The sequence below is a fragment of the Mugil cephalus genome, chromosome 7, assembly GCF_022458985.1.
Source record: "Mugil cephalus isolate CIBA_MC_2020 chromosome 7, CIBA_Mcephalus_1.1, whole genome shotgun sequence".
Taxonomy (NCBI): Eukaryota; Metazoa; Chordata; class Actinopteri; order Mugiliformes; family Mugilidae; genus Mugil; species Mugil cephalus.
Window position 1 is genome coordinate 3,525,223 of NC_061776.1, and position 144,179 is coordinate 3,669,401.

The 144,179-nt window shown below is 41.6% G+C and overlaps 7 protein-coding genes, 4 pseudogenes and 1 gene segment (V, D, J or C); 4 read left to right on the top strand and 8 right to left on the bottom strand.

Annotated features, from left to right (window-relative positions):
- Positions 1–17,043: 17,043 nt before the first annotated feature.
- LOC125010623 (zinc finger protein 239-like) lies at positions 17,044–19,734 on the bottom strand. The gene is made up of 3 exons (XM_047589390.1): positions 18,683–19,734; positions 17,467–18,452; positions 17,044–17,103 (listed from the first exon to the last, which is right to left on the bottom strand). The coding sequence occupies exons 1-3, from the start codon at positions 18,873–18,875 to the stop codon at positions 17,044–17,046; spliced, it is 1,239 nt and encodes a 412-aa protein (XP_047445346.1). The 5' UTR covers positions 18,876–19,734.
- Positions 19,735–20,335: 601 nt separating this feature from the next.
- Positions 20,336–23,394, bottom strand: LOC125010985 (zinc finger protein 34-like). 3 transcript variants are annotated; one of them, XM_047589965.1, is made up of 4 exons: positions 23,093–23,394; positions 21,900–22,064; positions 21,153–21,680; positions 20,336–20,686 (listed from the first exon to the last, which is right to left on the bottom strand). In XM_047589965.1, the coding sequence occupies exons 1-4, from the start codon at positions 23,262–23,264 to the stop codon at positions 20,580–20,582; spliced, it is 972 nt and encodes a 323-aa protein (XP_047445921.1). In that variant the 5' UTR covers positions 23,265–23,394; the 3' UTR covers positions 20,336–20,579. The 3 variants fall into 3 exon arrangements, with proteins under 3 accessions (XP_047445921.1, XP_047445919.1, XP_047445920.1); XM_047589963.1 differs by having other exon boundaries at positions 20,336–21,680; positions 23,093–23,392; XM_047589964.1 differs by lacking the exon at positions 21,900–22,064 and having other exon boundaries at positions 20,336–21,680; positions 23,093–23,392.
- A 2,916-nt stretch (positions 23,395–26,310) lies between these two features.
- On the bottom strand, positions 26,311–43,500 carry LOC125010624. Its single transcript, XM_047589391.1, has 9 exons — positions 43,209–43,500; positions 40,247–41,821; positions 35,168–35,239; positions 32,708–32,796; positions 32,084–32,270; positions 30,532–31,445; positions 29,028–29,214; positions 28,061–28,225; positions 26,311–27,848 (listed from the first exon to the last, which is right to left on the bottom strand). Exons 1-9 carry the CDS (start codon positions 43,378–43,380, stop codon positions 26,692–26,694), a joined length of 4,518 nt encoding a protein of 1,505 aa, XP_047445347.1. The 5' UTR covers positions 43,381–43,500; the 3' UTR covers positions 26,311–26,691.
- LOC125011025 (zinc finger protein 391-like) lies at positions 34,291–36,069 on the bottom strand. The gene is made up of 2 exons (XM_047590016.1): positions 35,747–36,069; positions 34,291–35,239 (listed from the first exon to the last, which is right to left on the bottom strand). The coding sequence occupies exons 1-2, from the start codon at positions 35,916–35,918 to the stop codon at positions 34,521–34,523; spliced, it is 891 nt and encodes a 296-aa protein (XP_047445972.1). The 5' UTR covers positions 35,919–36,069; the 3' UTR covers positions 34,291–34,520.
- A 530-nt stretch (positions 43,501–44,030) lies between the features above and the next one.
- On the bottom strand, positions 44,031–53,601 carry vcpip1 (valosin containing protein (p97)/p47 complex interacting protein 1). Its single transcript, XM_047589798.1, has 3 exons — positions 50,797–53,601; positions 49,201–49,287; positions 44,031–48,732 (listed from the first exon to the last, which is right to left on the bottom strand). The coding sequence occupies exons 1-3, from the start codon at positions 53,444–53,446 to the stop codon at positions 47,963–47,965; spliced, it is 3,507 nt and encodes a 1,168-aa protein (XP_047445754.1). The 5' UTR covers positions 53,447–53,601; the 3' UTR covers positions 44,031–47,962.
- A 2,233-nt stretch (positions 53,602–55,834) lies between these two features.
- Positions 55,835–62,246, top strand: LOC125010625 (annotated as a pseudogene).
- Positions 62,247–64,251: 2,005 nt separating this feature from the next.
- LOC125011018 lies at positions 64,252–67,796 on the bottom strand (annotated as a pseudogene).
- Positions 67,797–72,507: 4,711 nt separating this feature from the next.
- LOC125011028 lies at positions 72,508–80,809 on the top strand (annotated as a pseudogene).
- Positions 80,810–83,173: 2,364 nt separating this feature from the next.
- Positions 83,174–90,229, bottom strand: LOC125011037 (immunoglobulin lambda-1 light chain-like). Its single transcript, XM_047590027.1, has 5 exons — positions 90,187–90,229; positions 89,803–90,109; positions 84,343–84,395; positions 83,439–83,747; positions 83,174–83,352 (listed from the first exon to the last, which is right to left on the bottom strand). Exons 1-5 carry the CDS (start codon positions 90,227–90,229, stop codon positions 83,201–83,203), a joined length of 864 nt encoding a protein of 287 aa, XP_047445983.1. The 3' UTR covers positions 83,174–83,200.
- A 27,324-nt stretch (positions 90,230–117,553) lies between these two features.
- Positions 117,554–120,218, top strand: LOC125011051. The segment is given in 3 exon segments: positions 117,554–117,617; positions 119,117–119,898; positions 119,986–120,218. Coding segments are annotated over 2 exon segments (486 nt in total).
- Positions 120,219–126,110: 5,892 nt separating this feature from the next.
- On the bottom strand, positions 126,111–130,849 carry LOC125011023 (annotated as a pseudogene).
- A 10,140-nt stretch (positions 130,850–140,989) lies between these two features.
- The window catches only part of LOC125010626, a 3,369-nt gene continuing 179 nt past the window's right edge, over positions 140,990–144,179 (top strand). Inside the window, exons 1-4 of the mRNA XM_047589392.1 lie at positions 140,990–141,048; positions 141,577–141,626; positions 143,600–143,944; positions 144,077–144,179. The exon at positions 144,077–144,179 is cut by the window's right edge and continues 179 nt beyond it. Coding sequence (XP_047445348.1) covers positions 140,990–141,048; positions 141,577–141,626; positions 143,600–143,944; positions 144,077–144,179 — 557 coding nt within the window. The remainder of the gene's footprint in view (positions 141,049–141,576; positions 141,627–143,599; positions 143,945–144,076) is intronic.

Sequence of the window (144,179 nt, forward strand, 5' to 3'; positions counted from 1 at the left end):
CAGATACTCACTTCATCCCACAAGGTTTTCGCAACAATATGGCCTCTCACCTGGTAAGATCTGCATGCAACCCTCATCTTGAAATTGTCTTGAAGTTATTCCACAGATGTCCCATTGTTACAACTTTTATCGTGTCAGTATCACTCTGACTCTCTGAACATGAGAGTTGTTCTACATTGCTTGACTTGTGTCTCTGCAACTCTCGTACTCTCTTGGATTCACTCCTGGCATTCTGTTATCCCTGTCTACATACTTGATTACACCCTGATCTGGCTCTCACTTTTTCTGTTGGTTCACGAGCTCACGTTCCTCCATCAGTCGAAGTCTCCATCAAGAATCACCTCCACTCAAAACAAGATGTTCTTCTCTGCTGACTGTGCACAGAGAATTTCCTCCTGTTCCCTCGTTTAATCCATTAGGTTCTGGTGTCCTCCTTCCTTTTAAAATCCCTTGAGGTTCTGTTCTCTCACTCTCCTATTTATCTGTGGAGTGACCGAGTTCATCTTTCCCCTTTAAGCTGTAGTTCTGTTCCTCCTGTTCAAACTACCCTAGCGTCCCTGCTAGAAAGCGTACAGCCTAACAACTTCCTCTCCTTACAAACATATTGCTGTGGCTTGGTCTGGAAGTCTTAAAAATATAAAGGTATCACAAAACATTGCATTTATTTTGTCTTTTACCATAATACACAAATATGGAGGAATCGTTGCTTTTGAAAAAATTCAAACAAAGATGAACATGTTTAGCAACCTCCCTATCCGATCTCTTTCCTCTGTGTCTCTCCAAACTTGTTTTCCATTCATTATTAGTTTTTAAAACCGTTCTACCTGGAACTCACCGTTTCTGTGTAACTTTATCGCCGTTCCATGAATCCAGCATCTCGCTGACATCGAGATCTCTCCTCGTACCTGGACGACAGTTCTTCAAAGAGTCCCGAAATTCTTCAGCACAGCAAGTTAGATCGCACGACATGATCAACACCTCAAATCACAAGGAAGACTTGTTACTATAACAGAAGACATAGTCGTCTTCCAGCGTCGGAGCGCACTCACGAGTGCTCGCTGAGAGTGCGAGCAGGCTGCATATAAATAAGGCGAAGACGCGAGCGCTCACACAGCCAGTCGCCGCCGAGTGAGCCTGCAGAGATTTACCCCCGAGACACGGTCAGGCGCCGAGTCATGCTCGGTAACAAGCCTTGAGTCGGAGTCTTAGCATTCGTCCGACGCGGAGCCACGATATCGAATGCGCGCCCCCACACTTCCTCCAGAACTCTCTCTTGGTTTCGTTCTGCTCAACTTCCACCGACCAGTTGATACGGACATGTTTGAACATAACACGAAATTTACGAAGAAGGTATTACATTTATTTACTCATCTCACGACAGGACAGATTTCATCGACAAAATTTAAAATGATCTTATTATTTGGTTATGAATGGATCCAGAAAAAAAAAAAAAGAATCTTGAACTTCATCTCAGGTCAAAAACGAAGAGAAAGTTTGATATGACAGTTTAATTAGAGTGAATGATTTCAGTGACCTCAATTTAATCATCACTTCCTCGGTGTTGCTTTTGTGCAAAGTCGAACAAATTGAAGAGCGGGTCAGTCTAGTAATTAGCCCCTATAACAGATTTAGAGTGGCTAAGTGGGCTAGCCTATACAGTGGTGCAAAATTTATCAAGTTGGCCACATTTAAGGTCCATCTGATCCCACTTTGTCCCATGTTAGCAAACATATGAGCCTACATGGGTCCCTGTGCAACTCAGCATTTGGCCCCACCTTAAACCCAGTCAGAAACCACCTTGTAGCCCATATGGCAACACAAGGTAAGACCCCCCATGGAGAACAGGCGAGACAAAACACTCTGTGATACCCTTATCTGCAGCCCCATATATAACCCTTATGGGACAACATGGACATCTGGCTGGCCGAAGAGAGTCCACCGACTGTCCATGGTTATGTATTTTCCACCTGTAGAGATTCCCCACATATCCACTACACAGTTTAGCAGAGTTAAAACAAGAAGCACAACCTGAACAGGAAAAAAAGACGCGTTAATTACATCAAGCTCACACAGTGTGAAAACCCAAACCCACAAGGTTGTTGAAGCAGAGTCTAGAAGGCACTTTTATCGAGAGTAATTCTACCTTCAAACCTCCAACAAATTTGTCTTTTTGGCAGCTAGCATCGATGTCTCACAGCTGACGCCTGTTTTTTGGGGTTCTCACCAGTACTCTGGTTTCCTCCCACTGTCCAAGTAAATATAGGTTCATGGTGATTCAATATTAGCCACTGTCTGTGGTTAGCCCTAACAGACTGAACCTGTTACAGTGGACCCCACCTCGATGCCCAATGACATCTCGAGGCCCCCGTGACCTCCAAAGAATAACTGGGTTACTGAGAATAATGTATATGCAGGATGAAAACTTCTAACATGTTGAGTCTTCATGTGGCCGTCAAATGATATTATACCAAAACCTTTACCACACACTTTAAAAGAGGTATGGTTACTCCCCCCTGTGAGACACACCATTTGCGGTCAAATGGCTAACCCTGACTGAAACCTTTTCCCACATGTTCGTCAACGAGTAGTAAGCGGTCCTCTCATCTCACGCCTAGTGGATTTCTCATGTGATTTTCTAATTGTCGTCAAGGCCAGTATCTTTTCCCACACACTTTACAGAGGTAATGGGCTTCTTCACCCGTGTGAGACCTCATGTGCACGCGATAAAAAGTATTACAACTGAAAACCTTTAACCACACACTTTACAAGTTGGCTTCTCACCTGTGTGAATCCTCATTGGACTGATAAGGTAACTTCTCGAAACGCAAAACTTCCCACAGATTCACAGGAATTCAGATGCTACACCGTGAGGATTCACATTGACTGTCCAAGTAGGCGAGTCCTTCTGAAACTCTTCCACAATTTTCGTCTACAATAGGGCCTCTCACCTTGTAAATCAGCGATGCACATACCCTCAGTTTGAAATTAGATCCTTGACTAAAGATGAGAGTCTGCTCTCTCGCTGCAGAGTTGCCACGATGTTTTACAGACTTATTATCTGTCAGATTATCAATCGGACTCTCTACATTGGAGAGTTGTCTACATTTGCTGGTACAGGGTGTACTGTCTGCAAGCTTCTTCTCTTCTTGGATTCAGCTCGCATTCGAATTATCCCGTTCTACATACTTGATTCCTCCTGGATACTGGTCTCTCACTTTTGGTGGTGGTTCACTGACTTCACTTTCCTCTAATAGATAGTCTCTCATCAAGTAATCAGCCTCCAGCCTTCATACAAATTTCTTCCTCTGACTGCTGCAGGAATCACTTGTTCCTGTTTATCTCCCTGGCGGTTCTGTTCCCCTGTTTCCTGATTATCTGTGGAGGTTTCTGTTCCTCCTGCTCCTATTTATCCTTGAGGTCTGGTTCTGCTTGTCCCTCTTGAAGCTGTAGAGGTTCTGGTTCCTCCTGGTTCAGACTGGATGCCCTCCCTGCTTAAAAGCTGGTCAAGCTACAACGTCCTCCTCCGTAAAAACATAATGCTGTCTGGTCTGGAGACATAAAAATCAAAAATGGTGTCACAAAAGCATTGCAGTTGTATTTTGCTGTTACCAATATACAACAAAATTGAGAAAACGTGTGGACGTTTGAAAAAAATACAAGACAAGAAATAAGCATGTTACAACCTCCTACCCGATCTCTTTTCCTCCTGTGTCTCTCCAAACGTGTTTTTCATTCATTATATTTTTTTAAACCTTCTACTTACCACCAGTCCGTGTAAACTTTACTCAGTTCCAGGTGATATCCAGCAGTCTGCGCAGACGAGCCCGATCTCTTCCTCTACGACACAGTGCTTTCAAAATCGTATAGTGCTTCAGCTGCAGCAGTTAGTCGCTCGATGATCAAAACTCTCTCAACTCTCAGATGAAGACATTGTTAGCAATAACAAAGACATAGTCGTCCTTTCAGCTCGGTCCATACACTATGAAGTGAGAACAGCTCATATAAATATAGATAAGACGCCCTCACCAAACACTTAACTTTACCCACTGACCTATTTACCCGAGACACGCGCCATCCTTTCTCGAGTTTAGAACCGATCTGGCCATACGGTCCAGGCGGGCCACATATCGATGCCCCGCCCACCACTTCCTCCAAACTCGCTCTTGTATCGATCTCTCTACTTCCACCACCATGGAGAAGACATTTAACATACACGATTTATTTATTTATCATTTATTTATCACTAGACAGACCAGATTTCATCGACCAAATTTACAATGATCTTTACTATTATGTTTATGAATTGTGATCCGAAAAACGCTTGACTTCATGCTCAGGTCAAAAACAAAGAAGAGTTTATGATGAATTTAATTTGAATGATTCATGACCCATAGTTCTTCATTGCAGCTTCCTCTGAGTTGCTTTTGGTGCAATCCGAGTCAAATTGTAAGACAGAGAAACACTGGTGTCATGTACTCTCTGTTAATATTTATTTTGTGTAAAAATACACTGATGATAAAATTCATGGACAAACCGTAAAGTTTACACAATCTCAAAGATTATCATGAAATATTTTGTCTTTATAAAAGCACGCCTTCATAGATGGAACCAATATGACCCGATACTGCCAAGTGTCGTTATGTATTTCTAAGAAAACCAAATCAATTTAAAGATATTAATGCTGTTTTAGCATTCTCTAGTATTTGTCTGCGGTCTATACAGAAAGAAATTAACTTCCTACAGACTAATAATGATTCTTAATGTAATATTTCACAAATGCATGGGGCTCTGAAACACCCACCAGCTTTCCCATCTGGCCCACAAGGTTAAAATACGGCACAGATGGGCACAGAGTGCATGGTTTGACTGGTTAATTTTCATGGGTCCCATGTTTGAGGTGCCTGTGCCCCCACATGTGTGGGGCTGGCTGTATGAGCCCATAACAGAATGTCAGTGGGCTAAGTGCGTAGCATATACCAGGCAAATTCAAGTGGCCCTATGAAGGCCATCCTGTCCCCCTTTGTCCCATGTAAGCAAACATAATGAGGCCTACATGGTCCTGAGCAACTCACAAGTTGTCTCACCTAAACCCATCAGAACCCACTTCAGGCCTGTATGCAAACACAGGTGGGCCACCATGAAACCGCAGACAAACACACATTGGGACCCTTATCTGCAGCCCATATTAACCCTTAATGGACCAACTGGACATCTGGCTGGCAATTTTCCCCCACTGTTCCATAGCAAATTTTCCAACCTGTAAAATTCTCCCACATATCCCTACACATTTAGCAGAGTTAAACCACAAGCACAAGCCTGAAACTGTAAAAAGGAACTTTATTATATCAGCTCCTCACACAGTGTTAACAAGCACAAACCCACAAGTTTTTGAAGCAGAGTCTGAAGCACATTGGTATCTAAGTTCTACTACTTTCACCTCAACAAATTTGTCTTTTTGCGGCTAGCAACCGATGTCTCACAGCATTCCAGCCTGATTTTTGTGTGGTCTCACCATGTACTCCTTCTGGTTTCCTCCCGCTGTTCCAAGTACATATAGTTCAATTGGTGATCTACAATAGCCTCTCTGGAGTAGCACTAGATTGACTGGAACCTGTCCATGAACCCACCTCTGCCTCAATGACATCCCAACCCCCTTGACCCTCCAGAGGATACTTGATACAGAGAATGAATGAATAATACAAGATGAAAACTTTTACAAGGAATAGCTTCATGTGACTCGTCAAATGAGTATTACGAACAAAACGCATACCACAAAAACACATTACAGAGTACGGTTTCCTCCCCTGTGTGACTCATCATGTGTGCGTTCAAATGGCTAACCCTGAATGAAACTTATTATCCCACATGTCCTCGCAACAGTAATGCCTCTCACCCAGTGATTCTCATTGTTTTGTAAATTGACGACAAGGCCGAGTATCTTTTTCACCACACACTTACAGAGGTAAGCTTCTCACCCGTGTTTATCCTCTCAGTGCACGATAAATAGCATTACTACTGAAAACTTTACCACACACATTTACAGAGAGTGGCATCTCACCTGTGTGAATCCTCAATGTGGATTTAAGGTGACTTCTCCGAACGGAAACCCACCCACAATGTCACAGTAATAACAGATGCTCACCGTGTGATTCACCATTCCTACAGTCCCATACCTTCTGAAACTCTTCCCCACCTTTCACAACGATATGCCTCTCACCTGTGAGAAATCTGCTCGATCACCCTCATCTTGAAATATCTTGAGGTTTTTCACAGATGTCACAGTACAGACTTTTATCTTTCATATCACTCTGGACTCGCCTACATGAGAGTGCTAACATGCTGTGTCTTGTCCTCTCAATGGCTTCTTCCTCTTCTTTGATTCAGCTTCGCATCCTACATGATCCCGAGCCCACATACTCATTCCACCCTGATCTGGCTCTCACTTGTGTTGTGATCACTGAGCTCACTTCCTCATCAGTACAAGTCTCCAACAAGGAAATCAGCCTCCCACTTCAAACAAGATTTCTTCCTCTGACTGCCAGAAGTCCTCCTGTTCCTTTTTATCCTGAGGCTCTGGTTTTCCTTCCTGATTCCTGATTTATCTGTGGAGTCAGGTTCCTCCTCTCCTGATTTATCTGGAGTTCTGTCCTCTTTCCCCTTTAAGCTGTAAGTTCTGGTTCCTCCCTGTTCAGACTGGAGGCCCTCGCCTCTTAGAAAAAGCTTGGTCATCACACTTCCTCCTCCGGACTACTTAATGCTGTCTGTCTAGGGAACTTAAAAATAATTAAATGGTGTCACAAAACATTTCATTGTATTTGTCGTTTACCATATACACAAATATGAGGAAACGTGACATTTGAAAAATTTCAAACAAGAGAGAAGCCCGTTTAGCATCCGTTCTACCATCTCTTTCCTCTGTTCCGTCTCCAAACCTGTGTGTTTCCATTCATGTATTAGTTGTAACCGTTCCTACCTGTACTCACCTATTCTGAAACTTTATCACAGTTTCCGTGTGATCATCCACAGTCTGCGCTGAACGATCGATCTCTTCCTCGTACTTGACAGAACTTTCAAAAGTCCCTAATATTTCTTCACACAGCAGTTATCCTTCGATATCAACTCTCTCAAACTCTCAATGAAGACATTTTTTACTATAACAGAAAAAAAAGACAAATTATCCGTCGTCCACTCGTCCATAACACTTTGTAGTGAACAGCTGCAGATAAATATACGATAAACTTCCTCACTCACTTACACAGCAACCTATTTACCCGAGACACGCGCCCCGCCCCCCGCCATCCTGCTCGAGTTTAATCCGATCTGCGCAGTACTCGAGCGGGGCCACGATAATACGATGCCCCGCCCACACTTCCTCCCATATCGGTCTTGGTTTTCGTTCTCTCTACTTACCCAACCAGAAAACCATGTTGGAACATACACGGAATTTATTGATTTATTCATTTATTTTATCAACTCTCACAATCAGACAATTTCCATCGACAAAATTTAAATAACCCTTATTATATGGTTAGAATGTGAACCAGCAGAATCTCTTACCTTCATGCACATCAAAAATAAGAAGATTTAATGATGACATTTAATTGAAAGATTTCATTGACCTCAATTATTCATCAGCTTCCCGGTTTTCTTTTGGGTCAAGTCCGATTCAATGTAAAACTGGCTAGCTTAGACCCCATAACAATGTAATGCTAAGTGGCTTAGGTCATACAGGGCACATTTCAAGTTGCCCCATTGAAATCCTGTCGACCCCCTTTTATTTCCATGTACATACATATGACCAACATTCCTGTCAACTCACAATTGCCCCAGCAGAAACCCAGTCAAAACCCACTGAGCCCTTTCAAACACAAATGGGCCACCATTGAAACCGCAGACAAACCACTGGACCCTATCTCACCCATATTTAAATCCCTTGGGCACCAACATGACATGCTCTGCCAATTTCCACCACTTCCAGTGATTATTTTCCACCTAAATTCCCCTCATGAAACACTACACAATTTTACCTAGTTTAAAACAAAACACAATCGAAACTTAAAAAAACTTATTAAACACTCACAATTTACAACACAAACCACAATTGTAAGCAGAGTCTAACCCTTTGTTCGTTAAGTTCTACTTTCACACCTCAACAAATTTGTCCTTTGCGCTAGCATCGATTGTCTCACTCTTCGCCTGTTTTGTTTTCTCACCAGTACACCGTTCCCTCCCCTTCCAAGTACATATAGTTCTTTTGATTGCTACCAAACCCTCTGTGGTAGCCCTAATAACTTGACTGCCATACACCACCTCTGCCCAATACTCCAACCCCCTGTGACCCTCCATATAACTTTACAAAATAATAATATTCAGATAAAACTTCGTAACATTATAGCTTCATTGGTCATCACTGATATTACACCAAAACATTTACCACACACTTTACAGATACTCCCCTGTACTCTCATTGGTCGTTCACTGATTATAACGAACCAAAACCTTTACCAAACACACTTTACAGAGTACGTTTCTCTCCCCTGAGTGATCATCATGTGTGCGTCAAACAGCTACCCTACCTAAACTTTCCCACCATGCTCCAACAGTACCCTCTCACACCATGATTCTCAAGTATTTGTAATTACGACAAACCGATATCTTTTCCCACACACTTTCAGAGGTATCATCTCACGCCGTTAACCTCATTGCACTTAATTTAACATTACTACTAGAAACCTTTACCACACCTTACAGAGGTGTGCTCTCACCTGTTGAATCCTCATGTGATAATGACTCTCGAACGCAAACCCTTCCCACAATTCACAGGAAATACAGAGCTCAGACGGTGTGGATTCTCATTCCTGACAAGTACCAACCTTCTATACTCTTCCCCACTTTTTCACAACCACGATCCTCTCACCTTTGAAAATCTCGATCACACTCATTAATATCTTAATTTTCCACAATTCACAGGTTTCAACATTTTACGTGGTCAGTATCACTCTGTCTCTCTGACATGGAATTGTCCCTAACATTGCTGACTTTTCTCTCTGCAATGTCTTCTTCTCTTCGCGTCTTTAGATTCAGCTCTCATTTCTAGTGAGCCCGTTCTACATACTTGATTCCTCCCTGATCGGGCTCTCACATTTTGTGTGTCACGAGCTCACTTCTCATAATAGAAGTCTCCATCAAGGGAATCACAGCCTCCACTCAAACAAATTTCTCCGCTACTCGCAAAATTCCACCTTTACTCTTTTATCCCTGAGTTCTGTTCCTCCTTTCCTGTTTTTATATCCCTAGGTTTCTGGTTCCCCTGTTCCTATTTATCTGGGAGTCTTTCTGCTTGTCCTCTTTAAGCTGTAAGTTCTTTCCTCCGTCGACTACCCCCTCATCGGAAACTGGTCACTACAAACTCCTCCTCCCTTACAAACAAATCTGTGCTTTGTCTGAGACATAAAAAATAATAAATTTCACAAAAGCATTCATTAATTTTGTCATTTACATATACACAAATAGGGAAAACGTGTGGACGTTTGAAGAAAATCAAGACAAGATAATGAACCATTTACACCTTCTACCGAGTCTCTTTCTCTTTGATCTTCTCCAAACTAGTTTTTCATTCATTATTTTATTTTTAAAAAACCGTTCTAACCTGTACTCACCTATGCTGTGTACTTTATCCAGTGTACGGTGATATCCCAGCAGTCTCGCTGACGATCGATCTCTTCCTCAAACTGGACACATTCTTTCAAAAATTCCAATATTGCTTACCGCCAGCATTATCGCTCGATGATCAACTCTCGTCAAACCTCCTAATAAACTTTTTACTCATAACAAAACATAGCGTCTTCCACGCTCCAGACACTTATAATTAGACGCTGCATATAAATAAATAAACGCCTCACTCCACTTACACAACTGACCTAAGTTACCCCAGACACGCTGCGCCATCTGTTGCTCGGACTTGAGTCGAAGTCCTGCGCAGTACTTCCGGAGCAGCCCACATATCGATGGCCCCCCCCACACATCACCAGACTCCTTCTTGTTCTTCTCTCTACGTCCAACCACCACGAGAATGACATGTTGGAACATACCACATTATTTAGATATTCATTTATTTACAACTCTCAAAACAACAGAATCATTCGACAAAAATAAAATACGTATTATTTTTAGAATATCCAAGAACCTTGACTTCATGCTCATCAATATAAAAAAAGTTAAATTTAATTTAACTTGAATATTCATGACCACAAGTTGTATTGATCACTTCCTCGTGTGTTGCTTTTTGTGCAAGTCGATCAATTAAGACTGGGCTGCTTAAGACCCCATAACAGATGTAATGCAAGTCTTACTAACACAATTTCAATTGCCCCATAATCCTCTGATCCCCCTTTGTCCATTGTCTAACATATGACCTACATTCATCAACGCAGCAAGTGGCCCACACCTGAAACCCCTCAAACCCTCTTACCCATATGCAAACACAGAAACCCCCCATGAAACAGCAAACCAACACTTGGATCCCCTTTCTCACCCATATTTAACCCTTATGGACCACATGCCATCGCTGCAATTCCACCACTGTCCATTATTATTTCCACCGGAAGACCCCTCAATCCACTACCTTGTACCAATTAAAAAAAAGCACAAACCTGAAACAGAAAAAAAGACTTTATTAAATCAAGCTCTCACAGTGTTAACAAGCACAAACCCACAAGGGTTTTTGGTTTGTTGGAAAGCAGAGTCTGAAGGCACTTTTACTTTAAGTTCTACTTTCAACCTCAACAAATTTGCTTTTTGGCGGCTAGCATCGATGTCTCACAGCTGTCGCCTTTTTATTGTTGTTCTCACAGGTACCCTTTCCTGCCTCCCCTCCAAGAATATAGTTCATTTTGAATTCTACAGAGCCTCTCTGTTAAGACCCGAATAACTAACCTTCCAAACCCCACCTCCCCAATGACTCCACCCCCCGGTGAAACCCTCCAGAGATAAACTGGTTACAGAGCATAATGATATTTCAAGATTAAAACTTTCTTACATTGATGAGTCTTCATTCCTCAAATGGAGTATTACAACCAAAACTTTACCACACACTTTAACAATACGTTCTCCGTGGACTCATCATGTGGGTCGTCAGCTGATTATTACGACCAAAACCTTTACCACACACTTTACAGAGGTACGGTTTCTCCCCTGATACCATCCTTGCGGTTCAATCTACCCTGACTGAAACTTTCCACATGTCCTCGCAACAGTAACGCGCCTCTCACCAATGAGTCTCATGTATTTCTAATACGACAACCGAGTTTCCTTTTCCCACACACTTTACAGATATGCTTCTCACCCGTGTGATCCCCATTGCTCATTAAATTACAATTACACTAAACCTTACACACACTTTAAATTGGCTTCTCACCTTTAACCTCAATTGAGTTTAGGGTACGTCCTCGCGAAACTCAAACCCTCCCACACTTCACAGGAATACAAATCTCACTCTTGATCTCAATGTCCATGACAATTAACACCATCCTTCTAACTCTTCCCTCATGTTTTCCACAACGATATGCCTCTCACCTTGTAATCTCATGCAACCCCTCATTTGAATTAGTCTTGAATTTTTTCCACAATGTCACATTACAGACTTTTATCGTGCTATCACTCTGACTCTCTACATGAAGTTGTCTACATGCGGACTTTTTCTCTGCACCTTCTTCCTCCTTCGTTGATTCACTCTGCATTTCTAGTTATCCCGATCCACATACTTGATTCCTCCCTCTCTGGCTCTCCCTTTCGGTTGTGGTTCAACTTCTCACTTATTCCGCTAAGTAAAAGTCCCTCCATCAAGGAATCACCTCGCAGCCAAACAAGAGGTCTTTCCTGCTACGCAGCAGGGAATTCCTCCTGTTCCGTTTTATCCCTGGACGGCTCTGGTCTCCTCCTGTTCCTGATTTATCGGTTGGAGGTTCTGGATTTTCCTCCTGCTCCTGATTTCTATCTGTGGAGTCTTTCCTCTTGTCCCTCCTTTCAGCTGTAAGGTTCTGTTCCTCCTTTTCAGACTGACCCACTCCTGCTTAGAAAGCAGGTCATCTACAACTTCCTCCGCCTCCTCCGTAACAAACATAATCTGTGGCGGTCTGTAGAGACATACATAAAATAAATGTGCACAAAAGCATTTCATAGTATTTTGTCTTTTACCAAAAACACTATATAGGAAAACGTTGGGACTTTGAAGAAAATTCCAAACAAAGATAACATGTTACAACCTTCCTAGCCATCCTTTCCGCGTTCTTCTCCAACTTGTGTTTCCATTCATTATTAGTTTTTTAAAACCGTTCTATTCTAAAACCTTACTCACCTAATCCGTGGAACTTTATCCAGTTTCCAGATATCCCATCTCCTGACTATCGATCTCTTCCCTACTGGATGACGTCTTCAAAGATCCAATATTTCTTCAGCACACATTTATCCCTCGAATATCAACTCACTCACAACCACCCCTCAGAAAAGACATTGTGACATATACAAAGACATAATGCGTCTTCCACTCGGTCCAAACACAATGAATTAACGCGCGCCAAATAAATCATAATAAACTCCTCACTCACCTACATACTGACCATTAACCAGACACAGCCCGGCGCCCCTATTCTCGAACTTGAATGTCGAGTCTGCATATCGTCCAGCACCACGATAGCGTCCCCGCCCACACACCACCAACTCTCTCTTGGGTTTCGTTCTGCTCTTCTTCCCCACCACCAGTGGATAAGGACATTGGAACATACACAATTTATTCATTTATTTATCAACCGCACAACAACAGATTCATCACAAAATTTAAAATGACCTTTATTTCATTTGGTTATGAGGTATCCAGAAAAACCTTAATGCATCTCATCAAAACCTAAAGAAGATTTTATGAGAATTTAATTTTGAATGATTTTCAGTGACCTCAGAGTTATTCATCACTCCTCGTGAGTGCTTTTGGTCAATCATCAAATTAAGACTGTGCTGGCTGTATGACCTCCAATAACAATGTAAGTGCTAAGGGGCTTACATATGCTGCAAATTCAATTTGCCCCATTGAAGGTCCATCTGATCCCCCTTTTGTCCCTGTGAGCAAAACAATGAGGCCTACATGGGTTCCTGTCCACTCCACAAGTTTTCTCACCTGACAACCCCGTCAGAACCCACTTTACCCTATATGGGGCAAACACAGTGGCCAACAACCATGGAAACCGCAGACAAACCCACTTGGGACCCTTATCTGCAGCCCATATTTAACTTATGACCAAACCCTGACCTGCGGCTGGCAAATTTCCACCACTGATCCATATGATGTATTTTCCACCTTATATTCCCACATAACCACAACACAGTTAGCTGAGTTAAAACAACACAACAAAAGCACAACCCTACACTTAAAAAAACTTTATTAAATCAACTCACACAGTGTTAAAGCTGCAAACCCACAAGGATGTTTGAGCAATCTTAGGCACTTTGTATCTTAAGTTCTACTTCAACCTCAACAAAATTTGTCTTTTGCGGCTACATCCATGTCTCACAACTGTCTCCTGTTGTTGTGTGGGGTTCTCACCAGTACTCTGTTTCCCCTCCCACTTCCAAGTACATATTTGCAGTGGTATGCTACATAAACTCTCTGTGGTTAGCCCTAGATAACTGAGACTGTCCAGTGGAACCCCACCTCTCCCAATACTCCAACCCCCCGTACCCCCCATAGATAACTGTTACAGAAATAAGGAATATTTCAAAGAAAACTTCTTAAATATAGTCCTTCATTACTATCGCACCTGATTAATTAGACCAAAACCTTTACCACACACTTTACAATATGCGGGTGTCTCCACTTTGGATTCATCATGTTGCTTCAAACAGCTACCACCCTAATGAAACTTTCCACATTCTAGCAACAGTAAGCCTCTCACCCGAGTGGATTCTCAATGTGATTTTCTATTGACACAAGCCGATACTTTTTCCCCACACACTTACAGATATGCTTCTCACCTCCGTGTGAGCCTCATTGCTCGATTAAAGTACATTTATACGATACCTTTACCACACACTTTACAAGTTGGCTTCTCACCTAATCCTCAGTGAGGTAATGACTTTCCAACCAAACCCTTCCCACCAGAATCACAAAATACAATTCTCATCCTGGTGGATTTCATTGCCTGACAATTACAAGTCTTCTAAACTCTTCCCACACGTCTGCAAAATATGCCTCTCACCTGTAAAGCTCGATCACCCCCTCATTTAAATTAGTATCTTGAAGGTTTTCCACAGATACACATTTACAACTATTATCTGTGTCATTCACTCTACCTCTGACATGAGAGTTTCTACGCTGTTCTTTTGCTCTGCAACGATCTTCTCTCTTCTTTGTCACTGCTGCATTTCCTATTATCCCGATCCACATACCAACTTCCTCCCACTGGCTCTCACGTTTTGTTTGTTCACTAACTCACTTTCCTCATTAGTAGAAACCCAAGCAAAGAATCAGCCTCCACTCAAACTTATGTGCTTCCTGCTTACTCTGCAAGAATTCCTCCTTCCTTTATCCCTGAGTTCGGTTCCTCCTGATCCTCTTTATCAGTGGAGGATCTGGTTCCTCTTGTTCCTCTTTAAGCTGTAAGTTCGGGTCCTCCTGTTCAGACTAGCCCTCTCCTCTTAGAAAGCTGTCATCTACAACTTTCCCTCCGCCTTACAAACAAATCTGATCGCTGGAAACATTAAAATAAAAATATGTCACAAAAGCATGCATTGTATTTGTTCTTTTACCAATATACACAAATAAGGAGAAACGTGGACTTTGAAGCCCATTCAAAACATCAAAACAAAGTAGTACTCATTTATTAAAATAAGCACTTTACTTATCCGAAAACAAAGCAAATGAAACAATCAAGTAATCTGCATATTATAAATGAATTATGCCTCTGACAACAATATATAAAACCAAATGACAAATAGTGTTGCATATAAGAACAAATCACAGCACTTTTGTTTTTTGGTGGTTTTTGCTTTATTCTGATAGTTTACGGAGGCAAAAGAGAAGAGACGAGCTGAAAAAGACCCAATGTAAAGCTGAAACCATGAAGATGGAACAAGACAACAAACGCAAAAGACAAAATCTAACCGAAGGATGTAGTCCAATTACCCCATGTATACATGACGACCACGGATTAATAACTCTGAAACCGACATTTGGCAAACTACAACACACTGACACCTGTATTTCTCCAACACCCTCCTCTCTCCAAACCACTGTTTCTACATCTTCTTCTACTCTTAAGGTTACACGCCGGTTTTCCATCACCTAATCTTCTAAAGCAATCCCAAGATTTATATGACCTCAATCTCTGTCATTCCCAACAGTGTTCAGACGATCCAACCACTCTTATACTCTTTTATGTCACTTCAAAATGAACCTATGAAGCAAGCTATGACATGACAAAATAAACTTCCTTAAATCGTTGGCGTTTAAAACTTTTATATCTGACATTACTATACACTTTACTATATGTTACAACAGCACATGGGAAAAATAATGACATTTCTTAAATGTTCAATCTATAATGAATAATATACAACTTTATTTACCTATCAGTGAGCTTTTCTGTAATCTCCTAGACTACACCTTCATGTCAACTGGCCACTCTTTCCCCTTCTTCCTCCAAACTTGGTTTCCATTCATTAGTTTATTTTTGTAAAACCGTTCTACTTACTCACCTATTCTTTAACTTTATCTCAGTTTCCATGATATCCACATACTCCTGAACATCGTTCTCTTCTCTACTGACGACATTCCTTTCAAAGAGTCCCGAATATTCTTCAACACACATTATCGCTCGATATCAACCTCTCAAACTCCAATAAGACATTTTACTAATACAGAAGACATAACTCTCCACTCGTCCATACACTAGTAAAGTTAGAAACAGCTGCATATAAATAATACGTTAAACTCCTCACAACCACTTACACCTGACGCTTATTTACCCGGAGACACGCGCGCGCCATCTTGCTGGCTTAGATCCGGAGTCTGCGCAAATACGTCCGACCCCCGATATCGATGCCCGCCCAACTTCCTCCAACTTCGCTCTTGGTTTTCGTTCTCTCTACTTCCACCACCAGGAGAAACATGTTGGAACATACACGAATTTATTTTATTATTCATTTATTTATCACTCTCACAACAGAGCAGGAATTCATCGACCAATTTAAATATCTTATGAGTTTATAATGTGTCCAGAAAACTCTTGAATTCATCTCAGTCAAAAACTTAGAGAAGATTTAATGTGAATTTAATTTGATATTTCAGTGACCTACAAAAGTTATTCATCAGCTTCCTCGTGTGTTGCTTTTGGTGCAAGTCGATCAAATTAAACTGTGGCTCTGTATGAGCCACTTAACAATGTAAGTGGCTTAATGCTTATCTATACACAAATTTCAAGTTGGCCCCATATAATCCATCTGACCCCTTGAGCCATGTAGCAAACAGATGAGGCCTACATTCCTTCAACTCCACAAATTGGCCACCAGCTGAACCCTCCAAACCCACTTGAGCCCATATGCAAACACAGGGCGGGCCACCCTGGAAAACCGCAACAAACCCACATGGGACCCTTATCTCACCCATATTTAACCCATATGGACCAACATGACATGCTGGCCTGGCAATTTTCCACACTGTCCATGTATTTTTTCCACCGTAAATTCCCCACACATATCAACAACAACACACCATTTTTAGCAATTAAAAACAAAACACAACCTGAAACTGGTAAAAAACCTTTATGCAAATCAAGCTTCACACAGTTTACAACACAAACCCACAAGTTTAACAGATCTAATACTTGTATCTTTAAGTACTACTACTTTCACCTCAACCAAATTTTCTTTTTGAGCGGCTACATCGATGTCTCATCTCACAGCTGTCGCCTGTTTATGTGGTTTCTCACCAGTACCCGTTTCCTCCCCTTCCAATACATATAGTTCATTGTTATTCTACTTAGCCTCTCTTGTACCCTAAAAGAACTGAACCCTGTCCATGGGACCCCACCTCTGCCCAATGTACTCCAAACCCCCCTACCCACCAGAGATAACTTTCAGAAATTAATGATTAATTTCAGATGAAACTTCGTACATTATGATCTTCATTGGTCTCACGACGTATTAAACGACCAAAACCATTACCACACCACTTGACCAGAGGTACGGTTCTCCCACTGTTTGAGTCATCATGTTGCGTCAAATGCTATACCCCGCATGAAACATTTACACATGTTCTCGCAACATACGGCCTCTCACCCGAGGGATTCTCATGTGAATTGTAATGGACAGACAAGGCCGATACTTTTCCCACACACTTTACAAGTTATGCGTCCTCACACCGGAGTCTCATGTGGCTCAATAAATTAGCAATACTAACACTGAAATATAACCACATACTTTACAGAGGTGTGGCTTCTCACCCGTGTGAATCCTCATGTGGACGTTAAGGTGACATTTCCAACGGAAACCCCTCCCACAGGTGTCACAGATATACAGATGCTCACCGGCGTGGATTCTCTTGTGGGCTGATAAGTTCTCAGCACTGCTGAAACTCTTCCCACATGTTTTGCAACAATATGGCCTCTCACCTGTGTGAGTCCTCATGTGGGCATTAAGGTGACTTCTCCAACTGAAGTCTTTCCCACAGATGTCACAAGAATACAGATGTTCGACGGTGTGGATTCTCTTGTGGGCTGATAAGTTATCGGACCTTCTGAAACTCTTCCCACAAGTTTCGCAACAATATGGCCTCTCACCTGTGTGAAATCTGCGATGCACCCTCATCTTGAAATTAGTCTTGAAGGTTTTTCCACAGATGTCACATGTTACAGACTTTTTATCTGTGTCAGTATCACTCTGACTCTCTGACATGGGAGAGTTGTCTACATTGCTGTGACTTGTGTCTCTGCAACGTCTTCTTCTCTTCTTTGGATTCAGCTCTGCATTTCTAGTTGATCCCGAGTCCACATACTCGATTCCTCCCTGATCTGGGCTCTCACTTTTTGGTTGTGGTTCACTGAGCTCACTTTCCTCATCAGTAGAAGTCTCCATCAAGGAATCAGCCTCCAGCTTCAGAACAAGATGTTCTTCCTGCTGACTGCTGCAGGAGAATTCCTCCTGTTCCTGTTTTATCCCTGGAGGTTCTGGTTCCTCCTGTTCCTGTTTTATCCCTGGAGGTTCTGGTTCCTCCTGTTCCTGATTTATCTGTGGAGGTTCTGGTTCCTCCTGCTCCTGATTTATCTGTGGAGGTTCTGGTTCTGCTTGTCCCTCTTTAAGCTGTAGAGGTTCTGGTTCCTCCTGGTTCAGACTGGAGGCCCTCTCCTGCTTAGAAAGCTGGTCATCTACAACTTCCTCCTCCTTACAAACATAATGCTGTGGCTGGTCTGGAGGGACATAAAAATAATAAATGGTGTCACAAAAGCAGTTGCATTGTATTTTGTCTTTTACCAATATACACAAATATGGAGGAAACGTGTGGACGTTTGAAGAAAATTCAAGACAAGAGATGAAGCATGTTAGCAACCTTCTAGCCGAGTCTCTTTCCTCTGTGTCTTCTCCAAACTGTGTGTTTTCATTCATTAGTTAGTTTTTAAACCGTTCTACCTGTACTCACCTATTCTGTGTAACTTTATCTCAGGTTTCCAGGTGATATCCAGCAGTCTGCGCTGACGATCGATCTCTTCCTCGTACTGGACGACAGTTCTTTCAAAGAGTCCGAATATTTCTTCAGCAGCAGCAGTTAGTCGCTCGATGATCAACTCTCTCAAACTCTCAGATGAAGACATTGTTACTATAACAGAAGACATAGTCGTCTTCCAGCTCGGTCCATACACTAGTGAAGTTAGACAGCTGCATATAAATATAGATAAGACGTCCTCACTCACTTACACACTGACGCTATTTACCCGGAGACACGGGCGGCGCCATCTTGCTCGGAGCTTGGAGTCGGAGTCTGCGCAGTACGGTCCGAGGGCGGAGCCACGATATCGATGCCCCGCCCACACTTCCTCCAGACTCGCTCTTGGTTTCGTTCTGCTCTACTTCCACCACCAGTGAGAAGGACATGTTGGAACATACACGGAATTTATTTATTTATTCATTTATTTATCAACTCTCACAGACAGACAGATTTCATCGACCAAATTTAAAATGATCTTTATTATTTGGTTATGAATGTGATCCAGAGAAACTCTTGACTTCATGCTCAGGTCAAAAACTAAGGGAAGAGTTTAATGATGAGATTTAATTTGAATGATTTCAGTGACCTCAGAGTTATTCATCAGCTTCCTCGTGTGTTGCTTTTGGGTGCAAGTCGAGTCAAATTTAAGACTGAGAAACACTGGTGTCATGTACGTCTCTGTTATGTATTTATTTTGTTAATAAATACAATGATGGAAAAAAGTTCATGGACACCATTAAAGTTTTACACAATCTCAAAGATTATCATGAAATATTTGTGTCTTTTTATGAAAAGCACGGCCTTCATTAGTGGGGAACCAAGATGACCCGATACTGAAAATGTCTTATGTATTTCTATGAAACCAATCAATTTTAAGATATTTAATGGCTGTTTTAGCATTTCTCTAGTATTTTGTCTGCGACTATACTGAAAGAAATGACACTTCCTACAGATCTAAGAATGATTCTTAATGTAATATTTCACGAATGCATGGGGGCTCTGAAAACACCCAGCCAGCTTGTCCATCTGGGGCCCACAAGGGTTAAATACGGGGCACTGAGTGGGCACTGAGTGGGCACTGAGTGGGCACTGAGTGGGCATGGGTTTGAACTGGGTAAATTTTGCAGGTCCCATGTGGTTTGAGGTGCATGTGCCCCACATGTGTGGGCTGGCTGTATGAGCCCCATAACAGATGTAAGTGGGCTAAGTGGGCTTAGGCATATACAGGGCAAATTTCAAGTTGGGCCCCATTGAAGGTCCAGTCTGATCCCCCTTTGTGCCCATGTGAGCAAACATATGAGGCCTACATGGGTCCTGTGCAACTCAGCAAGTTGGGCCCCAGCTGAAACCCAGTCAGAACCCACTTGAGGCCCGTATGGGCAAACACAGATGGGGCCACCATGGAAACCGCAGACAAACCCACTTGGGACCCTTATCTGCAGCCCATATTTAACCCTTATGGGACCAACATGGACATGCTGGCTGGGCAATTTTCCACCACTGTCCATGTGATGTATTTTCCACCTGTAAGATTCCCCACATATCCACTACACAGTTTAGCAGAGTTAAAACAAAAGCACAACCTGAAACTGGTAAAAAAGACTTTATTAAATCAAGCTCACACAGTGTTACAAGCAGCAAACCCACAAGGTTGTTGAAGCAGAGTCTGAAGGCACTTTGTATCTTTAAGTTCTACTTTCAACCTCAACAAATTTGTCTTTTTGGCGGCTAGCATCGATGTCTCACAGCTGTCGCCTGTTTTTGTGTGGGTTCTCACCAGGTACTCTGGTTTCCTCCCACTGTCCAAGTACATATAGGTTCATTGGTGATTCTACATTAGCCTCTCTGTGGTAGCCCTAGACAGACTGGAGACCTGTCCAGGGTGGACCCCACCTCTGGCCCAATGACTCCAACCCCCTGTGACCCTCCAGAGGATAACTGGTTACAGAGAATGAATGAATATTTCAGGATGAAAACTTCTTACATGTATGAGTCTTCATGTGACTCGTCAAATGAGTATTACGACCAAAACCTTTACCACACACTTTACAGAGGTACGGTTTCTCCCCTGTGTGAGTCATCATGTGTGCGGTCAAATGGCTACCCTGACTGAAACTTTTCCCACATGTCTCGCAACAGTACGGCCTCTCACCCGAGTGGATTCTCATGTGATTTCTAATTGACGACAAGGCCGAGTATCTTTTCCCACACACTTTACAGAGGTATGGCTTCTCACCCGTGTGAGTCCTCATGTGGGCATTAAGGTGACTTTTCCAACGGAAACCCTTCCCACAGATGTCACAGAAATACAGATGCTCACCGGTGTGGATTCTCATGTGGACTGACAAGTTATCAGTCCTTCTGAAACTCTTCCCACATGTTTCGCAACAATATGGCCTCTCACCTGTGTGAGATCTGCGATGCACCCTCATGTTGAAATTGGTCTTGAAGGTTTTTCCACAGATGTCACATGTTACAGACTTTTTATCTGTGTCAGTATCACTCTGACTCTCTGACATGGGAGAGTTGTCTACATTGTTACTGTGACTTGTGTCTCTGCAATGTCTTCTTCTCTTCTTTGGATTCAGCTCTGCATTTCTAGTTGATCCTGAGTCCACATACTCGATTCCTCCCTGATCTGGGCTCTCACTTTTTGGTTGTGGTTCACTGAGCTCACTTTCCTCATCAGTACAAGTCTCCATCAAGGAATCAGCCTCCAGCTTCAATACAAGATGTTCTTCCGGCTGACTGCTGCAGGAGAATTCCTCCTGTTCCTGTTTTATCCCTGGAGGTTCTGGTTCCTCCTGTTCCTCTTTAAGCTGTAGAGGTTCTGGTTCCTCCTGGTTCAGACTGGAGGCCCTCTCCTGCTTAGAAAGCTGGTCATCTACAACTTCCTCCTCCTCCTCCTTACAAACATAATGCTGTGGCTGGTCTGGAGAGATGTAAAAATAATAAATGGTGTCACAAAAGCAGTTGCATTGTATTTTGTCTTTTACCAATATACACAAATATGGAGGAAACGTGTGGACGTTTGAAGAAAATTCAAGACAAGGAAGAAACACTTCTTGCTGAGTCTCTTTCCTCCATGTCTTCTCCAAACTGTGTGTTTCCATTCATTAGTTAGTTTTTAAACCAGTCTACTTGTTCTTACCTATTCTGTGTAACTTTATCTCAGGTTTCCAGGTGATATCCAGCAGTCTGCGCTGACGATCGATCTCTTCTTCGTACTGGACGAAAGTTCTTTCAAAGAGTCCGAATATTTCCTCTCGAGCAGCAGCCATCAATCGCTCGGTGATCAAATCTCTCAAGCTCCCAACTGTTTGTCAGCCAAAAATTCAAGAGAAAAATCAAGACAAGAACATGAGGACTGATCAGAAACATCAGAAACAAAGCATTGACTCATTTATTTAAATAAGCATTTTACTTTTGCAAATGAAACACTCAATCAAGTAATCTGCATATTATAGAATGAAGTTTTGCTCTGATCAACAATATATAAAACCAATGACAAATAGTGTTGGCATATAAGAACAAATCACAGCGACTGTTGTGTTTTTTGTGGGGTTGGTTGGCTTGGTAGTTCTGATAGTGACAGATGGCGAAAGAGAGAAGAGACAGCTGGAAAAAGACCAATGGTGAAAGCTGAACAGTGGAAGATGGAGACAGAGGAGCAACAGGACGTCAAAAGACAACATCTACCGAAGGATGAAGTCCAAAGTACGCGCCATGGTGATACAGGACAGACCACGGATTAATTAACTCTGAAACAGCGGCATTGGCAAACAACAGACACACTGACACCTGGTAGTGTTTCCAACACCCTCCTCTCTCCAAACCACTGGTTTCACATCTTCTTCTACTCTTAATGGTTCCACTGCTCGGTTTCCACACCGTATCGGTTCTAAAGCATATCCAATAGGATTTATACTGGACTCATGATCTCTTTCCATTCCCAACAGTGTTCAGACGGATCCAACCAACTCTGTGATATATTCTTTTATGTCACTTCAAAATGGAGACTCATTGGAAGGCAAGCTAGGTGGACATGAGCAAAAATAAACTTCTTAAATCTTTGCTTTTAGCAACTTTTTGATATCAGACTTTACTATAACTTTACTATATGTACACACACAGGAAAAAGTAATAACATTTTCTAAATGTTTGCAAGTCTGATAAGTGAAGTAATAGTTAGCAACTTAGTATGTTAGCCTGAGTGCAGTGAGCTTTCTGTTAGCTCCTAGCTACACCTCATGTCAGACAGGCCAGTGTCTTTCCTCCGTGTCTTCTCCAAACTGTGTGTTTCCATTCATTAGTTAGTTTTTAAACCGTTCTACCTGTACTCACCTATTCTGTGTAACTTTATCTCAGGTTTCCAGGTGATATCCAGCAGTCTGCGCTGACGATCGATCTCTTCCTCGTACTGGACGACAGTTCTTTCAAAGAGTCCGAATATTTCTTCAGCAGCAGCAGTTAGTCGCTCGATGATCAACTCTCTCAAACTCTCAGATGAAGACATTGTTGCTTCAACAACTCAAACATTTATCCGGGACGCGACACAACCTTCTCCCAACTCACTCCAAAAACACAAAAACACTGACGGTCTTCAAGAGACAAACCACTTCCGCCTGGTGTCCCACGATAAAGTTCCGACATCGGTGAACGTTTAGTTCCGCTCTCATTTCGGTTCATATCATCGTTTCTAGCAGGAATATTAACTCTGCATTCCCATAAAATAAAACAAAATCAATTGACTGATTTCACTTTTATACTTTTATATTATTTGAATGATTTCAACGGCCACTTTATTAGGTACACATTGCTAGTAGAAGGTTGGATCCCCTTTCGCCTTCAGAATGTCATAATAAATCGCTGGTCCTCAGTCTGAAGAGGTTTTCAGGTGGTGTCCAATTCAGCTCGGGAAAGTCGAACTTTGGTGTTCAAAAATGGTCAGAGTTCTGAGCAGTAAATGAACTTAAATGCTGGCAAAAAAAAACTAAACAAAACAAAACAAAAAAAGGACAGCAGTTTAAAAATGTTCACCAGGTACACCAAAAACACTCTGAGTTCTAAGGGCTTGTGCTTCCAGGTCACACCTCTTGACCATCCCCTTACACTGGCAAATTACACCATTAGAAATCCTTCACGTCAAGTTTTATTAGGCCTGGGATGTAGGTGATCCTGTTACTCTACTTAAAACATGTTGTCCAGACAAGTCCTGTGATGTCATGCCTGGGCACATCTCCACGCTCAGATCTGCCCTCACTGGTTGTTTGTCTCTGTGTTAGCCCTGTGATAGACTGGCAAACTGTGTACCCCACCTTCCGCCCAATGACCGCTGGGAAAAGCCCCAGCAACCCTAGTGAGGATAAGTGGTAGTAGATGATGAGATGAGAGAAGTTTAGCCCGAGACCCTCCCACTAACATTGAGAGGAGGAACTTATGAATATATACTGCAGGCAGCCCTATACTGGCTAAAACTTGTTTATTTCTGCAAAGTGTCACAATGAACACTGAAAAGTTTGGGCACCACACACTTTACAGTGTTTGTCACCAGTGCGGCTTCTCTTTTTGCTTAAAACAAATCAATAAATGAATGCACAACTAATTCAAAAAGAAATTCAGCAGGTTTTCTTTCTTCAGTAAAGTCTCTCATGACCTTATTCACTTTCTTGGTTTGTGTCACTAATGAAAGTTTAGGGTGAGAAAAGAACAACATGGAAACACAAAATGAAACAAGATCTAAAAAAAACCCAAAAAGAAATGTCCCAACTCGACAGGGAGAAGTGTACATGACCATATAAAGTCAATACAACACTGAGAAACGCTGGAGTCATATACGTCTCTGGACTTTTAATAAACACAATCCTCTACACAATTTACTAGTATTAAAATAAAAACACAATCTAACACTGTTAAAAAAAAAAGTTTTAATAAATCAAGCTCATACAGTGTTATACAGTGGGGGAAATAAGTATTTGATCCCCTGCTGAATTTGTAAGTTTGCCCACTTCCATAGAAATGATCAGACTCTGGTTTTTATGGTTGTTTACTGGTTATGGGTATAGACAGAATATCAGTCGAAAAATGCATAAAAAAACACACAATCTAAAAGTTATAAATTGTTATGTATTTTATTAAGGGAAATAAGTATTTGATCCCCAAGCACAACACAAGTCAGTATTGTAGAGAAACCTTTGTTGGCAAGCACAGCGATGAGACGTTTCTTGTAGTTGGTCACCAGGTTTGCACACAGCGCAGGAGGGATTTTGGCCCATTCATCTTTACAGACAGTCTCTAAATCCTTCAAGTTTCTTGGCTGCCTCTTGGAAACTCGGAGCTTCAGCTCCCTCCACAGGTTTTCGATCGGGTTAAGGTCTGGAGACTGACTAGGCCACTCCATGACCTTAATATGCTTCTTCTTGAGCCACTCCTTTGTTGTCCTGGCAGTATGTTTTGGTCATTGTCATGTTGGAAAACCACCCACGAGGCATCTTCAGTGTTCTTGTTGAGGAAAGAAGGTTTTTGACCAAGATGTTACAGTACATGGCTGCATTCATTGGCCCCATAATGCGGTGAAGTTGCCCTGTACCCTTTGCTGAAAAACAGCCCCAAAACATGATGTTTCCACCTCCATGCTTAACCGTGGGTATGGTGTTCTTTGGGTCATACTCACGTTTTTTCATCCTCCAAACACGGCGGGTCGAGTTAATGCCAAATAGCTCAACTTTGGTTTCGTCAGACCACAGCACTTTCTCCCAAGCCTTCTCTGAGTCATTTAGATGTTCACTGGCAAACTTAAGGCGGGCCTGTACATGTGCCTTCTTGAGCAGGGGGACCTTGCGGGCACTGCAAGAGTTCAATCCATAACGGCGCAGTGTGTTGCCAACTGTTTTCTTGGTGACGGAGGTCCCAACTGCTTCCAGATCATTAACAAGCTCCTGCCGTGTTTTTTTAGGCTGCTCCCTCACCTTTCTCATCATCATCCTCACTCCATGAGGCGAGATTTTGCGGGGAGCTCCAGACCGAGGACAGTTGATGGTCCTTTTATGGGTCTTCCACTTGCGAATAATGGCACCAATAGTTGTCACCTTCTCACCAAGCCTTTTGCTGATGGTTTTGTAACATATACCAGCCTTGTGCAGGTCTACAGTCTTGTCCCTGACATCTTTTGACAGCTCTTTGGTCTTGCCCATGGTGCTGTAGAAGTTGGAATGTAAGAAACTGATTCTTAGATCAGGTGCGCTTTATATACATGACGAGTTAAGATCAGGAGTATTGGTAATTAGTTGACTGAGCACAGCTGTGTGCCACATGCGCACCAGCCAATCTGTAGGAGCCTGAATTCTAAGTGAATTGTTGGGGATCAAATACTTATTTCCCTTAATAAAATACATAACAATTTATAACTTTTAGATTGTGTGTTTTTTATGCATTTTCGATTGATATTCTGTCTATACCCATAACCAGTAAACAACCATAAAAACCAGAGTCTGATCATTTCTATGGAAGTGGGCAAACTTACAAATTCAGCAGGGGATCAAATACTTATTTCCCCCACTGTATGCAGTAGATTCATAAGATTGCTGAAACACAGTCTGAAGGCACTTAAAATCTTTAAGTCCTACAAACAAAGTCTAACACGTGTTTCCGATTTTTGGTGGCCAACATTGATGCCTCACGGCTAGAAGGTTCTGGGTTCTAATACATGGGTCGTACTCTGGCTTCCTCCCAACATCCAAAGGCATGCTTGTTAGGTTCATTGATGATTCTAAATTGGTCGTAGGTGTGAGTGTGAATGGTTGTTTGTCTCTTTATGTTAGCCTCGAGATAGACTGGAGACCTGTCCAGGCTGTAACCCACCTCTGGACCAATGACAGCTGGGATAGGCTCCAGCCCCTTCTCGACCCTCCAGAGGAAGTGGTTTCAGAAAATTAATGAATGTTTCAGGATGACAACTTCTCACATGTGTGAGTCCTCATGTGACTCGTCAAATAAGTATTGCGACCAAAACCTTTACCACACACTTTACAGAGGTACGGTTTCTCCCCTGTGTGGATTCTCTTATGATTTCTAAATGTTGATGCGTTGGAATATGTTTTCCCACACAGTTTACAAAGGTACGGCTTCTCACCTGTGTGCGTCCTCATGTGGATTTTAAGATGACTTCTACAATGGTAACCCGTCCCACAAATGTTACAGGAATACCGATGCTCACCTGAGTGAATTTTCATGTGGACTGTCAAGTTACCAGCACTGCTGAAACTCTTCCCGCATGTTTTGCAACAATATGGCCTCTCACCTGTGTGAGTCCTCATGTGGGCATTAAGGTGACTTCTCCAACTGAAGTCTTTCCCACAGATGTCACAGGAATACAGATGCTCACCTGTGTGAATTCTCATGTGGACTGTCAAGTTATCAGTCCTTCTGAAACTCTTCCCACATGTTTCGCAACAATATGGCCTCTCACCTGTGTGAAATCTGCGATGCACCCTCATGTTGAAATTAGTCTTGAAGGTTTTTCCACAGATGTCACATGTTACAGACTTTTTATCTGTGTCAGTATCACTCTGACTCTCTGACATGGGAGAGTTGTCTACATTGTTACTGTGACTTGTGTCTTTGTGACGTCTTCTTCTCTTCTTTGGATTCAGCTCTGCATTTCTAGTTGATCCCGAGTCTACATACTCGATTCCTCCCTGATCTGGGCTCTCAGCTACTGGAGAGTTATGAGAGAGGAGCTGGTCACTGTTTGGTACTGGTTCACTGTGCTCACTTTCCTCATCATTACAAGTCTCCATGAAGGAATCACACTCCTGGTTCATAACAAGATGTTCTTCCTGCTGAATGATGGAGAACTCCTCCTGTTCCTCTTTAACCTGTAGAGGTTCTGGTTCCTCCTGTTCTTCTTTAATCTGTGGAGGTTCTGGTTCCACTTGTTCCTCTTTAATCTGTGGAGGTTCACGTTCCTGCTGTTCCTCTTTAATCTGTGGAGGTTCTGCTTCCTCCTGATCCAGGACGGAGTTCCTCTCCTGGTTACAGAGCTGCTGCTCAGTGAGAACATCCTCCTCTTCCTCTTTACAGACATAATGCTGTGGGAGGTCTGGAGAGATTAAATAATAATAATTGCATTAATAGCAGTTACAATGTAATGCAAGAAGCATTCTTTTGCCTTTTATAATACACAACTATGGAAGGAACGTGTGCAGAATATTCAAGACTAGAAATGAAGCATGTTATCACCCTTCTAGCTTCTCTATACTGTGTGTCTCCATTCATTATTTAGTTCATTTAAACCATTCTACATGTACTCACCTATTCTGTGTAACTTTATCTCAGGTTTCCAGGTGATATCCAGCAGTCTGCGCTGATGATCGATCTCTTCCTCGTACTGGACGACAGTTCTTTCAAAGAGCCCAAATATTTCTTCAGCAGCAGCAGCAGTTAGCCGCTCGATGATCAACTCTCTCAAACTCTGAGCTGCATGTGTGCACAAAAAGTTCAAGAGAAAAATCAAGAAAAGAACGGAAAGGAAAGCACTGACTATTTTAGTACTTTACTCATGCTTGTGCTTAAAGGGGAAACAAAGCACTCAGTTGCCAACGCTCTACTGTAAATTATAACCAGGTCTTCTTGGGTCGGTTTAGAGCAGTGATAGTAGCGAATTGTTTGACAGAAAGAGCTATTGGCACAAGGCTATTACGGCTAAATGCTTCTCTGTGCAAATGAAATGAATTTCAGCAGATGATCATGTTTGGCACATCTGTAATTAAAGTCAGCAGCTACGGATTTCATGTCACAGGCAATTCAATGATATATAGGAGCACGTCAATACGTGACACAGCTCTATCAGGTGGTGACTTTTCTTTAAAAATCTAATTATAACAATAATGTTTTTAGTAACATAGTTAATGTCATTCTTATAATTGCAGCTATTGTTGTTATAACCTATGGCTTAGTATGATTTATGATGATGTGTTGTTAATTCTGCACTGTTTGTATTTTTCTACAATGGACTCCTTGTTAAAATGTAATAACAGGTTCTTCCGGTCTGTGTTCAACTAAAACAGGATTTTATATGAGTGTCTAAGAAATACACTGAGCTGATGTAACATATCTTATGTACGCTTTTGTCTTTATTTGCATGTTTGGGACTGAAGTAATCAGGTGCACTATTTTTTATATTGTGATACTTACAGTTAGTTCAAAATTACATTTTACAGGTAACTTGTAATTCTACTGGATTATATCTTCCCAACCCTGCACGTTACATTGTACTCACCCATTCTGTGTGACTTTATCTCAGGTTTCCAGGTGATATCCAGCAGTCTGCGCTGACGATCGATCTCTTCCTCGTACTGGACGACAGTTCTTTCAAAGAGTCCGAATATTTCTTCAGCAGCAGCAGTTAGTCGCTCGATGATCAACTCTCTCAAACTCTCAGATGAAGACATTGTTGCTTCAGCAGCTCAAACATTTACATGGAACACGACGACACGGCACAACCGTCTTCCACAAAAACACAACAGTACTAGCGGACTTTGAGAAACAAGCCACTTCCGCCTGGTGTCCCATGACAAAGTTCCGACAGGAGGAGGACAGTTAATATTGAGTTCCGCTCTCATTTCGGTTCATATCATCATTTTGAAGCAGGAATATTAACTCTGCATCCCCCCCAAATAAAACATAATCAATAGATTGATCTATTGTTTACACAACTACGTATGATGTTTGATTGTTATTTAAAATTTGCAAATCATATGCTTATAATTTTTTAACTTAATTAAGATTTTATTTATTTGTGTCTACCGCGGGGACAAGATTGTGAAATGTTTGTTGTCTTATATGTCTCCATACAGTTTTCATGGCATCATCATGCTGCTGTCTGGTGGATTTTCATCCAGGGAACCTTACGCATCAGTCGAGACTCCTTAGTCGTTTTTAATCCAAGGGACAGCTACACTCCTCCTCCCCTTTGGAAACTCTGTGTTATTTGCTGTAGAGAAAGATTTCTTGTTTCCATGGTTCCATGGTTTAATGTCTTTAGCGCAATAACAAACTATTTCATTATTATTGAAGATGGACATAACATTTACTCGCTGCTACTTCAGAAATCACAATCAGAAATTGTATTGCTAAATGTATTTGTACATACCGGGAATTTGCCTGAGTTGTGCAGCTGCTGCTGAGAAGAAGAAATATTCAATCACCTACAGTCAACTATCATATAGACCTCTTAACCAATCCAATGACAAGCATGCACGTTTTGAAAGACAGTCAGGTCATGTGAAGAGATCCTGTACCTTGAATATCTAATATTCAAATAACTTGTTATCATATAAAATAACATAGCCCCTAATGCAAATACGCCACTGCTATTTACCACAAGATGATAAGAAATAAGACAAACGTAGCATCTTTTTTGCCCTCAAGTCAACATGAGAGGGACAAGTATTCAATATGATGGCTGCAAAAGTTTGGGCACCACTGGTCAAAGTTTCTGATAATGTGATCAATTAAGTAGGTGGAAGATGAAACGATCTCCAAAAGGCACGACGTTACACATGATACATGACGCTTTAAACAAAATCTTTTAATGTTTACATAAGTCTGAAGAACCGCATGCAGCTCGAAACATCACTGCTTTCTTTTGAGTACGCTAAATAAATGCACTTAAATAGCAATAAAATGCTGAAAATATACACGTGAGAAAGTCAATAACTCTCTCTAAATCCTGTTGTAAACTCCCAGGCAGAGGGTGATGTCTTCTTTCTGACATGTGTTTACCTCTCACCTGTGTGAGTCCTCATGTGGACATTTAAATTACCTACTCGATTGAAACTCTTCCCGCATGTTTTGCAACAATAAGGTTTCTCACCTGTGTGAGTCCTCATGTGGAAAATTAAATGACTTTTCTGACTGAAGGTTTTTTCACAAATTCTGCAAGAGAAGGGCTTCTCACCTGTGTGAGTCCTCATGTGGACATTCAGTTCACATCTTTGTCTGAAGGTTTTACTGCACATTTCACAAGAATACGGCTTCTCGCCTCTGTGAGTCATCATGTGGAGATTTAATTCATATCTTCTTCTTAAGGTTTTACCACACATTTCACAAGAGTAGGGCCTCTCATCTGTGTGCAACCTCATGTGGACAGTTAAATGACTTTTCTGACTGAATGTTTTACCACACGTTTCACAACAATAGGGCTTTTCACCTGTGTGAGTCCTCCTGTGGACATTTAATTCTGATCTTGCTCTGAAGGTTTTACCACATGTTTCACAAGAATATGGCTTCTCACCTGTGTGAGTCCTCACGTGACGTGTTAAATGAGAATTGTTAATGATTTTTTTCCCATCGAATTTGCAACAATATGGCTTCTCAGGGCTCTCAGCTCCAGGAGAGTTGTGGGAGAGGAGCTGGTCCCTGTTTGGTTCTGGTTCACTGTGCTCACTTTCCTCATCAGTAGGATTCTCCATCAATGAATCAGTCTCCTGGTTTAGTACAAAATGTTCTCCTTGCTGACTGCTGCATGGTTCCTCCTGTTCCTCTTTAATCTGTAGAGGTTCTGGTTCCTCCTGTTCTTCTTTAATCTGTGGAGGTTCTGGTTCCTCCTGGTCCAGACTGGAGTTCCTCTCCTGGTTACAGAGCTGCTGCTCAGTGAGAACCTCCTCCTCTGTGTAGACATGTTGCTGTGGGAGGTCTGGAGGAAGAAAGAGACACAACCTGAAGATTACTGATGTGATGACAGGAAAACACGGGTGAAATTCAAACTGTATATTTAATATGGAATACCAACACACTGGCTGCTGCCAGTGAAGTCAGTCCACACTACAACAGACCTTTTCCAACAACTGTTGTTTGTTTGAACTGTGTGATGAGATCCACATCTTTTTGGAGGAAGAGAGCACTGGGTGCGTTTACATGCACAGCTTAATGGAGCTATGCCCAAACTTTGATGTTTGGAATGAGGTACATGTCCCAGTTTACATTAACAGGGAAAATCGAGTAACTGATTGTGCTCTTGTCCATTAGTTTAACTGTAACAAGTTTATCATGACACTTGCAAACCTCGGTCTCATGCTTCTGAAACTCAGTGAAGAGATTTTGCAGATGCAAACGACCCAATTACACTGTCAAAGTGTTAACGTTAACCGTTATTTGTTATTTATTTATTTTGGTTTCCAAAAGAGGTTGTAGTTTATTCCAACATATAGTTTAGACCACATCACTGTCAGGTAGGACTGAGTAGCAACAGTCCATGTAGTGTTAGCTGTGCAAGTTAGCCTATTAGCATGTTGTCTTGTAGCTGAGTGTGTTTCCTCTTCTAGTTCTACTCACCTGTTCTGTGTGACTTTATCTCAGGTTTCCAGGTGATATCCAGCAGTCTGCGCTGACGATCGATCTCTTCCTCGTACTGGACGACAGTTCTTTCAAAGAGTCCGAATATTTCTTCAGCAGCAGCAGTTAGTCGCTCGATGATCAACTCTCTCAAACTCTCAGATCCAGACATTGTTACTTCAACAGCTCAAACATTTATATGGAACACGACGACACGACACAACCGTTTTCCAGCTCAGTCCGCGCACCTGTGAAGGCGAGGCGACGTCTACCTGTGGACGTCTTGTTGCCTTTAGTTTACTTCCGCATTGTGTCACACCGAAAAGTTCCGGACCGGTAGCGGAAGTAAACACATTGCTACTTCCGCTAATTGTCACGCCGCAAAGCCAATTCCAATTCTAATTCTAATTCTAATTCTAATTCTAATTCTAATTCTAATTCTAATTCGTAGTAGTAGTAGTAGCAGCAGTAGTAATAGCAGTTGTAGTAGTAATACTAATAACGGCAGTAGCAGTAGTATCGATAATAGTAATAATAGTAGTAGCAGTAGTATAGGTAATTAAAAAAAAACTAAAACTGCTACACATGTTTTCCTCTTTGTTGTGTCTCTTTGTCCCTCCAGACCTTCCATAGCACCATGTCTGTGAGGAGGAGGTTCTCAAGTCCCGTCTGGACCAGGAGGAACCAGAACCAAACAGTGACCAGCTCTATAGCTGAGAGCCCAGATCCAAGAAGAGAAAATGACGTCACAGAAACACAAGTCACAGTAACAATGTTGACAACTCCCCCATGTCAGAGAGTCAGTGTGATACTGACACAGATAAAACGTCTGTATCATGTGAAACATGGGAAAAACCTTCAGTCAGAGTTAGAGTTCAACTCTTCACACATGGGCTCATGCAGGTGAGAAGCCACACTTTTGTTACATCTGTGAGAAAATCCAAAAGGCGTTGAATAAGGGCAACTGGACTTGTAGAATTTTCTTGGAAACGTTTCACCACTCAACCGTGTTGCTTCTTCAGTTCTGAGAGACTAGTGGGAAGTTGAGGTTTAAATAGGAAAACTCTGCGGGTACACCCAGTAGAAACGTACTTCACCAGAAACTGGTGCCACTGTTTCCATACTGGCTTACCTGTTGTTGAGATACAACACACAAAAGGCCGACATGAGTGTAGGGCGTCCTGCACTTAATTAACCTTTTTTATATTTTTTATATTATGTAAATTCAGAATAATTTCAAATCTAACGGGGAAAAAAAATGGCCCTATTCAACCCACTCTTAATTTTCAATGTTTAAATTATATTAAGGTCGTTTAACTTCACAGCTGCCAATGCCGCGAAGTTTTCCAAAGGAAAAATAAGCGTCAGTTTCGTCTGCAAAAACAAGAAAAAAACAAAAATGTGTGATCGATTGCTAACTGGTATACCAGGAACAAAAAAGTTACAAAAAATGTTGTCCACCTCCCCTGTTTAGAGAAGGTTTTTCCACTTTCACATAGATGGCTTCCTTTACTCCTCTCTCAAACCATCTCTCTTCTCTGGCCAGGACTTTGATGTTAGTATCTTTAAAGGAGTGTCCTTTGTCCTTCAAGTGGAGGTGGACTGCTGAGTCATTCCCTGATGAGCTGGCTCTCTTTGTGGGAAAAACCTCTGAACAGAGGAGGTGGACTGAGATTTAGTCCCACATGCCGGACTGTCCTTGAACAAGACACTAAACCCAGAGATGCTGTCATTGCTCGGCACATCTGTGAACTAACAGGGGGATGTGTCATTGAGACTGTAAAGTGCTTTGAATGCCTATGGGTAGAGCATTTGCTTCATATACACAGGACGATTATCACGAGAAGCCTTACCATTGTTGCAGCTGTGGGAAAATGTAACTGCCTCATTTGCGTCCACTAAACATGAGAACACACGCTACAGGTGGAATACTGCATTCTTGCAAATTGTTTGGGAATAACTTTATTAAAGCACTTAGCTGAAGTTGAGAGGCCATACCTTTATGTAGCATACCTTCTCATTGTTTAAAACACGTCAGAATCCACACAGCCCAGACGCTGTGAAAAACTCATACAATCATTACTGAGAGGGGAGAGTTTGGATCGTGGCTGAATATGTTTGAGTAAATTACAGGGAAATTTGAGTAAATGTGAGTTCATAAATATATTCATTCATTCATTCGTATCTGTGTTGCTTCATCAAAAAACAACATACACACCAGTAATTTGAAAAGAATTTCAACATTTTTTATTTAGTGAAGTTTCTTATTGTCATATATTCCAAACAAAACAGTTTTCCTTGTTGCTCTTATGGTGAAAGACATCCTTTAATGGTTACAACTACATAACACAGCTATTATAAAATGATATATCCTATAATATGTAATAGAAAGATGTCTTCTTTTTTAGAGCTCGTCTTCCCACAGATTTGTTCCCCCTCAGGAAAACGAACCGTCACCTGTGTGAGTCTTCATGTGCCTGATGAAATTAGAGCTTTGACTGAAGGTTTTACCACATGTTCCACAAGAATAGAGCTTCTCACCTGTGTGAACCCTCATGTGGACCTTTAAATTACCATTTTGACTAAAGGCTTTCCCACAAATTTTGCAAGGGAAGGGCTTCTCGCCAGTGTGAGTCCTCATGTGGAGAATTACACGACATTTGCGACTGAAGGTTTTACCACAAATTTTGCAAGGGAAGGACTCACCTCTGTGAGTTACACGAGAACTGTTAATGAGACTTTTCCCACAGAATTTCTCTCTTGTAGCTGGGCTCTCAGCTACAACACAGTCATGAGAGAGGAGCTGGTCACCGTTTGGTGTTAGAGCAGCAGTAGGAGTCTCCAACAAGAATTCAGCCTCCTGCTTTAGTACAAGATGTTCCACCTGCTGACTGCTGCAGGGTTCTTCCTGTTCCTCTTTCGTCCGTGGCGGTTCTGGTTCCCTTTGTTCCTCTTTAGTCTGTGGAGGTTCTGATTCCTCCTGTTCCTCTTTAATCTGTGGAGGTTCTGGTTCCTCCTGTTCCTCTTTAATCTGTGGAGGTTCTGGTTCCTCCTGGTCCAGACTGGAGTTCCTGTCCTGGTTACAGAGCTGCTGGTCAGTGAGAACTTCCTCCTCCTCCTCCTCTTCACCCTCACAGACATAAAGCTGTCGGACGTCTGGAGACAAAAGAAAAAACGCTAGCAGTTACACTGCAATACAAGAGGCATTATTCTGCACTTTACAGTACACAAACATAGAGGAAACTACTAGACGTGTGCAGAAAATTCAAGACAAGAAAAAGGAGAGACAGACAATCCACCTCCCGAGGAATAATGTCCAACATAAGCACCGCGGTGACACAGGACAGGCTCACCAGTTCTTCCACTCGAGTTTCTTATTCCAATGCACTCATCACTTTATCACTGTTTACTATTTATGTTTATACTTATTGTTACTCTGCTGTTTTCTAAGTACGTCTGCCTTAAGAGTTGCTATTTGAGCTTCTTTGCAAGGAAATTTCATTCATGTGCGCACCTGTAGTGTGTATTTTGAATGACCACAAAGATCTCTCTCTCTTTCCACACAGTATCGGTTCTAAAACATATCCAGTGGGATTTATACCGGACTCAGAATCTCCTTCCATTCATTAGTTAGTTCATTTAAACCGTTCTACCTGTACTCACCTATTCTGTGTAACTCTATGTCAGGTTTCCGGGTGATATCCAGCAGTCTGCGCTGACGATCGATCTCTTCCTCGTACTGGACGACAGTTCTTTCAAAGAGTCCGAATATTTCTTCAGCAGCAGCAGTTAGTCGCTCGATGATCAACTCTCTCAAACTCTCAGATCCAGACATTGTTACTTCAACAGCTCAGATATTTATCCGGGACTCTACACAACCATCTTACAGCTCAGTCCAAAAAACTACCGCGGACCGCTTCCGCCTGGTGTCCCATGATAAAGTTCCGACAGAGGCGGTACGTTAACATTTAGTTCCGCGCCCTTTTTTTTTAAATCTCACATTTTGCATCATATAATTTTCTAACATGAATATCAACTCTGCATTCACCCAAATCAGTAGGTTGACTTAACGTCTATATAATTTGAATCATTTGAATTAAAGTTTATTCATCCTGACACTGTTATTGCTTCGCATATAGAACCAGTTGCCTCTTCTTCCCCAGTGTTTAAAGCAATGACTGTAGAGAAAGATTATTATTATTTTTTACTGTTTACAGTCCGTAGGTTAAAGTTACCATTATTATTACTTATTATTTATTTTGAAAAGTTGTGCCAAATTTCTTCATTTCGGTCTTTGCAGTGAACTGAGATCACATATCCAATCCAATGACAAGCACGCACATTTTGAATAAATGTAAGGGTGTGTGAAGAAATCCTGTATTTTGAATATCTGATATTCAAATAACTTCATGTCATCATATCAAATAACATTATCGTCTTGTTTCATCAACAGAAAAGTGACTTTGTTAACAAAATTAAATCTGCACGTTTTCCTTTTTGTTGTGTCTCTGTTTTTCCTTCAGACCCCAAATGTGTAGCAGTTCAATCGTTGGTAGATGGACCACATGAATTTGCTCGAACAAGAGAGTAAACCCAAAGATGCTCCCACTGCTTGAAACCAGTAGGGGATGCGTCATTGTGACTGTAGAGTGCCCTGAGTACCTGAGTACCTATGGGTAGAGCAAGTGCTTCACATATACAGGCCTTTATCACGCTTGAAGTTTTGCTACAGACAACCTAAATCCCCATTTACCTGCCCATTCCTCCACCTCAAGTGCCTCAGCTCTGATTCCAAACACAATACAGAATCCATTGTATTCCAACCCCTACAGAGCCCACTTTGATACGGAGACAGACTGAGTAGAAATCAGGGACTCCCCCCACAAAGGAAGTTACCTGGTCACATTCAGCCCAATTTGATCTCAAGAGGGCCAGACCAGTAACACAATAGCATATTAACCTATATAAAAAAAAAAGGCAACACGCGCTTTGTAAATAAACATTTTATTCAATCAGACTGATGCAAAGAACCCCACAGGTTACCCCGGATCACAGCTTTAAGTTATAAGATGCAAACTCAGATAAAATAAATAAAATACAGGCACATGACTGAATGACTCACGTTCAGTCGACTCCGCCATTCTCAAAGTCACCTCCCAGTCCTACACCACAACATCACACATGAAATAAAATTACACAACATCTAAACCACAGAAACCTTCGGTGTCTCATAAACAAGATTTTAAATCAACTTTCTCAAGTCGTCGGAGTGAAACATGTAAACATCTGTGTAATACCTGAGGAAAACAGTCACCTGTGAGTTTGGTCCAGTGTACAACATACGACCAAAATGTGTTAGAGCGATGAATGAATGAGAAACAATGCAAAATATATAAATATATATATATAGACAAAAAGCCCCATAAATCAAAGGTAGAAAACTAGATACTGATCACATTATATTTGCATTTGAACAGATGCAAACATCTTTATAACAATCTAACTAGTAATTGTATGTACTTGTGTGCTAACCAGCACTTTACTCTAGGCTCTTTCTTTTTTTACCTTGTACTTTACATTAGGATCAAATTATGGATTGTGTTTTGTATATAGTGTTTGTGTGTTTTGTGCAATGCTTGTAGCGTGGTGTCGTTTGCATCTTTGTATGTTGTGTGGGTCTGTGTTGAATGTTGTTTTGTATTTTTATTTTGGACCACAGAGCTTTAGCTTTCTGCTAAATCTTGTGCTCACATGTGTTCGTGACTTTGACACCAATTATACCTAATAATAAAAACAATAATAATAAATTTAAAAAACAACAAAGAAACATGTCTTTCTTTCAGTATAGTCAAGTATATGAACTGTACATATCTAGAGTCTTATAATCTAGATTCTGAGTCAATTCTCAAGGCAGCCAGTGTGAACAATGCAAACATCAACCATGATTGATATCTGATCTAAAATGATCGGACTGGTGCTGGGTTTCAGCCAAGCCTGATCTTTTGTAATTGTCTTTAGTTCTGCCATATTTTTTAAATACTTATTAATGGAAGTATTGTTTTACTTCATATGTTCATTATATATCCTCACTATAATATAAATAACAATGTGATAATTATTAATATTCCTGTTTAATTGTATTAACTGGTAAAAAATACAAATTATGATAGGTCTCTCTCTCTCTCACACACACACACACACACACACACACACACAAATACACATTCATATCTTCTTTGTTGTTCATATTTGTATTGTATGTACTGTATTTAAAAAATAAAATAAAATGTAGTTCTGCCATAAACCAGAACCACGTCCACGAAGTGTCAAAGTTTCTTCTTCTTCTTTTTTAATGTTTAATGAAGAAGAGTAGGGAGTTTGTGGCACAAAGTTCTAGTCAATGCTTGTAACAGCACACAGCATATTACTGCATAATACAGAACTCTGAAAAAATTCACACAAGTTTTTTACAATTTAATAAGGCAGTCGGGGAAATATCCGAAAATAAACATGGGAAAAGAGAGTTTCTTCTATTTTAAAAGGCCAGTAGGGGGTTGGGGTTTTAAGTTCTCTGCGTCTGCTACTTGGAACGCCCTGCAGAAAACTTTAAAGTTAAAGGAACTAATCCCCCTTGGATCTTTGAAAACCCGTGTGAAAGACCTTGGGGCAGCTAATTTTCGTACTTGTTCTTGTCTCATCTTATCTTCCGTACCGCTTAGTCCTGCACTAGGGTCACAGGGTTTGCCGGAGTCTATCCCAGCTGGCATCGGGCGAGAGGCGGGGTCCACCCTGGACAGGTCGCCAGCCTATCACAGGACTAACACTGAGACAAACAACCATTCACACTCAGACTCACACCAACCAGCCTAACGAGCATGTCCTTGGAGGTAGGAGGAAGCCAGAGTAACCTGACAGAACCCACGAAGAAACAGGGAGAACATGCAAACTCCACCCAGAAAGACTTGAACTGGACATCTTCCATGTATTTTATTTGTGTTGTGTGAGTTGCTGCCTGTTCTTCATTGTAAAAACTTTCCCAGGCTGCTGTCTTGGCCAGGCTTCCCTTGGAAAAGAGGTATTTATATCTCAATGGGATTGACCTGGTTAAATAAAGCATAATAAATAATAATTAACTTTAGATGGTTAAAATCGTCATCTCAACCATCTGTAAAGGTGGGTCTGATGTAAATGCCACCAGGGCTTTGGTGATTTCTTTCTCAGGATAAAGAGTAGTAAAAATATATTTTCATGATCCATTATAAATAGGAAAATCCTGCCTTGACAGATTTTCTCCTAAACTTGTAAAAGTTGATTTTTTTTTTTAGAATGAGAGATTTTTTGTTTTATTTCGGCATTATGTTTGAAATATTTACACTTTTACTACGTTGGTGTATGTTCCATTTGCTATGTTTCACATCTGCACACAAGTTTAGGACAAATGTTTGTTCTCAAATAAAAACATGGCATGAGTTTCGGAAGCTATCAGTCTGAACCTCGCTGCACAAGTGTGTTTATCCCTGTGGCTCCAAACAGCAAAATACTCTGGGCACGCAGAGATTTGGACAAACTGACTTAAGAACACAGGTGTTCTCTCGTGTGGGTTCTCAAAATCCCAGCACAGAATATATAATCCAACAGAAACAAATCCACATACTAAATATGCTAAAGAAAATATAATAAATGATTATTAGTGGTTGATATCTTCACCTCCCATTCTCTGAAGAAGGCACTTTAGGAACTCATCCCACCCCAACTACCACCACCTCTATGAACTTTCGCCCTCTGGAAAAAACATGCACCACCAGGTTCAGAAACAGCGTCTACCCCCAGCCATCAATGTCCTGAACGATACGAAACACATTCACATGAACAGCACTTTACTGGGGATACGAATGTGCAATAAAGTCTGCAGTGGATAGGACGGCAATGCATGTGTAATTAACACTGGATATGTAGTGTGTTTGTTTGAGCATAAAGTGTGTAAAACCAAGTTTCGCTTCATATGTGGTGTGATATTCACAAACAGCACTCGTGTTTTCAGTGTGACTCCCTGAATCCATGGCAACGTCACATTTATGACCCTGGTGTGTTTCAGCCTGGTGTTTGTCGTATGACTTTTGGCAATGTTCATGTCACAACAGTGATGAAAATGCCATCAAGAAGTAAATTGCTGGTGTTTTTTCATGTGTTCCAACATTTTATCCCTCCTTCCGAAGCATCTCCCACACTTCTCACAAGAATGTGGCTTCTCGTCCGTGTGGGTCGTCAGGTGTGTCTTCAGCACTGACAAGGAAATAAAGCGTTTCTCGCACATGTTGCAGGGGTAAGGCCTCTCGCCTGTGTGGCCTCTTGTGTGGAGTATTAAACAATGGTTCGTTGAGAAACTCTTCCCACACCTTTCACAAGAGTATGGCTTCTCACCTGTGTGAACTCTCATGTGGACTTTTAAGTGATGAACCAAACGGAAGCTCTTCCCACACAATTCACACGTATGCAGTGGCGCATCTGTGTGAGTTCTCATGTGATTTAACAAATTATCGGTCCTTGCGAAACTCTCCCCGCACGTTGCACAAGAGTATGGCTTCTCACCCGTGTGACCTCTCATGTGGACCGTCAGTTTATCCCGCACTGTGAAACCGTTCCCGCATATTTCACAAATATACGGCTTCTTACTTGCGTGAAGTCTCATGTGGACCAGCAGACAGTAGTTCCTGCTGAACCTCCTCCCACACGTTTCACACGAAAACGGCTTCTCGTCTGTGTGGCTCCTCGTGTGCATAGTCAAACTATGACTGCGACTGAAAATTTTCCCACATGTTTTGCAAATATGCTGCTTCTTGTTTGTATGGCTCCTCATGTGTAGACTCAGTTGGTTGTTAGTCTCAAAGGGTTTTTCACAAACGTCACACTTAAGAGGTACATTACGTGTATGACACTTCATGTGATATTTTAGTGCTGATAGGCGTTTATAATGTTTCCCGCAGGTTGTGCAAACATTTGGTTTCTCCCCTTTATGTATTTCGTAATGTATTTTCATTTGTTGCCTGTTCTTGAATGTGTGCCCACAGACGCCACAGCCTACAGGTTTCTTACCTGCATCAGTATCACACTGACTCTCTGAAATGGAAGAGTTGTCTATATTGTGACTGCGACTTGTGTCTCTTGTTGATCCTGGGTCTACATGGTTGCTACTTTCCTGATCTGGGCTCTCAGCTCCAGGAGAGTTGTGCGAGAGGAGCTGGTCCCTCTTTGGTTCAGGTTCACTGTGCTCACTTTCCTCATCAGTAGAAGTCTCCATCAAGGGATCGGCCTCCTGATTCAGAACAAGATGTTCTTCCTGCTGACTGCTGCAGGGGAATTCCTCCTGTTCCTCTTGAATCTGTGGAGGATCTGGTTCCTGCTGTTCCTCTTGAATCTGTGGAGGATCTGGTTCCTGCTGTTCCTTTTGAATCTGTGGAGGTTCTAGTTGCTCCTGATTCTCCTCCATCTGTGGAGGTTCTGGTTCCTCCTGTTCATCTTTCACCTTTATCTGTGGAAGTTCTGGTTCCTCCTGTTCCTCTTTCAGCTCTGGTTCCTCCTGTTCCTCTTTCAGCTCTGGAGGTTTTGGTACCTCCCATTCTGCTTTCAGCTCTAAATGTTCTGGTTCCTCCTGGTCCAGACTGGAGTTACGCTCCTGGTAAAGAAGCTGCTGGTCAGTGAGAACCTCCTCCTCATTGCAGACATATTGTTCTGTGAGGTCTGGAGGGATAAATACACAATATAAATGTATTTACTAATGTGATGACAGAATAGATCAAATATAATACATTGTATATGTTCTAGTTTGGATCATTGTCAGGGCTCTAAGTAGTTTCCCCTTGGGATTAATAAAGTAATAGTAATTCTGATTAAACAAGGAGTCCATTGCTCACATACACTGTTACTTAGACATTCTCGGCTCCTTCAGAATTGTCTAATATTCTGCATTAAAAAAAAAAAGACCCAAAACATCACATCACAAATTAAAGAGAAATATTTTACATATTCATTTATTTATTTATGCATTCAAGATCTATTTGCTGTGTGTAGTCAGTTTCCAGTGTGTGCTGCGAGCTTCTCCTAAACGTTGGCAGTAACAGCTGATCAGTGTCTACAGCAGCTCGCAGGAATTTGATCCCATTCCTCAGAATAGAACCACTTCAGTTTTGAGATATTTTACATTTGTACATAACATTTCTATTGGATTAAGGTCAGGACTTTGACTTGTTCCTAAACATTCATCTGGTTCTTCTTTAACCACGTGTGTTCTTGGGCTCCTTGTCTTCCTCCATGACCCAGTTTCTCTTCACATGAACTAAAGCAAATTAAAGCAACCACAATGGGCTCGTCCCTAAGCAAGAATCACACCCCTAAACCAACGAGACACATATGAGGGGTCTCTAGACGCTGTTCTAGATTCTGTCTTTATCTTCACAGTTCATTGGTCCATCAATGATGAGCAGATGCAGCAGAACAGACTCAAACCAGGACATTAGCGCCCCCATGTTTCATGGAGGGATGAGGTTCTGATGCTGGAATGCAGTGTTGGTTCATCTCCAAACATTGAAACCAAACTATTCTACTCTGGTCTCATCTGTCCACTAAACATTGTCCCAACAGTCTTCTTCCTTGTCCACACGATGTTGATCAAACTGCAGACGCAAAGAAATGTTCTTTTCGGAGAGAGTTCTTTTTCCTGGATCAACACATAAACACAAGTACAATATTTCTGTTTCACACGTGCGACTGTGTTCTCTTTGTCTGCCGTCAGGACTGAAAATCTGCTGATGTTTTCAGCTTTGTTTTCATGCATGAAGTGTCCTGAGGGTGTATAATTATGTATTCTACAGCGGGGGTAAATCACATCGTAGCGTCTCAATTGTAGACGACACTGACCGTCACTGTAATTTCTGCAGCAGCAGGTAAGACAGGTTAAAAAAAAAGCATACACACAGCAGGCAGGTAAGACAGGAAGGTAAAATGGCTGCAACTCAACAACTACATGTGACAGGTTGAGACAGGGTGACAAAGTCAGAGCTACAAGTCCTTTCTAGTGGTTCCAGCACAAAGGCAGTTAGTTCATTCAGACCATTCTACCTGTACTCACCTATTCTGTGTAACTTTATCTCAGGTTTCCAGGTGATATCCAGCAGTCTGCGCTGACGATCGATCTCTTCCTCGTACTGGGCGACAGTTCTTTCAAAGAGTCCGAATATTTCTTCAGCAGCAGCAGTTAGTCGCTCGATGATCAACTCTCTCAAACTCTCAGATGAAGACATTGTTACTTCAACTCAGATATTTATCCGCGAAGCGACAACACGACACAACTGTCTACCAGCTCAGTCCGCGCACCTGTGAAGGCGAGGCGACGTCTGCCTGTGGACGTCTTGTTGCCTTTAGTTTACTTCCGCATTGTGTCACACCGAAAAGTTCCGGACCGGTAGCGGAAGTAAACACGTTGCTACTTCCGCTAATTGTCACGCCGCTAAGCCATTTTATTATTATTATTATTATTATTATTATTATTATTATTATTAGTAGTAGTAGTAGTAGTACTTATAGTAATTACGGTAATAGTAATATCTGCAGCAGTAGTAGTAGTAGCAGTCGTGGCAGTAATGCTAATAATAGCAGTAGCATAGTGATAACAGCAGTATGTTATGTTATGCTCAAGTATAATTCATCTTATATTAATGTCCATTATGATGTGGTTAATAGATGCAAAGACATGAATAATCCATGTAAGCAGCATCTCACTGGTTTGGATAAAACGTGAAAGAAATCACACGCTCAGAGACACGTGGACACTAGAAACTGGACAGACAGGACAGAGAATAAATGATTTCCTCTCCTCTGACGAGACCTAAAAGTTCTGCGAGAGAGACGCACAGAGAAATTCTGTCAGTGACGACAAAAATACAAGAACGAGTGAAGGAAGTGATTTTATTGTTGGGGTTGAAAATTCGTCACACATGCAAACAGCGATGTCGAAGCCGTGTATCATCAATATTTTATTTGCAAACCAGAGAGAAGTTAACAAGAAACAAAAAAAAAAAAGGAAAAAATTAACTGAAGGAACTGAACAATCTGTTTATGTACAGGTCCAAATATACTACAATATATACTATTATACAACTGGATTACAATTCATGTTATTAGTACAGCAGTCACAAAGAAAAACTTCAAGTTTGTTACAGCAGTGTTGTCTGATCTGAGCAAACTTTCCTTCCTTCTGATTGGCCAGAGCGACCCATCGGTTTCTACTCTGACTCACTGGGGTTCAGCTAATGCGAGTATGCTACGCTAACGTTCCCTCTTTTTTTCCTCAAAGTGCTAAGTCTTACATTTGATCACCTCAACGGCAAAAATAAACCTCAGAGCGTGGGAAAAAGAAAAAACAGAGGAACTGAGATTCATTCACATTTCTAAACCAAGATCTTAAAGCAGAAAACAAGAGGTCAAAGGAAAAGATTTGTGAGGTTCAGTCGAATGACAGGTTGAGGCAAAACACACAGAAATAAAAGTAAAGCAGAAATGAACCTAAATGAAAAAAAAAAATTGATTTGCATAAAAATCACAAATTTTAAGGCCTGATACTCGGTTCTTCCAACAACACCGCACACTGACATTTTGGGAGCATCGTGGAGATGTGGGGAAACACTTCTGTTGGCAAGAAAGGTGAAAACTGACTTTAATCTGCCTGTGATTTTAAAGAGGTTGACACTTCAGTAAATATGTTTATCCGTGACCTGTGCTGAAGAGTCAGTCTGCAGCCCTGACGCTAAGCTAAGCTAAGCCGCCGAGATGAGCCTGATATCAAGCAGATAGCTGTGTGTCTGAGTCCCATCTCTACTGGTGTCAACGACTGAAAATAAACCCCGTGAACCCTCCGTCGAGCCGAATGTATGAGGCCGTGCTACTGCATTCATATGTGACAGCTTAATTAGGTGTTCAGGATGCCGTGTGCCTGAATGTGTCGCCTTGAACCTGTCGATGAGAAAACTGATAGAGCTCCAGCATCCAAAAGGGAAAAACAAAACGTTGAACAACGGGTTTGACGGCATCGTCCACCGTGAACGCTCAATAACCAAGAGTTTAAACTGTTTTATAACTAATAGAGACACACACCTATTGCATCACGTGAACGATAGAGGCCAACTAACTTCACTCTTTGAACATATTCTCATGACGTGATAGTTGCATGTTAAATTGGCGTCCCCTTACTTTGGCCACAGGTAAAGAACCTCTCTGAGGATATTATAGTATCTTATTTTGTTAAAGATCTGCTGTGCATCCTCCTCACGCATCGAGGAAGTGTGCGTTAAAAACGTAACCCAGCGGACGTTCCGTGAGAAGAACATAAAAACCTTTAAAAATGTGCTTCAGTGTTTCTTGAGACGTCGCGTTGGCGGAGCAGAGCAGATAAAACCTCATCAAATAAAACAAAAGTCATCTTTCAGTCTCACCTTTACATCTAGTTTTAACAGACCGGGGGAAGTTTTGTGTTGTTTTTTTTTTTTTTTCTTGCAGGCTTTTGTTTGTGGCAACGCCCCCTAGTGGTGAGTCTGTAAATAAACAGGATTCTTATATTCTAGCCAAAGTTCACAGGGGATTTCTTTCATGCACAGGACAGAAGCAAAACGTTTTCATAGCCTGATATCAGGCTCAGAAACTCGACTCAAACCTGTATCTGGTTTATCTTTGGCCACGTTCTTTATTTATTTTTTTTTTTTCATTAATTTACTTTTCAATAGAGACATGAGGCAGCTGCTGAGCTACTGAGCCAATAGGATGGTAGGAAAGGTACATTACGTCCTTCCAGGAGGAGATTTGCGGAGCAGAAACATAGATTGAAGTAAAGAAAAGCACATGGAACTGTAAGAGCTGGGATGAACCACAGAACAGAGACTACGACAGACTGAGAGTCCACAGGAGAAACACCTGTAGCCGACACCACAACAGCTCTCCTGACCACTTTCCTGTCTTTATTCCAAACAGGCCTTAATGTTTGAACGAGGCCTGAAACGTACATGTCCAGACTAAACATAGATGGACGTAAACTAGAGGAGCAGCCTGGGTTTCAGTGAGGAGCCCGAATCATTAACAAATGAGTCACACGTGCTTCCAGTCAGGGGGAGGCCACATTAAAATGACTCCACCTGTCCTCAAGATTAGATATCTCTCCTTTTCTTTTACTGTTTTCTTGGTCATTTTATCTTCATTCGCACAGCTCACATGCAACGTCAGCGTGAAGCCGTCTTTGAAAAAATCAGAAGTAAACGTTAGTGATCACTTAAGGTAATATACAGGCCTTTACTGAACGTAGCCTGGAGGCTACGAGAGCTACAACTGCAATTTGTCTTTTTGTGTGCGCGTGTGATTTTTATACCCACAACACCACAACGGTGTCAATAAATGATTTCAATTAATCTCAATCGTGTGTAAAGTACAAAGAGCTTGATTCTTCAGAGCCCTGCGAACGAGGATGCCTTTTATTTCCCCAAGAACGTAAATGAACTGAGCTTCACAAGAAGCTTTTTCAGGCACTTGACCGTGTCTCAGTAGTTTCAATTTTTAACTATCCTACTCTTCAAATAACGAGAACGAAAACTGGATCTGACTTAACTCGGATTGAACATTTTGAGAAGCTCAAAAAAAAGATAAAGAAAATAAATCAGAGTGAGGCCAACGTCAAAACTCTTGGGGGATCCTGTGGAAACGATACTAAACCTGCCGGGCGCTCGCTAGATGACAAACTATCTGTAAATGATCTCCAACACATCTTTGGCATTTCTTGTTGTACACGAATGCTTGAGCATCGGTATGTGGATAGAGCAGTAAACAGAACTTCTTTTTCAGAGGATTCAAATGTAAAATATCAATCCTCGCACATGCAGTAACTCAAAAACTAAGAAAAAGGACTGCAGCTGAAACTCTCTGTAGTTTCTCAAACAGCCGCCGCAGTGACTTCTCACACCTGTCAACGCTGAATTCAGGAGATTAACATCAGCGACGCCATCATTACGGAACATTCTAATTTAAACAGCGCCTGTAGGAGGGACAACGAAAGAAAAAGAAAAAGCAATCTAACGCGAGGTCAAGAGGAGTCAGACAGTCGAGCCGAGACAGATCCAACCTCCTCCCTGTGCTGCTCGGTCAGACGGACGGTGAGAAGCTGATTTCGGTGACGAAGGCGTTGATGCGCACAGAGGCCGGTGCACTTACTCAGAGCGTGCACGTTGAAGGAAGCATGTCTGCAGGACGTTACGCCGGCAGCTCTCCGCCTGCTGGCGGATTAAGACTCTTCTATCTACAAGGAATGCGTCTGACACGTGACTCCGACTGGTTTCTAAACTCCTCGGATATCGGTGCGTGTTTTCATAGCGAGAGGATAAGACGTCCGCAGGTGGGAATCACAGGGCTAGAGATACAATCCTGCCTCCAAACGGGCCATGCCGCCATATATTGCGAGAACGACGCTTACGATACATCATCGGGCGAAGAGAACAGATAGGAACCAGCACCGGCTTTATTTTTTTGATATGCTGCGTTGTGGAGTTTTGAGCCGAGTGTAAAGTGGTTTAGAGTGTAAACACACAGAGCAGTCAGCTTCAGTATTGCCACAGAAGAACGAGGATGGTGTGAAAGGACCCGTGATGTATCGCAGACGGCGTGTCGCAATATATCCTCTTTACCGATCACTGTCCCACCTGGAGTCTGCAGGGGCGAGGGCGGCCGGCCCTCTCTTTAGTCATGCAGTAAAGACAACGCAACACGATGAAGACCAAAGCTTTAGGATCCGACCTGAGGCATTAGGACCCACAGATGCCGGCCAGGCGGGGTGGGGGTGGGGCGGCGTGATCAGGAGTGGTCCATGGGTTCGGTGGCGTTGCTCTGCCCGGCTTCCTGGCTCTCCATGTCCTCCGGCTCCTCCACCTTCTCGTCCGGTTTTCCGGTTGCCGTCGCCGTCGCCGCGGCCGCGGCCGCTTCGTTGTCGACCGCGCTCTTAGTCCCGCCTGTCCGCTCCTGGACGGCCCCGCCCCCCGCAGCACTCTGCTGCTCCCTCAGGTGGCGCTCCATGGAGGCTTGGATGGAGGAGACCATCTCCTGCAGCTTCTTCCTCTGCTGCTCCATCAGAGCGGGATCCAGACCGCGGCCGTCCTTCATGGTGACGAAGCCCGGCGCCATGCGAACGAGCTCCCGGGTGGTGTCCTCTGGGATGTCTGACAGGTCCGGGGGTCCCCGGGACACGCTGGCACTCAGATCGACCCCGCTGCTGTGCTGGCGCGTTATAGGCCGATGTTCCGGTGGGGACGATCCGCCGGCGCTGCCCAGAGAGTGGCCTTTACCTTGGAAGGCGGTGACGCTCTGCAGCTGCTCCTTCTTCCGCACGACGCCGCCGCTGCCCAGCCGCAGCAGGCCGTGGGACGGGCTCCCCTCTCTGCTGCCCCTGGTGGCCGCCTCCGAGCGCAGCTGCACCAGCGCCTCCTTCACCAGCTCCTCCACATCCGGGCCGACGGGGAAGTGACCTGCGGCGTCCACGCAGAGCTCCAGGCGCTCCTCCGCGGCGTTGTAGACGAAGGTTTTCCCCGTCAAGTGAGGCAGCGTGCAGTGTTTCCCGTCAATCAGGCCTGAAAGACAGGATGACGTCACGCTTTCATTTCATCGGGGCAGCTCAGATTAACACGAGGCCTCTCCTCTGGTGATCTAATTGACTAATTAAAAAAGCAGCTCAAACGAGTTCATCATGTCTTCTAATTTATATATAAGTTTAAGGTTCTTGTGTTCAGACCCAAAGTTAAAAGATGCTGTTACCTGACAGTTTCACCTCGCATGCCAGCGAGATGCCTTTTAAGTAATTTGCCTGTCAGGTAATAACATCTTTTTAACCTATTTCTGAACACAAGAAACTGAAATTGTAGAACTTTAGCATCACATCCTTAATGCTCCCGCTTCTTTTTTTTGTTTTCTTGGGGAATAACATTCATATCCTACAGTGATTAGAGAAACACATTTTTTAATTTTCATAATGATCAAAACATGCATCGCTGCAGAAAACTGCCTGTTGTCCGACTTAATGTGACTGAAAACAAACGTACCCATGTCTTTCTTGACAATGCTGTAGAAGACTCCCCCCTGCTGGAATAAGTGCGGCAGCTTCTTCGCGTACGACCAAACGTCTTCGCCTGCAACCAAGACAAACGTGAAAAATATTAAAACGGTTCCAACAAACCAGCTGAGAGCAACAAATGAGTCACACACACTTTGACCACAGCTGATTTTTGGAGAGATAAAAATAAAATAAAACCAAGCCACAAGGAGCTCTGCAGACCGTTTTTTTCTGTGAATAAATTATTATCAAAACTATTCTGAGAGACGCTTTCACAGTCAAGGTAAAACTCAACCTGGGAGCCTGTTGTTACTTTCTGGACAAACTATGCTAAACTATCTGTCTCTCAATGTTTCCAGTATTTATCTAATTTAATCGAGAGAAAGAAGAAGATGTAAATAAATAACTTCAAAATGGCTCCGTTTTTATATTGATAATGATCAAATTCTTTCTATCAATTAACTTGATAGAAAGAATTTAAACTAGGACAATGACTGAGATTGACCCATTGCTGCAACTTGGAGTCAAATCACTGCAGTGTCCAACAGGTCAGACAAAAAAAAATATTTTTTTCTGATCTGACAGTAAATACACAAGACATCTTCTCAGTACTGGAGCCATGGCTAAACTGTATTTTTATTTTTTTATTTACATGCCCAGAATATCTAACCTATCAGCTCTGATATGATGTGCATGTACTGGTCTGTGGTCAGTTATGGGAAGACTTCAGTCTGGAGACTGACGAGCGGACGCTTTGTCTTTTCTTGGGCACGAGGATTATTGAACGTGAGCTCTGAGCTACCAGGAAGTGCAGCGTCAGGGCTCTGTGTTCAGAGTGCAGACGAAACCTTCCTGAATATCGACGGATGCTCCCATGTTGCGTTGCCCGTTGGCCGACTGATCTGTTTATCCGAACGCAGCCGCGACCTTTGACCCTGTTGGCTGGCGAGGCGGGGAGGGGGGGTACGAGATGCCCTGAGTCAGCAGATTCACAGCTAACACACACACACACACACACACACACACACAGGGTTTCTGGTAGCATTCATGGCAGCTGATCAGAAACCTGGGAACTCAATCGGCTGCCGAGCCAAAAAACCTGCGTCGTGTTATTCACCTGCCTGCTGGGACCAATCAGGAGTCAGCGTGCATGTGTGCAGCACACCTGGACAAGAGTGGACGGGCAGAGTGCAGCTGTTCCAGGCTTCCTGTTTCCCCACTCACAACAAGATATTAAATAAATAAATAAATAAATAAATGAAAACACACACACTCACTCCAGCTGACTGTGCAGCAGATGTAAGCAACACCATGATTCTGCTTTCAGCTGCTCTGTCCCTTATTAACTAAATGAACTATTTTCAATGTATTCAATCTAAAGAGGAGAACAATCAATAAAACAATCAATAATGAGAGAAATCAGTCATGAGTTGCAGGCTGAGTCTGGCTGATAAAGTGACTGACTCCACATTACCTGATAATCTCTGCTCTCTAAACAAAACTCTTTTGCTTTTTCTGATGGTAAAGACCTCGGGGGGACGCCCCCAGGGCTCGGCCTAGACGCCACGTCCTCATGTGTCCTTACCCATCAAGGTTGCTAGGAGACAGAGGGAGGACATCTCGAGGTCGATGCTGTCCTGGAGTTCGCGGCTGCTCATCCTGCCGGCCGTCGCCGTGTCCTCGCTCTTCAGAGAGTGGAGGGCGGAGTGTGAGCTGGAGGCTCTGGGCAAGGAGGCCGCGGGGCTCCTGTCCTCGGGACCCCTCATTATCTCCACCGTCACCCTGTCGCCGTGCTGCAGCGCCACGGGCTCATTCTCCTCTCCGTCCTTCGGCGGGGGCAGCTCTCTGGGCGGGAAGCCGTGGCGGATGCACTGCTGTGCCGGGGGCACGCCGAACTGATTGGCGATGCTGCCCTGCAGCTCTGAGAAGGTGGTGTGGGCCTGCAGGGTCAGCATGGCCTGCCTGCCGTCACTGGTGGTCACACGGATCTTCTTCTCCTTGATCGATGAGGAGGGGGAGGAGGATTTGGTGGGCGTGGCAGGAGCCGAAGAGGAGGAGACTTCGGGAGACCCGCCGGGGGAGGACGGCCGGCCGTGGCCCTTCTGCTCCTGCTTGAGCTTATCAGTTCGTCGCTTCTGAGTGACGAAGGCCTGTTCGCTGATGCTCTGCTGGATGCTCCGCTCTGCCCGGCTCATCGTCAGCTCCTCTTTGTGCAGCGTCTTCGCTTTCTGACCCGTCAAGATGATCTTGGTGGGTGGCTGGGGGTCTGCCGCCTGCGGAGCCTCTGTGGCGTCAGTGAGACGGCGGACGTGAGCCCCATCAATGGACACGGGGTTGTACTCGTCTGGGTTCTTCTTCGCCGTGTGATGCAGGATGGTGTTGACTACTTTCTGCACCAGGATCTCGCTGCCGAACTCTCCGGGGAAGTGCTTGGTGACCAGCTTCATAGCCACGTCGTACACGTTGCTGTTGAGCGTCGGGTCAGTTTCATACTGGAACCAGTACACGGTCTCTCGCACCACCCGGCCCCCCCACTCCAGCGTGATGGGGAATGCCTCTGGGAGGTTGTCATACTCCTTACCCTCCCAGTAATGCTTGAAGCCGCACCCACACTTGCCACCCTGCGAGCGAGTGTTGGTTCTGTCCCCATCCAGGTAAACCACTGACCCGTTGCCGCGGATGTGGCGGACCGACGTGCCGTGACACCAGTTGCAGGTGTTAAGGGAGCTCAGTTTGTAATCTGGGACCAGGACGTCTCTCTGAGGGTCGTAAGAGCAGACCACGTTGTTGAGGGGGAAGCTGTAGTTCTTGTCTGGCCGCAGTTGGCCGTGTGTGGATTTGGCTAAGTTATAGAGCTTTCCACCGGGAGCCAGCCATTCAGGCGGGATGTGGAGCTCGGAGAGGGCGCTGCATATCAGACAGCGGTGCAGCCGGTTCTCCATCACCGACTTCTTAGCTGCTTCCGTCACCTCCTCGGGCTGGATGCCGATCACGCCGGTCCGTCTGTAGACGTACTGGTGCACGTCAGCCACCAGCGACGGGTGGATGCTGTGCTTCTCCATGAACACCTCCTCCATGGCATTGACGAGCCTCATCAGATATTTATCCTGCAGGCTGCGATCGCCACCGATCACGCAGCTCCCGTCCGACTCCAGCTTGATGTACTTCCTGATGAGCTCCTGGGGGATGCCCCAGGCTTTTGGGAGCAGGCGCGCCGGCAGTTTAGGCAGCACCGTGTTCTTGATCCCCACCAGAGGGATGTAATGGTTCCTGCCGGAGCTGCTCCAGGCGATGCAGATGGGTTTGTTGAGCTTTCCGTCTTTGCCCCTGCACTGCTCCTCAGCTACCAACCCAGGCAGGAAGGTGGCAGAATAGTCTCCAGAGCTCCTCATGCCACTCAGGGAATCCAGCAGGATTATGGGCCGATGGAGGACGTTGGCCAACCCAAATATGTGGATGTTGCGCAGTCCGAGCGGCACGCCTTCGGGAGGGATGAAAAGGGGGTCGCACTCGTTGATGATGTCCTCCCACTCTGCAGCATCGATAAAATCCTGAAAGAGGGCCTTGTATTTGTCCAGGTTCTGCTTGAAGTTCTGCTTCAGGTTCTCTCTCAGGGCGTGCCAGAACAGCTCTCGTCCCACCAGCGCTCTGGACACAGCGTGGACCAGGCAGTGCCCGTCTCCATCGACATGCACCGGGATGAGACACTCTCTGTTGCCGTTGGCCTTCTTCACCTCCTCCAGAGTGTCGTGCAGATATATCAGGCTCCCTGACCTGTCTTTGCCATAGCCCATGGTGGAAACGTGGTCCGGCTCGATCAGAAAAGCCCTGTCTCCCAGCAGCGAGCAGTCAAACATCTCACCCTGGTTCATGTCTCTCAGCAGCTTGGCTTTGCCCGTTTGTTTGTCCATGCCATACCTGGTGAGCACCGGGGACAGGAGCTTGCAGTGGTAATTAGAAAGCCCCATTACCTTCACCAGCTCGGTCCCCTTCTTCGGGGCCCCGGTGACGCCGAGCAGGGCGTTTCTGAGCAGATTGTGAAGCACCACATCTGGATCAGTCACTTCCTCGACATTTAACAGGTTCTTCTGTTCGTGGCGCTGACCGCACTCCGTGCACTCGATGCTAATGGAGCCGTAAGCTGGGAAGAAAAGTCTCGCCTGACATTTCGGGTCTGGGCAGGTACCAGACAAAATACGCTTGTCTTTTTTCTTTGAGCTCGGCAGCAGCGACATTTCGGGTTTAAAAAAAAGACGAAACTGTCAGCTTCACAAAACCATGATAGTCACACTCCGGCGAGGCTGTCAGACGAGCTTTGACTCCGCTAACGATAGTTATTTGCCAGAATAGCCCAAGAACAACACGGAAGCGGCTGTTTTTTTCTTTATCAACTGACCGTTGCTAAACGTAACTACGTAATGACGTAAGATTGTGGGACTTGTAGTCTCTTCGTTTGGTATTTTGTAAAGTGTGTACAAATAAAATTCAAAATACGGACATATTCTCTTTTGTGTGTACTTATATGATTTTAAAATGAATAAATATTTTTTTTCAAACTACATTATGTGGTAAAATTATTAATACAAGCTATTTTAAAGTTTGGCAGACTACATTGACCAGAATGCAACGCGCCCCAGCGATGTTTTGTTGTGCATAGAAGTCAACCCCACAGAATCATGGCATTTTGGGCTGCATTTAAGGATCGTCCACCTTATTTTTGTCGTGTTTGGTTCTAAAAATGTATTAAAAGCAAACGCCGGCTCTGATCGCTTACGCAGTTTTGTGTTTTTGTGTTGTTGGTACGATTTGCGCCATGAAAGTAGCAGAATTTCGGTTCATCGATACTCACAACAGGAGTTTACTGGTTAGCTTAGCTGAGTTATTGCCTTTAAACTGCCAGTAGTTGCTGGAGCCAACGATAAAGTTCCTCTACGGGGTTTTAAAACTTTCCCTGGAGAACACACGGCTGCAGAACTCCATTCGAAAATCTGTGAATTTAACGTTTTATTGGTCACTTGAGGTGATTTTAGTCAATAAAATGCTGCTGTGGCTCAGAGAATAAAGGAGGAAGAATGAATGACTCAGAAACAAACTGGATGTCAATTAGAAACTTAAAATGACAGTTTAACAGAGTATTAAGAGGCTGAGGTTAAAAAGTCCTTATTTATGCAACGCATATCAGACGGGATAAATCGAGACATTTTTTTTACTCATACTGTTTTCCAGGCAAGGGAGAAAATATACAAAACTAGAATAAAGACATCTTTCTGTAAATTAGCTGTCTCTTGTTGAAGGAAATGAGAAAGGGAAATGAAAATATGACTTCTAGAAAAAGTGTAATGTCACATGCAATACCTAAATATCTTTTCAATATTTATTATATAGAACAAAACTCCTCTATTATATAATGTTAAGGGTTAATATTACCGGTGGATTTATGTGAATGTTGCCTTGTAGAGTTAATTTTTGCAATTGTGGTATGAAATATTTTTCCTTCACTACATTTGTCAACCTCAGATCTCAACTGTAGTGAAGAAGAAGAGCCACAGTGTGTCTGTATTGCTCCAACTTTTAGCTTCTGGTTTCAGAACGGCAACATACATGACTGTTGCTTTTCGGATCAGTACCCAATCAGACCTCATCTGCAATATGGTAGGACAGACAGAGAGACAGACAGAGAGACAGACAGAGAGACGGACAGACAGAGAGACAGACAGAGAGACGGACAGAGAGACAGACAGACAGAGAGAAAAGAAGGGTCAGTTATTGTGCAAAGTCATGGAAGGAAGTTTGTGCAGGTTCAATATTTGTGTGAACTGTAACTGAACAGTTTTTATTATTATACTTTAAATAAATAGAAAACCAACTGTACTATTCATCGACAACTACGCCTATTTTCTTTTGAAACGTCAAAGTTGGAAGCAAAATTAATTCAAGTTCAACTTATCAGACTATGCCAAAGAATTTCAGATGAATAGAGCAGCAATATATTCAGAACGTGCACCATCCCATAGCACTTAGAAAGTAAACTGAATTAAAACTTGTTATAACCTTTTAGAAATAGTGCGCAATCCTCTGTCACAGTTTACTGGGACGAAGTGAACCGAGCTCCTCCTGCTGCAAAGCATGTAAAGAACAAGAGCAATTTAAAGTGACAGTAAGAAAGTTAATAACATATATATATACATTTACATAAAGATAATAAAGATTTTAAGAGGAAGACTGAGCAAATGAGAAGCACCTAAGTTTGTTTTGTGGAGCTGAGTTCAGGTGAAGCATCTAACTGCTGCCAGAGTCCGGATGTTCAATGGTCTGGCCACATCCGGTGACCGTTTCTAAGACAGACGTCTCATCTGTGGTCTGCAGGCGCTGACGGGACCCGCTAGAAACCACGTGGCCTCGTCTCATGTCACAGCTCGTCCTTGTTGGGCCTCAGCTGCATCAGAGCTCCACTTCTCCCCAGGTTCACCAGAGGATACACCACCACACAAAATGCTTTTCCTCCCAGCTGCTGCTCTGTGCTGTCTGTGTTCAGGTGAGTGTTTCCAACAAACTCCACCTTTAACAAACGCTGTCTCACTAACCTTCATCTATCTGTCTGTGTCTCTACAGCCCTGGTTGCCATGGCAGCAGAGCTGACCCAGGACCAGCCGACGATGACCAGGAAAACTGGTGAAACCATTTCCTTGGGGTGCACGGGTGTTGACCAATGCGACAACAACTTTGTGTACTGGTACCAGAAAGTGGACAATAAAACATTCACAGCGGTCGCGCGTTTTGATCGCACATGGGAAAAGAAAAGTTCTCGGTTCCCTCATCCTCAAAAGGAATCTTTTGACGTTACAAGAAAGACAAACGGTGGAAACCTGATCATAAAAAACATCATCTCTGCTCACTCAGCCGCCTACTACTGTGCCTGCTGGAAAGGTTCCCACAGCACGAAATGATCCGAGCAGCCTGCACAAAAACCAGCAGGCGAACAGATGTTGGTGACGGGGAGGCAGCAGTAAACCACACACACTACTCACTCAGTAGAATAGTCTGATTTGACGGGTTTGTATCAGAGAGAGACGTAGCTAGGACACCAGGCTGACACAAAGCGTGTGTTTGGTGAATAGCAGTAAAAAGGGCTAAGCTAATGTCTCTGTGGTTGAAAGTCACACTGTTAGGGACAGAACAGAAAAACAGAAGACAAAGGTGTAAAATGTAAAAAAGGGTTATATACTCTTAGGACTAGTCCAGAACAGAAACAAGGGGGAAACTTGACCAACAGGTTAACAATTAACAATCAACACAATCAGTTAGCTAAATTCTCAATTGTCACATCTCTCCTAAATACATCACTGATCTCTTCCTGTAGTTCTTAAAGTACTGCGACAGCAAAGAGCCTTTTTTCTTTTTTTGCCATTTGATGCGTCATCACCTTCTACAGAATTTAAGTTTAAGAAGACAGTAAGTCCAGTAGGTCTAAATCTAGTTTTCATTCTCGTCTTGTGGATGTTCCAGCGTCACTGTTTACAGATTCTTCTGCTGAGAGTGATTTGTTTTCTCCTCCTCCTCCTGATTCCTGACTTTACGTTTAGTTTGGAGGCCACTCTTAGTATGTTTGTGAGAAGGCGCCTGAATCCAGCACATTCGTTTATTTTTGTCACTGTGCCCCACCCCTCCAGAACATTTCAATAAAAACATTTGCATATTAATATAGCCCAGACAAATAAAATGCATCATCTATGCAGTTATGAAAATTTAGAGTTTGACAATTCATTTTCCCCCCTGAATCATATGAATTTATTTTAGTAAATGTGTTTTATATACAGTCAAACATGTTTAGAGGAGACGTATGACTGAGCTCTGGTTCTGACAACAAACCACACGTGAAGCTTCACTCTGCTGATTGTTCCCATGTTAGTTTAGGCTGGGACAGGGTCCAGCTCTTTTGTCTCGTGAAGCTCTCAGCTCCACATACTGTACAAGAACCAGCCATAACATCATGTCCAACTCCTTATTATTGTGCATGTCCCTCTTTGGCACTCCATCAGGACTCTGACGCTGTGCTGTTGTATCTGGCACCAGGACGTCTCCATGGATCAGTCTTGTCTGGGTCATTCCTGAACCTCTGAAACAAGCCATCAGGGAATAACGCTTCCATGAGAATTTGGACACGTTTGTTAAAGTACCACATGAGTGGAAGGACCCAGTGTCTCGTCATCACCACCACACTGCCTCCACCGGCTTGTCCTCCTCCCATAATGCTGTGCATTGTGCATGATGTAAAAGACATCATGATCCATCTCCTTCCTTCCACTGTGACTCATTGGTTCATGATGCTGAGATGAAACACATTTAAACAGCTTTATTTAAAGAAAGAACAGTGTCAAAAACGCTTGTTGAATCTGAGGCAGCCTCTGGTACCAGGTGTAGAATCCCCTCTCGTTCAGCTCTAACATCCTCCTGATGATCCTCTTCCTATCCCTCCTTTATTTCTGGGTTTGTTAATTATGTTCATTGCTCAAAGGTTAAAATGTCTATAACACAGTTACTACTGATAATAACTGCTCTGTATAATCAAACATCCTTCACTTTCCTCCCAGGGTGCGTGGACCTGTTTGATACGTATCTACTGTTACCAAGTGATGTTTCCTTCCTTCTCGTGTCCGGACCGTCTGATGACTGAATGTGTGATGTACGGGGTCAAGCTCTCCTTTCATTTAATTTGTTAATAATTGTGGAGTTTGTGGAGAAGAGAAAACATAAATAAGGAGAGTGTTGGAGCTGAACGAGGTTGCCTCAGATTGGGCATGAGTTCTTCTAACGAGGCTTTTTTGAATGCAGGAGAAGACGTGTCAGCGGGGAATCACTTCTTTTCATCGACGCGTCAGTACACAACAGCTTCCATCAGAGGTCAGAGGTCAGAGGTCAGCATGGACACCATGACCAGTCTGAGACTCCTTCCTATCAATACCGGCATCAACTACTTCAGGGGTTTGTTGGCTGGGACTACAAGAGCCAGCCTTCCCTGGGGGGCCGTCCCACAGACCAATAGAGGCTCACACCCCCAGACTCATAAACAGTTTCCATCCAAAAGCAATAAATGAGCTAAATGACTCTGGACTGTACAATCTGATCAATACCTGACAACACTGCTGCATCAAAACTCTACCTGAGTTCATCGGTTTATTAGTGTTGAGCTGCTGCTGTGTGTTGTTGTAGTGTTTTTCCTTAAAGGTAGCGTCCTCCTTGTCTCTAGCCTCACTGCTAAGTCTCAACAACTTATCGTGTGTATATGGGTGTGAGTGTGTGTGTGTCTGTTTTGTTTTTATTTGAGAAGCGCTTTTGTGTTGCATTTTCTTTTTTGCACGAAAAGTGCGACATAAAAAAAGTGTGATTTGGTTTTGATTTGATTTGATTTATTGTTTATAATGGAAGATAAGACCGGATGACTTTAATTCTCGATGTACTCCCTGTTCTCACACACACACACACACACATACATACACACACACACACACACACACACACACACACACACACACCTATGTTCCTATCTTTGTGAGGACCTTTTCTTGACATGGTGCACTCCCTGGCCCCCATCCCAACCATCTCCACTAACCCTGTGATTTCTGTCCTGAAACCAGGTCCGTGCATGTGACACTAAACTCAGGAACCAGGAACTTACACCTGATCAAAACTTCACAGTCACAACAACGACGCGTCTCTGTCCTCTGGTTTTTATTAAGCCCTGCGGGACACTAACGTGGGGAGGGAGACATGTTGTCTTGCCACCGAAGACTTCAGACAAAAATCCCGAAAATGCAGAAAACAACGAGGTAAAGTTCACGCGTGGTTTATTAAAGATCTCATTGTAGTCAGACCCTCCTGGAAATGAAACGTGATCCTGCTTCCTCAGCAGGAACCTCAGCAGAGCAGCTCACAGGTTTTTGTATCGGTCTGTTTCACCGTGAGAGGATCCAACGACACCAACAGCTACCTGATCTTTGGCTCTGGAACCACGCTCTATGTTTCAGGTACGAATCCGAGTCCTTCTGGTTTCATTCGTCTGAATTTACCGTAAAAGTTCTCGGGTCCGTCTGCGTTCAAGTGTCAGTTTTGTAAAAAAACAAAACAAAACAACAACAACAACAACAAAACACATTAAATATAAAATTTACTTTTTAAAGAAAAGTAGACACATCGTATGATTAAGATGAGAGTGAAACCTGTTTTGTTCGCGTCAGCAGTTTAATAAATCTTTAAACCGGGTTTCTTCTCTTCTCTTCTCTTCTCTTCTCTTCTCTTCTCTTCTCTTCTCTTCTCTTCTCTTCTCTTCTCTTCTCTTCTCTTCTCTTCTCTTATATTATATTATATTATATTATATTATATTATATTATATTATATTATATTATATTATATTATATTATATTATATTTAACATGTAGTCGTTCTTTCGTCGATATAAAGTCTCCTGTTAATTAATTTTAATTTATGACACGGACCCGATGACGTTTCAGATTCAGACTGAAATTCTTTCTAATTAAATGTAATATTTAATTAAATGAATGAATTACATTTTTGTGGTGGTTGTGGCATCGTGCTCTTCTTAGTCATTAGATATTCGAGGTTAAATGCGATTTCAGGGTTTTATGATCGTAAAACACGTGTCTCCGTGTTGTACTGTAGCTGTGTAGCTGTGACGTATATTTACATCTGAATATGTACAATTCGGATTAATGTCATAATTTGGTGAATGTATTGAATATTAAGAAATATATATTAGGTAGGTCTGGATTGTCCGTTTATATAGATGATGTAGGCTATAAATCTGATTAACTATAAACTCATTTTCAATAATACCGTTGTAATTATAATTCTAAGTAAAATCAATGTGTCTGTATAGATACTTATAAAAGTTATAAAAATATAACACGCGTGATTTTATTTACATGATAACGTCTTTTTTTCTATATCGGAAAATGTCATCCGCTCATTTAAACCTGTTCCTTCGACATTTGTGTTTTCATTTATTTTATTAATCGGTTTTTGTTCTGTTTCAGCACAACCGATTTTAAATTATATTTAATGATGAAACTCATAAATATAATAATTTCAACTTGTTTAAAGTATAAAATGACAGAGAAGCTGCAGCCGGAGTCAAGACGAGACAAGAGGAGGCAAATAACCTCAAATAATAATAATAATAATAATAATAATAATAATAATAATAATAATAATAATAATAATAATAATAATAATAACAACAATAACAACAATAATAATAATAAATAAAAAGACGTTTTCTGGGTTAAACTAAACTAAAAGAAGAAATAGCCCCTGAGATCAATGCTTCTGTTACGACTCAGTTTGAACTGAACAGTTCACTTTAACGTCACTAAAAATAAATAAATAAATAAATAAATAAATAGAACACAGAGTGTACCAGTGTGAAGAACAAAGAAGATATAGGCAATAAGAATAAGTTATTCATCATTGTTGCCTTTTCTAGGCTCCACATAGCTTAGTCTACCAGGGGCTTCAAACATGCGGCCTGGGGGCCAAAATCAGCGCACCCACCAGAGGGTCAGATTCCAGGCATTAGCTGCACTTTTTCTATTAAATCCAACTATTATTCCAAACTGTTCCACTAGCACAACTGTTTCAGTCGGAGTCGTGGACATCGAGGAACCAGAACTCAGCTGTAGTCAACACTATGAGCTGAAAATGCACTTATTTTCCTTAAGCTTCTCAGGTTGTTCTTAAAATGTTTGTTTGTAAAAGGACAGTTCATTAAATGGGAACGTTTTTAAATAAGTCGTATTTAGGTTATCATCTCATACAGTACTCGATACATCTCTTTGCTTCACATTGAATGTCACCGGAAGTGGTTTTAATTCTTTTAATTGTTACTTTCATTGTCTTTGACATATATTTAAACTCCTTTTCTTTCACATATCATACATTTTGGAATATGAACATTTTGTGCCATGTGATGGTGAATGTGTGTGTGTGTGTGTGTGTGTGTGTGTGTGTGTGTGTGTGTGTGTGTGTGTGTGTGTGCTGTCAAACTTCAGATGAGCAGGTAGTGAAGCCCGTGGTGAGCGTGTACCCAGCAGCATCCAGAGCCCACCTGGAGGGGAAGAGCTCTCTGCTGTGTCTGGCCTCACACATGTTTCCTCCTGAGGTCAAGTTCTCCTGGAAAAGACAGAAGGAGGGCGGCTCTCTGGAGGAGCTGACCCCTGCTGAGGGAGAGCAGCTGGAGCTCAGAGAGTCGGGAATCAGAGCCTCCATCCGGCTGCTGCAAGGGGACGATGTGCACGAGTACAGATACCAGTGCTCCGTCGAGCACGAGGGAGACACAGTGGAGGCCAAAGTGCTACAAGGTAATGAAGGCTTGGTGACTGTGGGATTCAGGCAGCAAAGAATCTTAAGGTCGCTGACACTCTTTTATTCATTTTTCTTTCACAGAAGTGCCTGTGCCTCCTCCTCCACCTCCACTTCCTGCTCCACCGGCCGCTGCCCCACACTGGTACAAAGAGAGGCTCTTCTGCTTCACACTACACACTGCTGATAGTGAAGAGTCTGGTGTACTGCTGTGGACTCTCTCTGCTGATGAGCCTCAGGAACAAGGGACCGTCCACCAGCTCCACACATGCTGACTGACTGTTTTCTGCAGCAGCTTCTCCCTCACACCGGTCAAACAGCCACACATCAACAAATCAGTTCCTCACAGCACATGAACAGAAGCCTAACAGCCTTGATAGCCTAATCTATCATCTGTCCATTCAGCATTAGAGGGAGCAGGTCACTGGTTTTTAGAATTTACTGATGTCTTTAATTCAGCTTCACAAGGCGGATGAGTAAAACTCTGTATCTGAGACTCTGAATGTTAACAGATGAATGAATGAGCTGAAAATAACAAATTATCATTACGCAGAAACAACACGCTGATGTATCAAACTATATATGATGTAATTAAAGAATCTTTGTCTTTTTTAACATATGACATATTTTTTATACAATAAAACAAAACGTTGAACGTCTCTTGACGTGTTTTTTGCTTTAAAAGCCGTTTCAGCAAAAAGGGCTTTTTTTTTTTAGCTGCAATACTTTTATCATCTCTTCCTGTTTTTTGTGCAATGCTCAGTTTTTATTCAATGAAATAAAATAACAAGACTATTTGAGATTTCTCTCTCTGTTTTTGTCAAAGTAAATCTATCTCAGTGTTTTCTTATGATCTGAGTATCGGGGTCTTTTCATCTGCAGAGAAACTTGTAAAAAGTTGCAAAACAAGAAATAATATGAATAAAATAGATGGCTACTCAATATTTAATGAAAAGAAATAAGAAACAACTTGAGCCACTTTATTTCTGATGACAAGTTCAACAGAAGCTTAGAATTAATTCCAGAATTCACTTCTTTATATATATATATAACTTTAAAATGTTCTTTTTTTCCTGCTTTAGGTGAAATCTTGATGTTTCAAACATGAATTAATGATAATTTAGATATAATCATTTACAATAACCACTCCTTTAAATGTAGAAATCATTATTCCACAGAAGATTGTTCATGTTTTCAGTTCATTCATATTTTTTATGTTGACCAGATAAATGTAAAGTCCTAATCAGACCTTGGTATCTGTTACACTGTGACATAATGAAGTTATTCAGTCGACTTTATTTCCTGAGATTAGATTCACAGTTTGTTTCACAGCTGACTGAGAGGAGCTAGGTCAGATGGTTTGATGATTTCTGGGTGAAACTGCTTTAACTCCACAGCTCTGGAGGAACATTTATTAATGAAATGTAATAAAAAGTAAAAGTAGGTCAGAATCATTGTTGTCGGACGACTCGGTGGAAATAAGAGGCTACGTGGTAGGAGGAGAGGAGCTCACACATGTGTTCAGCAGCCGATATGAATCGGTCCTCAGTGGTTATTAGGACAGAAAACAAACTGCTGACAGCCAATCAGACTTCCTTCCTGCAGCAGACGGGCTGTGTGGGTTTGTGCTCTGCAGCCTCCACACCGTTAGCTGTGGCTTTTCACTTTAATGACACAATGACAGTTTCACCACCAGCTCTGGTTAAAGAATCTTTAAAGGAAGCACCTGTGTTCTTCATCTGAGAGAGAAACACATTTACATTTATTATTATAAATACATGTGTTTTTGCCGTTAAATAGAACTAATTATTTTATTGTGTTGTGTTTAAAATCTTCCATCCTTTTATAAATGTCTCCTCTCTGATAAATAGAACTTTAAAGAAGTTTAAAGTTTTTACCTGTAAAGTGTTTAAATTGATCCTGTGAGAGGATTTTCAGCTTCTATTCGAAACAATAATGCTTCCTGTTGTTGTGTTGTCATTAATCAGAACAGAACACAAGCCTCAGTGAGACAGAGACACAAACCCATGAGACAAACAAGTCATGCTGTTGTTGTGAAGCAGGCGTCCATGTTGGTTCACCTCCAGTCTCATTAGTTCACTGAGTTCTAGTTGGAAGAAAAAGTCTGAACGTCCCAATCACTTTAAATGTATCATGAGTTGACCTCATTAACCACTGAGACACATTTCTCATGGAAATTCTCTTCAAGCTTCATTTTCTCTCAGTGCATCAGTCTGTGCTTCATTCACAGGGTTCATAGACGTCACATCCAGGAACTGGAAGCAGCTTGTTACTTTATTCACTGACGTCCAAACTCTAAAGTTCAAGTGTTTGACTTGTTTTGTTAAGACACATAAAAATCAGTTGATGAAAACCAGACTCTGGGATTGTGTCGGTTTCTCGTGTTTATTGAGTGTGTTCCAGTGAAACTAAAGAGCAGCCTGGTGGAGTCTGCATTTATTAGAAAGAAGAAACACAAGAGCAGAAGAAACAGCTGGAAACTGATGATGATTCAGCTTCATTTTCATTATTATACAAGTTAAAAGTGGAAATAAACTAGACGACTAGAGAATGAACATGTCATAAGAGCAGATTTCTATGTGAATATATGTGTTTCTATTTACAGGACGACAATCAACACGTGAATGAACAGATACAGATTACAAAGAAGAACATTTCAACAACATTTCTGAAGACTGATCAAAGTGATGAATGAGATGAAGTGATGAGATGTGATGGAGAGAAAAGAGGAGCAGAAAACAGTCAGTCAGCATGTGTGGAGCTGGTGGACGGTCCCTTGTTTCTGAGGCTCGTCAGCAGAGAGAGTCCACAGCAGTACACCAGACTCTTCACTATCAGCACTGTGTACTGCAGACAGAGCAGCTTCACTTTGTACTGAGAGACATGAGGAACCTCTGAAACAGAAAAGGAGTCAACTGTTTAGAGCTGCAGTGAGAGATTATCTGTATCACTGCTGGACACAGTCACAAAGTTTTCATTACCTTGATTGGAATCGACTGTGCCTCCCTCATGCTCGACGGAGCAGGTGTATTTATATGTGCAGAGATCATCTCTATCCACCAGCTTGATGGAGGCTCTGCGTCCCGACTCTCTGAGCTCCAGCTGCTCTCCCTCAGCAGGGGTCAGATCCTCCAGAGAGCCGCCCTCCTTCTGTCTTTTCCAGGAGAACTTGACCACAGGAGGAAACATGAATGAGGCCAGACACAGCAGGGAGCTCTTCCTCTCCTGGTTGGGTCTGGATGCTGCTGGGTACACGCTCACCACGGGCTTCACTACCTGCTCATCTGAAGTTTGACAGCACACACACATTCACACAGTCAACAGCAGCTCCACAATATTCACTAGTTTTTATCACCTGCTTGTAAATTGAATCATCTTCTTTTCATTTGTCTTTTCTTTGTCTTTTAACTGTGTCATTTTCTAACTGTGTTTTGTATTTGCTGCTGTCTATTTTCACCAGGACTCCCTTAAAAAAGAGCTTCTCAGTCTCAGTGGGATCATTCTGGTTAAAGGAATAAATTATTTACATAATTTCCAAATCCCTGAATTGTGTTTTTCAGTTGTTCATTTGTCATTTCAGTGATTACAATATGTATTGAATATGACACATTTAAGAGCACAGACTTTAATCACTAATAAAACACATCAACATGTTAGTTTGTGTCAGTCATGTTCAAATGTTTAAATACTTTATGCTGATGATGGTGATAAAACTTCATTTAATTTAACATCACATTCACTTTGTGTTTTTTCTTTTTCTATTAACACATCATTAATTAAAGACACATTTACATCATATAAAATAAGTGACAGCGATTAGATCTGACAAGGTTCTAACTTTCAGAAATGATCCAATACAATCGATAGACACTTGAAAAGAATGTGAAATAGTTGAACATCAAATATCATCTTGTTTTCAACAGAATTACTGAGACGATCAAATCCTAAATGTTTGTAACGTCACTAATATTTACAGAAAGAAAGAATGACTTTAGTTGTTCAGTCACATTTCAACATGTTTTCAGAAATGATTGAGCTTTTCTTATGGAACAATGGCTGCAGGATGAATTCTCTACTAATGAGGAAAAAACTAACATGTAAAGCCTGAAGCAGCACAAACTGACTTTAAACACGTTTCAGCTTCTACAATAAAACAAGTGAAGGAAAAGAAATGTTTGTTCTTACCTGTTACATACAGTTTAGTTCCAGAGCCAAAGATGTGGTAGACGTTGCCGCTGTCACACAGTGAAAAAGACTAATACAAAAACCTGTGTGCTGCTGAGAGAGTCAGCTGAGGGGAAGGAGTCACATGAGGAGGAAGGATCATATTTCAGCTCCTTGATGTGTTTCTCTGATTTTCACATCAACACTAGTGTGTTGGTTTAACATCAGTGTCTCACAGCAAGAAGGTTCTAGGTTCTAATCCATTGTCTTGGTCTTTTCTGTGTGGAGTTCCCTTGTTTCTCTCCGTGGTGAGAGAGTCGCCTAAAAGTGTGTCGCCTTCAGATCTTAGTGAGACAAAGCTTCAGAGCTCCTTTGCTTTGAAGTAGTTGTAGATCAGGAAGGTTAACAAAGTGATGGCACAGTTTTCCAAACGTTTGTAGCAAAGACTCTGTGGTAATGGTGACTTCTCCACAACACAGAGGGGCTGCACTTTTTTCTGAATATTTCAGACATCTCCTTCAGTGGGTAATCAATTCACTACTCATACATGCTGGGCCTCAGATAGACTGGAGACCTGTCTGGGGTGGACCCCACCCCTTACCCAGTGAAAGTAAGACAGACTGCAGCCCCCTGCAACCCTCCAGATGAAGTGGTTTCAAAAAATGAATGAATGAATGAATGAATGAATGAATGAATGAACGTTTATTATATGAGAGAGAACAGAAATCACTCAAGATACATTTGGGGACTATTTTACTATACTTCCTGCACACTGAGCATCCAGGGTTAACTTGGTGAACAGGTTGTCTCATTTAAGACCTGGGACCTGACCAGGACAACGTCCTCTCGTATTTACCAGCAAACTCAACAGCGCCTCCACCTACTGAGGAAGCTAAGGAACTTCAGTGTCTTCATCCATGTTTATACTCTGGTTCATCAGTCTCTCATTGAATCCATACTCACCTTCAATATCTCTTCTTGGTACAGCTGGTCTGTGACCAGGAAAACCTCCCTGATCACAAAAGATCCATCTCCCCCCTCCACCACTGCTCTCAGATGCTGCCATCAGGAAAACGCTACAGGGTTCCACTGACCCAGACAAACATTCTTTAAAAAATGTTTCGTCCCACTGCAATAACCACCATGAACAAACACAAACAGACTCATGCTGCTGTTAACAGTATGTATTTCATTCTCTGTTTTATAGTGTTTTTACTTGTAAATGTAATAATATAAAAATAAAAAATAAATTAGCATTCACCTTATTTAAATCTGCTGGAAGGTGTGAAACAACACAAAGTGTTTCTATTAAGAGCACATTAACATTGTGTAGCAGGGATGAATTTTATCCCAGCAGCTGAAATATCTGCTAACAACACGAATAAATCTGATGTCAAATAAATAGTGAGAGCAGGAAAGAAGAATCTCCCTCAGCTCAGTATGTTTGGGACTCTGTCTGAGATGGAGGTGAAATATGTGAACCTGGGCTGTGGTTTACTGCTCTCTTCCTGTCACAAACACTGTTTGACATCTGTTCATCTGTTGGTTTTTGTTCAGGCTTCTCGCATCATTTCTCACTGTGGGTATCATCCTTCAGACAGGAGCAGTAGTAGGAGGCTGAATGATCGACTTTAACTTTCTTTATCTCCAACTCACAAACATCCTGTTTAATTACAGGTGAGAAATCATCTTTCTGAGGATGATTGGAATTTGAACGTATTTCACCATCACTTTTATCAATAAAAAGAATCCAAGTGAATGTTTCCGTTTCTTTCTTCTGGTACCAGTGAATCCAGTTATAATAACACTGTTCAATTCCTTCACATCTGAAGGAGACTGTTTGACCAACTCTCCTGGTCAATGTTAACTGGTCCTGGGTCAGATCTGCTGCCATGGCAACCAGGGCTGTAGAGACACAGACAGATAGATGAAGGTTAGTGAGACAGTGTTTGTTAAAGGTGGAGTTTGTTGGAAACACTCACCTGAACACAGACAGCACAGAGCAGCAGCTGGGAGGAAAAGCATTTTGTGTGGTGGTGTATCCTCTGGTGAACCTGGGGAGAAGTGGAGCTCTGATGCAGCTGAGGCCCAACAAGGACGAGCTGTGACATGAGACGAGGCCACGTGGTTTCTAGCAGGTCCTCAAAGCTCCCATCAGCCCCTGCAGCCCACAGATGAGATGGCTGCTGATGATTGACAGCTCAGATCAAGCTGCTGTGTCCTTTCATGGTCTTGATTTGAATCTGACAGCAGATGAAAAACATCTGGGTCACATGATGCAGAAAGACTAAAAAACATTCATGTTCCCACAAACACATTCAGGTTGGTGGTGACTTTAGTAACACAGACTGTTCTCTGTTGTTGAAGAGATGAGATGAAAATACAAAACCACAAATCCACACAGCTCCTCAACTCTGACTGAACTCTTCAATGTGTTTCACTTCATTCAGTAATGGAAGTGAATTTCTAGTGAATTGAATTCTTTTCCCACTCTGTCTCTCTGTCTATTTCAGCTCAGATGAAAGTTAATTCTCTTTAAAAGCCTTTAAATCATGACATGAACTAATCACTGAAAACTCTGCAAATATAATAATATTATAATCCATGTATTTGTATGATTTTATTTTGTATATTTGACATTTAAAGAGATGAAACCATTAAAAATCCTTCTCAGATCAGGTTTATTGTCTAATATTACTCTACAGCTTTAATATCTCTCAGAACATACAGGAGGAATTTGACAAGTTAAAGAAAAATATCAAATATTTTGACATGTTTGACAATTAGAGACCTGATCAGCTCTGATCATTTTGAAATGAATAAGCAAAGAGAAGCAGCGGCATCCTGTGGAGAGTCACTGAAAGTACAAAGGCATCCAGACGCACAGAGCTGCTGCCTCAGCTCCAGACTCTACGCTCTCTACACTGTCTCTGACTGTGTCTCCACGAGCAAAAACAATGTCACCGTCAAATACACAGAAGACACAACCATCCTGGGATGAGACTTCATACAGAGAACAAATAAATAACATCACCACCTATGGAGAGGACAACAATCTTGTTCTCAACATAGTAAAAACAAAAGAACTCATTCTGGACTTCCAGAGGAAAGCCCCCCTCTGTATCCTCTCAACATCCAGGGGACTGAAGTGGATCAGACAGACAGTCACAAGTTCCTGGTCTTCAGGTGTCAGAAGACCTGAGCTGGGCCACAAACACCAGAGCAACAGTGATGAAGGCCAGACTCAAATGTCAGCCCCTCACCCAGACCTACAGAGGACTCGTTTATAAAGTATTTGCATTGGCTCCCCATGCGCTTCAGCAGGATCATTTTAAGTTTCTTTTAATAGTTTTTAAATGTCTTAATGGTCTTAATGGACCTTCTTATTTGTCTGACCTACTTTTACCGTATCGACCCTCATGAACCCTGAAGTCCTCTGGTACCGGCCTTTTAACCAACCACAAGTTCTATCTAAGACACACAGGGAGGCAGCATTCAGTTATTATGGCCCCGACTGTGGAACAGCTGGAGAAGCTCAGGGCCTCAGAGACTGTTGATACTTTAAAAAAGAGGCTCAAGACTCTAGAATCTTTTTAATTCTTCTTTTAAATTATCTGATTTGATGATTTTATTTCATCCTGATTCTGTTTTATCACAGTTGATTTTTATTCATGTCACTGGTGTTTTACAGGACTTTTTTTTATATTTATAACCTATTCTTACTGGTTAAGGGACTTTTATTTTTATCAGTTTATTTTAGTTTATTACCACATCTTACTGTTTTAGTCTTTTAGTTCTAGGAGCCTGTTCCTGTCAGCCTGTGGGGCTGCCGTCTGTTGGGTCCCCTCATCCTGGTTCCTGTTATCTTGGGGTGATCTTTACGGCAGAGACCCTATGGTCTGTCATGGTTTATGTCTGACTTTTATTTTGTGAATCATGTTTTGTGTTTCCTGTTTTATTTTGTTAAGTTCTGGATTTCCTGTCTTGTGCTTCCTTGTGTGTCCCTTGATTGTTCATTGGGTTCACCTGCTGTCATTGCCCTGATCAGTTTCACCTGTGTCTTGTCAGCCCTTAGCCCTCTTGTGTACATGTAGCCCTGCCTTTCCCTTTGCTCCTTGTCGCGTCATTTTACATCTTGATTTTGATCTTGTTTCTTTTTTTTTTTTGGAAAAAGAACTATATTAATAAAGTTTGATTTGGGGCATCAGGGCTGAAAGGATTTAATTTCATTTTTATTTTATTTTATTTCATTTATTTTAAAATGCTGATGAGGAGAACCTTGCTCTGGACTTCAAATGTCCCTGTACTAAAGTCTGTTCTATTCTATCAGACAGTCTCCAGATGAACTTGCCCAAGAGTTTCCAGCAGTTCCAGCAACTTGTGCTGTTATTCGATCTACGTGTAAACTGGAACAAGGAGAATTGGATTTGAGTGACTGCTTTTTTCTGATCCTGGTGTTGGTCACTTGTGTTCCTCAGTGGATGAGGAAGAGGATGTCACTAGATCAAAGATGGTTTCTCAGTTTCATCAGCTGTCTTTATCTTGTGACAGTTGATTGGTGAATAAAGGTGATGCTAGCTTATCTCCTTTACTTGAAGCTGCAGTACTGGGTGATGGTCTCAGTCTTTGACAGTGGGTTAATTTGTGAGGGGCCTCTTGCTTGTATCTATATGATGAATTCACAGGAGCTGTCCAGTGCTGAAGTTACCTCTCCTTGTGTGAGTCTGTCAGTAGAGAGGGTTCAGAGGAGCTGTCCAGTGCTGAAGTGAGGAACTGGTTTGTCAGTGGCCTTGACCCAAGGAAATCTGACAAACTCTGAAGTTTTGAACAATCTCTCAGGATGCTTGGGTGATCTTTCTTATTTACAGTGTACTGATCTGATAGAGTTCATTGAGACTTGTAAATCTGCAGAGACCTGGTAGTGTTTTCTGTGTGTTTCGTAGTCACTGTTCCTGATGTCGGATTGTGACATGATGCGATTTTTAATCCTGATCAATCAAAACTTCAGCAGCATTTTAATGTTGGAGCCATTTCCAACTGCTTTCTATACAGACTGATACTTTATTGCACTAGTTACCGGTTGAAGAATCGGGTCCATCTGGAGTGTCAGCAGATGAACATGATGATTCATGGAAGACAAGAGAAGAAAAGAATCAAGCTGTGTTACAGATGTATTTCTACTCCACATTCCAGCTCAGGCCTGGCCCGTGGCATAGGCAGTATGGGCAAATACTAAAGACACCATCCATCCAGGGGGCGCCGATGGGGAGAAGAATAAAAAAAGTGCAACTGATATTTATGTTGTTATTTTTATACTAAAACTAATTAACCCACATTAATGGTACTGCATTGCAAAGCCTATTAAATAATAACAATGCCCTTGTACATCCATGTTAAAGTGCACATCATGTATGTTAATTCTTCATAACTCAGCATTTCCACTAGTATATTTTACTGCAGTTTACTGCTTCTTTGTATTCTGCTAATTAGCATTTCACTGTAATGATAATAAGATTGAATCTAATCTAATTAGCATATCACAAAATAATTGCCTTGTATATTATACATGTACAGCATAGTGAAGTAATTCCTAGAATTAACTTTTACTATTAAACTCTAACACCCAACGATGTCACTGACTCCCGTTCTCTCTTCAGATACGCTGTTAAACCCTGCTCCTGCAAATCCTGGGCCATCTACAGTCACCGCCACTTCATCAGCATCAAGCGATCCTCCTGTCGCCTCCACCTCAGAAGAACCCAGTGATGCAGCATCAGGAATAAAGGCTGCACGAATAGACCCTGACTGGCCATCTCCTCTTACCGATGAGGTACGAACAGGATTGTTTCACAGAGGTCCATTTCAAACTGAAAACACCTTAACATTCACTAAACAAAAGGACGGACGAAGGTGTCAACATGACTATTTTAACAGACACTTGGTCAATGGAGGAAAAAATCAGAAGCTGGCTGATGTACTTAAAAAAGGATGATAGCTTGCACTGCTTCTCCTAATTCATGATCTTATTGTTAATGGTTTTCATTGTTTCTCTAAAAATGAAAGAAAATGTCAGAGACACAGCTATTCAGTTTCTACCACAGGATGGCGCTGCTACTCTTTGCTTTATTTCAGAGCTGATCAGGTCTGTGTTTATCAAACATGTCAGAGCAGGAAATCTCTTCTAACTGACCAGAATCTCTCAGAGTCACTGAGCTTTGATTCTGCTTTTAGGAGCTGAAGTCAAACATTTGATCTTCTTCTTTCACTTGTCAATTCATGGATTAATATAGTTTCATGAGTTCTCAGTGATTAGTGAATACTCTAATCTTTAAGAGTCATTGAAATGATTCTGTACGAAGTGTAAATGTTTTCAGGAAAACAGTCCTTTAATAGAAGAGTATTACAGAGAACAGTCTGTGTTACTAAAGTCACCACCAACCTGAATGTGTTTGTGGGAACATGAATGTTTTTTAGTCTTTCTGCATCATGTGACCCAGATGTTTTTCATCTGCTGTCAGATTCAAATCAAGACCATGAAAGGACACAGCAGCTTGATCTGAGCTGTCAATCATCAGCAGCCGTCTCATCTGTGGGCTGCAGGGGCTGATGGGAGCTTTGAGGACCTGCTTGAAACCACGTGGCCTCGTCTCATGTCACAGCTCGTCCTTGTTGGGCCTCAGCTGCATCAGAGCTCCACTTCTCCCCAGGTTCACCAGAGGATACACCACCACACAAAATGCTTTTCCTCCCAGCTGCTGCTCTGTGCTGTCTGTGTTCAGGTGAGTGTTTCCAACAAACTCCACCTTTAACAAACACTGTCTCACTAACCTTCATCTATCTGTCTGTGTCTCTACAGCCCTGGTTGCCATGGCAGCAGATCTGACCCAGGACCAGTTAACATTGACCAGGAGAGTTGGTCAAACAGTCTCCTTCAGATGTGGAATTGACCAGTGTGATTATAACTGGATTTACTGGTTCCAGAAGAAAGAAACTGAAACATTCGCTTGGATTCTTTTTATTGATAAAAGTGATGGTGAAATACGTTCAAATTCCAATCATCCTCAGAAAGATGATTTCTTACCTTTAATTAAACAGAATGTTTGTGATTTGGAGATAAAGAAAGTTAAAGTTGATCATTCAGCCTCCTACTACTGCGCCAGTTGGAAGAGAGTTACCCACAGTGAGAAATGATGCGAGAAGCCTGAACAAAAACCCAAAGATGAACAGATGTCAAACAGTGTTTGTGACAGGAAGAGAGCCGTAAACCACAGCCCAGGTTCACATATTTCACCTCCATCTCAGACAGAGTCCCAAACATACTGAGCTGAGGGAGAGTCTTCTTTCCTGCTCTCACTATTTATTTGACATCAGATTTATTCATGTTGTTAGCAGATATTTCAACAGTTAGAAAAAAGATGAAAACAACACAGAGAAGAAGAAAGAGCAAAAATACAAAGTCAATCAAAAGAATTCAATGAAAGAGCAAAAGAACACAAAGATATTTTCAAAGACTTTGAAAAGTCAAAGTTGAATAGAATGAATGATTTCAGACAAATGTTCCAGATGAAGATGAAGCTCCTCTGCTCTGAGCTGCTGCTGGAATAAAGTCCACTCCTGCTTCACAATGTTAATGAAAACACTTCCAGCAGCACTTGTTGTTTAACACCTTCCAGCAGATTTCACCACATCATTTCACTTTCTTCCATTTTCAGAGACAAATCTTGGACTGATGTCAGGTCAGGACTTAGTTCTTGTAGCAGCAGCTCATTAGGACGCTGATGTTGTTGGACACATTTCCATCAGTTTCCTGTGGATGTTCATGGTTCTCAGAGGATGAACCCTAACATTCATGGAGACCTCCTGACCTTTCCTCTAGAAACAAACGTTCCTCTACAACAACACTTCAGCAGCATTTCAAGGTTCTTTACTTTCAGATGAATTTATTTCACAGAAGTAAATAAAATAAAATAAAATAAAATAAAATAAAATAAAATAAAATAAAATAAAATAAAATAAAATAAAATAAAGAGAAAAACATATGTGTCAAAATAACATAAATATATTTAGTCTCCAGTCTCTATCCGTAATGTTTCTATTTAAATTATAACATGTTTAGTGGTGTGATGGTCAGGACTGATGAAACACAGCAGGAAGGTTCTGGGTTTGAATCCTTCAGCCAACTGGAGCCTTTCTGTGTGTAGTTTGTGTCTGTGTGGGTTCTCTCCAGGTTCTCCAGCTTCCTCCCACCCTCCATAAATTGGTCCTAGATGTGAGTTGTTGTCTGTCTCTCTGTGTTAACCCTGAGATAGAGTGGAGACCTGTTCAGGTTTTACCCCACTTCTAACCCAATGACAGCTGGGATAGGCTCCAGCTCCAACACGACCCTCAGAGGACAAACAGTTACAGACAAATGATGAATGAGTGGATTGAGATGAGATGGATTGTGGGTAAAAACTGTCCCTGAACCTGTTGGTTCATGTGTGGATGCTCCAGAACCACCAGCCAGACGGTAGGAGTGTAAATAGTCTATATCTGGGGGGTCTGGGCTCAGAGAGGATCTGTTGTGTCTTCCTCCTGCAGCCAAACCTCCTCAGACGCCTCAGGAAGAAGAGGCTCTGTCTAGCTGCCTTGATGATGTTGCCCGTGTGGCGTGACCAGCTGAGATCCTCACTGATGTTGATGCCCAGGAACCTGAAGCAGTTGACTCTTTCTACTGCTACTCCCTCCAGGTGAATGGGGGCTTGTGTCCCTCCCTGAAGCCTCCTGTAGTCCACTATCATCTCATTGGTCTAGCTGACGTAGAGCAGGAGGTTATTGGCTGTGCACCATGATGACAGATCTCTAACCTCCTCTCTGTAGAATAACTCATCACCGTCTGTGATGAAGCCAATGATGGTGGAGTCATCAGCAAATTTAATGGTGGTTTTGAAGCTGTGCTTGGACGTACAGTCATGTGTGTAGAGGGAGAAGAGCAGAGGCTGAGGACACATCCTTGGGGGACCCCAGTGCTCAGGTTCAGTGTGGTGGAGGTGGAGTTGCAGATCTGCTCCATCTGTGGTCTGTTCATCAGGAAGGATCCATCTACACAGGGAGGAGCTGATGTATAGGTCCATGAGCTTCATGATGAGTTTGGATGGACTATGTTATTGAAGGTAGAGCTGAAGTCACACGTATGTGTTCCTCTGATGTTTGAGTTTCACAAACCTCTGTTCTAATGAAGTTTCATAGAATATAAATGAAAACCGAAGACAATGATTCAGAAATCATTTTGGACCTACATTCATCTGAATAAACTACAAAGATATTTAATGAACAGACTGATAAACTTGATTGTTTTTGTGTAAATATTCAACATTTTGAATTTGATTCCTGCAACATGTTCCATAGAAGCTGGGACAGGGTCACATTCACCACTGAAGCTCTGTGGGTCAATTCTTTCTCATTCTTGCTGAAGAACTTCAGTTTCAACAGTCTGGGCTCCATTGTCTTATTTTGCTTCTTATAATGCATCACACATTTTCATATTTAACAGCCTCCCTCCTTGTTACCAAGACACAATGTTGGAACGATGCACAATGTGTGTGGACAAATAAGCTGGGACGTCCCTGAAGAAAACGTTGGACAGCACTAACATCCCTCCATACCATGGACATCAACACCCTCTCAAACATCACAGTTTTCTCTGATTGTCAGAATAATATGAAAAATACATGGAAGATTATCAATGAACTAATTAACTAAAAACATAGCCCTGCACAAAGTGAATTCAAAGGAGCTTATGAAACAAATTCTGATCCCTTTGAAATATGAAATGACTTTAAGAACTTTTGTGTGAATATTGGTCCTTCTCTCTCAGAGAAGATACCACAGACTCCTCTGTCTGTCTCTGGGATTGCGAGTCTCTCTCACTCTTTTGTATTTGGTCCCATCCCTGAGTCTGACATTATTAATATTGTTAACAAAATGAAATTATCTGCACCAGACCACGATGATCTGAAATCCTCCAAACTTCAAATAAGTCTTCCATGTATCTCTAAACCACTACTTCATATCATAAATCTGTCACTTGAAACAGTTTAAATGGGTCCAAGTCATTCAGCTTTTAAAGCAGACGATCCCTCTTTACTTTCTAATTATAGACCAACATCTGTTTCACCATGTTTCTCCAAAGATTTAGAAAAACTAGTTTACAACCGCTTGGCTAAATATTTGAATGAAAATAATATATTTTATGATCACCAGTATGAGTTCAGAGAGAAACTTTCCTCTTTAATAGTCCTAACCCAACTCACTGATAACATCAAAGCCACAGACAATAAGGAAATCACACTGGGAGTGTTTGTTGATCTATCAAAGGCATCTGATACTGTTAATCATGACATATATTATTACAGAAGCTTTGTCTTTATGGTTTAAGTGGCACTAATCTGTTATGGCTCAAAAGTTATTTGTCATCAAGAAAGCAGCTTGTATCTTTGAACAATAACTCCTCAGACTACAGATGAATTTCTTGTGGTGTTCCTCAAGGAGTTTGGAGATGCTTTTATTTCTTATACATGTAAATGATTTATACCTGACATCATCAAAACCATTTCTCATCTTGTTTGCAGATGATTTCAGTATTTTGTAAAAATGGACAAAGATTTGTGTCAGAAATGAACAAAGAATTGTGTAAAGTTGAAACCTGGTTCAAGACAAAAACAAATTATCATTAATATTCAGAAAAGTTCATACATGATATTTACACCTAGAAATCAACCAGCTGTCCTCACTCATTAATCCCAGGAGGAGGACGGACTGATGAGCAGGAGGGACTTGACTGGACCAATATTAAGAAAACTGTCCTAACTTTATAAATAAATAGTGTATAGGACAGACTATAAATAATAGTTCATCTACCATAATCAATACAAAGAATTAACAGGCTCTCAATAGACTCCAACATACTGCTATGTTGTTTGGACGAGTACTTTAAAGAAACACCTCAATGGTATTTTCATCCTGCAAAAACTTTTCATCAAAATCAACTTAAATGATGAACAATAACATTAATTATTATGCAAAAATGACAACACTCTCCAACAGACTCTGTAGTTTCACCTCACTGTTTCATCTCTATGTATTCTGCCCATTTTCAAAGGAAACTTTCTGCAAATGTTCTTTGTTTTCGTGTATTAATCCATCCAGAAGATACTTCTGACCTGTTTTCACTCTACATTTCAGTTCAATTCCTAAATACATACACACATAGATGGTGTGTGTGTGTGTGTGTGTGTGTGTGTGTGTGTGTCTACATTTTGTCCGGTCCTCACTTTCTGACTGTTTTGAAGGTTAAAACTCAGTTTTAGGGTAAAGGTTAAATTAGATTATGGTTAGGGTTAGGGTAAGGGGCTAGGGAATGCATTATGCCCATGAGTGTCCTCATAGATGGCCATACAATAATCTGTGTGTGTGTTAGTTCATGTATTGTTTGTGCTGAATGTTTGTCATCTCGGAGAGACACCTGACAAGCTCCTGTGGGTTTCATTTGTTTCAAACTTCCTATATGTTTCTCTTCTTCATGTACTTTGTGCTTTGTTATGGTGTTGATCTGTTCACTATTCTTTTTATTTATGTGCTAATAAATTAATAAAAAAGAAAAGAGAAAACAATGTCCACCACCCTCTACATGACACCATAGTCAGACAGAGAAGCTGGTTCAGGGACAGGCTGCTGTCTCTGTCCTGCTCCATGGACACATTGAGGAGGACGTTTGTCCTTCAGGACATAAGACTCTACAGCGCCTCCCTGTGAGGAACCAACTGGACTGTGGTCATTACTGATACTATTCTATATATTTATTCACATTATTACATATTTATGTTATAACTTGAATATGTTTCATATGTGTTTCTATGTAATGATGCTACTGGACACTGAAAGTCCAACAGAAAATCTAATGACCAAAACAGATCACAGGGACACCGCAGGGATGTGTGCTCAGCCCGGCCCTCTTCACCCTCTTCACACATGACTGCACTGCGGTTCACCCCACAAACATGGCTGTGAAGTTTGCAGATGACACCACCGTAGTGGGTCTCATATCGGACAACGACGAGACTCACTACAGAGAGGAGATCCAGCACCTGACAGGATGGTGTTCAGACAACAACCTTGCCCTGAACACCAGCAAGACCAAGGAGGTCATCGTGGACTTCAGGAGATCCAGGAGGAAGGAACACACCCCTCTCCTCATTCATGGGGAGGAGGTGGAGCGGGTGGACAACATCAAGTTCCTTGGCATCCACATCACATCTGATCTCACTTGGTACACGCATACATCTCACCTGGTGAAGAAGGCCCAACAAAGGCTCTTCTTCCTCAGGAAGCTGAAAAGGACTGGACTCTCCTCTCAGCTTCTGACAAACTTCTACAGAGCCACAATAGAGAGCATCCTCTGTCTGAGTGCAACAGTGTGGTATAGGAGCTGCACTGTACAGGACAGGAAGGACTTGGCCCGGGTGGTGAAAACCGCACAGGGGATTGTTGGGAGTCCTCTCCCACACCTGGACTCAATATATGACAGCCGGGTCCAAAGGAGGGCTGGCCGTATAGCTGCAGACCCCGCCCACCCAGGCCACGAACTGTTTGTGCCTCTTCCCTCCAGGAACAGGTTTAGGAATATAAAGACCAACACAAACAGACTGAGACACAGCTTATTCCCCAGAGCTGTGAAATCCATCACCCCATCTCCTCACATACCCCCCCATCCAGAGACTGAGCATTAAACCCCTGCAGATGCCAGATAGACTCTGATACTGCACTGCACCTTGTCTAAACATGCTGCTATACATGCAATATTCATACTGGTCACTTTAAATATCCTTGATTGCACTACTACCTCTCATCTCATCTTATTTTATTCTTAAATTCTATTTTTTATTTTAACTTGTTATTCTATTTTATATTTCCTATTCTATATTTATATTATTTATATATCTCAGGTCTGTACATTTATACCAAGAGCTGCTGAACAGAATTTCGTTGTGCCTTGCATAATGACAATAAAGATTCTTGATTCCTGATTCTTGATTCTTGAGATGTTGACCTGCTGGTGGCGCTAGATAAAAAGTCCAAATCAACAGTCAGTTAATGAAGTTGATCCTCTGGGACCAAGAATGTGTAGAAATGTTGATGTGAGTCCATCATCCATCCTTTAGTCCAGATCCAGTCCATGACTAAGACTAAAGTAGTGGACTGACCAACCACTGACATTAACATCAGAGCCATGCTGCTAGTGAGGCTAAAAGAAAGGAGAAGAAGAGACAGTCATGTAGATGTGAACATCAGAGAAACACATCAAGGAGCTGAAATATGATCCTTCCTCCTCATGTGACTCCTTCCCCTCAGCTGACTCTCTCAGCAGCACACAGGTTTTTGTATTAGTCTTTTTCACTGTGTGACAGCAGCGACTACTGGTACCTCAACTTTGTCTCTGGAACTAAACTGTATGTAACAGGTAAGAAGAAACATTTCTTTTCCTTCACTTGTTTTATTGTAGAAGCTGAAATGTGTTTAAAGTCAGTTTGTGCTGCTTCAGGCTTTACATGTTAGTTTTTTCCTCATTAGTAGAGAATTCATCCTGCAGCCATTGTTCCATAAGAAAAGCTCAATCACTTCTGAAAACATGTTGAAATGTGACTGAACAACTAAAGTCATTCTTTCTTTCTGTAAATTTTAGTGACTTTGCAAACATTTAGGATTTGATCGTCTCAGTAATTCTGTTGAAAACAAGATGATATTTCATGTTCAACTATTTCACATTCTTTTCAAGTGTCTATCGATTGTATTGGATCGTTTCTGAAAGTTAGAACCTTGTCAGATCTAATCGCTGTCACTTATTTTATATGATGGTAAATGTGTCTTTAATTGATGATGTGTTAATAGAAAAAGAAAAAAACACAAAGTGAATGTGTTGTTAAATTAAATGAAGTTTTATCACCATCATCAGCATAAAGTATTTAAACATTTGAACATGACTGACACAAACTAACATGTTGATGTGTTTTATTAGTGATTAAAGTCTGTGCTCTTAAATGTGTCATATTCAATACATATTGTAATCACTGAAATGACAAATGAACAACTGAAAAACACAATTCAGGGATTTGGAAATGATGTAAATAATTTATTTCTTTAACCAGAATGATCCCACTGAGACTGAGAAGCTCTTTTTAAAGGGAGTCCTGGTGAAAATAGACAGCAGCAAATACAAAACACAGTTAGAAAATGACACAGTTAAAAGACAAAGAAAAGACAAATGAAAAGAAGATGATTCAATTTACAAGCAGGTGATAAAAACTAGTGAATATTGTGGAGCTGCTGTTGACTGTGTGAATGTGTGTGTGCTGTCAAACTTCAGATGAGCAGGTAGTGAAGCCCGTGGTGAGCGTGTACCCAGCAGCATCCAGAGCCCACCTGGAGGGGAAGAGCTCTCTGCTGTGTCTGGCCTCACACATGTTTCCTCCTGAGGTCAAGTTCTCCTGGAAAAGACAGAAGGAGGGCGGCTCTCTGGAGGAGCTGACCCCTGCTGAGGGAGAGCAGCTGGAGCTCAGAGAGTCGGGACGCAGAGCCTCCATCAAGCTGGTGGATAGAGATGATCTCTACACATATAAATACACCTGCTCCGTCGAGCACGAGGGAGGCACAGTCGATTCCAATCAAGGTAATGAAAACTTTGTGACTGTGTCCAGCAGTGATACAGATAATCTCTCACTGCAGCTCTAAACAGTTGACTCCTTTTCTGTTTCAGAGGTTCCTCATGTCTCTCAGTACAAAGTGAAGCTGCTCTGTCTGCAGTACACAGTGCTGATAGTGAAGAGTCTGGTGTACTGCTGTGGACTCTCTCTGCTGATGAGCCTCAGAAATAAGGGACCGTCCACCAGCTCCACACATGCTGACTGACTGTTTTCTGCTCCTCTTTTCTCTCCATCACATCTCATCACTTCATCTCATTCATCACTTTGATCAGTCTTCAGAAATGTTGTTGAAATGTTCTTCTTTGTAATCTGTATCTGTTCATTCACGTGTTGATTGTCGTCCTGTAAATAGAAACACATATATTCACATAGAAATCTGCTCTTAGAACGTGTTCATTCTCTCGTCGTCTAGTTTATTTCCACTTTTAACTGGGACTTGTATAATAATGAAAATGAAGCTGAATCATCATCAGTTTCCAGCTGTTTCTTCTGCTCTTGTGTTTCTTTCTAATAAATGCAGACTCCACCAGGCTGCTCTTTAGTTTCACTGGAACACACTCAATAAACACGAGAAACCGACACAATCCCAGAGTCTGGTTTTCATCAACTGATTTTTATGTGTCTTAACAAAACAAGTCAAACACTTGAACTTTAGAGTTTGGACGTCAGTGAATAAAGTAACAAGCTGCTTCCAGTTCCTGGATGTGACGTCTATGAACCCTGTGAATGAAGCACAGACTGATGCACTGAGAGAAAATGAAGCTTGAAGAGAATTTCCATGAGAAATGTGTCTCAGTGGTTAATGAGGTCAACTCATGATACATTTAAAGTGATTGGGACGTTCAGACTTTTTCTTCCAACTAGAACTCAGTGAACTAATGAGACTGGAGGTGAACCAACATGGACGCCTGCTTCACAACAACAGCATGACTTGTTTGTCTCATGGGTTTGTGTCTCTGTCTCACTGAGGCTTGTGTTCTGTTCTGATTAATGACAACACAACAACAGGAAGCATTATTGTTTCTAATAGAAGCTGAAAATCCTCTCACAGGATCAATTTAAACACTTTACAGGTAAAAACTTTAAACTTCTTTAAAGTTCTATTTATCAGAGAGGAGACATTTATGAGAGGATGGAAGATTTTAAACACAACACAATAAAATAATCACAATCATGTAAATGTGTTTCTCTCTCAGATGAAGAACACAGGTGCTTCCTTTAAAGATTGTTTAACCAGAGCTGGTGGTGAAACTGTCATTGTGTCATTAAAGTGAAAAGCCACAGCTAACGGTGTGGAGGCTGCAGAGCACAAACCCACACAGCCCGTCTGCTGCAGGAAGGAAGTCTGATTGGCTGTCAGCAGTTTGTTTTCTGTCCTAATAACCACTGAGAACAGATTGATATCGGCTGCTGAACACACTCATCACCTCCCCTCCCTTTCTCTTGTTTTCTGTAAACCTTTGTTCCTCTGAGCCTCCACCCACACAGAGATGAACTGAGTCCAATCACCACCTGAAGCTGGTGTCATGTTCAGGGTATTTATAGGTTTTCATGAATAAAGATGGACTTTACACTTTGAAACAATCACTAAGTGCATTAATTAAATGTTATTTTATTCACCAGTCATGAAATAGCTTCATTAGCAGCAGGTCAGTGTGTCAGTGGAAACTAAACTGTTTGAGAGCTGAACACTGAAAGTTCATGGTCCTCTAACTGGACCTGTTAGTGGATGAATCCTAATCACTCATTAATTACAGAGGTTTCTGGTGAATAAAATAACATTTAATTAATTTATTTCAAAGTAAAGAAGTTTAAAGTTTTTACCTGTAAAGTGTTTAAATTGATCCTGTGAGAGGATTTTCAGCTTCTATTAGAAACAATAATGCTTCCTGTTGTTGTGTTGTCATTAATCAGAACAGAACACAAGCCTCAGTGAGACAGAGACACAAACCCATGAGACAAACAAGTCATGCTGTTGTTGTGAAGCAGGCGTCCATGTTGGTTCACCTCCAGTCTCATTAGTTCACTGAGTTCTAGTTGGAAGAAAAAGTCTGAACGTCCCAATCACTTTAAATGTATCATGAGTTCACCTCATTAACCACTGAGACACATTTCTCATGGAAATTCTCTTCAAGCTTCATTTTCTCTCAGTGCATCAGTCTGTGCTTCATTCACAGGGTTCATAGACGTCACATCCAGGAACTGGAAGCAGCTTGTTACTTTATTCACTGACGTCCAAACTCTAAAGTTCAAGTGTTTGACTTGTTTTGTTAAGACACATAAAAATCAGTTGATGAAAACCAGACTCTGGGATTGTGTCGGTTTCTCGTGTTTATTGAGTGTGTTCCAGTGAAACTAAAGAGCAGCCTGGTGGAGTCTGCATTTATTAGAAAGAAACACAAGAGCAGAAGAAACAGCTGGAAACTGATGATGATTCGGCTTCATTTTCATTATTATACAAGTCCCAGTTAAAAGTGGAAAGAAACTAGACGACTAGAGAATGAACACGTTCTAAGAGCAGATTTCTATGTGAATATATGTGTTTCTATTTACAGGATGACAATCAACACGTGAATGAACAGATACAGATTACAAAGAAGAACATTTCAACAACATTTCTGAAGACTGATCAAAGTGATGAATGAGATGAAGTGATGAGATGTATGGAGAGAAAAGAGTAGCAGAAAACAGTCAGTCAGCATGTGTGGAGCTGGTGGACGGTCCCTTGTTTCTGAGGATCATCAGCAGAGAGAGTCCACAGCAGTACACCAGACTCTTCACTATCAGCACTGTGTACTGCAGACAGAGCAGCTTCACTTTGTACTGAGAGACATGAGGAACCTCTGAAACAGAAAAGGAGTCAATGTTTAGAGCTGCAGTGAGAGATTATCTGTATCACTGCTGAACATAGTCACAGAGTTTTCATTACCTTGTAGTGCTTTGGCCTCCACTGTGCCTCCCTCGTGCTCGACGGAGCAGGTGTATTCATATGTGTAGAGATCATCTCTATCCACCAGCCTGATGGAGGCTCTGCGTCCCGACTCTCTGAGCTCCAGCTGCTCTCCCTCAGCAGGGGTCAGCTCCTCCAGAGAGCCGCCCTCCTTCTGTCTTTTCCAGGAGAACTTGACCTCAGGAGGAAACATGTGTGAGGCCAGACACAGCAGAGAGCTCTTCCCCTCCAGGTGGGCTCTGGATGCTGCTGGGTACACGCTCACCACGGGCTTCACTACCTGCTCATCTGAAGTTTGACAGCACACACACATTCACACAGTCAACAGCAGCTCCACAATATTCACTAGTTTGTATCACCTGCTTGTAAATTGAATCATCTTCTTTTCATTTGTCTTTTTTTTGTCTTTTAACTGTGTCATTTTCTAACTGTGTTTTGTATTTGCTGCTGTTTTCCTATTAACACATCATCAATTAAAGACACATTTACCATCATATAAAATAAGTGACAGCGATTAGATCTGACAAGGTTCTAACTTTCAGAAATGATCCAATACAATCGATAGACACTTGAAAAGAATGTGAAATAGTTGAACATTAAATATCATCTTGTTTTCAACAGAATTACTGAGACGATCAAATCCTAAATGTTTGTAACGTCACTAATATTTACAGAAAGAAAGAATGACTTTAGTTGTTCAGTCACATTTCAACATGCTTTCAGAAATGATTGAGCTTTTCTTATGGAACAATGGCTGCAGGATGAATTCTCTACTAATGAGGAAAAAACTAACATGTAAAGCCTGAAGCAGCACAAACTGACTTTAAACACATTTCAGCTTCTACAATAAAACAAGTGAAGGAAAAGAAATGTTTCTTCTTACCTGTTACATACAGTTTAGTTCCAGAGCCAAAGATGAGGTAGCCCCCGCCGCTGCTACACAGTGAAAAAGACTAATACAAAAACCTGTGTGCTGCTGAGAGAGTCAGCTGAGGGGAAGGAGTCACATGAGGAGGAAGGATCATATTTCAGCTCCTTGATGTGTTTCTCTGATGTTCACATCTACATGACTGTCTCTTCTTCTCCTTTCTTTTAGCCTCACTAGCAGCATGGCTCTGATGTTAATGTCAGTGGTTGGTCAGTCCACTACTTTAGTCTTAGTCATGGACTGGATCTGGACTCAAGGATGGATGATGGACTCACATCAACATTTCTACACATTCTTGGTCCCAGAGGATCAACTTCATTAACTGACTGTTGATTTGGACTTTTTATCTAGCGCCACCAGCAGGTCAACATCTGTTTTGGTCATCAGAATTTCTGTTGGACATTCAGTGTCCAGTAGCATCATTACATAGAAACACATATGAAACATATTTAAGTTATTACATAAATATGTAATAATGTGAATAAATATATAGAATAGTATCAGTAATGACCACAGTCCAGTTGGTTCCTCACAGGGAGACGCTGTAGAGTCTTATGTCCTGAAGGACAAACGTCCTCCTCAACGTGTCCATGGAGCAGGACAGAGACAGCAGCCTGTCCCTGAACCAGCTTCTCTGTCTGACTATGGTGTGATTTATTTATGTATTTAAAAAAACAAACAAACAAAAAAAACATATTCATTTATTTTCATTTAATAGCACGCAAGTAAAAGGTATATCGAGCAGATCAATATCATAACAAAGCACATACATTGCGAAGAGAAAATAATGTGAAGTTTGAGGTGGGAATGTGCAGGAGGAAACAAAAAACCCTATATGCGCTTGTCAGGTGGCCCTCCTAAACAAAATTCAGCTTTAACAATCAATGCAATAGCAGTCACACAAAAAAGGACAACTGATAAAGAGAAAGGATACATATGTAGCCAAGCTAAACTGAACCAGCACAGGACACAGAAATATCTTCTGGGGTCTTTATTTCTGAACAGAAGAATATGGTGTTTAAATAAAATCAATGATGCAAGTTTAGAACTAAAACTGACTGAGAGTCTTCAACTGTGTCTACAGTACTAGTCAAAAACAAAAATCAGCGACACCACACTGTGCCTGGTACACTGGGACACTTACTGTAACTGTGTTTAGTCTAGTTTAGTCTTGAGTAATTAACCTATTACAACAGAGTATTAAAATATGTCCTACAGTCCAGTACAGACTGCTAGAGTGTACCAAAATCTCCTTATAGGCAACAACAGAGTACAAAGAATTAACTACAGTGGCTTGACCCTAAACCACAAAGGGCCCACAAATTCACAGCAAACACACATTCACAGGTCAGAACTTCACAATGAAAGCTGAATGTAGAGTTGTAATACATAACGTTACTAACTTGTGCATTTTTCCCGTAGCACAAACAGCATTGACGACAACCTGCTACTTGACAACCGTTGGGTGTCTCATCGTCTGTTTCTCTGCCAACCGCTAACACATACACATTTCAGTAAATGACTTCAGTCTGTAAACATGCATTACTCTTTAGATATTTCATGTAAACAGCCACATTTGTACTATATTTACCTTCATAAACCTCTGAAAACCGTGGTGTGGTGGCACCGCTGTGGACGACCTCCGGTATCTATTTAACAGCTTTTTCAACCAGTTCACCAAACTGAGAAAGTGCCATTTGGTGGCGTTAGTGAGTAGTTGCACTACATTTTCCCAGAAAAAAACAAAATATTATGGAAATGGATGGAGTACGAATTTGTATTTGCAAAAATGGTCCAATAAAAGATGTATTGTTTGCTTCTTGAATGTGCACTGTTACTTTCTCTAATGGGAGCTGGTAAGGAGTTCTAATAATGGGGACCCGTGTATCTTAATGAAAATTGTGAGTTCCAAAAATAACATTTAAAAAAAGTATCGATGTATTTGGGAATTGAACTGGTATGTAGAGTGAAAACAGGTTGGAAGTAGCTTGTGGATGGATTGATACATGAAAACATATATTTGCAGAAAATGTACGTTGAAAATGGGCAGAATACATGGGGATTGCAACAGTGAGGTGGAGCTAGAGACTCTGTTGGAGAGTGTTATCATTTTTGCACAATGATTAATTTCATCATTAATAATTTAATACCACTGAGGGGGCTCGTAAAAGTACAAGCACAAACAGCATTGTAGTATGAGATGTAAGGATAGATCATGGTTAATAAAGATTGATGAGGATTTTTCTTGATAACAGATGCCGTATTAGAGCCCAAAATTCATCCTTGTGTCACACCACAAGAAAACAACCTGCAGACTAAAGAGTTGTTATTCCAAGATACAAATGACTTTCTTGATGACAAATAACTTTTGAACCACAACAGACTTGTGCCACTTAAACCATAAAGGCAAAGATTCTGTAATAATATGTCATGATTGACATCTGGTGTTCCCCGAGGCTCTGTCCTGGGACCCCTCCTCTTCCTTATTTACATCCTTCCCCTTGGTCACATCCTCAGAAAACACAACATCAGCTTTCACTGGTATGCCAAAAAAAAACAACTCTAACCAACTCTAGGGAAGCCGCTCTGGTTCCAGCTCTTCAGGAGCTGCACGGGAGCAGCTAGCAGGAGCTATGCTAACGGGAGCTGCAGGGGGACAGCTAGCAGGAGCTATGCTAATGGGAGCTGCAGGGGGGCAGCTAGCAGGAGCTATGCTAACGGGCTTCTCGGCCCACACCGGCTACAGGGCGCTGGCTAGCTATTGGGTTTTGCATGGTGCGGAGCCGTGCTTCCAGTTCAGAGAGCCTCGCCTCCAAAGCTACAAATAAACTACATTTAATACAGGTACCATTAACACTAAAGGAGGCAGAGGAGGAGCTAAACATGTGGCACGACGAGCAGGAGAGAGAAGGAGAAGCAGAGGGAGAGAAAGTAGCCATAGTTAACCACTAAATACACCAAAGCTGATTAAACTGAGAAGAAACGTGAGATTAACAAGGTGCTACAGAGGACAGGTGGTTGTGTAAACTCAAAACAGGAGTTTCACCACTTTTACAGAAAACGTTTACATGATTTTAACGGAGCTAAAACAGTGCAAGCGCACACAGCAGCGGTGCAGAATCGGGAAGTGACGCAATACGCTTACTCACGTGATGAACGTAGGGCGAGGTGAGGTGTTCAATGACCATGATCATTTTTGTAGAAATTCTGAGATTATAGTTGATGTGTATTGCACAGAATCTTCGTGCTAGAGTGCGTGACCTCATCAGTTAGAGTGGAGCAAGTAAATCTGTGTTTTGTCTCAAGGTGGTGGACCAGGTCAACCCAGACCCTTCACTGCTGACAAAGTGTCATCTGATGAGGACGTGGAAGCAGCTGCTGCTGTTTTGAAACACTGCTGATGAAGACACTGTCCATGAGAAGATGAAATCTACCTTCAATTATCGTCATTCACTGGTCAAGTTATGAAAGTGAATTGAGCTAAACACAATGATTTTACTTTATTTTACTTATTTGTGGTGCAGTTTAATGTGAATTGCCTCTTTTACCAGACTGAGTCTGTTCTGATAATGCATGAAAAATCATTGCTGCTCACTTTGCCTTTATGTACATTCACTTTTCAAGAACATTTCCATGCATACGAAGTAACAAGGAGAAAGCAAGATTTAGTTGTCTTTCATGTTGACAACCTGCCTTATCCCAGGCCTTTTGACATACAGATGTCATATGGAGTGAATGGCACAGCTCTCTATATTGTTCCTTATTGCTTCATCTGGTGAGCATTAAAGCAAGTTGTTACTGTAACCTTGTTTGTCTGTCTTTTATTTCTATTTGATAAGTTAGATCAAATCAATTCAGTAGTATAGCACCTAGATATAATAAAATAAAATAACACTGGAGAAATAAAAATGAAACATTATTACACTGTAGAGTGTCATTTTAATAACTGAATTTGGAGTAAAATTATCTATAAAGTGTTATCATATTACTCCAGGCAGAACAAAGCTCAGTGTTGAATATTTGTTCTCATTTCATTGTTAGTTTTGACACTGAATTGAGTAGAATTAACTGTAAAGAATAAATTTGATCTGAAACAGAGTTAAATTCTACTCTATAAGGATTGACACTATGATTTTTACTGTGTAGCATCTGCCACTGATATCAGGGACTGCCCTTACCACAGAGCCTGCCAGCAACTCTTTCCATGGAAGGGGAGACAGGGGCAGTAAAAGACTAACTTTTCTTTTTTGATTTCTTTCTTATCAGACACGTTTAGGTTGTTTTAAACATAGCTGTCATACAAACACACACAAAGGCTCCAGTCAGCCTATGGATTCAAACCCAGAACCTTCTTTCCTGTCTTTAATCACTACTGACCATCACACCACTAAAAGTTAATTTCATTGGAAACATTCATTCATTTTCTGTGACCTCTTGTCCACTGGATGGTGGCAGGGAGACTGGAGTCTATGTCCACATGCACGATTCCACTTTATTGTTTCTGTATATTTATGTTATATTGCAACATATCTTTTTCTTGTTATCATTTTCATTTCCTATACAACAAACTTCCTCAACTCTCCCCAATTTACTGATTGTGCTCCAAAGTCTAGACTCAGAGATTTTTAAGTTTTTTATTTTTGTACGGTGCCTTGGAGCAAATCGGAGAGGTTAACCTCTGACCCTGTGGCCTCTAAGCTGCACCTCTACTCCAGCTTTATTTCCAGCTCAAAAACTTGCATCTCTCTCCTCCCTCTGTTGTGTTTACATGTGTGTTACTGTGGTATTAGTGAGCTGTCATCATGCGGAAAAGGAGAGTTGTCACATATGTGACGTAGATAAAAGAAAGGTAAAATATAAAATGGGAAAAATAGTAACGGACAATAACTTGTATGAATAACTTTAATCTGATAAGTGGCTTGGAAATAGTAACACGTTAGATAACTGGAAATAAGTGGTCAGATTAGAGTAAGACGTTACATCAAGATGTAGATGAAGCAGAGGAGCTTCATCTACATCTGGAACATTTGTCTGAAATCATTCATTCTATTCAACTTTGACTTTTAAAAGTCTTTGAAAATATCTTTGTGTTCTTTTGCTCTTACATTGAATTATTTTGATTGACTTTGTATTTTTGCTCTTTCTTCTTCTCTGTGTTGTTTTCATCTTTTTTCGAACTGTTGAAATATCTGCTAACAACATGAATAAATCTGATGTCAAATAAATAGTGAGAGCAGGAAAGAAGAATCTCCCTCAGCTCAGTATGTTTGGGACTCTGTCTGAGATGGAGGTGAAATATGTGAACCTGGGCTGTGGTTTACTGCTCTCTTCCTGTCACAAACACTGTTTGACATCTGTTCATCTGTTGGTTTTTGTTCAGGCTGCTCACATCATTTCTCACTGTTGGGATCAAGCTTCAGACAGGAGCAGTAGTAGGAGGCTGAATGATCGACTTTAACTTTCTTTATCTCTAACTCCCAACTGTTCTGTTTATACACAGATGAGAAATCATCTTTCTGAGGATGATTGGAACCTGGAAATAATTCACCACTATCCTCATGAATAAGAGTAATTATGCTGAATGTTTCTTTCTTCTGGTACCAGAGTATATAATTATGATCACACTGGTGAGTTGCTTCACATGTGAAGGAGACTGTTTGACCAACTCTCCTGGTCAATGTTAACTGGTCCTGGGTCGGCTCTGCTGCCATGGCAACCAGGGCTGTAGAGACACAGACAGATAGATGAAGGTTAGTGAGACAGTGTTTGTTAAAGGTGGAGTTTGTTGGAAACACTCACCTGAACACAGACAGCACAGAGCAGCAGCTGGGAGGAAAAGCATTTTGTGTGGTGGTGTATCCTCTGGTGAACCTGGGGAGAAGTGGAGCTCTGATGCAGCTGAGGCCCAACAAGGACGAGCTGTGACATGAGACGAGGCCACGTGGTTTCTAGCAGGTCCTCAAAGCTCCCATCAGCCCCTGCAGCCCACAGATGAGACGGCTGCTGATGATTGACAGCTCAGATCAAGCTGCTGTGTCCTTTCATGGTCTTGATCTGAATCTGACAGCAGATGAAAAAAATCTGGGTCACATGATGCAGAAAGACTAAAAAACATTCATGTTCCCACAAACACATTCAGGTTGGTGGTGACTTTAGTAACACAGACTGTTCTCTGTAATACTCTTCTATTAAAGGACTGTTTTCCTGAAAACATTTACGCTTCGTACAGAATCAGTTCAATGACTCTTAAAGTTGAGAGTAATCACTAATCACTGAGAACTCATGAAACTATAATAATCCATGAATTGACAAGTGAAGAAGAAGATCAAATGTTTGACTTCAGCTCCTAAAAGTAGAATCAAAGCTCAGTGACTCTGAGAGATTCTGGTCAATTAGAAGAGATTTCCTGCTCTGACATGTTTGATAAACACAGACCTGATCAGCTCTGAAATAAAGCAAAGAGTAGCAGCGCCATCCTGTGGTAGAAACTGAAGAGCTGTGTCTCTGACATTTTCTTTCTTTTTTAGAGAAACAATGAAAACCATTCACAATAAGATCATAAATTAGGAGAAGCAGTGCAAGCTATCATCCTTTTTTGAGTACATCAGCCAGCTTCTGATTTTTTCTCCATTGACCAAGTGTCTGTTAAAATAGTCATGTTCCGGTATCGACTGGTTCGGGTGGTGGCTTGGTGCTTCCCCTCTCCCTTCGATGGGGGGCTGTGTTCTCTCCCTGGCGGGTGGGGTTTTTCTCTTCCCGTGGTCTCCCTGGCCCGGGTGCGCCAGGGGCATGGGGCCGGCTCCCTGGCCCCCCTGCTCGGATGGCCCGTCCCTGGTTGGGCGCTGGGCCGGTGCCCGTCTGCGGGGGCTTTGCTGGGCTCCTGGGGGAGTCCTCTCGGCTGGAGAGGTGTCCAGGGGGGTGGGGTCTTTGGGGGGGGTGTTGGCGGCGGTGGGTGTACGGGCTGCGGTGGCTGGGGGGTGTGGGGGGTATGGGGGGCTGCTCTGGCCTGCACCGACTTGTGCTCGCTTGGTCGGTCTGGGGGTGTTGGTCATCGCTCGCCATCTGCGCTGGGGTGTGGCTTGCCCCGTAGCTACGGTGGTTCTCTGGTCCTGTCACCCATGCGCCCCACACTGGGGTGGAGGCTCTCGGCGCTGGGGCTTCTGACCTGACTCTGGGCCCTGGTAATGGTCTCACTCATATTTAGGGAATGCCCACATGCATGTGTGTTGTCACCTGCCAGCCCGTGCTGGATCACATCAAAAAGAATTGATGAGTCCCGGCTATTAAGGGCTGGATTATTGTTTTCACTCTATCACTACGTGCCCTATGGCAGACTTCTCTCCTTCCATTGGGACACCCTTACCCCCCCTGGACTCTCTCATCTCATCCAGAGATGACTGTACCCAGTCATACTTGAGTGAGGTGACTTGGGAAGCACAGAACCCTGCACTCCACTAGTTCCTCTACTAGCTACCACATGTATCTCCTCCACAGTCCATCCGCCTTCTACATCTTTTCTTTCCTATGTCCCCTCCCTCTACCACTGAGGGTAGCACTGCCCTCCCCTGCATCACACAAGGTCACTACACTCCAATAAAGATCAACAGGAAACACAGTTCTCAGGGAGGCTGTGGATGGTCCCACTCACGCATTGAAGTAATAAAGCTTCAATCTGCAAGAATAAAACTGCATCAACCTCATAATAATGTTACACACAATCCCTGTGTGTCAACTATCAGTACAAATGCAGACAAAAAAAAAAAAAATAAATAATAATAAAAAAAAAAAATAGTCATGTTGACAAACCTTCGTCGTCCCTTTTTGTTAGGAATGTTAAGGTGTTTTTCAGTTTGAAATGGACCTCTGTGAAGACAATCCTGTTCGTACATCTCGGGTTAAAAAAAAAAGAGGAGACTGCCATTCAGGGTCTATTCGTGCAGCCTTTATCTCCTGATGCTGCATCACGGTTCTTCTGAGGTGGAGGCGACAGGAGATCGCTTGATGCTGATGAAGTGGCGGTGACTGTAGATGGCCCACGGATTTTCAGGAGCAGTGGTTAACAGCGTATTGAAGATGAGAACGGAGTCAGTGGACATCGTTGGGTGCTAGAGTCTAATAGTAAAAGTTAATTCTAGGATTACTTCACTATGCTGTACATGTATAATATACATGGCAATTATTTCTGATATGCTACATTAGATTAGATTCAATCTTATTATCATTACAGTGAAAAGCTGATTAGCAGAATGCAAAGCAAGCAGTAAAACTGCAGTAAAAATATAGCACGTGGAAATGCTGAATTATGAAGAATTAACATACATGGATGTACAAGGGCATTGTTATTATTTAATAGGCTTTGCAATGCAGTACCATTAATGTGGCGTTTAATTATTTTTAGTCTAACAATAACAACATAAATATTAGTTGCCACTTTTTTTTATATCTTCTCCCAACAGCTCCCCCTGGATGGATGGTGTCGTTAAGCATTCTGGCCCATACTGCCTATGCCAGGCCTTAGCTGGAATGTGGATAGAAATTACATCTGTAACACAGCTTGATTCTTTTCTTCTCTTGTCTTCCAATGATTCATCATGTCCATCTGCTGACACTCCAGACTGGACCCGATTCTTCAACCGGTACTAAGTGCAAAAAGTAACAGTCAGTATAGAAAGCAGTGGAAATGCTCCAACATTAAAATGCTGGCCTGCTGAGTTTTGATTGATCAGGGAATCAAAATTTCCGCATCATGTCACAATCAACATCCAGGAACAGTGACTACGAACTCACAGAAAACACTACCAGGTCTCTGCAATTTACAAGTCTCAATGAACTTAACAGATCAGTACACTGTAAATAAGAAAGATCAACCCAAGCAACTAGAGAGATTGTTTCAAAACTTCCAAGTTTGTTCAGATTCCTTTGGGGTCAAGGCCACTGACAAACAGTTTCCATCACTTCAAGCATAGAACACTCCTGTTGAACCCTCTCTACTGTCAAGACTCAGCACAAGGAGAAGGTAAACTTCCAGCACTGGACAGCTCCTGTGAATTCATCATAAAAGATACAAGCAAGAGGCCCCTCACAAAATGAACCCACTGTCAAAGACTGAGACCATCACCCAGTAACTGCAGCTTCAAGTAAAGGGAGGGGGGAGATAAGCTAGCATCACTTTTTTTCACCAATCAACTGTCACAAGACAAAAGAACAAGCTGATGAAACTGATGAACCCATACTTTGGGATCTAGTGACATCCCTTCCTCATCCACTGAGGAACACAAGTGGACCACACCAGGATCAGAAAAAAGCAGTCACCTCAATCAAATTCTTCCTGTTCCAGTTTACACGTAGATCGAAAAAACAGCACAAGTTGCTTGGAACTTGGCTGGAAACTCTTGCAAGTTCATTTTTGAGACGTCTAATAGAATAGAACAGACTTTAGTACAGGATCATTTGAAAGTCCAAGCAAGGTTCACCGTCGTCAGCATTTAAAATAAAGTAAAATTTAATTAAAGTAAAAATCCCTTCACCCTGATTGCCCCAAATCAAACTTTATTTAATATAGTTCTTTTTCCAAAAAAATGAAAAAAACAAGATCAAAATTAAAAGAAGAAAAACAACATCAACAATGTAAGGACAAACAAGAAACGTGGCAACATAAGGATACATAAAAATAACACGACAAGGAGCAAAGAAAAGGCAGGCTACATGTACACACGAGGGCTGAGCTGACAAGACACAGTGAAAAAAAAAAACTGATCAGAGGCAATGACAGCAGGTGAACCCAATGAACAATCAAGGACACACAAGGAAAGCACAAGACAGGAAATCCAGAACTTAACAAAATAAAACAGGAACACAACACATGATTCACAAAATAAAAGTCAGACATAAACTATGACATGACCATAGGTCCTCCTGCGGTAAAGATCACCCCAAATAACAGGAACCAGGATGAGGGGACACCAACAGAAGCGGCAGCCCCACAGGCTACAGAACAGGCTCCTAAACTAAAAGACTAAAACAGTAAGATGTGGTAAGGAACAATAAAAAACAGATAAAAATTAAAGAAATAAGTCCCATTACCCAGTAAGACTAGGTTATACATATAAAAAGTTCCTGTAAAATCACTCAGTGACATGAAATAAAAATCAACTGTGAAAAATGGAATCAGGATGAAATAAAATCATCAAATCAGATAAAAACAGATTAGTAAGGAATTCAAATCATGTACAAGAAAAAGAATTAAAAAGATTCTAGAGTCTTGAGCCTCTTTTAAAATATCAACAGTCCCCCCCCTTTCTGAGGCCCTTAGTTCTCCAGCGTTTCCACGGTCGGGCCATAATAACTGAATGCTGCCTCCCTGTGGTGGTCTTAGATAGAACTTTGTGGTTGGTTAAAAGGCCGGTACCAGAGACTTCAGGGTTCATAGGTCATATGGTAAAAGGTAGGTTCTCCCCCCCCCCCCCCCCCCACCCCCCCCCCCCCCCCCCCCCCCCCCCCCCCCACCCCCCCCCCCCCCCTACCCCCACCCCCCCCCCGACACACCCCCGCCCCCCCCCCCCCCACCCCCCCCCCCCCCCCCCCCCCCAACCCACCCCCACCCCCACCCCCCCCCCCCCCCCCCCGCCCAACCCCCCCCCCCCCCCCCCCCCCCCCCACCCACCCCCCCCCCCCCCCCCCCCCCCCCCACCCCCCCCCCCCCCCCCCCCCCCCCCCCCCCCCCCCCCCCCCCCCCCCCCCCCCCCCCCCCCCCCCCCCTTTTTACCCCCCCCCCCCCCCCCCCCCCCCCCCCCCCCCCCCCCCCCCCCCCCCCCCCCGCCCCCCACCCCCCCCCCCCCCCCCCCCCCCCCCCCCCCCCCCCCCCCCCCCCCCACCACCCCCCCCCCCCCCCCCCCCCCCCCCCCCCCCCCCCCCCCCCCCCCCCCCCACCCCCCCCCCCCCCCCCCCCCCCCCCCCCCCCACCGCCCCCCCCCCCCCCCCCCCTCCCCCCCCCCCCCCCCCACCCCCCCCCCCCCCCCCCCCCCCCCCCTTGTCAACGACGACTCTGTATAACATACTAATTTATATTTAATAATCACTTGTACACTTAAATTCTATTCATAATGATAAACCTCCATTTACCAAAACCATATAAATAAACAGCATCAATCAATCCCCCCCCCCCCCCCGCCCCCCCCAATGAAGACAAAAACGAAAAAAACCAAAAAAAGGTAAAAAAGCCTCCGCCCCCCCACCTCCCCCCCCCCCCTCCCCCCCCCCCCCCCCCCCCCCATAACAAGAAATAAAAGGCCCCCCCCCTCCCTTCGACCTGTCTTTTTTTGCTTTTTCTTTTTCCACACAACCCCCTCCCCCTTCCCCCCCCCCCCCCCCCCCCCCCCCCCCCCCCCCCCCCACTCCCCCCCCCCACGCCCCCACCCCACCCCCCCCCCCCTCCCCCCCCCCCCCCCACCCCCCCCCCCCCCCCCCCCACCCCCATCCCCCCCCACCCCACCCCAACCCCCCCCCCCCCCCCCCCCCCCCGCCAAAAAGGGAACCCCCCCACCCCCAAAAACAATATGAAAAAAAAAAAAACCATAAAAGTAAATACCCCCCTAAGTACTGTAATTTACGTTAGGGTTATCCCCCCCCACCCCCCCCCCGCCCCCCCCCCCCCCCCCCACCCCCCCACCCCCCCCCCCCACCCCCCCCCCCCCCCCCCCACCCCCCCACCCCCCGCCCCCCCCCCCCCACCCCCACCACCCCCCCCCCCCCCCCCCACCCCCCCCCCCCCCCCCCCCCCCCCCCCCCCCCCCCTAAACAAAACCCCCCCCCCCACCCCCCCCCCCCCCCCCCCCCCCCCCCCCCCCCCCCCCCCCCCCAAAAACCCATAAAGAAAAAATAAACATCGGAAAACCCACCGAAGTACCCCCCCCATTACCCCCCCCCCCCCCACCCCCAAAAACCCTAAAAAACCCCACCCCCCACCCCCCCCCCATCCCCCCCCCTTATAATAAAAAGGGAAAAAAAAAGCTGGAATCACAAAAAAAGAACAAATAAGAAGTCCTAGGGGACCCATTAAGACATTATAAAGAAAACTACTAAAAGAAACTTAAAATGATCCTCTGAAGCGCACGGGGAGCCAATGCAAATACTTTATAAACAGTCCTCTGAAGTCTGGGTGAGGGGCTGACATTGAGTCTGGAATCTGGGCGATGGAGGCCCACTTCGTCACTGTAGCTCTGTTTTGTGGCTCAGCTCAGGTCTTCTGACACCTGAAAGACCCAGGAACTTGTGACTGTCCTGACTGATCTCACCGTCAGTCCCCTGGATGTTGAAGGATGCAGAGGGGGCTTTTCCCTCTGGAAGTCCAGAATGCGTTCTTTTGTTATTTTACTATGATTGAAGAAACAAGATTGTTTGTCCTCTCCATAGTGTGATTTTTTATTTATTTGTTCTCTGTATGAAGTCGCATCCCAGGATGATTGTGTCTTCTGTGTATTTTGACGGTAACATTGTTCTGCTTGTTGAGACACAGTCAGAGACAGTGTAGAGAGCGTAGAGTCTGAGCTGAGGCAGCACTCTGTGCGTCTGATGCCTTTCTAAACCTTCAGATGACTCTCCACAGGATGGCACTGCTTCTCTTTGCTTATTCGTTTCAAAATGATCAGAGCTGATCAGGTCTCTAATTGTCAAACATGGCAAAATATTTGATCTTTTTTCTTAAACTTGTCAAATTCCTCCCTGTATGCTTCTGAGAGATATTAAAGCTGTAGAGTAATGATTAGACCAATAAAGCTGATCTGAGAAGGATTTTTTCAGGGTTTCATCCTCTTTAAATGTCAAATATTAGCAAATAAAATCATACAAATACATATATTATTATAGTTTCAAGATTTTCAGTGATTAGTTTCATGATTTGTAGTTTTTATATTTTCATCTCATCTCTTCAACAACAGAGAACAGTCTGTGTTACTAAAGTCACCACCAACCTGAATGTGTTGTGGGGAACATGAATGTTTTTTAGTCTTTCTGCATCATGTGAACCCAGATGTTTTTCATCTGCTGTCAGATTCAACTCAAATCAGACCAAGAAGGACACAGCAGCTTGATCTGAGTTGGTAATCAATCAGTCAGGCCGTCTCATCTGGGCTGCCAGGTGGCTGATTGGAGCTTTGAGACCTGCTAGAAACCACATGGCCCATCTCTCATGTCCACAGCTCGTCCTTGTTGCCTCAGCTGCATCAGAGCTCCACTTCCTCCACCAGATTCACCAGAGGATACAACCACCCACACAAAATGCTTTTCCTCCCAGCTGCTGCTCTGTGCTGTCTGTGTTCAGTGAGTTGTTTCCAACAAACTCCACCTTTAACAAACACTGTCTCACTAACCTTCATCTATCTGTCTGTGTCTCACAGCCACTGGTTGCCATGGCAGCAGACTGACCCAGACCAGTTAAACCAATGACAGGAGAGTTGGTCAAACAGTCTCTTTCAGATGTGAAGGAACTGACCAGTGTGATAACAATTGGATACGCTGGTTCCAGAAGAAACAAACTAAACGATTCAGATGGATTCTTCGTATTAATAAAAATACAGCTGAAGAGAAACTAAATTCCAAACATCCTCACAAAGATGATTTCGAACCAGTGTATAATCAGAGAGTTTGTGAGTTGGAGATAAAGAAAGTTAAAGTCGATCATTCAGCCTCCTACTACTGCTACTGTCGGAAGAAAGATCCCCACAGTGAGAAATGATGCGAGCAGCCTGAACAAAAACCAACAGATGAACAGATATCAAACACTGTTTGTGACAGGAAGAGAGCAGTAAACCACAGCCCAGGTTCACATATTTCACCCTCCATCTCAGACAGAGTCCCCAAACATACTGAGAGCTGAGGGAGATCTTTCTTCCTGCTCTCCCTATTATTTGACATCAGATTTATTCATGTTGTTAGCAGATATTTCAACAGTTAAGAAAAAAGATGAAAACAACACAGAGAAGAAGAAAAGAGCAAAAATACAAAGTCCAATCAAATAGAATTCAAATGAAAGAAGCAAAAGAACACAAAGATTATTTCAAGACTTTGAAAAGTCAAAGTTGAATAAATGAATGGATTTCAGACAAAATGTCCAGATGTAGATGAAGCTCCTCTGTCTCTGAGCGGCTTGCTGAATAAAGTCCACTCCTGCTTCACAATGTTTAATGAAAACACTTCCAGCAGCACTTGTTGTTTAACACCTTCCAGCAGATTTCACCACATCATTTCACTTTCTTGTCTTTCATCCATTTTCAAAGACAAATATTGGACTGAGATGTCAGGTCAGGACTTAGTTCTTGTAGCAGCTAGCTCATTAGGACGCTGATATTGTTGGAACACATTTCCATCAAATTCCTGTGGATGTTCATCGGTTCTCTCTCAGAGGATGAACCCTAACATTCATGGAGAGACCTCTTACGCTTTTTCCTCTAGAAACAACTTCTCTACAACAACACGTCAAGCAGCATTTCAAGGTTCTTTATTGTCAACAAGAATTCCAGTAATGAAGTTGTATTGTGACTATCCAAATTATTTCCCAGAAGTTAAAAAAAAAAAAACGAATAAATAAATAAAAATGAAAGAGTGAATGTTTCCCAGTTAAATTATAACACTTAGGTGGTGTGTATGGTCCAGCACGATGAAAAACAGCAAGAAGGTCTGTTCTGTTCAGGTTTTACCCCACTTTCCAACCCAATTTTGGAAACAAGCAGGATATGGCTCCAGCTCCAACCACGACCCCTCAGAGGACAAACATTTACAGACAAATAAATGAATGAGTGGATTGAGATGAGATGGATTTGTGGGTAAAACTGTCCCTGAACATGTTGTTCATGTATGTAAATGCTCCAGAACCACCAGCCAGACGGTAGGAGTGTAAAATAGTCCTATATCTGGGGGTCCTGGCTCAGAGAGGGATCTGTTGTGTCTTCCCTCCTGAGCAGCCAAACCTCCTCAATGCCTCAGGAAGAAGGATGCTCTGTCTAGCTTGCCTTGATGATGTTGCCCCGTGTGGCGTGACCAGCTGAGATCCTCACTGATTTGATGCCCAGAACCTGAAGCAGTTGACCTCTTTCTACTGCTACCCCTCCAGGTGAATGGGGGGCATTGTGTCCACTCCTGAAGCCTCCTTAGTCCACTATCATGCTCATTGAGTCTACTGACGTTGAGCAGGAGGTTATGTGGCTGTGCACCATGATAGACAGATCGTCTAACCTCCTCTCTGTAGAATAACTCATCACCGTCTGTGATGAAGCCATGATGGGTGGAGTCATCCAGCAATTTAATGGTGGTTTTGAAGCTGTGCTTGGACGTACAGTCCATCTGTGTGAGGGAGAAAGCAGAGGGCTGAGGCACATCCTTGAGGGACCCCATGCTCAGGTTTCAGTGTGGGGAGGTGGAGTTGCAGATCTGCTCCATCTGTGGTTTGGTTTCATCAGGAAGGAATCCATCTACCACAGGGAAGAGTTGATGTAATAGGTCCATGAGCCTCAATGATGAGTTTGGATGGGACTATGTTACTGAAGGTAGAGCTGAAGTCACACGTATGTGTTTCCTCTGATGTTTGAAGTTCACAAACCTCTGTTCTAATGAAGTTTCATAGAATATAAATGAAACAGAAGACAATGATTCCGAAATAACTTCAACCAACATTCAACTGCGAAACTACAATGATTTAATAAACCAACTGATAAACTTGATTGTTTTTTGTGTAAATATTCAAACTTTTTGGAATTTGATTCCTGCAGTCATGGTCCATAAAAGCTGGGACAGGTGTCAATGCACCACCTGAAGCTCTGTGGGTCAATTCTTTCCATTCTTGATGAAGAACTTCAGTTTCTCAACAGGTCTGGTCTCCATTATCTTTTGTCTTATTTGCTTCTCAAATGCATCACACCAAACATTTTCATATTTATACACAGAGCCTCCCGTCCTTATTAACCAACCACAATGGTTGGAACAATTCACAATGTGTGTGGACAAATAAGCTGGGATGTCCCTGAAGAAAACGTTGGAAACAGGCACTAACAACCCTCCATACCATGGACGATCACACCCCTCTCAAACATCACAGTTTATGATGACTCTTAACTTTACACTGATAATAATCTGGATGGTCCTTTTCCTCTTCAGCCCAGAGGACTACAACGTCTTTGATTTCCAGAATCAGTTTAAAATGTGGACCCATCAGACCTCAGCACTTTTCCTCTTTGTGTGGGTCCATCTCAGAGAAGCTGCTGGTGTTTCTGCTGTGGTGTTGTATTTAAACTTGTAGATGTAGAGATTGAAACTGTTTTAAGTGACCATGGGTTTCTGAAGTGTTCCCTGAGCCTCCTGTAGACATCCCTTTACACAATGCATGCTGTGTTTGAATGCAGGGCAGCCTGAGGGGGTCAAAGGTCACAGGACTTCATTGTTGCTTTTCAGTCTTGCTGCTTACCGTGCAAGATTTCTCCAGATCTCTGAACATTTTGAGAATCATGTTCTGGTAGATGATGATACATTGTTCTTATATTTTCTTCCAACCTGTTCATCTTTCCATTTCCTCAGCTTCTCAGTCTTATGTTGACCATCCCAGCTTCTATGGAACATGTTGGAGGCATCAAATTCAAAAATGATGAAAGTTTATTGTTTGATCATTGTATTTTCTGTTTTTATTTCATTTCACTGGAACAGGGATTCTAACCTGATCACTAAAATGGAGATGTTGACCTTGCTGGTGGCGCCTAAGATTAAATACTTGTGAAGGAGAACATCAATCTTTCTCCCTGGAAATGAATCTTTTTGCAGTAGTGGGAGATAAGCGAGGAATGTTTTTTTTTTTTTAGACTTTTTTGAGCGTTTGTCCAACAAGAACATTATGGTTGTTTGTATTTATAGACTTCAATTCTAACATCAATTATCTTCATTCATTGACTGTTCTATCTATTCTCAGAAAAGATTAAAAATGAATAAAGACCTGATATAAAATGAGTGAAATTAATATTAATCGCAGTTTATCCTTAATGCTTCATCTTCTTCCCTCCTCATAACAAGGGCGACAAGAATTAACTGCTTTAAATGAAACGCTGATCAACAATATTTTTATAATTGTTTATTGTGTGGGAGGGGATACCTGGTATTCTTTTCTGTACTTAACTGGACCAATCTTCCTGTGTTTTTATCAAGCTAATTTCTTCTATTAATGAGGTTTCCTCTGTAATTTTTATAAAAGCAACATGAGTGAAATCATTGACAGATCATCTACTGCTAACTGCTTCTTGGTCTGATGTAGAAGTTGAAAATGACACTCAAACTGCAACCAATACCTTCCATGACAAATACTTCATTATGTTTTTGATAGCTTTTTCCACACTTCAAAGAAAGAAAACTAAACCAACCAACCTAAGCAATCTTTGGCTAACTAGTGGCCTGCAAATTCTATAGACCTAAATTTCTCTGATTCTCAGAATAAATAGAAAATACAGGAAGATTATCAATGAACTATTAACTTAAAAACTGATAGCCCGCACAAAAGGTGGAATTCAAAGGTAGCTTATGAAACAAATTCTGATCCCTTTGAAATATGAAATGACTTAAAAGAACTTTTGTGTGAATATTTGGTCCTTCTCTCTCAGAGAAGATACCACAGACTCCTCTGTTCTGGTCTCTCGGGATGTGAGTCTCTCTCACTCTTTGATATGTCCATGCCTGAGTCTGACATTAATAATGATTGGTTAACAAAATGAAATATCTGCACCAGACCACGATGATCTGAAATCCTCCTCCAAACTTCAAATAAGTCTTCCATGTAATCTCTAACACACTACTTCATATCATAAATCTGTCACTTGAAACAGTTTAAATGTCCAAGTCATTCAGCTTTTAAAGCAGAACGATTCCCTCTTTTACTTTCTAATTATAGACCCAACATCTGTTTCACCATCTTTCTCCAAAGATTTAGAAAAACTAGTTACAACCCTTGGCTAAATATTTTGAATGAAAATAATATATTTTATGATCACTCATATGAGTTCAGAGAGAAACTTTCCTCTTTAATAGTCCTAACCCAACTCGACTGATAACATCAAGCCCACAGACATAAAGGAAATCACACTGGGAGTGTTGTTGATCTATACTACTCGAAGGCAAATATGAATACTGTAATCATGACTTATTATTACAGCGAAGCTTTGTCATTTATGGTTTATGACACTAATCTGTTATGGCTCAAAAAAGGTAATTTGTTCATCAAGAAAGCAGCTTGTATCTTGAACAATAAACTCCTCAGACTACAGATGAATTTCTTGTGGTGTGTTCCTCAAGAGTATGGACACGCTTCTTATTTCTTATAATACATGTAAAATGATTTATACCTGACATCAACAAAAACGTTCTCATCTTGTTTTGCAGATATTTCAGTATCTTGTAAAAATGGACAAAGATTTGTAGTCAGAAAATAACAAAGAATTGTGAAAAGTTGAAACCTGGTTCAAGACAAAAACAAATTGTCATTATTATTCAGAAAGTTCAATACATGATAATTACACCAGAAATCAACACTGTGAACACTCTTCCTAAGTTCATATTTTCCAAACAACATTCTGGAAAGAATTACAGGAACTAAATTTCTAGACGTTCTTACTGACGAAATCTCACTTAGAAAAATCACACGACATTGTACTTAGTTGTGTAACAAGTTTGCAAAAATATTGGAGTTATCAGAAGAATACGGCATCTTTTTAATCAAGAAAACTCCTGTTACAACCATGATCTCTCCTTACATCTCATACTGTGTTATGGCTTACTCTGGTGTTCAAAAGATGATGGTGAAAAACATCAGAGCAGTTTGTGAGGAGGAGGTCGACTGCCACATAACCCCACATTACACCACAAAAAAATAAGCACTCACAGAGACAGTTTCCACAAAAGGACTGTCATTTATTTGCTGAAACAAAAACCATCTCCGGGTCGACTTCAATCAGAAATAAATAAATGTAAATAGAGGTTAAAAAACTGCTTCCCTCCTCACTCCTTCAACACCACAAAAGAAGACAAAAGAGACACCAACAACCACTCTGTCCCTCACTCATTAATCCCAGGAGGAGGACGGCCTGATGACAGGAGGGGACCTGACTGGACCAATATTAAAAAACTGTCCTAACTTTATAAATAAATGTGTATAGGACAGACTATAAATAAAAGTTATCTACCATAATCAATACAAAGAATTAACAGGCTCTCAATATACTCCAACATACTGCTATGTTTGTTTGGACGATTACTTTAAAAAACCACCTCAATGGATTTCTCATCCTGCAAAAACGTTTCAATGACAAAAATCAACTTAAATTATAATAATACATCAATTATTACACAAAAATGACAACACTCTCCAACAGACTCTGTAGCTCCACCTCACTGTTTCATCTCTATGTATTCTGCCCATTTTCAAAGGAAACTTTCTGCAAATTTTCATTCTTTTCGTGTATTAATCCATCCAGAAGCTACTTCTGACCTGTTTTCACTCTACATTTCAGTTCAATTCCTAAATACAAACACACATAGATGGTTCATGTATTGTTTGTGCTGAATGTTTGTCATCTCAGAGGGACACCTGACAAGCTCCTGTGGGGTTTTATTTGGTCTCAAACTTCCTATATTTTTCTCTTCTTCATGTACTATGTGCTTTGTTATGGTGATTGAAACCGTTCACTATTCTTTTTATTTATGTGCTAATAAATTAATAACAAAGAAAAGAGAAAACATGTCCACGATCCTCCCCCCTCTACATGACACCATAGTCAGACTGAGAAGCTGGTTCAGGGAACAGGCTGCTGTCTCTGTCCCCTGCTCCATGGACACTTTGAGGAGGGACGTTTGGTCCTTCAGGACATATAACATCTACAGCGAGGAGGAACCATCGGACTGTGGTCATTACTGGATACTATTCTATATTTTTATTCACATTATTACGATATTATATTATAACTTAAATATGTTTCATATGTGTTTCTCTATGTAATATGCTACCTGGGACACTGAATTGTCCAACAGAAAATCTGATGACCAAAACAGATGTTGACCTGCTTGTGTGGCGCTAGATAAAAATTCAAATCAACAGTCATGTTAATGAAGTTTGATCCTCTGGGACCAAGATGTGTTAGAACATTTGATGTGAGTCCATCATCCATCCTTTAGCCAGATCACAGTCCATGACTAAGACTAAAAGTATGTGGACTGACCCAACCACTGACATTAACATCAGAGCCAGATGACTGCTAGGTGAGGCTAAAAGAAAGGAAAGAAGAAGACAGTCATGTAGATGTGAATCATCAAGAAACACATCAAGGAGCTGAAATATGATCCTTCTCCTCATGTGACTCCTTCCCCTCAGCTGACTCTCTCAGCAGCACACAGGTTTTTGATATTAGACTTTTTCACTGTGTGGCAGCAGCGGCAGCTGGTGTACCGCATCTTTGGCTCTGAACTAAACGGTATGTATACAGGTTAGAACAAACATTTCTTTTCATTCACTTGTTTATTGTAGAAGCTGAAAATGGTGTTTAAAGTCAGTTTTTTGTGCTGCTTCACAGGCTTTACATGTTATTATTTTCCTCATTATTAGAGAAAATCATCGTCCCTGCAGCCATTGTTCCATAAGAAAAGCTGCAATCTTTTCGTTTGAAATTGTCTGAACAACTAAAGTCAATTCCCTTTATTTCTGTAAATATTAGTGGACGTTACAAACATTTAGGATTTGATCGCTCAGTAATTGTGTTGAAAACAAGAATGAAATTTGATGTTGAACCGTTATATTCACATTCTTTTCAAGTGATCTCCTATCGATTTTATTGGATCATTCTGAAGAGTTAGAAACCTTGTCAGATTCTAATTCGCTGTCACTTATTTTATATATGATGGTATAATGTGTCCCTTTAATTGATGATGTGTTAATAGAAAAAAAAAAACACAAAGTTGAAATGTGATTGTTAAATTTTAATGAAGTTTTATCACCATCATCAGCATAAAGATTTAAACATTTGACATGTACTGTACACAAACTAACATGTTTGATGTTTATATTAGTGATTAAAGTCTGTGCTCTTTATGTGTCATATTCATATGTGTGTTAAGTTGGTGGGTCAAATAAAATGATGTGTCAGGAACACATTCAGCCCTTGAGATTGAACACATGTGATCACTGTCCCATAATATCCTACAATGAAGAAGCAGTGTTTGAATGTAGATGATGTTCACAGGCTGATCTTCATTAAACCAGTGACTGAACCTTAATGATGAACCATGTGTTTCATGTTTGGTGGAGAAACAAATGCTGCTATCCAGATGATGACGTTTCTTATTGTAGAAGGCCTTTCTTATTTCACTCAAGACAATGTCAAATAGTGCTTCTGCACGTTTTACAACAGCAAGGCTCCGTATCAAAGACGAGAACGACCTGAAAACAGTTTTGGTGCACTTATGATCAAAAAACACCAAGAAAAACTAAGGAGGCCCCGAAAAAAAACCAAAGCTTCTATCAAGTCATCAGGAAAATATTTTCTCTTTCTAAACTACAAACAGCAGTGAGTGGATAAAAGAAGATCGTGATGAAACACAGTCCACATGTTTCTGTCCAACTTCTTTGAAACAGTGTTGTTGCTCAAACTCAGAAGCAGAAAATAACGTCTTTCCATTAAAAGTTGAAATGATCCATGTAGTTTCCAGGATCAGACTAAATCCAGAGCAGAGCTGGAAGCTGCTGTTGACTGTGTGGAATGTGTGTGTGCTGTCAAACTTCAGATGAGCAGGTAGTGAAGCCGTGGTGAGCGTGTTACCCAGCAGCATCCAGAGCCCACCTGGAGGGGAAGAGCTCTCTGCTGTGTCTGGGCCTCACACATGTTTCACTCCTGAGGTAAAGTTCTCCTGGAAAAGACAGAAGGAGGGCGGCTCTCTGGAGGAGCTGACCCCTGCTGAGGGAGAGCAGCTGGAGCTCAGAGAGTCGGGACGCAGAGCCTCCATCAGGCTGGTGGATAGAGATGATCTCTACACATATAAATACACCTGCTCCATCAAGCACGAGGGAGGCACAGTGGAGGACACAGTGGAAGAAAGAGTGGAGGAAAGAGTGGAGGCCCAAGCACTAGAAGGTAATGGAGGCTTGGTGACTGTGTCCAGCAGTGGTTCAGCTTCATGTGGAGATGCTGTCAAAGAGATCAGAGGAGCAGAGGACTGACATTTGTCACTGCAGCTCCAAACATTAAATTCTTCTTTCTGTTTCAGAGGTTCCTCATGTCTCTCAGTACAAAGTGAAGCGGCTCTGTCTGCAGTACACAGTGCTGATAGTGAAGAGTCTGGTGTACTGCTGTGGACTCTCTCTGCTGATGATCCTCAGAAACAAGTGACCGTCCACCAGCTCCACACATGCTGACTGACTTTTTTCTGCTCCTCTTTTCTCTCCATCACATCTCATCACTTCATCTCATTCATCACTTTGATCAGTCTTCAGAAATGTTGTTGAAATGTTCTTCTTTGTAATCTGTATCTGTTCATTCACGTGTTGACTGTCGTCCTTTAAATAGAAACACATATATTCACATAGAAATCTGCTCTTAGAACGTGTTCATTCTCTAGTCGTCTAGTTTATTTCCACTTTTAAACTGGGACTTGTATAATAATGAAAATGAAGCTGAATCATCATCAGTTTCCAGCTGTTTCTTCTGCTCTTGTGTTTCTTTCTAATAAATGCAGACTCCACCAGGCTGCTCTTTAGTTTCACTGGAACACACTCAATAAACACGAGAAACCGACACAATCCCAGAGTCTGGTTTTCATCAACTGATTTTTATGTGTCTTAACAAACAAGTAAAACACTTGAACTTTAGAGTTTGGACGTCAGTGAATAAAGTAACAAGCTGCTTCCAGTTCCTGGATGTGAGTCTATGAACCCTGTGAATGAAGCACAGACTGATGCACTGAGAGAAAATGAAGCTTGAAGAGAATTTCCATGAGAAATGTGTCTCAGTGGTTAATGAGGTCAACTCATGATACATTTAAAGTGATTGGGACGTTCAGACTTTTTCTTCCAACTAGAACTTAGTGAACTAATGAGACTGGAGGTGAACCAACATGGACGCCTGCTTCACAACAACAGCATGACTTGTTTGTCTCATGGGTTTGTGTCTCTGTCTCACTGAGGCTTGTGTTTGTTCTGATTAATGACAACACAACAACAGGAAGCATTATTGTTTCTAATAGAAGCTGAAAATCCTCTCACAGGATCAATTTAAACACTTTACAGGTAAAAACTTTAAACTTCTTTAAAGTTCTATTTATCAGAGAGGAGACATTTATGAGAGGATGGAAGATTTTTTTTTCATTTTAATTTGTTTTATTTAACTGTAAACACAAATGTGTTTGTAATGTGTGATATCAGATGTAAACGTGTTTCTCTCTCAGATGAAGAACACAGGTGCTTCCTTTAAAGATTCTTTAACCAGAGCTGGTGGTTGAAACTGTCATTGTGTCATTAAAGTGAAAAGCCACAGCTAACGGTGTGGAGGCTGCAGAGCACAAACCCACACAGCCCGTCTGCTGCAGGAAGGAAGTCTGATTGGCTGTCAGCAGTTTGTTTTCTGTCCTAATAACCACTGAGAACAGATTGATATCGGCTGATGAACACACTCATCACCTCCCCTCCCTTTCTCTTGTTTCCTGTAAACCTTTGTTCCTCTGAGCCTCCACCCACACAGAGATGAACTGAGTCCAATCACCACCTGAAGCTGGTGTCATGTTCAGGGTATTTATAGGTTTTCATGAATAAAGATGGACTTTACACTTTGAAATAATCACTAAGTGCATTAATTAAATGTTATTTATTCACCAGAAACCTCTGTAATTAATGAGTGATTAGGATTCATCCACTAAAGGTCCAGTTAGAGGACCAAACTTTCAGTTTTCGCTCTCAAACAGTTGATTTTTCCCACTGACACACTGCCCTGTGCTAATAAAACTATTTCATGATTTTAATGAAACACACCCTTTCATTTGATCAACATTCAAACACAGCACTGACTCATCAAACCCTCTGCATGATACTTTTTAACAGTCTTTACTGCCTGACATGTTTGATAAACACTGACCTATCAGCTCTGATCATTTTGAAATGATGAAGCAAAGAAAGCAGCGCCATCCGTGGTAGTCCCTGGAAGTACAAAATCTTGAGCCAAAACAGTTGAAAAAAATGAAGCTGATCATAACCGACAGTCGGGGAAAACCCAAACACCACCTGTTTTTTCCTCATACCAGATCATAGGGGGTGAAATCAAAGTCTCTGCTGAACTCCATCACCACAGGAACCACCAGAGCTGCTGCCTCAGCCCTGACCAAACGCTCTCTACACCTATGACTGTGTCTGTACTAACAGAAATATTGTCACCGTCAAATACACAAAAAAAAAAAAAGAAAAAAAAACCCCCCCTGGGAAGGGAACTCTACAAAAAAACAAAAAAATAAATCACCACCTATGGAAGGACAACAATCTGTTTCAACATAAAAAAAACAAAAAAATCTTCGGACTTCCAGAGGAAAGCCCCCCTCGCCCCCCCCCTTCAACACCGGGGGGGACTGAAGTGGATCAGCCCAACAGCACAAGTCCGGGCTTCGGGGTTGTCCCGAAAACCCGAGCGACCCACAAAACCGGGACAACAGTGAACCGAAGGGGGCCAACCAAAGCAGCCCCCCTCCCCCCCAGACTCTGGGAATCTTTTATAAAGTTTTTGCATTGGCCCCCCATGCGCTTCAGCAGGATCATTTTAAGTTTCTTTTAGTAGATTTTAAATTTTCTTAATGGTCTTGGACTTTTTTATTTGTCTGACCTACTTTTACCATATCGACCCTCATGAACCCTCAATTTTTCCTTGGTACCAAGGCCCTTTTAACCCCCCACAAGTTCTATCTAAACACCGGGGAGGCAGCTTTCAGTTATTAGGCCCCCACGGGGGAACAGCTGGAGAAGCTCAGGGCTTCAGAGATGTTGATATTTTTTAAAAAGAGGCTCAAGACTCTAAAAACTTTTTAATTCTTCTTTTAAATTTCTGATTTGATGTTTTTATTTCTTTCCTATTCGTTTTATACAGTTGATTTTTACTGTCACTGGTTTTTACGGGAACTTTTTTTTATATTTATAACCTATCTTACGGTTAAGGGACTTTTTTTTTATCTTTTATTTTAGTTTTTACCACATCTTACTGTTTTAGTCTTTAGTTCTAGGCCTGTCCTGTCAGCCTGTGGGGCTGCCGTCGTTGGGCCCCCTCATCCTGGTTTTTTTTATTTTGGGGTGACTTTACACAAGACCGTATGGTCTGCAGGGGGTTTATTCTGACTTTTTTTTTTGTAATCATGTTTTGTTTTTTCCTGTTTTATTTTGTTAAGTTCTGGATTTCCGTCTTGTCTTCCTTGTGTGTCCCTTGATTGTTCATTGGTTCACCTCGTCATTGCCCTGACATTTTTCACCGTGTTTGCGCCCTCACCCTTTTGTGACATGTAGCCCTGCCTTTCCTTTGCTCTTGTGGCGTCATTTTATGTTCCTTATGTTCCATTCCTTGTTTTTCCTTACTTGTTGATGATTTTTTTTTTTCTTCTTCTTCTTGTTTTTTGATTTTGTTTCTTTTTTCTTTTTTTTTAAAAAAGAACTACATTAATAAAGTTTGTTTTGGGGCATCGGGGCTGAAAGGATTTAATTTAATTTAATTTAATTTCATTTCTTTTTATTTAAAAAAAATTAGGAAACCCTTTGCTCGGACTTAAAATTTCCCCTGTACTAAAGTCTTTCTATTCTATCAGACAGTTAAAAGTGAACTTCCCCAAGAGTTTCCAGCATTTCCCAGCAACTTGTCGTTATTCGATCAAAAGTGTAAACGGAACAAGGAAAAAATTGGATTTGAGTGATGCTTTTTTCTATCCTTGGGTTTTGGTCATTTGTGTCCTCACTGTTGAGGAAGGGGATGTCACTAGATCAAGATGGTTTCTCATTTTATCACCCTTGTCTTTACTTGTGGCATTGTTTGGTGAATAAAGGTGATGCTAGCTTATGTCCTTTACTTGAAGCTGCAGTACTGGGTGATGGTTCCCAGTTTTTGACAGGGGTTAATTTTGAGGGGCCCTCTTGCTTGTATCTTTGATAATTTCACGGGAGCTGCCCAGGGCTAAGTTCCTCTCCTTGTGTGAGTCTGTCAGTAGAGAGGGTTTTCAGGGGAGCTGTCCAGTGCTGAAATGAGGAACGGGTTTTGTCAGTAGCCTTGCCCCAAGGAAATTAAAAACTCTGAAGTTTAAAACAATCTCTAGATGTTTGGGTATTTTTCTTATTTACGTGTACGATCGATAGAGTTCTTTGAGACTTGAAAACTGCGAGACCTGGTGTTTTTTCTGTGTGTTTGTAGTCACTTTTCCTTTTTCGATTGTGAAATGATGCATTTTGATCCTGATAAATCAAAACTCGGAGCTTTTTAAATGTTGGGCCATTTCCAACTATTTCTAACAGACTGATACTTTATTGCACAGTTACCATTAAAGAATGGGGTCCATTGGAGTGTCAGGATGAACATATGTTTTCAGGGAAGACAAGAGAAAAAAAGAATAAAGCTGTTTTTAAGATTATTTCTACCCACATTCCAGCTCGGCCTGGCCCGGGGCTGGGCAGTATGGGCAAATCTAAGGCACCATCCACCGGGGGGCGCTGATGGGAGAAGAAAAAAAAAAATGAAACTTATATTATTTGTTTTATTTTTATCTAAAAACTAATTAAACCCACATTAATGGTACTGCATTGCAAAGCCTATTAAATAATAACAATGCCCTTGTACACCATGTAAAGGGGGCACATCATGTATTTTAATTCTTCATAACTCAGCATTTCCACGTGCTATATTTTACTGCATTTACTGCTTCTTTGATTCTTAATCACATTTTAACTGTAATGAAAATAAATTGAATCTAATCAAATTTAGCATATCAAAAATAATTCCTTGTATTTATACAGAAAACAGCAAGTGAGTAATCCAAAATAAACTTTTACTATTAACCTAACACCCAACGATGTCACTGACCCCGTTCTCTCTTCAGAACCTGTTAAACCCTGCTCCTGCAAACCCGGGGCCACTACAGTCACCGCCACTTCATCAGCATCAAGCGATCCTCCTGTCGCCTCCCCCTCAGAAGAACCCATGAGCAGCATAGGAATAAAGGCTGCACGAATAGCCCCTGACTGGCCACCCTCCTCTTACCGAGAGGTACGACAGGATTGTTTCACAGAGGTCATTTCAAACTGAAAACACCTTAACTTCACTAAAAAAAAGGGAGGACAAAGGTGTCAACATGTATTTTAACAGACACTTGGTCAATGGAGAAAAAATCGAAGCTGGCTGATTACTCAAAAAGGATGATAGCTTGCACTGTTTCTCCTACTTTAAATATCTTATTGTTAATGGTTTTCTTGTTTCTCAAAAAAATGAAAGAAATTCAGAGACACAACTTTTCATTTTTTTAAAATTTTTGTTTTTTTTTTAGGTTATTTTTTTTTTCAGAGCAGGGGAAACCTTTTAACTGACCAGAAACTCTCAGAGTCATGAGTTTTGATTCACTTTTAGGAGTTGAAGTAATAATTAAAAATTTTCATATTATACAGTAAACCTGATCGAGACGGATTTAGTTTTCTCATCTCTTTAAATGTTAAATGTACAAACAAAGTTTTCAGGAAAACAACCCTTTAAAAAAAGTATTACAGAGAACAGTCCGGGTTACAAAGTCACCCCAACCTGAATGTGTTTTGTGGGAAATAATGTTTTTTTGTTTTTTTCTGCATCATGTGACCCCGATGTTTTTCATTGCTGTCAATTCAGATCAAGACATGAAAGACACAGCAGCTTGATCTGAGCTGTCAATCTCACGCCGTCTCATCTGTGGGCTGCAGGGGCTGATGGGAGCTTTTAGGGCCCGCTAGAAACCATGGCCTCGTCTCATGTCACAGCTCGTCCTTTTTGGGCCCAGCTGCATCAGAGCCCACTTTTCCCCCGGTTCAACCAGAGGATACACCCCCACACAAAATGCTTTTCCCCCCCAGCTGCTGCCTGGCTGTCTGTGTTTAGGGAGTGTTTCCAACAAACTCCCTTTAACAAAAACTGTCTCACTAACCTTCATTATCGTCTGTGTCCTACACCCTGGTTTCCCCTGGGAGCAGATCGACCCAGGACCTTAAAATTGACCAGGAAGTTTTGGGCAAACAGCTCCTTCGATTTTATGGGAAATTTAACATGTGATGAAAATTATAATATGGTACCCCGAAAAAGAAACTTCATTTTATTACTGCTATTTATGAGGATAGTGGTGAATTACTTTTAGGTTTCAATCATACTGGGGGATGATTTTCACTGTGATAAACAAACATTTGGGAGTTGAAATAAAGAAAATTAAAAATCGTCATTAGCCTCCTACTACTGCGGCGTTTGGGTTTATACCCACAGGAGAAATGATGCGAGCAGCCTGAACAAACCCAAAAATGACAGATGTCAAACAGTGTTTGTGACAGGAAGGACAGTAAAAACCCCAGCCCAGGTTCACATATTTTCACCTCCATCCAGACAGATCCCCCAAAATAGAGCGAGGGAGATTCTTTTTCCCCTCTCACATTTATTTGACATCAGATTTTTTCATGTTGTTAGCAGATATTTCAACAGTTAGAAAAAAAGAAAACAACACAGAAAAGAAGAAAAAGCAAAAAAACAAAGCAATCAAAGAATTCAATGAAAAAAGCAAAAGAACACAAAGATTTTTCAAAGACTTTTAAAAAACAAAATTTAAAGAAGAATGTTTCAGACAAATGTTCCCAAAGTAGATGAAGCTCCTCTGCTTCACTCACTTGATGTAATCTTATCTAATCTGACACTTATTTCCAGTTATCTAACGTTTACTATTTCCAAAACCATTATCGATTAAAGTTATTCATACAAGTTACTGTCTGTTATATTTTTCCCATTTTTATTTTACCTTTCTTTTTTTCCCGTCAGTAGTTTCAACTCTCCTTTTCTGCATGATGACAGCTCACTAATACCACAGTAACACACATTAACACAACAGAGGGAGGAGAGAATGCAAGTTTTTTTCTGGAAATAAAAACGGGGTAGAGTGCGCTTAAAACCACAAGGGGCAAAGGGTTTAAACCCCTCGATTTTCTCCAAGGGACCGGGCAAAAATAAAAAATTTAAAAATCCTGATCTAGACTTTGGAGCACAAAAAGTAATTTGGGGGGGTGGGGGAAGTTTTTTTGTTAGAAATGAAAACGTAACAAGAAAAAATATGTTGCAAATAACATAATATACAGAAAAAAAAATGGAATCTGCATGTGGCATAGACTCCAGTCTCCCCGCCACCATCCAGTGGGCAAGAGGTCACAAAAAGAATGAATGTTTCCAAGAAAGAAATTTTTAGTGGTGTGAGGGGCAGTAAGGGTTAAAAACGGAGAAGGTTTGGTTTGAAACCATAGGGTGACTGGGGCCTCTGTGGTGTTTTAGACAGTTATGTTTAAAACAAACCCAAAAGTGCGATAAGAAAAAAAATCAAAAAAAAAAAAGTTAGTCTTTTACTGCCCCTGTCTCCCTTCCCTGGAAAAAGGGTTTCTGGCAGGCTCGTGGTAAGGGCATCCCGTATCAGTGGCAGATGTTTAAAGTAAAAAACATAGTGTCAATTCAACTCTTTTGAGTTGAATTTAACTCTGTTTTCGATCAAATTTCTCTTTAGAATGAAATTTTACTCAATTCCCGTGTCAAAACTACAAAGAAAAAGAGAACAAATATTTAACCCTGAGCTTTGTTCTGCCTAGAGTAATTGATAACACTTTATGATAATTTACTCCAAAATTTAGTTATTTAAAAATTACACTCACAGTGTAAGTTTTTTATTTTATCTTCCAGGTTATTTTTTTTTATTATTTAGGTGCTAAAACTACTGAAAAGATTGATCTAACTTATCAAATGAAAAAAAGACAGACAAAAAGGTTACAGTAACAACTTTTTTTTAATCTCACCAATGAAGCAATAAGGGAACAATTAGAAGCGTGCCATTTACTCCATATGAACTCTGTATGTCAAAAGGCCCGGAAAGGGAGGTTTTGTCAACATGAAAGAAATAAAAATCTTGCTTTTTCCTTGTTACTTCGTATGCATGGGAAATTTTTTTGAAAAATAAGCATTGTTACTGTTTATTTTAAAAAAGGGACAGGCAATTTCATGAACACTGATTTCCCATGGGTTAAAAAAGCCAGAAGACAAACAAGGGGACAGTAACAACTTTCTTTTAAAGCTCACCAGATAAGCAAAAAAGGAACAATATAAGGGGCTGTGCCATTCACTCCCTAGACACTGTATTCAAAAGGCATAGCTCCCGCTAGCTTCCCCCCCCAGCCGTTAGATAGCTCCTGCTTGCTGTCCCCCTGCAGCTCCCGTTAGCATAGCTCCTCTAGTCGCCCCCGAGCTCCCCTTTGCTAGCCCGTACGTCCCCCTGCACTCCCTTTTGCTAGCTCCTGCTGCTGTCCCCTGCAGCTCCCGTTAGATAGCTCCCGTTGTGTCCCCTTCACTCCCAAGACTGGGGGAAAACAAGCGCTTCCCTAAGTTGGGTTTTTGTTGGCATACCATGAAATGTTTTTGTGTTTTTTTTGAGATGGACCAGGGGAAGGATGTAAAAAAGGAAGAGGAGGGTCCCAGGACAGAGCCTCGGGGAACCAATGTCATCATACAATTATACAGAATCTTTGCCTTTTTTGTTTAAGTGGCACAATCTGTTGGGTTTAAAAAATTATTTTTTCATCAAAAAAGTCATTTATCTTGGAATAACAACTCTTTATCGCAGGTTTTTTCTTGGGTGTGACACAAGGATGAATTTGGGGTTTAATACGGGATCTGTTATCAAGAAAAATCCTCATCAATCTTTATTAACCATGATCTATCTTACATCTCATACTCAATGTGTTTGTGCTTTTACTTTACGAGCCCCCTCAGTGGTATTAAATTATTAATGATGAAATTAATCATTGTGCAAAAATGATAATACTCTCCAACAGAGTCTCAGCTCCACCTCACGTTGCAATCCCCCAAGTTTCTGCCCATTTTCAAAGTACATTTTTTGCAAATATATGTTTTTTATGTATCAAAAACCATCCACAAGCTACTTCCAACCTGTTTTTTACTCTACATACCAGTTCAATTCCCCAAAAACATCGATACTTTTTTTAAAAATTTTTTTTGTAGAACTCACAATTTTCATTAAAGAACAGGGTCCCCATTATTAGAACCCTTTCCCGCTCCCATTAGAGAAAAAACAGTGCACATTCAAGAAGCAAAATACATTTTATTTCCAATTTTGCAAATACAAATTTCGTACTCCATCCATTTCCATAATATTTAGTTTTATCTGGGAAAATGCAGTGCAACTACTCACTAACGCCACCAAATGGCACTTTCTCAGTTTGGTGAACTGGTTGAAAAAGCTGTTAAATAGATACCGGAGGTCGTCCACAGCGGTGCCACCACACCACGGTTTTCAGAGGTTTATGAGGGTAAATATAGTACAAATGTGGCTGTTTACAGGAAATATCGAAAGAGTAATGCATGTTTACAGACTGAAGTCATTTACTGAAATGTGTATGTGTTAGCGGTTGGCAGAGAAACAGACGATGAGGCACCCAACGGTTGTCAAGTAGCAGGACGTCATCAATGCTGTTTGTGCTACGGGAAAAATGCACAAGTTAATAACGTTATGTATTACAACTCTACATTCAGCTTTCATTGTGAAGTTCTGACCTGTGAATGTGTGTTTGCTGTGAATTTGTGGGCACTTTGTGGTTTAGGGTCAAGCCACTGTAGTTAATTCTTTGTACTCTATTGTTGCCTATAAGGACATTTTGGTACACTTCAGCAGTCTGTACTGGACTGTAGGACATATTTTAATACTCTGTTGTAATAGGTTAATTACTCAAGACTAAACTAGACTAAACACAGTTACAGTAAGTGTCCCAGTGTACCAGGCACAGTGTGGTGTCGCTGATTTTTGTTTTTGACTAGTACTGTAGACACAGTTGAAGACTCTCAGTCAGTTTTAGTTCTAAACTTGCATCATTGATTTTATTTAAACACCATATTCTTCTGTTCAGAAATAAAGACCCCAGAAGATATTTCTGTGTCCTGTGCTGGTTCAGTTTAACTTGGCTACATATGTATCCTTTTTCTTTATCAGTTGTCCTTTTTTGTGTGACTGCTATTGCATTGATTGTTAAAGCTGAATTTTGTTTAGGAGGGCCACCTGACAAGCGCATATAGGGTTTTTTGTTTCCTCCTGCACATTCCCACCTCAAACTTCACATTATTTTCTCTTCGCAATGTATGTGCTTTGTTATGATATTGATCTGCTCGATATACCTTTTACTTGCGTGCTATTAAATGAAAATAAATGAATATGTTTTTTTTGTTTGTTTGTTTTTTTAAATACATAAATAAATCACACCATAGTCAGACAGAGAAGCTGGTTCAGGGACAGGCTGCTGTCTCTGTCCTGCTCCATGGACACGTTGAGGAGGACGTTTGTCCTTCAGGACATAAGACTCTACAGCGCCTCCCTGTGAGGAACCAACTGGACTGTGGTCATTACTGATACTATTCTATATATTTATTCACATTATTACATGTTTAGGTTATAACTTAAATATGTTTCATATGTGTTTCTATGTAATGATGCTACTGGACACTGAATGTCCAACAGAAAATCTGATGACCAAAACAGATGTTGACCTGCTGGTGGCGCTAGATAAAAAGTCCAAATCAACAGTCAGTTAATGAAGTTGATCCTCTGGGACCAAGAATGTGTAGAAATGTTGATGTGAGTCCATCATCCATCCTTTAGTCCAGATCCAGTCCATGACTAAGACTAAAGTAGTGGACTGACCAACCACTGACATTAACATCAGAGCCATGCTGCTAGTGAGGCTAAAAGAAAGGAGAAGAAGAGACAGTCATGTAGATGTGAACATCAGAGAAACACATCAAGGAGCTGAAATATGATCCTTCCTCCTCATGTGACTCCTTCCCCTCAGCTGACTCTCTCAGCAGCACACAGGTTTTTGTATTAGTCTTTTTCACTGTGTGACAGCGGCTACTACCTCATCTTTGGCTCTGGAACTAAACTGTATGTAACAGGTAAGAACAAACATTTCTTTTCCTTCACCTGTTTTATTGTAGAAGCTGAAATGTGTTTAAAGTCAGATTGTGCTGCTTCAGGCTTTACATGTTAGTTTTTTCCTCATTAGTAGAGAATTCATCCTGCAGCCATTGTTCCATAAGAAAAGCTCAATCATTTCTGAAAACATGTTGAAATGTGACTGAACAACTAAAGTCATTCTTTCTTTCTGTAAATATTAGTGACGTTACAAACATTTAGGATTTGATCGTCTCAGTAATTCTGTTGAAAACAAGATGATATTTGATGTTCAACTATTTCACATTCTTTTCAAGTGTCTATCGATTGTATTGGATCATTTCTGAAAGTTAGAACCTTGTCAGATCTAATCGCTGTCACTTATTTTATATGATGGTAAATGTGTCTTTAATTGATGATGTGTTAATAGAAAAAGAAAAAACACAAAGTGAAAGTGATGTTAAATTAAATGAAGTTTTATCACCATCATCAGCATAAAGTATCTAAACATTTGAACATGACTGACACAAACTAACATGTTGATGTGTTTTATTAGTGATTAAAGTCTGTGCTCTTAAATGTGTCATATTCAATACATATTGTAATCACTGAAATGACAAATGAACAACTGAAAAACACAATTCAGGGATTTGGAAATGATGTAAATAATTTATTCCTTTAACCAGAATGATCCCACTGAGACTGAGAAGCTCTTTTTGAAGGGAGTCCTGGTGAAAATAGACAGCAGCAAATACAAAACACACTTAGAAAATGACACAGTTAAAAGACAAAGAAAAGACAAATGAAAAGAAGATGATTCAATTTACAAGCAGGTTATGAAAACTAGTGAATATTGTGGAGTCGGCCTCATGTCCTCTCAGTTTGGATTTAAAAGCTCTCAATGAAAAATGAAAAATATCATTTTATCTGTATCTTTGGTGAACAGTTCATGCTGCAATTAGAGTCTGACTTTTAATTCTTGAACCATTTGTTGTTTTTCTTGGAGGCTACATTTAACAGACTTATCTCCATGTTTGGCGTCAAAATGACGACGTAGATTTTACTCCTTCATCATGTTTTTTTTCCTTGAAGCACGAACATTCACTTTCCCATCTTTTCTTAAATTTCCTTCCTTCTGAGTCAGTTTTTCTCTTCTTGGACATTTTGGGATTAACTGTTGATATTTCCAATCACCACATCAGGTCACGACATTGACGTACATTATGGGAGATATAGTTCATGATAAACACTTTATTAGAATAATTATCAGATCATTAATATTGAGAATTACTCCTCATGCATATGTTGACGACCATATGTGTGTTAAGTTGTGGTGGGTCAAATAAAATGATGTGTCAGGACACATTCAGCCTTGAGTTTGACACATGTGATCCACAGTCCATAATATCCTACAATGAAAAGCAGTGTTGAATGTAGATGATGTTCAGGCTGATCTTCATTAACCAGTGAACGCACCGTTAATGATGAACCATGTGTTCAGGTTGTGGAGAAACAAATGCTGCTATCCAGATGACGTCTTATTGTAGAAGGCCTTTCTTATTTCACCAAGACAATGTCAAAGTGCATTCTGCACGTTTTCCAACAGCAAGGCTCCGTAGTAAAAGACTGAGAACTGACCTGAAAACAGTTGGTGCATTATGATCAAAAAACAACAAGAAAAACTAAGGAGGCCCTGAAAAACCAAAGCTTCTATCAAGTCATCATGGAAAATATTTCTCTTTCTAAACTACAACAGCAGTGAGTTGATAAAAGAAGACGTGATGAAACACAGTCCACATGTTTCTGTCCAACTTCTTTGAAACGTGTTGTTGGCTTCAAATTCAGAACCAGAAAATAACGTCTTTCCATTAAAAGTTGAAATGATCCATGTAATTTCCAGGATCAGACTGAATCCAGAGCAGAGCTGGAAGCTGCTGTTGACTGTGTGAATGTGTGTGTGCTGTCAAACTTCAGATGAGCAGGTAGTGAAGCCCGTGGTGAGCGTGTACCCAGCAGCATCCAGAGCCCACCAGGAGGGGAAGAGCTCTCTGCTGTGTCTGGCCTCACACATGTTTCCTCCTGAGGTCAAGTTCTCCTGGAAAAGACAGAAGGAGGGCGGCTCTCTGGAGGAGCTGACCCCTGCTGAGGGAGAGCAGCTGGAGCTCAGAGAGTCGGGACGCAGAGCCTCCATCAAGCTGGTGGATAGAGATGATCTCTACACATATAAATACATCTGCTCCGTCGAGCACGAGGGAGGCACAGTGGAGGCCAAAGCACTACAAGGTAATGAAAACTCTGTGACTGTGTCCAGCAGTGATACAGATAATCTCTCACTGCAGCTCTAAACATTTGACTCCTTTTCTGTTTCAGAGGTTCCTCATGTCTCTCAGTACAAAGTGAAGCTGCTCTGTCTGCAGTACACAGTGCTGATAGTGAAGAGTCTGGTGTACTGCTGTGGACTCTCTCTGCTGATGAGCCTCAGAAACAAGGGACCGTCCACCAGCTCCACACATGCTGACTGACTGTTTTCTGCTCCTCTTTTCTCTCCATCACATCTCATCACTTCATCTCATTCATCACCTTGATCAGTCTTCAGAAATGTTGTTGAAATGTTCTTCTTTGTAATCTGTATCTGTTCATTCACGTGTTGATTGTCGTCCTGTAAATAGAAACACATATATTCACATAGAAATCTGCTCTTAGAACGTGTTCATTCTCTAGTCGTCTAGTTTATTTCCACTTTTAACTGGGACTTGTATAATAATGAAAATGAAGCTGAATCATCATCAGTTTCCAGCTGTTTCTTCTGCTCTTGTGTTTCTTTCTAATAAATGCAGACTCCACCAGGCTGCTCTTTAGTTTCACTGGAACACACTCAATAAACACGAGAAACCGACACAATCCCAGAGTCTGGTTTTCATCAACTGATTTTTATGTGTCTTAACAAAACAAGTGAAACACTCGAACTTTAGAGTTTGGACGTCAGTGAATAAAGTAACAAGCTGCTTCCAGTTCCTGGATGTGACGTCTATGAACCCTGTGAATGAAGCACAGACTGATGCACTGAGAGAAAATGAAGCTTGAAGAGAATTTCCATGAGAAATGTGTCTCAGTGGTTAATGAGGTGAACTCATGATACATTTAAAGTGATTGGGACGTTCAGACTTTTTCTTCCAACTAGAACTCAGTGAACTAATGAGACTGGAGGTGAACCAACATGGACGCCTGCTTCACAACAACAGCATGACTTGTTTGTCTCATGGGTTTGTGTCTCTGTCTCACTGAGGCTTGTGTTCTGTTCTGATTAATGACAACACAACAACAGGAAGCATTATTGTTTCTAATAGAAGCTGAAAATCCTCTCACAGGATCAATTTAAACACTTTACAGGTAAAAACTTTAAACTTCTTTAAAGTTCTATTTATCAGAGAGGAGACATTTATGAGAGGATGGAAGATTTTAAACACAACACGATAAAATAATTAGTTTTATTTAATTGTAAACACAAATGTGTTTGTAATGTGTGATATCAGATGTAAACGTGTTTCTCTCTCAGATGAAGAACACAGGTGCTTCCTTTAAAGATTCTTTAACCAGAGCTGGTGGTTGAAACTGTCTTGTGTCATTAAAGTGAAAAGCCACAGCTAACGGTGTGGAGGCTGCAGAGCACAAACCCACACAGCCCGTCTGCTGCAGGAAGGAAGTCTGATTGGCTGTCAGCAGTTTTGTTTTCTGTCCTAATAACCACTGAGAACAGATTGATATCGGCTGCTGAACACACTCATCACCTCCCCTCCCTTTCTCTTGTTTTCTGTAAACCTTTGTTCCTCTGAGCCTCCACCCACACAGAGATGAACTGAGTCCAATCACCACCTGAAGCTGGTGTCATGTTCAGGGTATTTATAGGTTTTCATGAATAAAGATGGACTTTACAGTTTGAAATAATCACTAAGTGCATGAATTAAATGTTATTTATTCACCAGAAACCTCTGTAATTAATGAGTGATCAGGATTCATCCACTAACAGGTCCAGTTAGAGGACCATGAACTTTCAGTGTTCAGCTCTCAAACAGTTGAGTTTCCACTGACACACTGACCTGCTGCTAATGAAACTATTTCATGACTGTTAATGAAACGCATCCTTCATTTGATCAACATTCAAACATCAGCACTGACTCATCAAACCTCTGGATGATACTTTTTAACAGTCTTTACTGCTCTGACATGTTTGATAAACACAGACCTGATCAGCTCTGATCACTTATAAATGTAGAAGCAAAGAGAAGCAGCGCCATCCTGTGGTGAGTTACTGGAAGTACAAAAGCATTGAGTCGCTGTATGTCTGGTTGGAGAGAGGATTCAGAGGAGCTGTCCAGTGCTGAAGTTGTGAACCTCAACAAGTCTGGTTAAAGCTTGGAAGCAGTTTTCAAATGGGTGAAGGAACCATGTTCATCTGTAGAAATAATACTACATACCACAGGACCACAGCGCCATCATCGTGTCCAGGAATGAGACACAGACTGTCTTTTAGAGATGAATGGACTGTGGTACGAGGAGTTCAAATCACTCCCAGCAGCAAAGGACCATGTGAAGGAAATGGAGGAAACAGGTACCAAAAATGTCATCATCTCATCCTCTACTACTGCTTATCCTCACTAGGGTCATGGTGGTTGCTGGAGCCTATCCCAGCTGTCATCGGTCTGTCTGTCTCAGGGCCAACACGGAGACAAACAACCATTCACACTCACACTCACACCGAGGGTCTGTTTAGGGTGACCAATTGGCTGAACGACCATGTCTTTGGAGGTGGGCCATAGGGGTGCCTCCACAGGGCTCAGCCCGACCCGGCAGAGAGGTGGGCCCCACACCTAATTGTGGAGTGTCCAACCACCCAGGCTGAAGGGACACAAGGGACGGCACCCCCACAGACAGACAGGACCAGCCCCCAGCGTGGCAGGACCCCACCAGGAAACACTGGAGAATTAAAGGACGGAAACAGAAAGATGTGGAAAGAAATAGGAAAAATAAATGAATAAAAATTAAAATAAATGTGAAATAACATAAAGTAAATGACTTTAAACACTGTTTATCCAACACAAATATAAAAGTAAATAAATAAGTACTAAGAGGAGTTGAATAAAAGTATTAAAATGAGCCATGTAAAACACTAATGACACAAATAAAAATATTCATGATAAAATATGATGAATAGAATTGACAAGAATTAAAATCAGTAATGTGATGAAATGAAAAAGAATTAAGGAGAAATTAAGTCATGTAAAAGCCTGATTAAAAAGACGAGTGTTGAGCCTCTTTTTAAAAGTATCAACAGTCTCTGAGGCCCTGAGCTTCTCCAGCTGTTCCACAGTGTGACGACCCCTCCCTCTTCTGGTCGTCATGATTGTTTTTCTGCAGGCTCATTGCAGGTATATGGGTGGAGCTGAAGAACCAAGTCACATGCACCTGGGCAACCTGCCCCAGGGTGTTTAGCTGACTCTTCATTCTCACTCTCTCTCTCTGATCACCTGCTTGGTTTGTGTTTGTGTTTCTTTGTTTTAAACATCAACACATTTCATTTACATACATCGTTGCATACATTACTGACCTTACTGATATCGTTATCATGATGATTTTAGTTGTATTTATAAATACATTTTCAGTTAAATTACTTTAAACGTGTGTGGTCTCCCCCTTTGTATTGCTCTCTGAGCCAGGGCTGTAACAACAGTCGGGGCCATAATAACTAAATGCTGCCATCCCGTGTGTCTTAGATAGAACTTGTGGTTGGTTCAAAGGCCGGTGCTGGAAGACCTCAGAGTTCAAGAGGTTTGAAGGGTCAAAGTAAGTCAGACAAATAAGAAGGCCCAAGACCGTTAAGACATTTAAAAACCACTAAAAGAACCTAAAAACAATCCTGAAGCACACGGGGAGCCAATGCAAACATTTTAAAACTGGTGTCACGTGTTCCCGCCCTCTGGTCCTCATCAGTCATGATCCAGAGGACAAGAGATAAAAGCATCAGCACCTCCGTGTTACCCTGAGAGAGAAACGGGCGACTCTAGCTGTATTCTTAAGGTGGTAAAAACCTATCTTTGTTATGTTTTTAATATGACGAGTAAAAGTCAACTCAGACTCAAAAATCATGCCCAGGTTCTTTACAGATTGTCAAAGGTTAAAATCCTGTAGTTTTGGTAAAAGTTTCTCTCTCTGGTGTTCAGGACCAATGACTAAAACCTCTGTTTTGTCCTGGTTGAGCTGCAGGAATGTACAGCTGCGTATCATGGTCATAACAATGGAAGTTGGTGCCGTGTCTCCTGATGACGTCCCCAAGTGGAACGTAGGATTCAGACTGGCTGGAGTGAAGCAGTGTGTTGTTTGAACCAGCAGAGGACGCCAGAGGGACTGTTGGATTCTCTCCAGTACAACATGTTTACAGCAGATTTGATCCAAGGAAACATTCATGTGATTCACATGACAGTGTTGACAACAGTCAAACGTATAAACATTGAAAGTAAAGAAAGGGTCCAACTACAGTAACTGATACTGATCATATCTGCTGAATATCATGAAAGTAGAGACAGAGAGAGATCCACTCTGAAGAGGAGGAGGAAAGAAACGATCCATGGATGATGAGATTTTCATTTTCTTTCTTCTTTTCATTGATCAAATTCATCATTGTAGTTTCTCTTTGGATGGTAAAACTGCAGATGTGAACAGCTACAGTGGTAATGAACAATCAGCTGACACCAGATTGACTCTGTTTGTCCAGAACTTGGTGGATGTTCTGCGTCCAGAGCTCACAGCTGTTTCTCTCAAACATTGTCTGGATGCTTTTGTACTTCCAGGGAGTCACCACAGGATGGCGCTGCTTCTCTTTGCTTCTTCATTTCAAAATGATCAGAGCTGATCAGGTCTGTGTTTATCAAACATGTCAGAGCAGTAAAGACTGTTAAAAAGTATCATCCAGAGGTTTGATGAGTCAGTGCTGATGTTTGAATGTTGATCAAATGAAGGATGTGTTTCATTAACAGTCATGAAATAGTTTCATTAGCAGCAGGTCAGTGTGTCAGTGGAAACTCAACTGTTTGAGAGCTGAACACTGAAAGTTCATGGTCCTCTAACTGGACCTGTTAGTGGATGAATCCTGATCACTCATTAATTACAGAGGTTTCTGGTGAATAAATAACATTTAATTCATGCACTTAGTGATTATTTCAAACTGTAAAGTCCATCTTTATTCATGAAAACCTATAAATACCCTGAACATGACACCAGCTTCAGGTGGTGATTGGACTCAGTTCATCTCTGTGTGGGTGGAGGCTCAGAGGAACAAAGGTTTACAGAAAACAAGAGAAAGGGAGGGGAGGTGATGAGTGTGTTCAGCAGCCGATATCAATCTGTTCTCAGTGGTTATTAGGACAGAAAACAAACTGCTGACAGCCAATCAGACTTCCTTCCTGCAGCAGACGGGCTGTGTGGGTTTGTGCTCTGCAGCCTCCACACCGTTAGCTGTGGCTTTTCACTTTAATGACACAATGACAGTTTCAACCACCAGCTCTGGTTAAAGAATCTTTAAAGGAAGCACCTGTGTTCTTCATCTGAGAGAGAAACACATTTACATGATTGTGATTATTTTATTGTGTTGTGTTTAAAATCTTCCATCCTCTCATAAATGTCTCCTCTCTGATAAATAGAACTTTAAAGAAGTTTAAAGTTTTTACCTGTAAAGTGTTTAAATTGATCCTGTGAGAGGATTTTCAGCTTCTATTAGAAACAATAATGCTTCCTGTTGTTGTGTTGTCATTAATCAGAACAGAACACAAGCCTCAGTGAGACAGAGACACAAACCCATGAGACAAACAAGTCATGCTGTTGTTGTGAAGCAGGCGTCCATGTTGGTTCACCTCCAGTCTCATTAGTTCACTGAGTTCTAGTTGGAAGAAAAAGTCTGAACGTCCCAATCACTTTAAATGTATCATGAGTTTACCTCATTAACCACTGAGACACATTTGTCATGGAAATTCTCTTCAAGCTTCATTTTCTCTCAGTGCATCAGTCTGTGCTTCATTCACAGGGTTCATAGACGTCACATCCAGGAACTGGAAGCAGCTTGTTACTTTATTCACTGACGTCCAAACTCTAAAGTTCAAGTGTTTGACTTGTTTGTTAAGACACATAAAAATCAGTTGATGAAAACCAGACTCTGGGATTGTGTCGGTTTCTCGTGTTTATTGAGTGTGTTCCAGTGAAACTAAAGAGCAGCCTGGTGGAGTCTGCATTTATTAGAAAGAAACACAAGAGCAGAAGAAACAGCTGGAAACTGATGATGATTCAGCTTCATTTTCATTATTATACAAGTCCCAGTTAAAAGTGGAAATAAACTAGACGACTAGAGAATGAACACGTTCTAAGAGCAGATTTCTATGTGAATATATGTGTTTCTATTTACAGGACGACAATCAACACGTGAATGAACAGATACAGATTACAAAGAAGAACATTTCAACAACATTTCTGAAGACTGATCAAAGTGATGAATGAGATGAAGTGATGAGATGTGATGGAGAGAAAAGAGGAGCAGAAAACAGTCAGTCAGCATGTGTGGAGCTGGTGGACGGTCCCTTATTTCTGAGGATCATCAGCAGAGAGAGTCCACAGCAGTACACCAGACTCTTCACTATCAGCACTGTGTACTGCAGACAGAGCAGCTTCACTTTGTACTGAGAGACATGAGGAAACTCTGAAACAGAAAAGGATTCAAATGTTTAGAGCTGCAGTGAGAGATTATCTGTATCACTGCTGGACACAGTCACAGAGTTTTCATTACCTTGATTGGAATCCACTGTGCCTCCCTCGTGCTCGACGGAGCAGATGTATTTATATGTGCAGAGATCATCTCTATTCACCAGCCTGATGGAGGCTCTGCGTCCCGACTCTCTGAGCTCCAGCTGCTCTCCCTCAGCAGGGGTCAGATCCTCCAGAGAGCCGCCCTCCTTCTGTCTTTTCCAGGAGAACTTGACCTCAGGAGGAAACATGTGTGAGGCCAGACACAGCAGAGAGCTCTTCCCCTCCAGGTGGGCTCTGGATGCTGCTGGATACACGCTCACCACGGGCTTCACTACCTGCTCATCTGAAGTTTGACAGCGCACACACATTCACACAGTCAACAGCAGCTTCCAGCTCTGCTCTGGATTCAGTCTGATCCTGGAAACTACATGGACTCTGATACTAAACTACTCATCAATACAGAACAAAGTTCAACCAGCATCAATGTTTTCAGCACTCTGAGCTACAGCAGCTCTTGTGTTGGATGGGACCACACGGGCCAGCCTTCTCTATGATCCTTGACCCTGTCTCTGGTTCTTCTCCTTCCTTGAACCTTTTGATAGATACTGATCACTACAGACCAGGAACACCCCACAAGAGCTGCAGCTCTGGAGATGCTCTGACTTGTCTAAACATTTCACTAGTCATGATGTTATGGCTGATCGGTGCATATATTCAGTATACATTAGAATACGACTTCACTTAAAGTTTCCATAAAACAGTTTGATGTTTGATGTGTGAGCAGACGTGTGTTAATTCTGACCAGATACAGACTTAAAAATGTCAGTTCATCAAGAAACAACAATTCAGACTGAGTTAAAGGACGAGCAGCAAATCTGACAACACAACTGGTCGAGGAGACACATAATTATCTGTTTGTTTGTTCCTTTGTTCAGATATTTTTAAAGCGGTTCAAAAGTAAAAAATAAATTATTGTGGGAAAAGTTGTGGGAATTACTACGGATGTCAAACCTGCATTGTGTGGAGCCAGAAAAAAAGCATCTGCAGCATTTCATCAACCCCAAACTGGACTAATATGGTTTTAACACCTTTTTGTTATGTTGATTCATTGACAGATCCAGGATCCAATGTTCTTATTTTGCTTCATGTTAAGATTTTGAATTATTATTTTTTAATTAATTGTTTTGTAGCAAAAGTTGTTGCAGTCTGTTCAGATTCTATATTTATATGTTAATCCTGTTTGACTCACAACTTCACCTCCATCACCTCATTCATTTCTAATGACCCTATGAGCTGTGATATGAAATTAAAAGATTAAATCAACTATTAATTTAAAACAAAATCATTTTCAGTCTTTGTAATATTTTCAGTTAAACTGAATTTAATTCCCCCTGAGTTCTTCTCCTGGGTGTGATGAGCTGCTCTGGTCACATGAAGGATCAGTGCTGCTTTACTTTTATATACAAATCAGTTCTCAGTCAAGTGCTTTTATTCACTCTGGACCTTTTACATGGAAAATGTTGCAGAACAACTGGAAACAAACTCAGTTCATGTTTCATTGAGAGCTTTTAAATCCAAACTGAGAGGACATGAGGCCGACTCCACAATATTCACTAGTTTTTATAACCTGCTTGTAAATTGAATCATCTTCTTTTCATTTGTCTTTTCTTTGTCTTTTAACTGTGTCATTTTCTAACTGTGTTTTGTATTTGCTGCTGTCTATTTTCACCAGGACTCCCTTTAAAAAGAGCTTCTCAGTCTCAGTGGGATCATTCTGGTTAAAGGAATAAAAAAGTATCTCAAATAGTAAAGTCTTTAAACACATTTCAGCTTCTACAATAAAACAAGTGAAAGAAAAGAAATGTTTGTTCTTACCTGTTACATACAGTTTAGTTCCAGAGACAAAGATGTGGTAGTACCAGTAGCTGCTGTCACACAGTGAAAAAGACTAATACAAAAACCTGTGTGCTGCTGAGAGAGTCAGCTGAATTGAAGGAGTCACATGAGGAGGAAGGATCATATTTCAGCTCCTTGATGTGTTTCTGTAATAGATGGATGGATGGATGGATGGATGGATGGATGGATGGATGGATGGATGGATGGATGGATGGATGGATGGATAGATGAGATGAAGATGAAGCCCATGTGGAAGTACAAAACACTTTTGTCCACAACAGCTAGTGTTGCTAGCCCATGAAGCTTCTTGACGCTGATGGTGCCGCTGTCCATTCACAGAATGCTACATGGAAGAAGAAAACAAAATAAGTTTAAGTTGCATTGGTGGGACGCTGTGTTCAACTGTGATATAAAGTGACCAAACACAACGTTAGAGAGATCAATGAGACCCAACACAACCACTTAAGGTAACTCTAGCTAGCTAATATTAGCTAAAGGTAGGTACTGATATTACTAATATCTGACAATAGTTCAGTCAGGATCACTCTGTCAAAACTAAAGTTTTTTTTTTCACATTATCTATGGTGGTATGTTTCTGTTCCACACCGTTTGATCCACTTAAGGGACCACTCCTGTTGTGTTTTCGTGTACGGGACGAACACGACTCCCTCAGTCAAACTCCTGGGGTAACTAGTGTCTGACTTACATTTACCATAGGGACACCACAACACCAGGACATTTACATAGTAACGGTCACTGAGATGTATGATTGGACAGTGACCGTTTGGGGGCGGTGTTTCAGATCATCCAGTGAAGCTCTCCAAAGGGGATCAAATCCCCACAGACCTCCATATTAAAGGCCCAATTTTACAGCGATATTAAACATGTTGATAATAGTAATGCATTGGTTTTATATTGCGCTTTTCCATTTTTAGATGCTTACAATTGTTTGCATCATTCATCCGCTCACACAGTCACACCCTGGTGGTGGTAAACTACCTCAGTAGTCACAGTTGCCCTGGCGCAGGCTGACGGAAACGTGGCTGCTAATGTGCACCTACAGCCTCTCAGACCACCACCAACATCACTCACTATTAATCACTTACCTGGAGGAAAGGTGAGTTAAGTGTCTTGTCCAAGGACACAACAGACAGACTAGGGACAGGGCGGAATCGAACCACCAACCTTTCAGTTATTGGACGACCACTCTACCTAAACCTCTCACCTTTGAGTGAGACGTAGCAGAGGGTTAAATCGGGCCGCCTTAGCGCCGCCCTAACACGACCCCCATGTCCTTATTAGGAATATCCAGAAATGCATCCAACAAGGCGAACGCGACCTCGAGGTGCAGAATCCAATGGGTGACGTCACAATACAGTAAATTACTATGACAACACTTATCACCTCAGGTATTTATAAGGGTCCACTCTCTCTATGACCATTGTCTGGAGTTTAATGTGCTGTGTGTTTGTCTGTGTGGAAATCCTCTACCAGCTCCTTGGTTTGACCAACATTCAACATGTGATGAGTCCTCTATGATCTCATTCCTCATTTTAACACGAGTCACTGCACAGTCATCTGAGTATTTCTGAAGGTGATCGGCTGGTTGAAAATGGAAGAAAGTGAAATGATGTGGTGAAATCTGCTGGAAGGTGTTTTCATTAACATTTTGAAGCAGGAATGGACTTTATTCCAGCAGCAGCTCAGAGCAGAGGAGCTTCATCTACACCTGGAACATTTGTCTGAAATCATTCATTCTATTCAACTTTGACTTTTAAAAGTCTTTGAAAATATCTTTGTGTTCTTTTGCTCTTTCATTGAATTCTTTTGATTGACTTTGTATTTTTGCTCTTTCTTCTTCTCTGTGTTGTTTTCATCTTTTTTCTAACTGTTGAAATATCTGCTAACAACATGAATAAATCTGATGTCAAATAAATAGTGAGAGCAGGAAAGAAGAATCTCCCACAACTCAGTATGTTTGGGACTCTGTCTGAGATGGAGGTGAAATATGTGAACCTGGGCTGTGGTTTACTGCTCTCTTCCTGTCACAAACACTGTTTGACATCTGTTCATCTGTTGGTTTTTGTTCAGGCTGCTCACATCATTTCTCACTGTGGGTCCCAACAGGAGCAGTAGTAGGAGGCTGAATGATCGACTTTAACTTTCTTTATCTCTAACTCACAACTGTTCTGTTTATTCACAGCTGAGAAATCATCTCTCTGAGGATGACCGTAACCTTTATAAATATAACCATTGCTTTTATCAATATACAGAATCACTCTGAATGTTTCTGTTTCTTTCTTCTGGTACCAGCGGATATAATCACTATCACACTGTTCAATTCCTTCACATCTGAAGGAGACTGTTTGACCAACTCTCCTGGTCCATGTTAACTGGTCCTGGGTCAGCTCTGCTGCCATGGCAACCAGGGCTGTAGAGACACAGACAGATAGATGAAGGTTAGTGAGACAGTGTTTGTTAAAGGTGGAGTTTGTTGGAAACACTCACCTGAACACAGACAGCACAGAGCAGCAGCTGGGAGGAAAAGCATTTTGTGTGGTGGTGTATCCTCTGGTGAACCTGGGGAGAAGTGGAGCTCTGATGCAGCTGAGGCCCAACAAGGACGAGCTGTGACATGAGACGAGGCCACGTGGTTTCTAGCAGGTCCTCAAAGCTCCCATCAGCCCCTGCAGCCCACAGATGAGACGGCTGCTGATGATTGACAGCTCAGATCAAGCTGCTGTGTCCTTTCATGGTCTTGATTTGAGTCTGACAGCAGATGAAAAACATCTGGGTCACATGATGCAGAAAAACTAAAAAACATTCATGTTCCCACAAACACATTCAGGTTGGTGGTGACTTTAGTAACACAGACTGTTCTCTGTTGTTGAAGAGATGAGATGAAAATACAAAACCACAAATCCACACAGCTCCTCAACTCTGACTGAACTCTTCAATGTGTTTCACTTCATTCAGTAATGGAAGTGAATTTCAAGTGACTTGAATTTTTTTCCCACTCTGTCTCTCTGTCTATTTCAGCTGAGGTGAAAGTTAATTCTCTTTAAAAGCCCTTAAATCATGAACGAATCACTGAAAACTCTATAAATATAATAATATTATAATCCATGTATTTGTATGATTTTATTTTGTATATTTGACATTTAAAGAGACGAAACCATTAAAAATCCTTCTCAGATCAGGTTTATTGTCTAATATTACTCTACAGCTTTAATATCTCTCAGAACATACAGGAGGAATTTGACAAGTTAAAGAAAAATATCAAATATTTTGACATGTTTGACAATTAGAGACCTGATCAGCTCTGATCATTTTGAAATGAATAAGCAAAGAGAAGCAGCGCCATCCTGTGGAGAGTCACTGAAAGTACAAAGGCATCCAGACGCACAGAGCTGCTGCCTCAGCTCCAGACTCTACGCTCTCTACACTGTCTCTGACTGTGTCTCCACGAGCAAAAACAATGTCACCGTCAAATACACAGAAGACACAACCATCCTGGGATGAGACTTCATACAGAGAACAAATAAATAACATCACCACCTATGGAGAGGACAACAATCTTGTTCTCAACATAGAAAAACAAAAGAACTCATTCTGGACTTCCAGAGGAAAGCCCCCCTCTGCATCCTCTCAACATCCAGGGGACTGAAGTGGATCAGTCAGACGGTCACAAGTTCCTGGTCTTCAGGTGTCAGAAGACCTGAGCTGAGCCACAAACACCAGAGCAACAGTGACGAAGGCCAGACTCAAATGTCAGCCCCTCACCCAGACCTACAGAGGACTAGTTTATAAAGTATTTGCATTGGCTCCCCATGCGCTTCAGCAGGATCATTTTAAGTTTCTTTTAATAGTTTTTAAATGTCTTAATGGTCTTGGACCTTCTTATTTGTCTGACCTACTTTTACCGTATCGACCCTCATGAACCCTGAAGTCCTCTGGTACCGGCCTTTTAACCAACCACAAGTTCTATCTAAGACACACGGGGAGGCAGCATTCAGTTATTATGGCCCCGACTGTGGAACAGCTGGAGAAGCTCAGGGCCTCAGAGACTGTTGATACTTTTAAAAAGAGGCTCAAGACTTTAGAATCCTTTTAATTCTTCTTCTTGTACATGATTTGAATTCCTACTAACTCTGTTTTATCTGATTTGATGATTTTATTTCATCCTGATTCCGTTTTATCACAGTTGATTTTTATTCATGTCACTGGTGTTTTACAGGACTTTTTATATTTATAACCTAGTCTTACTGGGTAAGTGACTTATTTCTTTTATTTTTATCTGTTTATTTTAGTTTCTTACCACATCTTACTGTTTTAGTCTTTTAGTTCTAGGAGCCTGTTCCTGTCAGCCTGTGGGGCTGCCGTCTGTTGGGTCCCCTCATCCTGGTTCCTGTTATCTTGGGGTGATCTTTACGGCAGAGACCCTATGGTCTGTCATGGTTTATGTCTGACTTTTATTTTGTGAATCATGTTTTGTGTTTCCTGTTTTGTTTTGTTAAGTTCTGGATTTCCTGTCTTGTGCTTCCTTGTGTGTCCCTTGATTGTTCATTGGGTTCACCTGCTGTCATTGCCCTGATCAGTTTCACCTGTGTCTTGTCAGGCCTCAGCCCTCTTGTGTACATGTAGCCCTGCCTTTCCCTTTGCTCCTTGTCGCGTTATTTTATGTCTCCTCTATGTTGCCACGTTCCTTGTTTTTCCTTACATTGTTGATGATTGTTTATTTCTTCTTCTTTTTGATTTTGATCTTGTTTCTTTTTTTTGGGAAAAAGAACTATATTAATAAAGTTTGATTTGGGGCATCAGGGCTGAAAGGATTTAATTTAATTTTTATTTTATTTCATTTCATTTATTTTAAAATGCTGACGAGGAGAACCTTGCTCTGGACTTCAAATGTCCCTGTACTAAAGTCTGTTCTATTCTATTAGACAGTCTCAAGATGAACTTGCCCAAGAGTTTCCAGCAGTTCCAGCAACTTGTGCTGTTATTCGATCTACGTGTAAACTGGAACAAGGAAGAATTTGATTTGAGTGACTGCTTTTTTCTGATCCTGGTGTTGGTCACTTGTGTTCCTCAGTGGATGAGGAAGAGGATGTCACTAGATCAAAGATGGTTTCTCAGTTTCATCAGCTGTCTTTGTCTTGTGGCAGTTGATTGGTGAATAAAGGTGATGCTAGCTTATCTCCTTTACTTGAAGCTGCAGTACTGGGTGATGGTCTCAGTCTTTGACAGTGGGTTAATTTGTGAGGGGCCTCTTGCTTGTATCTATATGATGAATTCACAGGAGCTGTCCAGTGCTGAAGTTACCTCTCCTTGTGTGAGTCTGTCAGTAGAGAGGGTTCAGAGGAGCTGTCCAGTGCTGAAGTGAGGAACTGGTTTGTCAGTGGCCTCGACCCAAGGAAATCTGACAAACTCTGAGGTTTTGAACAATCTCTCAGGATGCTTGGGTGATCTTTCTTATTTACAGTGTACTGATCTGATATAGTTCATTGAGAATTTTAAAGCTGCAGAGACCTGGTAGTGTTTTCTGTGTGTTTCGTAGTCACTGTTCCTGATGTCTGATTGTGACATGATGCGATTTTGATCCTGATCAATCAAAACTTCAGCAGCATTTTAATGTTGGAGCCATTTCCAACTGCTTTCTATACAGACTGATACTTTATTGCACTAGTTACCGGTTGAAGAATCGGGTCCATCTGGAGTGTCAGCAGATGAACATGATGATTCATGGAAGACAAGAGAAGAAAAGAATCAAGCTGTGTTACAGATGTATTTCTACTCCACATTCCAGCTCAGGCCTGGCCCGTGGCATAGGCATTATGGGCAAATGCTAAAGGCACCATCCATCCAGGGGGCGCTGATGGGGAGAAGAAAAAAAAAAGTGCAACTAATATTTATATTGTTATTTTTACACTAAAACTAATTAAACCCACATTAATGGTACTGCATTGCAAAGCCTATTAAATAATAACAATGCCCTTGTACATCCATGTTAAAGTGCACATCATGTATGTTAATTCTTCATAACTCAGCATTTCCACTAGTATATTTTACTGCACTTTACTGCTTCTTTGCATTCTGCTAATCAGCATTTCACTGTAATGATAACAAGATTGAACCTAATCTAATTAGCATATCACAAAATAATTGCCTTGTATATTATACATGTACAGCATAGTGAAGTAATTCCTAGAATTAACTTTTACTATTAGACTCTAACACCCAACGATGTCACTGACTGTTCTCTCTTCAGATACGCTGTTAAACCCTGCTCCTGCAAATCCTGGGCCATCTACAGTCACCGCCACTTCATCAGCATCAAGCGATCCTCCTGTCGCCTCCACCTCAGAAGAACCCAGTGATGCAGCATCAGGAATAAAGGCTGCATGAATAGACCCTGACTGGCCATCTCCTCTTACCGATGAGGTACGAACAGGATTGTTTCACAGAGGTCCATTTCAAACTGAAAACACCTTAACATTCACTAAACAAAAGGACGGACTATTTTAACAGACACTTGGTCATTGTTTCTCTAAAAATGAAAGAAAATGTCAGAGACACAACTATTCAGTTTCTACCACAGGATGGCGCTGCTTCTCTTTGCTTCATTTCAGAGCTGATCAGGTCTGTGTTTATCAAACATGTCAGAGCAGGAAATCTCTTCTAACTGACCAGAATCTCTCAGAGTCACTGAGCTTTGATTCTGCTTTTAGGAGTTGAAGTCTAACATTTGATCTTCTGCTTTCCTTTGTCAAATTCATGGATTATTATAGTTTCATGAGTTCTCAGTGATTAGTGATTACTCTCAACTTTAAGAGTCATTGAACTGATTCTGTACGAAGCGTAAATGTTTTCAGGAAAACAGTCCTTTAATAGAAGAGTATTACAGAGAACAGTCTGTGTTACTAAAGTCACCACCAACCTGAATGTGTTTGTGGGAACATGAATGTTTTTTAGTCTTTCTGCATCATGTGACCCAGATGTTTTTCATCTGCTGTCAGATTGAAATCAAGACCATGAAAGGACACAGCAGCTTGATCTGAGCTGTCAATCATCAGCAGCCGTCTCATCTGTGGGCTGCAGGGGCTGATGGGAGCTTTGAGGACCTGCTAGAAACCACGTGGCCTCGTCTCATGTCACAGCTCGTCCTTGTTGGGCCTCAGCTGCATCAGAGCTCCACTTCTCCCCAGGTTCACCAGAGGATACACCACCACACAAAATGCTTTTCCTCCCAGCTGCTGCTCTGTACTGTCTGTGTTCAGGTGAGTGTTTCCAACAAACTCCACCTTTAACAAACACTGTCTCACTAACCTTCATCTATCTGTCTGTGTCTCTACAGCCCTGGTTGCCATGGCAGCAGAGCTGACCCAGGACCAGTTAACATTGACCAGGAGAGTTGGTCAAACAGTCTCCTTCAGATGTGAAGGAATTGACCAGTGTGATTACGATTGGATGCGCTGGTTCCAGAAGAAACAAACTGAAACATTTAGATGGATTCTTCGTATTAACAAAAATACAAAAAAAGTGGAGTTCAATTCCGATCATCCTCAGAAAGATGATTTCTCATCTGTGTATAATCAGAAAGTTTGTGAGTTGGAGATTAAGAAAGTTAAAGTCGATCATTCAGCCTCCTACTACTGCCGCTGTTCAAAGAAAGATACCCACAGTGAGAAAAGATGCGAGCAGCCTGAACAAAAACCAACAGATGAACAGATGTCAAACAGTGTTTGTGACAGGAAGAGAGCAGTAAACCACAGCCCAGGTTCACATATTTCACCTCCATCTCAGACAGAGTCCCAAACATACTGAGCTGAGGGAGATTCTTCTTTCCTGCTCTCACTATTTATTTGACATCAGATTTATTCATGTTGTTAGCAGATATTTCAACAGTTAGAAAAAAGATGAAAACAACACAGAGAAGAAGAAAGAGCAAAAATACAAAGTCAATCAAAAGAATTCAATGAAAGAGCAAAAGAACACAAAGATATTTTCAAAGACTTTGAAAAGTCAAAGTTGAATAGAATGAATGATTTCAGACAAATGTTCCAGATGAAGATGAAGCTCCTCTGCTCTGAGCTGCTGCTGGAATAAAGTCCATTCCTGCTTCACAATGTTAATGAAAACACTTCCAGCAGCACTTGTTGTTTAACACCTTCCAGCAGATTTCACCACATCATTTCACTTTCTATTTCTATTACTCTATTTCACCAAAGTAAAGACAACAAATAAATAAGGTTAAGATAAAAGAACAAAGATATGTGTCCAAATAACATAAATATATAGAAACAATAAAGTGGAATGGTGCAGTGGGAACAGACTCCAGTCTCTATCCGTAATGTTTCCATTTAAATTATAACACGTTTAGTGGTGTGATGGTCAGCAGTGATGAAACACAGCAAGAAGGTTCTGGGTTTGAATCCCTCAGCCAACTGGAACCTTTCTGTGTGGAGCTTGTATCTGTGTGGGTTCTCTCCAGGTTCTCCAGCTTCCTCCCACCCTCCATAAATTGGTCGTAGATGTGAGTTGTTGTCTGTCTCTCTGTGTTAACCCTGAGATAGACTGGAGACCTGTTCAGGTTTTACCCCACTTCTAACCCAATGACAGCTGGGATAGGCTCCAGCTCCAACACGACCCTCAGAGGACAAACAGTTACAGACAAATAATGAATGAGTGGATTGAGATGAGATGGATTGTGGGTAAAAACTGTCCCTGAACATGTTGGTTCATGTGTGGATGCTCCAGAACCACCAGCCAGACGGTAGCAGTGTAAATAGTCTATATCTGGGGGGTCTGGGCTCAGAGAGGATCTGTTGTGTCTTCCTCCTGCAGCCAAACCTCCTCAGACGCCTCAGGAAGAAGAGGCTCTGTCTAGCTGCCTTGATGATGTTGCCCGTGTGGCGTGACCAGCTGAGATCCTCACTGATGTTGATGCCCAGGAACCTGAAGCAGTTGACTCTTTCTACTGCTACTCCCTCCAGGTGAATGGGGTCTTGTGTCCCTCCCTGAAGCCTCCTGTAGTCCACTATCATCTCATTGGTCTAGCTGACGTTGAGCAGGAGGTTATTGGCTGTGCACCATGATGACAGATCTCTAACCTCCTCTCTGTAGAATAACTCATCACCGTCTGTGATGAAGCCAATGATGGTGGAGTCATCAGCAAATTTAATGGTGGTTTTGAAGCAGTGCTTGGACGTACAGTCATGTGTGTAGAGGGAGAAGAGCAGAGGGCTGAGGACACATCCTTGAGGGACCCCAGTGCTCAGGTTCAGTGTGGTGGAGGTGGAGTTGCAGATCTGCTCCATCTGTGGTCTGTTCATCAGGAAGGATCCATCTACACAGGGAGGAGCTGATGTATAGGTCCATGAGCTTCATGATGAGTTTGGATGGGACTATGTTATTGAAGGTAGAGCTGAAGTCACACATATGTGTTCCTCTGATGTTTGAGTTTTACAAACCTCTGTTCTAATGAAGTTTCATAGAATATAAATGAAAACAGAAGACAATGATTCAGGAATAATTTTCAATCTACATTCATCTGCATAAACTACAAAGATGTTTAATGAACCAACTGATAAACTTGATTGTTTTTGTGTAAATATTCAACATTTTAAATTTGATTCCTGCAACATGTTCCATAGAAGCTGGGACAGGGTCACATTCACCACTGAAGCTCTGTGGGTCAATTCTTTCTCATTCTTGCTGATGAACTTCAGTTTCTCAACAGTCTGGGCTCCATTGTCTTATTTTGCTTCTCATAATGCATCACACATTTTCATATTTAACAGCCTCCCTCCTTGTTACCAAGCCACAATGTTGGAACGATGCACAATGTGTGTGGACAAATAAGCTGGGACGTCCCTGAAGAAAACGTTGGACAGCACTAACATCCCTCCATACCATGGACATCAACACCCTCTCAAACTTCACAGTTTATGGCTCTTGAACTTTACTCTGATGATAATCTGGATGGTCCTTTTCCTCTTCAGCCCAGAGGACACAACGTCTTTGATTTCCAGGAACAGTTTGAAATGTGGACCCATCAGACCTCAGCACTTTTCCTCTTTGTGTGGGTCCATCTCAGAGAAGCTGCTGGTGTTTCTGCTGTGGTGTTGTCTTTAACTTGTAGATGTAGAGATGAACTATGTTAACTGACCATGGTTTCTGAAGTGTTCCTGAGCCTCCTGGTAACATCCTTTACACAATGATGTGTTTGAATGCAGGGCAGCCTGAGGGGTCAAAGGTCACAGGACTTCATTGTTGCTTTTCAGTCTTGCTGCTTACGTGCAGAGATTTCTCCAGATTCTCTGAATCTTTTGATGATATCATGTTCTGTAGATGATGAAACATTGTTCTTATATGTTTCCAACCTGTTCATCTTTCCATTCCTCAGCTTCTCAGTCTTTTGTTGACCCTGTCCCAGCTTCTATGGAACATGTTTAGACTTTTTTGAGCCTTTGTCCAACAAGAACATTATGGTTGTTTGTATTTATAGACCTTTAAATTCTAACATCAATTATTTCATTGACTGTTTCTATTCTATTCTCAGAAAGATTATAAATGAATAAAGACCTGATATATAATAAGTGATATTGATATTAATCTCAGTTTATCTTAATGCTTCATCTTTCTTCCTCCTCATAACAAGGGCAACAAGAATTACTGCTTTAAATGAAACTCTGATCAACAATATTTTTATAATTATTATTGTGTGGTGGGGATACCTGGTATTCTTTTCTGTGACTTAACTGACCATCTTCCTGTGTTTTATCAAAGCTAATTCTTCTATTAATGAGGTTTTCCTCTGTAATTTTAATAAAAGCAACATGAGTGAATTCATTCCTCAAGGAGTGTTGGAGATGGAGTGTTGAGTGTTCCTCAAGTGTTCCTCAAGGAGTTTGGAGATGCTTTTATTTCTTATACATGTAAATGATTTATACCTGACAACATCAAAACCATTTCTCATCTTGTTTGCAGATGATTTCAGTATTTTGCAAAAATGGACAAAGATTTGTGTCAGAAATGATCAAAGAATTGTGTAAAGTTGAAACCTGGTTCAAGACAAAAACAAATTATCATTAATATTCAGAAAAGTTCAGACATGATATTTACACCTAGAAATCAACCAGCTGTGAACACTCTTCCTAAGGTTCACATTTCCAACAACATTCTGGAAAGAATTACAGGAACTAAATTTCTAGACGTTCTCACTGACGAGAATCTCACTTAGAAAAATCACATTGTACTTATTTGTAACAAGACTGCAAAAAAATATTGGAGTTATCAGAAGAATACGGCATCTGTTATCAAGAAAACTCTGTTACACCATGATCTATCCTTACATCTCATACTGTGTTATGGCTACTCTGGTGTTCAAAAGATGATGGTGAAAAACATCAGAGCAGTTTGTGAGGAGGAGGTCGACGACCCACAAAAAAATAAGCACTCACAGAGACAGTTTCCACAAAAGGACTGTCATTTATTTGCAGAAACAAAAACCATCTCCGGGTCGACTTCAACCAGAAATAAATAAATGTAATTTAGAGGCTGAAAAACTGTTTCACTCCTCACTCCTTCAACACCACAAAAGAAGACAAAAGAGACACCAGCAACCAGCTGTCCTCACTCATTAATCCCAGGAGGAGGACGGCCTGATGAGCAGGAGGGACCTGACTGGACCAATATTAAGAAAACTGTCCTAACTTTATAAATAAATAGTGTACAGGACAGACTATAAATAATAGTTCATCTACCATAATCAATACAAAGAATTAACAGGCTCTCAATAGACTCCAACATACTGCTATGTTGTTTGGACGAGTACTTTAAAGAACCACCTCAATGGTATTTTCATCCTGCAAAAACGTTTCATCAAAATCAACTTAAATTATGAATAATAACATCAATTATTACACAAAAATGACAACACTCTCCAACAGACTCTGTAGCTCCACCTCACTGTTTCATCTCTATGTATTCTGCCCATTTTCAAAGGAAACTTTCTGCAACTTTTCTTTCTTTTAATGTATCAATCCATCCAGAAGCTACTTCTGACCAGTTTTCACTCTACATTTCAGTTCAATTCCTAAATACATACATACATAGATGGTGTGTGTGTGTGTGTGTGTGTGTGTGTGTGTGTGTGTGTGTGTGTGTGTGTGTTTGTGTGTGTGTGTGTATCTTCCCAAGAACCAGATTAAGTTTTATACCATCAGATTGAGGACATTTGTGTAAAGTGAGGACATTTTGTCCGGTCCTCACTTTCTGACTGTTTTGAAGGTTAAAACTCAGTTTTAGGGTAAAGGTTAAATTAGATTATGGTTAGGGTTAGGGTAAGGGGCTAGGGAATGCATTATGCCCATGAGTGTCCTCATAGATGGCCATACAATAATCTGTGTGTGTGTTAGTTCATGTATTGTTTGTGCTGAATGTTTGTCATCTCGGAGGGACACCTGACAAGCTCCTGTGGGTTTTATTTGGTCTCAAACTTCCTATATTTTCTCTTCTTCATGTACTATGTGCTTTGTTATGGTGTTGATCTGTTCACTATTCTTTTTATTTATGTGCTGATGAATAAATAAAAAAGAAAAGAGAAAACAATGTCCACCACCCTCTACATGACACCATAGACAGACAGAGAAGCTGGTTCAGGGACAGGCTGCTGTCTCTGTCCTGCTCCATGGACACGTTGAGGAGGACGTTTGTCCTTCAGGACATAAGACTCTACAGCGCCTCCCTGTGAGGAACCAACTGGACTGTGGTCATTACTGATATTATTCTATATATTTATTCACATCATTACATATTTATGTTATAACTTAAATATGTTTCATATGTGTTTCTATGTAATGATGCTACTGGACACTGAATGTCCAACAGAAAATCTGATGACCAAAACAGATGTTGACCTGCTGGTGGCGCTAGATAAAAAGTCCAAATCAACAGTCAGTTAATGAAGTTGATCCTCTGGGACCAAGAATATGTAGAAATGTTGATGTGAGTCCATCATCCATCCTTTAGTCCAGATCCAGTCCATGACTAAGACTAAAGTAGTGGACTGACCAACCACTGACAGTAACATCAGAGCCATGCTGCTAGTGAGGCTAAAAGAAAGGAGAAGAAGAGACAGTCATGTAGATGTGAACATCAGAGAAACACATCAAGGAGCTGAAATATGATCCTTCCTCCTCATGTGACTCCTTCCCCTCAGCTGACTCTCTCAGCAGCACACAGGTTTTTGTATTAGTCTTTTTCACTGTGTGGCAGCGGCAAGGGCTACCCCATCTTCGGCTCTGGATCTAAACTGTATGTAACAGGTAAGAACAAACATTTCTTTTCCTTCACTTGTTTTATTGTAGAAGCTGAAATGTGTTTAAAGTCACTTTGTGCTGCTTCAGGCTTTACATGTTAGTTTTTTCCTCATTAGTAGAGAATTCATCCTGCAGCCATTGTTCCATAAGAAAAGCTCAATCATTTCTGAAAACATGTTGAAATGTGACTGAACAACTAAAGTCATTCTTTCTTTCTGTAAATATTAGTGACGTTACAAACATTTAGGATTTGATGGTCTCAGTAATTCTGTTGAAAACAAGATGATATTTGATGTTCAACTATTTCACATTCTTTTCAAGTGTCTATCGATTTTATTGGATCATTTCTGAAAGTTAGAACCTTGTCAGATCTAATCGCTGTCACTTATTTTATATGATGTAAATGTGTCTTTAATTGATGATGTGTTGATAGAAAAAGAAAAAACACAAAGTGAATGTGATGTTAAATTAAATGAAGTTTTATCACCATCATCAGCATAAAGTATTTAAACATTTGAACATGACTGACACAAACTAACATGTTGATGTGTTTTATTACTGATTAAAGTCTGTGCTGTTAAATGTGTCATGTTCAATACATATTGTATTCACTGAAATGACAAATGAACAACTGAAAAACACAATTCAGGGATTTGGAAATGATGTAAATAATTTATTCCTTTAACCAGAATGATCCCACTGAGACTGAGAAGCTCTTTTTAAAGGGAGTCCTGGTGAAAATAGACAGCAGCAAATACAAAACACAGTTAGAAAATGACACAGTTAAAAGACAAAGAAAAGACAAATGAAAAGAAGATGATTCAATTTACAAGCAGGTGATAAAAACTAGTGAATATTGTGGAGTCAGCCTCATGTCCTCTCAGTTTGGATTTAAAAGCTCTCAATGAAAAATGAAAAATATCATTTTATCTGTATCTTTGGTGAACAGTTCATGCTGCAATTAGAGTCTGACTTTTAATTCTTGAACCATTTGTTGTTTTTCTTGGAGGCTACATTTAACAGACTTATCTCCATGTTTGGCGTCAAAATGACGACGTAGATTTTACTCCTTCATCATGTTTTTTTTCCTTGAAGCACCAACATTCACTTTCCCATCTTTTCTTAAATTTCCTTCCTTCTGAGTCAGTTTTTCTCTTCTTGGACATTTTGGGATTAACTGTTGATATTTCCAATCACCACATCAGGTCACGACATTGACGTACATTATGGGAGATATAGTTCATGATAAACACTTTATTAGAATAATTATCAGATCATTAATATTGAGAATTACTCCTCATGCATATGTTGACGACCATATGTGTGTTAAGTTGTGTGGTGGGTCAAATAAAATGATGTGTCAGGACACATTCAGCCTTGAGTTTGACACATGTGATCTACAGTCCATAATATCCTACAATGAAAAGCAGTGTTGAATGTAGATGATGTTCAGGCTGATCTTCATTAACCAGTGAACGCACCGTTAATGATGAACCATGTGTTCAGGTTGTGGAGAAACAAATGCTGCTATCCAGATGACGTCTTGTTGTGGAAGGCCTTTCTTATTTCACCAAGACAATGTCAAAGTGCATTCTGCACGTTTTCCACCAGCAAGGCTCCGTAGTAAAAGACTGAGAACTGACCTGAAAACAGTTGGTGCATTATGATCACAAAACAACAAGAAAAACTAAGGAGGCCCTGAAAAATCAGACCTTCTATCAAGTCATCATGGAAAATATTTCTCTTTCTAAACTACAACAGCAGTGAGTTGATAAAAGAAGACGTGATGAAACACAGTCCACATGTTTCTGTCCAACTTCTTTGAAACGTGTTGTTGGCTTCAAATTCAGAAGCAGAAAATAACGTCTTTCCATTAAAAGTTGAAATGATCCATGTAGTTTCCAGGATCAGACTGAATCCAGAGCAGAGCTGGAAGCTGCTGTTGACTGTGTGAATGTGTGTGTGCTGTCAAACTTTAGATGAGCAGGTAGTGAAGCCCGTGGTGAGCGTGTACCCAGCAGCATCCAGAGCCCACCTGGAGGGGAAGAGCTCTCTGCTGTGTCTGGCCTCACACATGTTTCCTCCTGAGGTCAAGTTCTCCTGGAAAAGACAGAAGGAGGGCGGCTCTCTGGAGGAGCTGACCCCTGCTGAGGGAGATCAGCTGGAGCTCAGAGAGTCGGGACACAGAGCCTCCATCAGGCTGGTGGATAGAGATGATCTCTACACATATAAATACACCTGCTCCATCAAGCACGAGGGAGGCACAGTGGAGGACACAGTGGAAGAAAGAGTGGAGGACAGTGTGGAGGCCCAAGCACTACAAGGTAATGAAGGCTTGGTGACTGTGTCCAGCACTGGTTCAGCTTCATGTGGAGATTCTGTCAAAGAGATCAGAGGAGCAGAGGACTGACATTTGTCCCTGCAGCTCCAAACATTTGACTCCTTTTCTGTTTCAGGGGTTCCAGCTCCAGCAGCCTCCTGTCCTCCAGAGAGAGAGCCAGCAGACCTGGCAGCTCTGCAGCAACATCACTGTAAGATCACCTGCTGCCTCTCTGCATG

Excerpts from the sequence above, each read along its gene's own strand:
- LOC125011037 (XM_047590027.1), bottom strand. The coding sequence starts at position 90,229 with ATGCTTTTCCTCCCAGCTGCTGCTCTGTGCTGTCTGTGTTCAG. Across the intron at positions 90,110-90,186 it reads TCTGTGCTGTCTGTGTTCAG|CCCTGGTTGCCATGGCAGCA; the intron begins GTGAGTGTTTCC and ends GTGTCTCTACAG. Across the intron at positions 84,396-89,802 it reads TACTACTGCTCCTGTCTGAA|CAGCGGCGGGGGCTACCTCA; the intron begins GCTTGATCCCAA and ends TTCACTGTGTAG.
- LOC125010985 (XM_047589963.1), bottom strand. The coding sequence starts at position 23,264 with ATGTCTTCATCTGAGAGTTTGAGAGAGTTGATCATCGAGCGACTAACT. Across the intron at positions 22,065-23,092 it reads GATAAAGTTACACAGAATAG|TTGGGAGCTTGAGAGATTTG; the intron begins GTGAGTACAGGT and ends GCTGACAAACAG. Across the intron at positions 21,681-21,899 it reads GATAAAGTTACACAGAATAG|ACCAGCCACAGCATTATGTT; the intron begins GTAAGAACAAGT and ends ACATCTCTCCAG.
- LOC125011025 (XM_047590016.1), bottom strand. The coding sequence starts at position 35,918 with ATGTCTGGATCTGAGAGTTTGAGAGAGTTGATCATCGAGCGACTAACT. Across the intron at positions 35,240-35,746 it reads CATAGAGTTACACAGAATAG|ACGTCCGACAGCTTTATGTC; the intron begins GTGAGTACAGGT and ends TTTTGTCTCCAG.
- LOC125010624 (XM_047589391.1), bottom strand. The coding sequence starts at position 43,380 with ATGTCTTCATCTGAGAGTTTGAGAGAGTTGATCATCGAGCGACTAACT. Across the intron at positions 29,215-30,531 it reads GGACTCACACAGGTGAGAGG|GCTGCTGAAGCAACAATGTC; the intron begins TAAACACATGTC and ends GTAAATGTTTGA. Across the intron at positions 27,849-28,060 it reads GATAAAGTTACACAGAATAG|ACCTCCCACAGCATTATGTC; the intron begins GTGAGTACATGT and ends TAATCTCTCCAG.
- vcpip1 (XM_047589798.1), bottom strand. The coding sequence starts at position 53,446 with ATGTCGCTGCTGCCGAGCTCAAAGAAAAAAGACAAGCGTATTTTGTCT. Across the intron at positions 49,288-50,796 it reads TCTCCTAGCAACCTTGATGG|GCGAAGACGTTTGGTCGTAC; the intron begins GTAAGGACACAT and ends TCTTGGTTGCAG. Across the intron at positions 48,733-49,200 it reads CATTGTCAAGAAAGACATGG|GCCTGATTGACGGGAAACAC; the intron begins GTACGTTTGTTT and ends CCTGTCTTTCAG.
- LOC125010623 (XM_047589390.1), bottom strand. The coding sequence starts at position 18,875 with ATGTCTTCTGTTATAGTAACAATGTCTTCATCTGAGAGTTTGAGAGAG. Across the intron at positions 18,453-18,682 it reads GATAAAGTTACACAGAATAG|ACCAGCCACAGCATTATGTT; the intron begins GTGAGTACAGGT and ends ATGTCCCTCCAG. Across the intron at positions 17,104-17,466 it reads AGAAGCCACACCTCTGTAAA|GGGGGTTTGGAGTACATTGG; the intron begins GTATGTGGTTAT and ends TCTGGTGGGTAG.